We start from the raw sequence: 116,362 nt of genomic DNA on the forward strand, positions 1-116,362 counted from the left end.
TCTGGTGACCATGTTTACCACAAGTCTGTAAGACACTCATCTGGTGACCATGTGTAACACAAGTCTGTAAGACCCTCAACTGGTGACCATGTTTACCACAAGTTTGTAAGACACTCATCTGGTGACCATGTTTACCACAAGTCTGTAAGACCCTTAACTGGTGACCGTGTGTAACACAAGTCTGTAAGACCCTCAACTGGTGACCATGTTTACCACAAGTCTGTAAGACACTCATCTGGTGACCATGTTTACCACAAGTCTCTAAGACACTCAACTGGTGACCATGTTTACATTAACTATTAACAGTTACTCTGATATTCAACACATCTGTTGTGAACCTGTTTGGCTCCACAGATCACAGATACTAACACCAATACTGGTTTTATTTGTTGACCTTTGCCGGGTTTGTTTTTTTTTTCCAGTAGGAGGAGATAGGTATTAAAAGCAAAGCCTGTGTGGTTAACATGTTAAAGATTTTGGTTAATGTGTTAACAGAGTTTGTTTTTTATTCTTTTTGTTTCATTTTATCATTCTGTAATTTACTATAAGGTCTCGAAATCGATTCCTCAGGTTTCAATTTCGAAAATTCATGTTTCGGTCTTGCTCACGAACACTGAGGTCTCAACTACTACAATGCTGTTAGTAAAAATATAAACAAATATATAAAAGTCACGGTAGATAAGCTTCATAGACTGAGCTCTCTAGTCTACTGTTTCTAAATTAGAAACAACTAGTGCATATACCAATAGCATATATTTTTACAAGTGTTCAAAACAAACAAGTTTATTTATTTTGTTCTGTCATCAATATTAGTTCACTATTGATATCTTTTAAGTTATTTCTTAAGCCTACCATCCAGGTTCTATCATAAATTTGACTTCACTATTGACACTTCTCGAGTCGTTCCTTAACTCTAACATCCAAATTATATCACCAATGTTTGTTCACTATTAACATTTCTCAAATTGTTTCTTAAGCCTACCATTCATGTTCTACCATCAATTTAATTTCACTATTGACACTTTTTGAGTTGTTCCTTAGCCTTATCCACCAGATTCTGTCGTCAATTTTACTTCGCAATTAATATTATCCTCAAGTCGTTCCTTAACCCTATCTGTCTGATTCTATCATCAATTGTACTTCATTATTAATATTTCTGAAGTTGTACCTTAACCCTATCCGTCTGGTTCTCTCATGAATTTTACTACACTAGAGATGTTTCTCAAGTCGTTTTTTAACCCTACCTTATAGGATCTGTCATCACTTTTACACCATTAATGACAATTGAGGATCTATAATTTAATAGCATTGTCTTGGTTCCATAATCAGTGTTATTTAGCAGGTGTAGTGGTTATCACATCCGCCTTACATACGAAAGGTCTCAGGTTGGATCCCTGTCAATTTATTTTATTTAAAAAGCTATTTTTCATTGGTATCTTTATTCCTTTTATAACAAATATTCCAGGACATTTCAATCAAAATGTGACCTATCATTTAGAATATTTAACAACAGGCTTAAAAAGAACCGCCGCGTTTATTTGTTAAATATCAGTTTGGCGATTCATTTCCACAAATGCGATACAATTAAAACTTTATTTTAATTCTAATGGTTACGTGTGTTAATACTGTAGTCAGGAAATTATTCACTTTCATAAAGTTTCGAGCTTTCTCTGTGTTAGTATTTGGGTAATTATGTGGAATCCCTGTAGGGTCAGGTACCCTAGACCTCTTCCTCCATCCTGTACTTTGATGGTGTCTATACTTAGTCTATACATAATTTTTATACCCAGGAGGGTCAGGTACACCAAGGCTTCTTTCTCCTTTCCTTACATTGTTGAAATTGACTGGTTAGTATGGAGTAATATCTACTTTAGACTGGTCCTTTTCAGGACACCTGTTCATTTATATTTTTCTTTTTATTAAGTCTATTACGTTGGTGGCTGTTTTAATTTAGCACTATTTTATTAATTATTATTATTTAAATTTGATTTTATCAGATGTTCATATAAAGTGTCACTGATTGATTTGTTTGTTTTGAATTTTGCGCAAAGCTACTCGAGAGCTATCTGCGCTAGCCGTCACTAATTTAGCAGTGTAAGACTAGAAGGAAGACAGCTAGTCATCACCACCCACTGCCAACTCTTGGGCTACTCTTTTACCAACGAATAGTGGGATTGACCGTCACATTACAACGCACCCACGGCTATAAGGGCGAGCATGTTTGGCGCGACCGGGATTCGAACCTGCAACCCTCGGATTACGAGTCGAACGCCTTAACACGCTTGGCCATGTTGGGCCTTTACTGATTGAATATCTAACAAGAAACAGAAAGAATGAAACCCACCAGGACGCGCTTTCCTCAACGATTCACTTTTTTAAACATTGATAAGTTGTCTCCACACGAGTCGATTTTCTATAAGTCACTGTACGGTTAATAGCACTTCGCTTCGACTGCTAATATTAACTGTAATTATCATATTTTAATAAAAGCTTTACTTTATTAATTTTGCTTCGGGAAAGATGATGGAAACTTAGGTTTGATTCATTAAAATTAATATAGTACAATCAGTGCATTATACATCCTGAACTCACGTCTGGCTTTTAGGTGAAGACAGGTCTGTATATTAAAACATTCTAGTTAGAAATTAATTTAAGAAATCCAGTTTTTCTAACGGAACTTTTGAATGTAGAAGAGATGACTTTCGAGGAATCAGATATTGTTTCATCCACTTCCCCAAAGCGTTAAAACGAGACCCATTACCACAACGGATCGGAAATTGTTGTTGAAATACGACAAGGAAAAGAATGCTGACATTAAAACTGCGGAAACGGAAAAGACACTAGGATTATCTGACGAACATATATATTCCTACATCTAACAATATAATACATATTATGGCATCATTCTCAATAAAACAGTCTTTTATCTCCAAATACATTTTTCATGTTCTTGAATAATTAGCAAGTGAAAATTATATTCTATATTAAGTTTTGTGTGTGAGTTTAATGTAGAATCCTTTCACGGATACGTAACTACTTTGAACAATGGATAAGAGGAACTTTCTGGGATCAACACTATATAAACATTGAAAAACTACAAATCAGAAATATTTATAACGATTAGTTCAAATACGTAATAAAAATTTTGGTTAGAAAAATCGTCACTTTATCCTACAGTAACAATTTAAAGTGTTTATAAAACATTGTCACACTATTTTTGAGTAACAAGTTTAAATTGTTTTTAAAACATCGATACTCTATCCTTGAGGAACAAGTTTAAATTTCTTATAAAATATCGTAACACTATTTTTAAGTAAACAATGGAAATTGTTTATATGACATGGACACTCTATCCTTCAGTAATAAGTTTAAATTGTTTATGAAACAACGTCACCCTGCCATTCAATAACAATTTTAAGTTCTTTATAAAACATCGATTCCACATCCTTCAATAACAAGCTTAAATTGTTTATAAAATTTCGAAACTCTGTCCTTCAGTAGCATGTTTAAATTGTTTATAAAATTTCGAAACTCTGTCCTTCAGTAGCATGTTTAAATTGTTTATAAAATTTCGAAACTCTGTCCTTCAGTAGCATGTTTAAATTGTTTATAAAATTTCGAAACTCTGTTCTTCAGTAGCATGTTTAAATTGTTTATAAAATGTCATCACTCTATCATTAAGGAACAAGTTCTAATTTTTATATAAAACATCTACTCCCCATCCTTCACGAACCAATTTAAGTTGTTTATAAAACGTCGTCACTCTCTCCATCAGTAACTAGTTTAAATTGTCCATAAAACATTGTCACTCTATCCTTCAATAACAAGTTTACATTGTTTGTAAAACATCGTCTCTCTATTATTTAGTAACAAGTTTTAATTGTTTATAAAACATCGGCACTCTGTTATTCAGCAAGGAGTTTAATTTTTTTAAAACATTGTCACTCTATATTTCAGTAATATGTCTAAATTGTTTATAAAACATCGGCACTCTGTTATTCAGCAAGGAGTTTAATTTTTTTTAAACATTGTCACTCTATATTTCAGTAATATGTTTAAATTGTTTATAAAACATAGACACTCTATCCTTCAGAAATCAACTTAAATTGTTTATAAAACATCCACACTTTATCCATCAGTAACATGTTTAAATTGTTTATAAAACATCCACACTTTATCCATCAGTAACATGTTTAAATTGTTTATAAAACATCCACATTTTATACATCAGTAACATGTCTAAATTGTTTATAAAACATCCACACTTTATCCATCAGTAACATGTTTAAATTGTTTATAAAACATCCACACTTTATCCATCAGTAACATGTTTAAATTGTTTTTGAAACATCGACTCTCTGTCCTTTGGTAATAAGTTTAAATTGTTTATAAAACATCGACTCTCTGTCCTTTGGTAATAAGTTTAAATTGTTTATAAAACATCGACTCTCTGTCCTTTGGTAATAAGTTTAAATTGTTTAGAAAACATCGACTCTCTGTCCTTTGGTAATAAGTTTAAATTGTTTATAAAACATCGACTCTCTGTCCTTTGGTAATAAGTTTAAATTGTTTATAAAACATCGACTCTCTGTCCTTTGGTAATAAGTTTAAATTGTTTATAAAACATCGACTCTCTGTCCTTTGGTAATAAGTTTAAATTGTTTATAAACCTCGACTCTCTGTCCTTTGGTAATAAGTTTAAATTGTTTATAAAACATCGACTCTCTGTCCTTTGGTAATAAGTTTAAATTGTTTATAAAACATCGACTCTCTGTCCTTTGGTAATAAGTTTAAATTGTTTATAAACCTCGACTCTCTGTCCTTTGGTAATAAGTTTAAATTGTTTATAAAACATCGACTCTCTGTCCTTTGGTAAGAAGATTAAGTTGTTTATAAAACATCGTCACTGTGTCTTTCAGTAACATGTTTAAATTGTATATAAAATATCGACACTCTGTCCTTTAGTAACCAATTTAAATTGTTTATAAACTTCGTCACTTTATCCTTCAGTAACATATTTAAATATTGTTTTGAAAACATTGTTGTTGAATTATTTTTAAAACATCGATACTCTATCCTTAAGTAACAAGTTTAAATTGTTTTTAAAATATTCACACTCTAGCGTTCACTAACAAATATTCCTTGTTTATAAAAAATCATCACTCTACCTTTTAGTATAAGTTTAACCCTTTTGTAAAACATCGTCACTTTGATTTTCAGTTATAAGTTTAAATTGTTTATAAAACATCGACTCTCTGTCCTTTGGTGACAAATTTTAGTTTTTTATGAAACATTTTCACCCTGTCTTTCAGTAAGTAGTTTAAATATTGTGTAAAAGAATGTTCGTTTATTCTTCGTCTGCCAGGATTACAGTTTTGGAAAGTTATTTTTAACTCATTGCAAAACGTACACCTAACAACTTATCTTTTATTGAGACCTCGAAGTTTCACCAAGTAATATATTTAGTGAAGAAAAAAATGTGTGTTAATTCATTAGTTTACTCTGGAGTAATATTATAAATATATCCTTTATGTAATGTAACTCTTATTTGCGGAATTAAGGTGTAGCTGAGGTAATGTTTCTGACATACCAATGATACAATTTTAGGTAACTCTATCTCTAAGACCTGGATATTCATGTAATCAGCTTTGACACTTTAAAACATCCTGGTGTAAATTTCGTATTTAAATATCCTTTCTCAACATTAAATGTGAGAGAAGGTGTGATTGAATACTGGGGTGTTACCATTTCCATGCTTATAAAATGATTAGTATAAATAGTTGTTGAATAAATATATCCCCCAATTTAATTACTAAATGTTTGTTTTCCATGTTGTGTGTAGCACTTAGTTGTTCCTGCAAATGGATATCTGAAGTCGACAGATCGTGTTATATCCAACCTAATTATTTGACAATGAAATTACTTAAAGTGTTTGTGATGTGAATAATTATTGATTGATATTTAATTAAAATTAAATAATTAATGAGAAGACGTGACGCTGGTATCAGTTGGTCGTATGACAACTGATGCATTTTTGTATGCTTTTTATAAAAAATGCGCGTATATGTATAGAGTCAAAACACTCTGTTAAGGGAAAGCAGTTATAAATATCTTAAGATAACAAAACTTTATTGGTTTCACATTGTACTTTACTTCATGAAATAAATCTATCAAAAATTATACTTTAAGTATCTTTTGCAATTGCAGACATAAGAATGAAGGTAAATAATAATAAATATTAAGTAAGACAAAGATCCAACATAAAACATGATATTTTACTTTATAATTCGTTTGTAGTTAAATATTCTGAATCAAGGACGTTAGGACAATGTCTTAGAGTAGAATATTGTTAAAATAACATCCCTTGTATGAAAACAAAACGAGTTTGAGTAGAATAGTTAAAATAACATCCCTTGTATGAAAACAAAACGAGTTTGAGTAGAATATTGTTAAAATAACATCCCTTGTATGAAAACAAAACGAGTTTGAGTAGAATAGTTAAAATAACATCCCTTGTATGAAAACAAAACGTGTTTGAGTAGAATATTGTTAAAATAACATCCCTTGTATGAAAACAAAACGTGTTTGAGTAGAATATTGTTAAAATAACATCCCTTGTATGAAAACAAAACGAGTTTGAGTAGAATATTGTTAAAATAACATCCCTTGTATAAAAACAAAGCGAGGTTTAATTTATTTTGTATTAATTTCTGTAATATAAATGTTAAAATGATTAAAATATAACTTCTTACGTTTAAAAAACGTAAAAACTGCGTAGCAACATTATCAATATATAATGCTTAACTTGCTAAGCCTATTTGCACTCGTTATTATGTAGAATTTGCGAGGCTTATACATTCGTCGGCGTTCTGATATCACGTTGTTAATATCATCCTCTTGTAAAATTAGTGTATGATTATTTTCTATGAGTTACAAACAACTTTGTACGCTTCCCAAATACACAAAAGAGAAGCAGCTAGTTTGGCAAAAAGTGAGTCCACGTTATTCCTGGAATTGCCATAAATATATTATTTTGAGGAAATGATCATTAGCAGTGTAACTCTCACAAACAACAATACCTATTACATTGTTAAGTGTCTGATTTACACTTTATCCATCAACATATTTTATTTATACAACAATATTTCAACATAGGTATCAATATTATTTCTAACACTTCATTGAACATATTTCAACTGATAAAATGATGAACTATTTAAATGTACACTGTTAAAACCTGTTGTGAAACATATATTTCATATATACCCATATTGCAATAGTCCTGTTATATCTGTAAAGTACACTGTAGCGGTACAGTGACGTCAGAAACATCGTAGTGCAATAAACCTTTCGTTCACACTTTAGTGCAATAAATCTCTTATATGGACTGTAGTAGAATAAATCTGTTTTATAGACAGTAGTACAATACATCTGCAATGTAAACCAGAGTACAATACATCTGTTATATGGACCTTTTTTAAAATTTCGAAAAACATAGCATTAAAAGTTTATACAGATATAATTCATAATTTCAGGCGTACAATAGAACACGAGGATTCAAGCCACGTGTGATGTAGTTGTGAAATGTTTCCGGACTTTGTTTTAAACATTGCCTTCTCTGAATATCTTCTAGAATTAATATTCGATGTAATTGTAGCTGTTCAATAGGAACCTAAGATATTAAAAGCATTATGAAATCACACTATAATTTGATAAAGTGTTATCAGAAGTGTGTGTCTGAAGAGTTACTTCTTTACTCTAATTAAATATGTATAAGAAAAATAGCCATAAAATATAACATTGCAGTTTATTTTGAAACAACCTTTTCAAGCACCAAGTTTGGAATTCACAAAACGAAAAACAACAACAATATATTTAAAAAGTAAAACATAGGATAGCTTTATAACAGGGAGCATTTGACAAAAGTTAATTCGATATTTATTTGTTATATGTATAAATTGAGGAATACGAAGTTATCTCAAATACAGTAAGTTTCTCTTGTTTCTCCTACGTCACAAACTAGAAGACGTGTGAGTTTTGTTTAATAATGGTGATCATCAGTTTTTCCAGAAGAGACAACGTTTACAGTTCCTGGAAAATCATAAGCAAGCTTGTGTTCAGGTGATCTGTAAGTGATGTACGGCCCTTGGTGACTCGGAAGCAAATTATCATCTACGTCTCCGATAATAAAGACCCTTCCAAATGAGCCACCAATGGGAATAACTGGACGACTAAGAGTAAAGTCTGAATCGAGATGACCACCAACCAAACCACCTGCTGAACCACCACCAACAGTAAAACCTCCAGTTGAACCACCACCAACGGCAAATCCTCCAGCTGAAACACCAGCAGCATGACGGCCACCAACAACAAAACTTCCAGCTGAACCACCAGCAGCATGACGGCCACCAACAACAAAACCTCCAGCTGAACCACCAGCAGCATGACGGCCACCAACAGCAAAGCCTCCAGCTGAACCACCACCAGCATGACGGCCACCAACAGCAAAGCCTCCAGCTGAACCACCAGCAGCGTGACGACCACCAACAGCAAATCGTTTTGTTGAACTACCACCAACAGCGTGACCACCACCTACAGCAAAACCTCCTGCTGAACCACCAGCAGCGTGACGACCACCAACAGCAAAACCTCCTGCTGAACCACCAACAGCGTGACGACCACCAACAGCAATACCTCCAGCTGAACCAACACTAGCGTGAAGACCACCAACAGCAAAACCTCCAGCTGAACCAGCACCAACTTGACGACCACCAACAAAACCTCCTGCTGAACCACCAAGAACGTGACGACCACCAACAAAACCTCCTGCTGAACTACCAACAGCGTGACGACTACCAACAGCAAAACCTCCTGCTGAACCATCAGCAGCATGACGACCACCAACAGCAATACCTCCAGCTGAACCAACACTAGCGTGAAGACCACCAACAGCAAAACCTCCTACTGAACTACCACCAACTTGACGACCACCAACAAAACCTTCTGCTGAACCACCAAGAACGTGACGACCACCAACAAAACCTCCTGCTGAACTACCAACAGCGTGACGACTACCAACAGCAAAACCTCCTGCTGAACCATCAGCAGCATGACGACCACCAACATCAAAACCTCCAGCTGAACCAGCACCAGCGTGTCGACCACCAACAGCAATACCTCCAGCTGAACCACCAAGAGCGTGACGACCACCAACAGCAAAACCTCCTGCTGAACTACCAACAGCGTGACGACTACCAACAAAACCTCCTAGTGAACCACCACCAACGTGACGACCACCAATAAAACCTCTTGCTGAGCCACCAACGGTGTGATGACCATCTGTGTAGTAACTACCTAGACTACCGCCAGCAAAACTAGAGACACCTATCGTAGGATATCCACCGCCATAAAGACCAGTTACGCTTGGAACAGGGTGCAGAAGAGAAGGGGCTAGGGTTTGTTGTACAATAGTGTCTGGGGGATCTTCACTGTGGATATTCACATCTGCAGGATTCTGATTGGCCGTTCCAGGTTCGTTAGTGTCAACATCAGCACTGAAACCACCTGCATCAGCACGGTATTGCACGTGTCGGTAAACCCCGTTGGGATCAGTATAACCATAATATCCTGTCACAGTGCCTGATCCGTCACTATTTTCCTGACGATCCAATGTTGTCCCGAATCCATCTGAGACCTTATAACCGAAGTCGTAAGGCTTGAATGATTCCTAAATAAATGAATTACAACAAGTGACAAGATACCACAAGCAAGATGTTATATTCACGTTATTTTAAAATTTTGTTTTCACTCTATTCAGCACATGCTATCTACGTATGATCAACAGAAAATACAATAAAAAAACACAGATTTGGGCAATTCTCAGAAACAAGTTGAAGTATAACAAAAGAAGTGAACTTATGGACATTAAAGGAATAATTCCTGAAAAATAATGTTTTTTTAATGGTAAATGATCTTATGAAATATGTTTCAAGTGTTACACTCACTTCGTAACGAATAGGATCCTGATGTATGAATCCAGCTTGACAGGAAGCTATACTAAACACAAGAATCAAAACCTGAAATAAAAAATATACTATCAAAGAATATACTGTATTTATTTAAACACTAATAATAACAACTGTACCAGGTTATAGTACCTATATCGTAAGTTCTATACCAGGTTATACTACCTATACCGTAAGTTCTATACCAGGTTATAGTACCTATACTGTCAGTTCTATACCAGGTTATAGTACCAAAACCATCAGTTCTATACCAGGTTATAGTACCTATACCATCAGTTCTATACCAGGTTATAGTACCTGTACTGTCAGTTCTATACCAGGTTATAGTACCTGTACTGTCAGTTCTATACCAGATTATAGTACCTATACAGTCAGTTCTATACCAGGTGAAAGTACCTATACCATCAGTTATATACCAGATTATAGTACTTATACAGTCAGTTCTATACCAGGTTATAGTACCTATACCATCAGTTCTATACCAGGTTATAGTACCTATACCATCAGTTCTATACCAGGTTATAGTACCTATACCGTCAGTTCTACATCAGATTATAGTACCTATACTCTCAGTTCTATACCAGGTTATATTACCTATACTCTCAGCTCTATACCAGATTATAGTACCTATACCATCAGTTCTATACCAGGTTATAGTACCTATACCATCAGTTCTATACCAGGTTACAGCACCTATACCATCAGTTTTATACCAGGTTATAATACCTATACCATCAGTTCTATACCAAATTATAGTACCTATACCATCAGTTCTATACCAGGTTATAGTAGCTATACCATCAGTTCTATACCAGGTTATAGTACCTATACCATCAGTTCTATACCAGATTATAGTACCTATACCGTCAGTTCTACACCAGGTTATAGTACCTATACCATCAGTTCTACACCAGGTTATAGTACCTATACCGTCACATGTTAAAGTTTGAATCCCCGTTTCTGCATACATGCTCACTCTTTCAGCTGAGAGGGCATCATAACATGACGGTCAATCCCACTATTCGTTGGTAAAAGAGTATCCCAAGAGTTGGCGGTGGGTGGTGATGACTAGCTGCCTTTCCTCTAGTCTTACACTGCTAAATTAGGGACAGCTAGCACAGATAGTCCTTTTGTATCTTTGCGCAAAATTCAAACCAAACCTGATTGGTAAAACTTTTAATTTTCTACCGACTTATCACACCTACACTTTGATATCAGTTTAACGAACCTACACTTCCAGCTGTTCTCATGCAAAACAGAATTACCAACATTGACAAATCCACCTCTGTTTGGTTACTGAAACTGTCACTAATAATTTCGTTACAAATATTTGTCACTTTCAGGTTTCTAATAATACGCGAAGATACCATTTTAGTGTTTGCTTTATAAATTACGTATTGTAAATTATGACACAAATAAAAGTTTTTAAAAGTAATTTACAAACCCTTCTTTGATAGTTATTTCTACAATTCGACTTCAGTCTATCTTGTAACAAATGTGAAATTTCTTACCTTAAACAACGTCATATCACAAGGTTCAACAGTGAAGAGCAAAGCTTTCGATCAGTTGTAATGTTTATTCAGCTTTTGTTTTCCCACATCTTCTTTATATATTTTGTGATCTGCGTGTATGGTGTTAAGTTTCCAGAATCTAAACCACATTGTTCTGATGATAGGAAATAACCTGAATACAGCTTACTTCGAAAATAAAACAGAATCATCGACCCAACCCGCTGAACGTACATACCCGACCAGGGCTGACGTCCTGAGAAAACATGATAAATAACAAAACATTTTATACCTTTGGGCAAAACTAGGACGATACTTGGATAGTCAAAAGAGATCGTTGCACGAAACCAGATAGCTCACCTAGTTATAAAAATAAAAATCCAAACTTTCCTTTAAAACGTATATCGAATACATGTCGCTCGCATGAATTAACCTGCCATTATTGTTCCCATAAATCGTGAATGATATATAAAACGTTGAAAAACTAACGTCCTTCGCCAGAGAAATTCGACATTCTATTTAGCAAGTGACTGATTATAAATTACGCATTGGTGATCATAAAGTTTCTCTGGAACTCCAAGAAAGTTAGAGAAATATAGATACGTAGATAGAATTATAGATACAAACGTGTGTCATAGATTACGTATGTTTTACAGCTACAATGTGCAAACATGTTGACCTGTAATATAAAAATTTTACTGCAATCTATGAAGGTATCATAATTTATATTATTTTAACAACCCTTTGTGAATTTATCCACAGTTAACTCTTGAATAATTTAACAGTTTTCACACAAACAAAGTGTGAATATATACTCTTGTTCAGATGGACAATAATCAACATTATTTTCACAGTAAAACTGAGTGAATATGCCCATGTTTAGATATACGAGAATATAAAGTGTTTTCAAACAAACAATATTACATGCTAATTTCTACAGCAACGCAAATTATTAACTTCAAAATTTTATAATGTGTTCACCTCAACATGTTCATATTCTTAATGTGTCAGGTGATTATAATATGTTCACATCAACATGTTCATATTCTTAATGTGTTAGGTGATTATAATATGTTCACCTCAACATGTTTGTATTCTTAAGGTGTCAGGTGATTATAATATGTTCACCTCAACATGTTCATATTCTTAATGTGTCAGGTGATTATAATATCTTCACCTCAAGATGTTCATATTCTTAATGTGTTAGGTGATTATAATATGTTCACCTCAACATGTTCATATTCTTAATGTGACAGGTGATTATAATATGTTCACCTCAAAATGTTCATATTCTTAATGTGTCAGGTGATTATAATATGTTCACCTCAAAATGTTCATATTCTTAATGTGTTAGGTGATTATAATATGTTCACCTCAACATGTTCATATTCTTAATGTATCAGGTGATTATAATATGTTCACCTCAACATGTTCATATTCTTAATGTGTTAGGTGATTATAATATGTTCACCTCAACATGTTCATATTCTTAAGGTGTCAGGTGATTATAATATGTTCACCTTAAGATGTTCATATTCTTAATGTGTCAGGTGATTATAATATGTTCACATCAACATGTTCATATTCTTAATGTGTCAGGTGATTATAATATGTTCACCTCAACATGTTCATATTCTTAATGTGTCAGGTGATTATAATATGTTCACATCAACATGTTCATATTCTTAATGTGTTAGGTGATTGTAATATGTTCACCTCAACATGTTCATATTCTTAATGTGTCAGGTGATTATAATATGTTCACCTCAACATGTTCATATTCTTAATGTGTTAGGTGATTATAATATGTTCACCTCAACATGTTCATATTCTTAATGTGTTAGGTGATTATAATATATTCACCTCAACATGTTCATATTCTTAATGTGTCAGGTGTTTTGTTCTTAATGTTAATGATAATCATTCATCTTAATTAATACGGGGGACATCATTATAATATTATAATATATCATGTTAAAGGAGGACATGTTAACATGGAATTCTTCATCATGTCAGATGATGAGTGTTCTGTATTACAGGAACATCACGTAAAGCTGTCTACTAAATACAAACATCTTCAAAGTTACCGCATTTAAATGTTCTTTAACAAATATAAACTTTGTTATAGATATCGTCTGTAAGAGCTTATTACGAAATATAAACATTGTTGCTCTTACCGTCTTTATATGTTCTCCATAAATATAAACTTTGTTGCTCTTACCGTCTTTATATGTTCTCTATAAATATAAACTTTGTTGCTCTTACCATCTTTATATGTTCTCTATAAATATAAACATTGTTGCTCTTACCATCTTTATATGTTCTCTATAAATATAAACTTTGTTGCTCTTACCATCTTTATATGTTCTCTATAAATATAAACTTTGTTGCTCTTACCATCTTTATATGTTCTCTATAAATATAAACATTGTTGCTCTTACCATCTTTATATGTTCTCTATAAATATAAACATTGTTGCCCTTATCATCTTTATATGTTGTCTGGTAAATGTCAACTTTTTTGCTCTTACCGTCTTTATATGTTGTCTAGAAATATAAACTTTGTTGCTCTTTTGTCTTTGTATGTTGTTTACAAATATAAACGTTTTTGCTATTTCCTTTGTATATGTTGTGTAGTAAATATAAACTTTGTCGCTCTTACCGTCTTTATATGTCGTCTATATTTATAAACTTTGTTGTATTTTCCGTCTTTATATGTTGTGTAGTAAATATAAACTTTGTCGCTCTTACCGTCTTTATATGTCGTCTATATTTATAAACTTTGTTGTATTTTCCGTCTTTATATGTTGTGTAGTAAATATAAACTTTGTCGCTCTTACCGTCTTTATATGTCGTCTATATTTATAAACTTTGTTGTATTTTCCGTCTTTATATGTTGTGTAGTAAATATAAACTTTGTTGGTCTTGCCGTCTTTATATACTGTCTAATAAATATAAACTTTGTTGCTCTTGCCGTCTTGATTTCTTATTTAGTAAATATAAACGTTCTTGCTCATACCGTCTTTATATGTTGTCTATAAATATAAACTTTGTTGCTCTTGCCGTCTTTATATATTGTCTAATAAATATAAACTTTGTTGCTCTTGCCGTCTTTATATACTGTCTAATAAATATAAACTTTGTTGCTCTTGCCGTCTTTATATATTGTCTAATAAATATAAACTTTGTTGCTCTTGCCGTCTTTATATATTGTCTAATAAATATAAATTTTGTTGCTCATCTCCGTCTTTATATATTGTCTAATAAATATAAACTTTGTTGCTCTTGCCGTCTTTATATATTGTCTAATAAATATAAATTTTGTTGCTCATCTCCGTCTTTATATATTGTCTAATAAATATAAACTTTGTTGCTCTTGCCGTCTTTATATATTGTCTAATAAATATAAACTTTGTTGCTCATCTCCGTCTTTATATATTGTCTAATAAATATAAACTTTCTTGCTCTTCACTCTTTATATGTTGTCTATATATAAACCTTGTAGTTTTTTCCGTTTTTATATGTTGTTTGGTAAATATAAACATTGTTGCTCTTACAGTCTTTATATGTTTTCTATAAATATAAACTTAGTAGCTCTTACCGTCTTCATATATTGTCTAGTAAATATAAATTTTGTTGCTCTTTCCGTCTTTTTATGTTTTCTATAAACATGAACTTTGTAGCTCTTACCGTCTTTATATGTTGCCTAGTAAATATAAACATTCTTGCTCTTATTGTCTTTATGTTGTCTAGTAAATATAAACTTTGTTGCTTTTCTGTCTTCGTATGTTGTTTACAAATATAAACGTTTTTGCTCTTCCGTCTTTATATGTTGTGTGGTAAATATAAACATTCTTGCTCTTACTGTCTTTATATGTTGTCTAGTAAATATAAACTTTGTTGCTTTTCTGTCTTCGTATGTTGTTTACAAATATAAACGTTTTTGCTCTTCCGTCTTTATATGTTGTGTGGTAAATATAAACTTTCTTCTCTTATCGTCTTTATATGTTTTCTAGTAAATATAAATTTTGTTGCTCTTTGATCTTTATATGTTGTCTATATATATAAACTTTGTTGCTCCTTCCGTCTTTATATGTTGTGTATAAATATAAACATTGTTGCTCTTACCGTCTTTATATGTTGTCTAGTAAATATAAACATTGTTGCTTTTACCGTCTTTACATGTTGTCCAGTAAATATAGACTTTGTTGCTCTTACCATCTTTATATGTTGTCTATAAATATTGTTGCACTTACCGTCTTTATATGTTGTCTATAAATATTGTTGCTCTTACCGTCTTTATATTGTTGTCTATAAATATAAACATTGTTGCTCTTACCGTCTTTTAGAATTGTCTATAAATATAAACATTGTTTCTCTTACCGTCTTTATATGTTGTCTATAAATATAAACATTGTTGCTCTTACCGTCTTTATATGTTGTCTATAAATATAAACATTGTTGCTCTTACCGTCTTTATATGTTGTCTATAAATATAAACATTGTTCCTCTTACCGTCTTTTAGAATTGTCTAGTATCTACTCACTTTGTTGCTGTTACTGTCTTCATGTGTGCTCCAGTAAATATGAATATTGTTGCTATTGTCTGTCTTTAATTGTTAACAAGTGAACATAAACTTTGGTTGCTCTCATAGTTTTTAAAGTTTGTCTAATAAATATAAACTTTGTTCCTGTTACCGTCTTAAAGTGTTGTCTAGTGATTATAAACTTTGTTATATACTTTAAAATGACTGGTATGGGTAGAGAAAGCACTAATGGAGGAGCAAACAACGGTTCAACCTTCTTCGGTCATTGTCAGGTCCACAAAAAAAGACAGAGGTATATGGCCGATATCTGACCAAATGTTTGAAACCGGTTTTCTCAATGAATGTAGGAACGTAGAGGGCGTTCTTAGATGTTGGATATATTTATTAATATAGGTATAAAGGTTTTCCTTTGCATTGGTTTATTTTGGGTTTGAGTTGTTGTATAAGTAAGGCTTCTTTAATTTTACGTTTGTTTATGTTTGTTTCTTTATTTAGTATTTGAGTGTTTTCTATGGTTATGTTGTGTTTATTTTATTTGCAGTGTTCGAAAATGTGTGAAGGTGACTTTTTATGTTCTTTGAATCTGGTTTCCATTTTCTACTTGTTTCTCCAATATAGAAGTCGTGGCAGTTATCACATTGTATTTTATAAATAATGTTGGTGTGGTGTTTGTCAGTGTATTTTTTACATAGTATAGACCTCAGTTTTGTACCTGGTTTTTGAATAAATACGGTACTAACTGGAATGTCATATTTTCTTACTAGTTTTTGCCAAATATTGGTTATTTTTCTACTGTTGTCGGGAATATATGGTATACAGCAGTATATGGTTTCGTGATTTTTTGATTCGTGAAATATATTTACTTTTGTTGGTTGATTTTGCTTTATGTCTAGTTGTGTGCATATAATGTTTTCTACGGTTTGTGGAGGAAACTTATTGATGTTGATGAAGTATTGTTTTATTTTATCTAATTCGTCATGAATTTTGTCTGGTGAACATAGTTGTGTGGTTGTGTTTATTTGGTTTCTTAGTATGTTTAGTTTTTGTTTTGTTTCATGTGCTGAGTCCCAAGGAATGTATAGTCCAGTATGGGTGATTTTTCAGTGGATTTCTGTTTTGAATTGTGTGTCAGTTCTTGTAATTTTGAGGTTAAGAAATGATATTTGATTGCTTTCTTCCTGTTCACATGTGAAGTTAATGTTGGGATGTATAGAGTTAATGTGATTGAAAAAATTAAGTATGTGTTCTGTAGATTTGAATTCCGCAACCGTGTCATCTACATATCTGTACCAGTATAGTGGTGGATGTAATGCTGTGTTAATTGCTTGTGTTTCAACTTGTGTCATACAAATATTGGCTGGAACTGATGATACTGGGTTGCCCATGCTTAGACCATTTGTTTGTATATAGTTGTGGTTGTTGAACATGAAGTTTGTCTTCATTGTGGTGAATTCTATGAGGGTTGCTGATTGGTTGCAGGGAATGTCTGTTGATGGGTTACGGTTTCGGATATAGAGTTCTAAGGCTATCTTGCAGGCTTCAGTGGTTGGGACTTCTGTAAAGAGGGATATAACATCGAAACTGGCCATTAAGGCTTTATGATTAAGTTGATTAATGTTAGATTTAAAATTAAAAGAGTCTTTGATGAATGAGCTGGCTGATGTTACATATTTGGAGAATGCCCATGCTATGTATTTACCAAGATTGTAATTAAACGATTCATAAGTGGACATCATTGTCATAATGGACAATCTGGTTTATGAGGTTTGGGGATGCCGTATATTTGTGGTGTATGTGAGTCGGTTTTACGTAGGTAGGAATAAAGTGTTTGTGAAATTGTGTTGGTTATTTTCATTTGTAGTAGTAAATTGTTCAGTTGCGTCTCGTGTGTCTTTGTTGGATTTGTGTGTTTTGGTTTAAATTTGTTCGTGTCTGATAGGATGTTCTTCATTTTTTTAATGTATTCATTCGTGTTCATTATGACTATAGCGTTACCTTTATCTACTATTAGAATTTAAATTTTTTTCTTGTTTTAGGTTTTTAATGGAATTAATGTCTCTTCTTGAAAGGTTGTTTTTAGTTTTTTGTTTTGTGAAATTATGTTGATGGTTTTATGAGAAAATTCTTTGAAAAATTCTTTTAAGATGTTTTTAGGTGTTTCTGAAAAATATTAATTTTTAATTTTTCCTGGGATGTTTGGCTGTTGAATGTCAACAGAATTGCCAAAGTTGTCTTCTTTCTGTTGATTCCCTTCGGTTGTTTTTTGTTATTTTTGTTTTCTGTAGAAAGAATCACAAGTCTCCTGGTTAGGTCTTCTGAACATGTTTTGATTTCTATGGTTGGAATGTACCTAGGTGCTATTGCAAAGTTGAGTCCTTTGTTAAGTGGATGTATCTCGTCTGGGTTTAATTGTCGGTCGGATCTCTTAATTATGAGGTTAGTCAACGGTTTGTCGTTTTGGTGTCTTTTCTGTTGTTTGCATCTTAGTTTTTCTAGTTTTTTGCTGTGGCAGATCTTTTTGTCTCTGTCGTTCTTAGTGTTGATTTGGTTTATGTTTCGTTGTATAAGTCCGTAAATCTCTGGTTTGATGCAGCATGCTAGTTGATAGTCTGGGTCCATTTTTTGTTTTTGTAAGTCATGTAGTTCTTTGTATTTTGTGTTCAACATGGCTTTAAGTAGTTTTTTCTGTAAATTTTGGATAATGTTTGTGTATGTATTAAAATGTTTTGAAGGTTTTACCTTTACAAAGTTAGGGTTAGTTGTTCCTTTCTACATTGTTGAATGAAATAAATTTCATTTCTTCTATTGATAATTCTTTGGTTTAGGTTTCTTAGTTTCTTTACGATCATATGAGCGTGTACTGTTAATAGTGGTGTAAGGTATGCTAGTTCAGACATAATGGTTACATAGATAAGTACAAATACATAAAGAAAACACAAATTTTGTTGCTGTTACCGTCTTAAAGTGTTGTTTAGTATGTATAATTTTTGTTGCTGTTAAAGTCTTTACGTGTTCCTCAGTAAACATAAACTTTGTTCCTATTATCGTATTTAAGTGTTGTTTAGTAAATATAAACTTTGTCCGTTACAGTCTTTAAATGTTTTCTTGTTAAAATAAACTTATATTTAACATCTTATCTAGAAGTAATATGTCTTTATTATAGTTATGTGTTGTAAGAGTAAAGAAAAAGTGATAATAAGAGTTTCTGAACGTTGAAAGTGTGAGTAGTGTAACTCAGTAACTCATAGGTTTAAACAATCATATATCTTGTTTTTGTCCTTATTTTACTTCTTTCTTTGTTCAGCCAATTGTGAGAACTGGTTAAAGTCTGTACGTTTTTATCCAAGCTGTTTTTAAGTCACGTATCTGGTTTAATCAGTAGCTTGGAGCTCATAAGGCGACATGATTTATAATACAAAAGTGATTCATGTGAATATGGATGTTAGCAATATAATAGTGTTTGTTTAAACTAGTGCGATCAGAGATACTGAAATTATAACTGAATAAAATCAACATACATATGCATATTGAACATGTGTAATAAACAGGAATATTTTTGTCTCTCAGTATTTTATGTGTTTTTGTGAGCTAAAACTATATTTTGAATCACGAAACTGTGGAAACGTTTCTTGGTGGTTACCTTCGAACATTTACTTTTCCAAATTCTCTCCCTCCTTCGATATCTTGATATATTTTACCTTATATATGTTAGTCTGTTAACGTACACACGTTGTAAGGTTGTCATGTTCAGTGCACACTACTCAACAGTGTCTGTTTTCCATAAGTCATCCAGTGGACGATGAATTGTTCAAAAATCCATAGATTCCGTATTTGATTCCTTAGTCTGAATGCTTTCAAATAAGATAGTATAAAAGGTCGTTACATTCTTCAGCTGTCGAACATACACGACTGTTGAATGGGAAGTATTTTTGTCATCGTTTTCAGACGAGATTCTTTCTCGTAGACGTACCGGAAACTCTAGATATCCTGGTAACACATTTTCTCAGATTAAACAAACTGATGAAAATTGGAAAATTATTCGTAATATAATAAGTGGAAAATGTCTTTTCTAACATGAGATATCTAATAAAAAGGGGCCCGGCATGGCCAGGTGGGTTAAGGCGTTCGACACGTAATATGAGGGTCGCGGGTTCGAATCCCCGTCACACCAAACATGCTTACCCTTTCAGCCGTTGGGGGCCATTATAATGGGCCGTCAATCCCACTATTTGTTGGTAAAAGAGTAGCCCAAGCTTTAGCGGTTGGGTTTGATGACTAGCTGTATTCCCTCTAGTCTTACACTGCTAAATTAGGGACGGCTAGCACAGATAGCTCTCGTGTAGCTTTGCGCTAAATTAAAAAAAAAAACACGCATAAAACAATCAACTAAAATTGTTATTAATACTATCTTTGTTGATTATCTGTTTATATACTGACTTTTGTAACATGCTGACATTTATTAATTATTTTACAAACTAAAATGTATGACATTGTTAATCGTTTGAAATACTAATACCTTTATTTGTTTTATTTACTAACTCTGGCAACCTACTGACATCTTTAATTGTATTATATACCAATTCTGGTAACCTACTGACGTCTTTAATTGTTTTACCTACTAACTCTGGTAACATACTGACATCTTTAATTGTTTTACCTAATAACTCTGGTAACATACTGACATCTTTAATTGTAATATATACCAACTTTGGTAACATACTGCCATATTTAATTGTTTTACTTACAAACTCTGGTAACACACTGACATCTTTAATTGTTTTACCTACTAACTCTGGTGACATACTGACATCTCTAATTGTTTTTACCTACTAACTCTGGTAACATACTGATATCTTTAATTGTTTTACCTACTAACTCTGGTAAACTACTGACATCTTTATTTGTATTATATGCCAATTCTGGTAACATATTGACATCTTTAATTGTTTTACCTACTAACGCTGGTGACATACTGACATCTTTAATTGTTTTTACCTACTAACTATGGTAACACATTGACGTCTTTAATTGTTTTACCTACTAACTCTGGTAACACACTGACGTCTTTAATTTCTTTATATTGTAAATTTTAATAATTAATAGCAGTTTTCTAGTCTGTATAATTTAAATCTTGTCTATGTGACTTTGATTATATTTTGTTTCTTAATTTTTATTTTATTTACAAACTCGTCACCAGTGTCCGTGGTAGATACCATTATAACTGTGTTTAGTACCAGAGATTTATCGTAAGTATTTGATACTCCTCACCAAAGGATTTGGATCTTAACGGAAAGTGTTTTTGATCTTATTACCCAACAATTTATTTTGATGTCAGAGAACTTTACCTACTGAATATCTTATTTCTGTGTTATTTTAACTCCAGCTTCTGTTGGAACAATGATAACTATTTGTTTGTTCGTAGTAAACAACAAAAACTTTTGTGGTCATACGTTTCTTGGTTTACTCCAATTATTAGCATGAATACTATAATTTCAACGTGTAAAATATTTATATGGATTATTATTATTTTTGAAGAAATAAACCTATTGATGCAATAAGACTAAGAAACAGTTTAGAAGTGAAGGTGGACAATGTAGTAAACATTAGCACAACCTATAATTATAAAGACATGTTGTAAAGGAAAACATGATATGGTTTCATACCATGTTTGGTTCAGCACAAGATATTTTGTTCAATGTTCACCTATAATGGACGTTTCTATAAATCATTTACATCAGAAAGATGAACACTTAAAGACAAGAGAAGTCAGTGAAGATTTGTTCACTACACAAAGACAAGTATATTGTGTTTACCCTATTATATTAATACATACGCTGTGTTTACCCTGGTGTATTAGTAAATACACTGTGTTCTGCCTGTTGTATTAATATATCTACAGTGCTTACTCTGTTGTGTTAATAAATACACTGTGTGAACCATGCTGTATTAATAAATACATTTTGTGAACCATGCTGTATTAATAAATACACTCTTTGTTAACCATGCTGTATTAATAAATACATTGTGTTCACCTTGTTCTATTAATAAATACATTCTGTGAAACCTGCTATATTATTAAATACACTGTGTGAACCATGCTGTATTAATAAATACATTGTGTGAACCATGCTGTATTAATAAATACATTCTGTGAAACCTGCTATATTAATAAATACACTGTGTGAACCATGCTGTATTAATAAATACATTGTGTGAACCATGCTGTATTAATAAATACATTGTGTGAAACCTGCTATATTATGTATCTTTTATCCACAGTGAGCATAATGACGGTTGTGAACGCTTAAACCAATCATTTTTATCTCTTAGTTTCACATAAAAAAGATATTTATTTTCTTCATATCTATCCGTTGGACTTTTGTCTCTACATACAGTGTAGATAACACTTCATATCTATCCGTTGGACTTTTGTCTCTACATACACTGTAGATAATACTTCATATCTATCCGTTGGACTTTTGTCTCTACATACACTGTAGATAATACTTCATATCTATCCGTTGGACTTTTGTCTCTACATACACTGTAGATAATACTTCATATCTATCCGTTGGACTTTTGTCTCTACATACACTGTAGATAATACTTCATATCTATCCGTTGGACTTTTGTCTCTACATACACTGTAGATAATACTTCATATCTATCCGTTGGACTTTTGTCTCTAATACACTGTAGATAATACTTCATATCTATCCGTTGTACTTTTGTCTCTACATACACTGTAGATAATACTTCATATATATCCGTTGGACTTTTGTCTCTACATACACTGTAGATAATACTTCATATCAGTCTATCTAAAATAAAACAGTAAAGTCAGATACCTTATTTAACGAAACAGAGCAGTTTAACAAATCAAACTAATGTTCTCTACGTATTTCTTTTAGCTGTATAATTAACATTTTACGTCTATATTTAGCCTGACAAGTAAAATCATCGCTGTTAATATTGCATACATAAGAAGAAAGCTATCACAAGTTCAGTTGTGAAATAATAGACACGAGCAGACGAAAGAGTGTATCTCTCCTCACTGTGACACGAACAGACGAAAGAGTGTATCTCTCTACCCACTGTGACACGAACAGACGAAAGAGTGTATCTCTCCCCACTGTGACACGAACAGACGAAAGAGTGTATCTCTCTCCCTACTGCGACACGAACAGACGAAAGAGTGTATCTCTTCCCACTGTGACACGAATAAACGAAAGAGTGTATCTCTCTCCCTACTGTGACACGAACAGACGAAAGAGTGTATCTCTCTCCACTGTGACACGAACAGACGAAAGAGTGTATCTCTCCTCACTGTGACACGAACAGACGAAAGAGTGTATCTCTTCCCACTGTGACACGAATAAACGAAAGAGTGTATCTCTCTCCCTACTGTGACACGAACAGACGAAAGAGTGTATCTCTCTCCACTGTGACACGAACAGACGAAAGAGTGTATCTCTCCTCACTGTGACACGAACAGACGAAAGAGTGTGTTTCTCTCCCCACTGTGACACGAACAGACGAAAGAGTGTATCTCTCTCCCCACTGTGACACGAACAGACGAAAGAGTGTATCTCTCTCCACTGTTAAGTAAACAGTTCACCAAGTTACAGTTAGTAGTTAAGTAAACAGTTCACCAAGTTACAGTTAGTAGTTAAGTAAAAAGTTCACCAAGTTACAGTTAGTAGTTAAGTAAACAGTTCACCAAGTTAGAGTTAGTAGTTAAGTAAACAGTTCACCAAGTTAGAGTTAGTAGTTAAGTAAACAGTTCACCAAGTTAGAGTTACTAGTTAAGTAAACAGTTCACCAAGTTAGAGTTACTAGTTAGGTAAACAGTTCACCAAGTTACAGTTAGTAGTTAAGTAAACAGTTCACCAAGTTACAGTTAGTAGTTAAGTAAACAGTTCACCAAGTTACAGTTAGTAGTTAAGTAAACAGTTCACCAAGTTACAGTTAGTAGTTAAGTAAACAGTTCACCAAGTTACAGTTAGTAGTTAAGTAAACAGTTCACCAAGTTACAGTTAGTAGTTAAGTAAACAGTTCACCAAGTTACAGTTAGTAGTTAAGTAAACAATTCACCATGTTACAGTTAGTAGTTAAGTAAACAGTTCACCAAGTTACAGTTAGTAGTTAAGTAAACAGTTCACCAAGTTACAGTTAGTAGTTAAGTAAACAGTTCACCAAAGTACAGTTAGTAGTTAAGTAAACAGTTCACCAAGTTACAATTAGTAGTTAAGTAAACAGTTCACCAAGTTACAGTTGGTAGTTAAGTAAACAGTTCACCAAGTTACAGTTAGTAGCTAAGTAAACAGTTCACCAAGTTACAGTTAGTAGTTAAGTAAACAGTTCACCAAGTTACAGTTAGTAGTTAAGTAAACAATTCACCATGTTACAGTTAGTAGTTAAGTAAACAGTTCACCAAGTTACAGTTAGTAGTTAAGTAAACAGTTCACCAAGTTACAGTTAGTAGTTAAGTAAACAGTTCACCAAAGTACAGTTAGTAGTTAAGTAAACAGTTCACCAAGTTACAGTTAGTAGTTAAGTGAACAGTTCACCAAGTTACATTTAGTAGTTAAGTAAACAGTTCACCATGTTACAGTTGGTAGTTAAGTAAACAGTTCACCAAGTTACAGTTAGTAGCTAAGTAAACAGTTCACCAAGTTACAGTTAGTAGTTAAGTAAACAGTTCACCAAGTTACAGTTAGTAGTTAAGTAAACAGTTCACCAAGTTACAATTAGTAGTTAAGTGAACAGTTCACCAAGTTACAGTTGGTAGTTAACTAAACAGTTCACCAAGTTACAGTTAGTAGCTAAGTAAACAGTTCACCAAGTTACAGTTAGTAGTTAAGTAAACAGTTCACCAAGTTACAGTTAGTAGTTAAGTAAACAGTTCACCAAGTTACAGTTAGTAGTTAAGTAAACAGTTCACCAAGTTATAGTTAGTAGTTAAGTAAACAGTTCACCAAGTTACAGTTAGTAGTTAAGTAAACAGTTCACCAAGTTACAGTTAGCAGTTAAGTAAATAGTTCACCAAGTTACAGTTAGTAGTTAAGTAAACAGTTCACCAAGTTACAGTTAGTAGTTAAGTAAACAGTTCACCAAGTTAGAGATAGTAGTTAAGTAAACAGATCACCAAGTTACAGTTAGTAGCTATGCAAACAATTCACCATGTTACAGTTAGTAGTTAAGTAAACAATTCACCATGTTACAGTTAGTAGTTAAGTAAACAGTTCACCATGTTACAGTTAGTAGTTAAGTAAACAGTTCACCAAGTTACAGTTAGTAGTTAAGTAAACAGTTCACCAAGTTAGAGTTAGTAGTTAAGTAAACAGCTCACCAAGTTACAGTTAGTAGTTAAGTAAACAGTTCACCAAGTTACAATTAGTAGTTAAGTGAACAGTTCACCAAGTTACAGTTAGTAGTTAAGTGAACAGTTCACCAAGTTACAGTTAGTAGTTAAGTAAACAGTTCACCAAGTTACAGTTAGTAGTTAAGTAAACAGTTCACCAAGTTACAGTTAGTAGTTAAGTAAACAGTTCACCAAAGTACAGTTAGTAGTTAAGTAAACATTTCACCAAGTTACAGTTAGTAGTTAAGTGAACAGTTCACCAAGTTACAATTAGTAGTTAAGTAAACAGTTCACCAAGTTACAGTTGGTAGTTAAGTAAACAGTTCACCAAGTTACAGTTAGTAGCTAAGTAAACAGTTCACCAAGCTACAGTTAGTAGTTAAGTAAACAGTTCACCATGTTAGAGTTAGTAGTTAAGTAAACAGTTCACCAAGTTACAGTTAGTAGTTAAGTAAACAGTTCACCAAGTTACAGTTAGTAGTTAAGTAAACAGTTCACCAAGTTACAGTTGGTAGTTAAGTAAACAGTTCACCAAGTTACAGTTAGTAGTTAAGTAAACAGTTCACCAAGTTACAGTTAGTTGTTAATTAATTAGTTTAACAAGTTATAGGTTGTAGTTAAGTAATTAGTTTAACAAATTACAGTTTGTTTGTTTATTGTTACAAACTATTCTGAATACCTTAGCAAAGTGAATTATGAAGCTTTGTAATTATTCAGATTAAAATGAGGTCAAACCTCTTGTGTAGAAACTCATATAAATTATATCGATATATTTAATTAAAGTAACCGTGTTTAACCATTATTTAAATAACGTATATTTTTAATGTCAATGTATCTCTGATGAATCATCATATGTTTTAGAGATTTAATGATTGTTCAATATGATTCTCATGAATCAGGAATTGACGTTATTCACTTGCGATAAGGTTATGTCTATCCAATCATTGTTATTTCTTATTTCAAAATTAGATGTTAATTGGTGTCTTGGATTCTGATCGTTACAGTTTTCAGAATAGGAAATCAAAATAAAATATCCTTAATATTTAGGCTTAATTTATTATGTGGGCCAACAAAAATAAAAATTAATCTTCTTAATTTATTCCATTTTCTTAAGGAATTTGAGAGACGAAATGAAATTGCTGAAGCAAGCACGACTTCAAACTAAGTTATTTTATTGTGTTTCCCTTTCTCTGAATTTTGATACGACAACTGTCTCAGCAGGAGATTTGCGAAGAGGAAATGCTGATATAGTTTACATGGCCATCTAGGTTGAACTGATATTACACTTCACATGGCCATGTAGGTTGAACTAATATTATTACACTGCTAAGTCAAGTTAAACTGGTCTAGGTAGTGACACACCCTTTCTTCGCTCCGAGTTTTGACTTTTTAAGAGAGTGTGTATCATTTCTGTGAACACCAATACTTGTCCTTTACCTTAAACTGGATTTAACGTTGTCTATACAGTTAGGCTTAGTGTTATGTAACGTTTTCTATACTGTCTTATACAGTTAGGCTTAGTATTAAATTAAAATTACAAATGTTGTCTCCAGAAAAACTTTTTAGCCTAACATGCACAGAATGAGAAAAAAAAAACATACTTAAATTTCTAATTCTTATGTTTTTTTAATGCGCAACCAGATTGAACTATCTGGTCTTTGTCCACTTCGAAGAATCGAGCCCTCTATCTGAACTCTGTACACTTAGGACTTCTTGAGAACTTGATAAGCATTTTGGTTCACTGTTTCTTTCCTTGTGTTTCTCTTTAGAGAGTTTCAAGTTTACTGTATTCATACGAAAATATTCAGATCACTGGTATGAGCCAGTTGGAATTTTGTTTTACACAGTGTATGGTTGTCTGTCTCACTGAGTAGAGTAGAAAACGGATCATGAGTATTGGTATACTTTAAAGGTAGAAGATGTGAAACTCTTTATGCAAGGTTAGTTTCACTCAGGACACAGTTATCGAGTACAAATTAATTTATTTTACAGTTATCGAGTACAAATTAATTTATTTTTATTTAGAAAATACAATACTGGTTATTACTGGTATTTTTATTTAGTACCATGGAAAATACAATACTGGTTAATACTGGTATTTTTATTTAGTACCATTGAAAATACTGTACTGGTTAATAATGCTGTTGTTATTTAGTACCATTGAAAATACAATACTGGTTAATACTGGTATTTTTATTTAGTACCATGGAAAATACAATACTGGTTAATAATGCTGTTGTTATTTAGTACCATGGAAAATACTGTACTGGTTAATACTGGTATTTTTATTTAGTACCATGGAAAATACAGCAGTGGTTAACACTGGTGTTTTTATTTAGTACCATGGAAAATACAGCAGTTGTTAACACTTGTGTTTTTATTTAGTACCATGGAAAATACAGCAGTGGTTAACACTGGTGTTTTTATTTAGTACCATGGAAAATACAGCAGTGGTTAACACTGGTGTTTTTTAGTACAATGGGAAATACAGTATTTCTTACAGTAGTACTCAGTATCGTGTACAAATCCAGCAGTGGTTTAAACAAACCTTTTCATTTAAAACAGTAAACAATACAAACTTTGTTTAAATTTAATCATGGAGTACACGATTTGAAAGTCTGGTCAACCCTTGGTTTAATTATCGTGAGATATTAAATTGTAAAGTGTATTCAAACCCCGATTTTATTATAATGGAGAATATGTCCTATTGTAATACGTTTTAACATGATCACTTCGGTTAGGTCAGGAAATCAGAGATTTGACAAGTTGAAACTGCTTAAACTAAACACTTTGTGTATACATCCCTGTTGTTAATTACAGGTCAAAATTACAGCTAAAGAAAATAGACAAATTTAATTTTCTGGAAACAGTGAAATAATCCTGTTCTATTGATAAAGAAATTATAGAACTATTAGTTGATGTAACAATATAAATTATACAACTATTAGTTGATGTAAGAGTATAAGTTATACAACTGTCAGTTGATGTAACTTTATAAACTATAAAACTAATAGTTGATATAAGTGTAATTGATACAACTATTAGCTGATATAAATGTATCAGTTAACCAACTAGTAGTTGATGTAACTTTATAAATCACAAACACATTAATTAGTTTCTATCGCATCTGATTTTAGTATGACTCAGCAGTTAGTAGCCTCACCTTTGACCAGATCTTCACAGTTCACCAGAGTGACCTGCTAGTTTTCATTTGGGAGTAAATAAGCAGTGTTGCATATTTTTACCTTACCAGGTAGTTGGCAGCAGAATCAAAGTTGTACATCTCCCATTATCTACTCACAAACATTGTTTTTTTATTGCATCACTTGAACAGTTATTGCATTAGGCTGTTCGTGAACGTTGACCCCAGGTAAAAATAGGGGCACTGGTTTCCGCTATGTTATCTGAAACTCGAGGAACGCAAGTAATGTATGTATGTCCCGGGGCTGCGTCTAATACGTTCATAAATGGAACAAAAGAGTTAATTTATTCCTAGAGGGCGTCTTGTTCGTTTCAAATATGCATTATAAAAAGTTGTGTGTGTGGTTCTAAGAGCCCTTCTGTTATCACATGCCGAATGAAATAATTAAAACGTTCTCTTTGAAGTTTAATTTTTGTATAAACAAAGTATTTCTTAACGAAACCATAAATCTCGAAGAATATTTTTTCATACACCACCGATTGACTGACATTCACCATAAAGCTACTAATTAAATAATCTTTTGTTTTGTTTGTTTGTTTTGGAATTTCGCACAAAGCTACTCGAGGCTATCTGTGCTAGCCGTCCCAAATTTAGCAGTGTAAGACTAGAGGGAAGGCAGCTAGTCATCACCACCCACCGCCAACTCTTGGGCTACTCTTTTACCAACGAATAGTGGGATTGACCGTCACATTATACACCCCACAGCTGGGAGGGCGAGCATGTTTAGCGCGACGCGGGCGCGAACCCGCGACCCTCGGATTACGAGTCGCACGCCTTACGCGCTTGGCCATGCCAGGCCATATTAAATAATCTAACAGAAAACATAATTGTACGTGTTCTTATTAACAGAAAACAAAACCCTGAGTTTTAATTAACAGAAAACAAGACTATGAGTTTTTATTAACAGAAAACATAACCATGAGTTTTTATTAACAGAAAACAAAACCATAAGTGTTCTTACTAACAGAAAACAAAACCCTAAGTGTTCTTACTAACAGAAAATTAAACCCTAAGTGTTCTTACTAACAGAAAATAAAACCCTAAGTGTTCTTACTAACAGAAAATAAAACCCTAAGTGTTCTTACTAACAGAAAATAAAACCCTAAGTGTTCTTACTAACAGAAAACAAAACTCTAAGTGTTCTTACTAACGGAAAACAAAACCCTAAGTGTTCTTACTAACAGAAAATAAAACCCTAAGTGTTCTTACTAACAGAAAACAAAACCCTAAGTGTTCTTACTAACAGAAAATTAAACCCTAAGTGTTCTTACTAACAGAAAACAAAACCCTAAGTGTTCTTACTAACAGAAAACGAGCTCCTCCCAAGTGATAATGCGAACAGAAAAATAAGATAATAATTGTTCATATTAAACTGAAAGCAAATATCGCCCACAGAATTATATAAATTTCTAAATATCATGCATTACACAAGAATATCTGGAAATAAAAACCATTAGTTGTAATGTATCTTACTCAGTGATGTCGAGAAACACACTTGTAGAGAAATATATATGTATCTTACTATTGTAGTTCCGTCTTTAGGTCTTATAAAAGTGAAAGTCCATTGTAGAGCCGAAAAACAACAACCACTTAGCGATCAGTAGGTTAAAATTGGTGACGGTTATAAATAATAGACTCTGGGGGTGTCTGCCCTGGCAATTTATCACTTCATAAGGTTGAAAGTTCAATTTTATATTCAGGGTACCATGTGGTTCAAAAGATGTTGGATGTGATTCGAACAAAGTGGTCTGTTTGTTGTTCCCATTCAGCATATATAATAATGTATTAACCACACTGTATCTGTTATATCCAATGTCGACGAGTCCTTTCGTCCAGTGCTAGAACTCTAGCCCTGCTTGGATACTACGGGCACGACAATGGTTGGAACGTTTAACTGTTTGTAAACGTTAGGACAAAAGATTCGTTCTAACAATATATTATTTATCTATTCTGATTCATATATTATCATTTATAATTTGTTTATAATCAGTATGCGTATTACTCAAAAGAAGCAACAAAGTAGAGAGCAGGCTATTCTTACTGGTTACATTCACTGGTAGGCCAGAGGTAAGTTAAGAAATAAAAAAAATATATAGAAACTGTTTTCAGTTGTTCAGTTTTCAATTGGTACGAAACGAATGTTTGAAGACTATTTTTAATTAAGTGACCAGCTCTCGTTAATAGGTCGTAACTTAAATATAAGACTTCCAACAGTATCAGTCACTAGCACCCTCGCTATGGACAAAGCGCGTGCAACTTATGTTGTTTTATCTAAACAAACACAAGTTTTTGATTCCGGAACGAGTCACTCGCGTTGGTTGTTATTTTATTCCATAATATTTTAATATATCGCAAGATAAAATAGAAAATACATTTTTAGCACACATGTTAAAGCGCTACCTATTAGATGTTTTAGTAATATAATAATCTGTAGAAAAGAAACTGCCACCGAGTGCAGTGTCCAATGTTTAGTGGACCCGCTTTCAGCTTTTACAAATGTTTTTCGTACCTGACGATGACCGAAGAAAGTCGAAACGTTGTTCGCTCCTCTACGTAAAGTAATTTTCTCAACCCAAACGAGCCGTGTTTACATAAATATTTCTATACGAGTGGGTTTTCTCGTCATCACTGAAATGTTTGTCGTTGTTCAAACTGTGCTCTGGGTACTAGGCATCATTTGTACGCTGGTCTGTTTGAGTTGTCGTTGTTCAAACTGTGCTCTGGGTACTGCGCATCATTTGTACGCTGGTCTGTTTGAGTTGTCGTTGTTCAAACTGTGCTCTGGGTACTGCGCATCATTTGTACGCTGGTCTGTTTGAGTTGTCGTTGTTCAAACTGTGCTCTGGGTACTGCGCATCATTTGTACGCTGGTCTGTTTGAGTTGAGGACGTTTCGTGATACGAGGTCGATTTAACGTACGATTTCAGTTTCATCTCGCACATTTTGGTTTCAGTTTCATCTCGCACATTTTGATTTCAGTTTCATCTCGCACATTTTGGTTTCAGTTTCATCTTGCACATTTTGGTTTCAGTTTCATCTCGCACATTTTGGTTGATCGATGTGAATATTGTACTTAGTTTTAACAACTCTTATAAGTTTATATATATATGATTGAAGCCATGTCACTCAAAGTATAACAGGTTCAATGCCATAAGAGAAGCCAAATACCTTTTATTGTAAAACTAAATGAAAGCTAGAAGCACTTTTATCATACGCGATTAGCACTTTTCGTATTCCCACGCACTTGACTTATATAGTACGAACTTTTGAGATTAGGTTCATTTAAACCCCAAGTACTGTAGACACATATTAAACATGTTTGTATTTATTCTTGGTATTGATGTTTACATAGTTTTGTTAAAACATCATTGAACGTCAACAGAACATTTCACTCGTCTGAGTGCCTTCCTATTCTTCTTATGAGTATCATTTCTAATTCTTAAGTATGATATTTTGTTTAACTTATAGAACTCTCATATGTTGTTAACATGTTCCTATGAATTACTTGTTGTTTTTTAAACCTGATATTGAATCTAAGGTTTATGCAATCACGGAAACAATGGGTTGACAGGAAACAAGAGATAGGGAAAGGTTTATGAAATATTGTATTCTTGGCGTAGTTTTTTGGTTTTACATAAACAGATTAATCTCACAAAAAATAAATAATTATTACGTTTACTGTAACGACTTTAAAAGTTCGTAATAGAATAAATTAAATGAAAGTATAAATATTGTTTTCATCTGTTATCCATAACCATTAGATGTAGATAAGCTGATGAGAAATGAATATAAAAACTGTTTTCAATTGGTCTGTTATCAGTAGGTACGAAACGGATGTTTGAAGATTATTTTAATTAAGTGACCAGCTCTCGTTACCAGGTCATAACATAAAGATAACCCTTTGTTTTCAATGATCAACTTCAGTTAGTCGTGGTTAATTCTACTAAAATCATAAAACTTTCACAGCTGCCAAAACACTCGTGGACAAATTCGTATTTATAGCTGTTTTTGTTTGTTTAACAAATATAGAATATTAACTATAAAACACACCTCAATACCTTCTTAAAATGAAACTTGTGCTGGGAGAAAATCTTTGACATAAATGTAGCCAAGCGAATACAGCCTGTCAATGTTGGCAGGGGGATATACAGGAACAAAATCTTTACGTACATTGGCAGGAGAAAACTCAAGGGGCACATTTTTTAACGGGGCCCGAAAATTAACTGGAATGTGGCCACTAAATGGCGGTAAGGTTGCGGCAACTAGACGATCGTCACTGGGTCTTGGTGTCAGCGCAGCTGGGAGAGAGGTGCTACTTAACGTAGCGCCAGCTGTTGGTCCTCTTCGAAAGTAAGCAATTCCTCGGTGGTTATCAGTGTGGAGAGAATAAGCGAAGTTTCCGTTGTTCTGTAAAAATAAATACAAAATCAAATAAATTAGCTTGAAATCAAATCTTTGTTTATAAACTTTGGATTTATGTATCATTACTACTTCAGATGTCTAAACCTTCCTGTTGTAATGTACCACTAGAATTCAGTTACAAATATTCAAATGATTACTACATCAGATGTCTAAATCTTCCCGTTGTAATATACCACTAGAATTCAGTTACAAATAATCATATGATTACTACTTCAGTTGTCTAAATCTTCCTTTTGTAATGTACCACTAGAATACAGTTACAAATATTTAAACCAATTCCCAATTCCTAAGAACCAAACTGCTAGAATCAGATGTAGTTAAAATAGACAGTCAAATTGTAGTGATAAGGCAGACACAGTTTATTTACAAAATATTCATGTAACAAAGGAACAAAGTGATGTGAGTACAAGTAACACATAATACAAAAATAAATACAACAAATAACACAAACTTTAGTTTTTGCCTACACTGCTGATAACGCAAGCACTACCAGTTCAACCTGCTGTTAACACAAACACAACTTCCACTATAAACTGCTGTTAACACAAACATAACTTGCAGTTCAAACAGTTCTTTACACAAACACTGCTTCCAGTTCAACCAATTGATGAAACAAACACAATTTCCACTATGGACTGTTCCTGAAACAAACACTACTTCCAGTTCAAGGTCCTGCTAACATAAACATTATTTAAAGTTCAAACAGCTGTTGACACAAACACTGCTTCCAGTTCAACCAATTGATGAAACAAACACAATTTCCACCATGGACTGTTCCTGAAACAAACACTACTTCCAGTTCAAGGTCCTGCTAACATAAACATTATTTAAAGTTCAAACTGCTGATAACACAAACACTGCTTCCAGTTCAACCAATTGATGAAACAAACACAACTTCCACTATGGACTGTTCCTGAAACAAACACTACTTCCAGTTCAAGGTCCTGCTAACATAAACATTATTTAAAGTTCAAACAGCTGTTGACACAAACACTGCTTCCAGTTCAACCAATTGATGAAACAAACACAATTTCCACCATGGACTGTTCCTGAAACAAACACTACTTCCAGTTCAAGGTCCTGCTAACATAAACATTATTTAAAGTTCAAACTGCTGATAACACAAACACAACTTCCCCTGTAAACTACTGCAAACACAAACGCTACTTCCAGTTCAAACTGCTGAAATAAACACAACTTGTAGTTTAAGCTGTTGCTAATACAAACGTTACTTCCACTTTCAACTGTTCCTGAAACAAACACTACTTCCAGTTCAAGGTCCTGCTAACATAAACATTATTTAAAGTTCAAACTGCTGATAACACAAACACAACTTCCTGTAAACTACTGCAAACACAAACGCTACTTCCAGTTCAAACTGCTGAAATAAACACAACTTGTAGTTTAAGCTGTTGCTAATACAAACGTTACTTCCACTTTCAACTGTTCCTGAAACAAACACTACTTCCAGTTCAAGGTCCTGCTAACATAAACATTATTTAAAGTTCAAACAGCTGTTGACACAAACACTGCTTCCAGTTCAAGGTCCTGCTAACATAAACATTATTTAAAGTTCAAACAGCTGTTGACACAAACACTACTTCCAGTTCAACCAATTGATGAAACAAACACAACTTCCACTATGGACTGTTCCTGAAACAAACACTACTTCCAGTTCAAGGTCCTGCTAAGATAAACATTATTTAAAGTTCAAACAGCTGTTGACACAAACACTGCTTCCAGTTCAAGGTCCTGCTAACATAAACATTATTTAAAGTTCAAACAGCTCTTGACACAAACACTGCTTCCAGTTCAACCAATTGATGAAACAAACACAATTTCCACTATGGACTGTTCCTGAAACAAACACTACTTCCAGTTCAAGGTCCTGCTAACATAAACATTATTTAAAGTTCAAACAGCTCTTGACACAAACACTGCTTCCAGTTCAACCAATTGATGAAACAAACACAATTTCCACTATGGACTGTTCCTGAAACAAACACTACTTCCAGTTCAAGGTCCTGCTAACATAAACATTATTTAAAGTTCAAACTGCTGATAACACAAACACTGCTTCCACTTCAACCAATTGATGAAACAAACACAACTTCCACTATGGACTGTTCCTGAAACAAACACTACTTCCAGTTCGAGGTCCTAAACTAAACTAAACTAACGTGGCAGGGGTTCAGTTTAGAGAGAGAGAAATCCGAAGAGTTCTCTCTCCAACTGGGGTGTTCAGGAACTTTGTAGTTCCTCTTCGTCCCCTTTCGTGGATTGTTATTAGGATTGAGTGGTGGAGGAATGAATACGTATTGTGACTATTACACTAAAACTAAACTAACCACAAGATCCTGCTAACATAAACATTATTTAAAGTTCAAACAGCTGCTGACACAAACACTGCTTCCAGTTCAACCAATTGATGAAACAAACACAATTTCCACCATGGACTGTTCCTGAAACAAACACTACTTCCAGTTCAAGGTCCTGCTAACATAAACATTATTTAAAGTTCAAACTGCTGATAACACAAACACAACTTCCCCTGTAAACTACTGCAAACACAAACGCTACTTCCAGTTCAAACTGCTGAAATAAACACAACTTGTAGTTTAAGCTGTTGCTAATACAAACGTTACTTCCACTTTCAACTGTTCCTGATACAAACACAACTTCCAGTTTAAGCTGTTCCTGATACAAACACAACTTCCAGTTTAAGCTGTTCCTGATACAAACACAACTTCCAGTTCAAGCTGCTGATAGCACAAACACAACTTCCCCTGTAAACTACTGCAAACACAAACGCTACTTCCAGTTCAAACTGCTGAAATAAACACAACTTGTAGTTTAAGCTGTTGCTAATACAAACGTTACTTCCACTTTCAACTGTTCCTGATACAAACACAACTTCCAGTTTAAGCTGTTGCTAATACAAACACAACTTCCAGTTTAAGCTGTTCCTGATACAAACACAACTTCCAGTTTAAGCTGTTCCTGATACAAACACAACTTCCAGTTTAAGCTGTTGCTAATACAAACGTTACTTCCGGTTTCAACTGTTCCTGATACAAACGTTACTTGCAGTTCAAATTATGGTTTACTCGTGTATAAAGTAACAATTATAAATGCCACTGGTTGAACAACATCCAATGTTTTACATAAGTGTAAAGTAACAGTTATAAATGCCACTGATTGAACAACATACAATGTTTACCAAAGTGTAAAGTAACAGTTATATATGCCACTGATTGAACAACATACAATGTTTTACCTAAGGGTAAAGTAACAGTTATAAATGCCACTGGTTGAACAACATACAATGTTTTAACTAAGTGTAAAGTAACAGTTATAAATGCCACTGGTTGAACAACGTACAATGTTTTACCTAAGTGTAAAGTAACAATTATAAATGCCACTGATTGAACAACATACAATGTTTTACCTAAGGGTAAAGTAACAGTTATAAATGCCACTGATTGAACAACATACAATGTTTACCAAAGTGTAAAGTAACAATTATAAATGTCACGATTGAACAACATACAATGTTTTACCTAAGTGTAAAGTAACAGTTATAAATGCCACTGGTTGAACAACATACAATGTTTTATTTAAGTGTAAAGTAACAGTTATAAGTGACACTGGTTGAACAACATACAATGTTTTACGTAAGTGTAAAGTAACAGTTATAAATGCCACTGGTTGAACAACATACAATGTTTTACCTAAGTGTAAAGTAAAAGCTATTAATGCCACTGGTTGAACAACATACAATGTTTTACCTTAGTGTAAAGTAACAGTTATAACAGTCACTGGTTGAACAACATACAATGTTTTACCAAAGTGTAAAGTAACTGTTATAAATGCCAGTGATGGAACTTTTATTTCTTGTATAGTCAACTGTTATTTTGTTGTTCAGTCCTTATATGTAACAACGTCGCTCAGAAATGTTTTATATAATCTCTTATATAGAGTTTATCTCACAAAGGTTCTTGGCTTTCTCAACCATTTAAAATAATATTGGTGATTTCTAAGTGTTTTTATCATAAAGCTATCAAATGGGCTATGTGTGCTATGCCCACAACTGGCACCGAAACACAATTTTATCGTTGTAATCCTTAAATATGTCGTTGAACCACTTAACGTGCTGTTTGAAAAAGAAAATAGTGTAGAGATACATTTTATCTTGTTTGTTGAAAACGTGTAGTAAACTTGAAATTTCTTGATAGTAGTGATTGAAAGACAAGTTATGTCATGCATTAAATACTATGAAATACTTGTAGAATTAAAATGTTTTTATTTTCTGAATTAGTGAAAACTACAACCTCCACCTTTAAAATGTGGTAATAGTGAGAAATTGTTTCCTGAGAAACTATTTGTAAAATAACCATTATTTCACTTGTTAGACGCAAAATGCAGTTTTTTTCTTTATATTTATTGGCCTTCAGATTTTGGCCAGCAGTGTATGTTTGTATTAGCAATAGTTTGTAGTGGAAGTAACATTTGTGTTAACAGTACCTTGTAGTTTAAGTAGTGTTTGTGTTAACAGAACCTCGTAGTGTAAGTAGTGTTTGTGTTAACAGTAGTTCGTAGTGTAAGTAGTGTTTATGTTGAGAATAGTTTGTAGTGTAAGTGGTGTTTATGTTGTAGTGTATGTAGTGTTTGTTACAGCAGCTTTGTAGTTTTTGTGTTAACAGTAGTTTGTAGTTTAAATAGTGTTTGCTTTAACAGTAGTTTGTAGTTTAAGTAGTGTTTATGTTAACACTAGTTTGTTGTGTAAGTAGTTTTTGTGTTAACAGTAGTTTGTAGTTTAAGTTGTGTTTGTGTTAACACTAGTTTGTCTTTCCACAAATTTACTGAATGTTCCTCTACAGAGAACAAACTGTAATTAAAATCCTATTTATATACAAAATACTCCGCAAACAGTAGAATGTAAAATTTATTTATATATATGTATTATTTTTCTTGGACCTAATAAAATTTCAAGGCCTTCTTGGATCGTTTGATCCCAGCAATGACCTTGGATTTATAGATCCCTTCCATCAGGTGGCTCTGTTAAAAGGTTGTCCTGTGTGACCCACTTTGTCCGAATAATATCGATTTGTTTCTTGTCATCGACTCTTCATCATGAAGACTTCATCGTAACCATCCAATCCATTAGCTTTGGATTTCTCTCTGTCTCTATATCCACCAGACATTCGCCAAATTTATCAGAAAACAAACATAATCATTGAAGTCCTCGACTGTTTCACAAGATCTATAAAGGGATAACATTCATGAACACCCTAGTTTTGGAAAGTGAAAATCCTGTCTGGGAAAAACTAAGTCGCGGACGGTGTTCAGTTAATATTTATAAACATATTAAAACGTATGTTCTTCACACAGTAGGCTTTTCAAGCCTTATTTTCTATCGAAGTAAATCAACGTATCTATTTCATATAGTGGGCTTTAAACAGGTTATATTAACCATAAATAAAATACTGTATGTCCTTCATATATTAGACGTCAAAACAATTACTTTACACGTTACTTTAACATTGTACGTTTCTCAACCAGTTTTGCCTAAAACTGTGAATTTATATCGAAATATAACATTGTAAAAACTGTTATATAATTTATAAGTAAATCATATCACATTTACGCTTAATTATTTAAACTTCGTGATATTAATATTTTCTATAAACATTCCACATCATGTAGAAAAGTTTCTACCTTGTTGTTAGAGGGAGCTGTCATACCTTCAAAGACTAAGTTTCAACAAAAGGTACGATTTTTTTAATTAACACTGTTTCAAATAAAAACAGCTTAACCAAAAGTAACATCAGGAGCTGGTATGTTCTGATGGTTATGATTCAATAAAAACAGCTTAACCATTTGTAACATCAGGAGCTGGTATGTTCTGGTAGTTATGATTCAATAAAAAGAGTTAACCATCAGTAACATCACGAATTGGTATGTTCTGGTGGTTATGATTCAATAAAAACAGCTTAACCATAATTAATATCAGGAGCTGGTATGTTCTGGTGGTTATGATTCAATAAAAAGAGTTAACCATCAGTAACATCAGGAGCTGGTATGTTCTGGTAGTTATGATTCAATAAAAAAGCTTAACCACCAGTAACATCAGAAGCTACTATGTTCTGGTGGTTATGATTCAATAAAAACAGCTCAACTATCAGTAACATTAGGAGCTGGTATGTTCTGGTGGTTATGATTCAATAAAAACAGCTTAACCATTTGTAACATCAGGAGCTGGTATGTTCTGGTAGTTATGATTCAATAAAAACACCTTAACCATTTGTAACATAAGGAGCTGGTATGTTCTGGTAGATATGATTCAATAAAAAGAGTTAACCATAGGTAACATCACGAGCTGGTATGTTCTGGTGGTTATGATTCAATAAAAACAGCTTAACCATAATTAATATCAGGAGCTGGTATATTCTGGTGGTTATGATTCAATAAAAAGAGTTAACCATCAGTAACATCAGGAGCTGGTATGTTCTGGTAGTTATGATTCAATAAAAAAGCTTAACCATCAGTAACATCAGAAGCTGGTATGTTCTGGTGGTTATGATTCAATAAAAACAGCTCAACTATCAGTAACATTAGGAGCTGGTATGTTCTGGTGGTTATGATTCAATAAAAACAGCTTAACCATTTGTAACATCAGGAGCTGGTATGTTCTGGTAGTTATGATTCAATAAAAAAGCTTAACCATCAGTAACATCAGAAGCTAGTATGTTCTGGTAGTTATGATTCAATAAAAATAACTTAATCATCAGTAATATCAGGAGCTGGTGTGTTCTGGTGGTTATAATTCAATATAAATAGCTTAACCATCACTAACGTCAGGAGGTGGTATGTTCTGGTGGTTATGATTCGATAAAAACAGCTCAACTATCAGTTACATAAGGAGCTGGTAAGTTCTGGTGGTTAATTGAATATAAATAGCTTAAACACCAGTAAAATCAGGAACTGGTATGTTCTGGTGGTTATGATTCAATAAAAAAACTAAACCATCGCTAACATCAGGAGCTGGTATGTTCTGGTGGTTATGATTCAATAAAAACAGCTAAACCATCAGTGACATCAGGAGCTGGTATGTTTTGGTGGTTATGATTCAATAAAAATAACTTAACCATCGGTAAAATCAGGAGCTGGTATGTTCTGGTGGTTATGATTCAATAAAAACAGCTTAACCATCAGTAACATCAAGAGCTGGTATGTTCTGGTGGTTAATTCAATATAAATAGTTTAAACATCAGTAAAATCAGGAGATGGTATGTTCTGGTGGTTATGAATCAAGAAATAACTTAACCATCAGTGACATCAGGAGCTGGTATGTTCTGGTGGTTATGATTCAATATAAATAGCTTAACCATCAGTAAAATCAGGAGCTGGTATGTTCTGGTGGTTATGATTCAATAAAAACAGCTCAACTATCAGTTACATAAGGAGCTGGTAAGTTCTGGTGGTTAATTGAATACAAATAGCTTAAACACCAGTAAAATCAGGAGCTGATATGTTCTGGTGGTTATGATTCAATAAAAACAGCTAAACCATCAGTGACATCAGGAGCTGGTATGCTCTGGTGGTTATGATTCAATAAAAACAGCTCAACTATCAGTAACATCAGGAGCTAGTTTGTTCTGTTTGTTATGATTCAATATAAATAGCTTAACCATCAGTAACATCAGGAGCTGATATGTTCTGGTAGTTTTGATTCAATATAAATAACTGAACTATCAGTGATATCAGGAGCTGGTGTGTTCTGGTGGTTTTGTTTCAAGATAAATAGCTTAACCATCTTTAAAATCAGGAGCTGTTATGTACTGGCGGTTATGATTCAATAAAATCAGCTCAAATATCAGTAACATCAGGAGCTGGTATGTTCTGGAGGTTATGATTCAAGAAATAACTTAACCATCAGTGACATGAGGAGCTGGTATGTTCTGGTGGTTATGATTCAATATAAATAGCTTAACCATCAGTAAAATCAGGAGCTGGTATGTTCTGGTGGTTGTGATTCAATAAAAACACCTTTACCATCAGTAATATCAGGAGCTGGTATGTTCTGGTGGTTATGATTCAATATATATAGCTTAACCATCAGCAAAATAAGGAGCTGGTATGTTCTAGTGTTATGATTCAATAAAAACAGCTTAACCATCAGTAACATTTGGATCTGGTATGTTCTGGTGATAATGATTCAATAAAAACAGCTTAACCATCGCAAAAATCAGGAGCTGGTATGTTCTGGTGGTTATAAATCAATAAAAATAACTTAACTATCAGTAATATCAGGAGCTGGTGTGTTCTGGTGGTTTTGATTCAACATAAATAGCTTAACCATAAGTAAAATCAGGAGCTGTTATGATCTGGTGTTTATGATTCAATAAAAACAGCTTAACCATCAGTAACATCAGTTGCTAGTATGTTCTGGTGGATATGATTGAATAAAAACAGCTTAACCATCGGCAAAATCAGTAGCTGGTATGTTCTGGTGGTTATGATTCAATAAAAACAGCTCAACTATCAGTAACATCAGGAGCTAGTTTGTTCTGTTTGTTATGATTCAATATAAATAGCTTAACCATCAGTAACATCAGGAGCTGATATGTTCTGGTAGTTTTGATTCAATATAAATAGCTTAACTATCAGTAATATCAGGAGCTGGTGTGTTCTGGTGGTTTTGATTCAATATAAATAGCTTAACCATCGGTAAAATCAGGAGCTGTTATGTTCTGGTTTTTATGATTCAATACAAACAGCTTAACCATCAGTAACATCAGATGCTAGTATGTTCTGGTGGTTATGATTGAATAAAAACAGTTTAACCATCAGTAACATCAGGAGCTGGTATGTTCTGGTGATTATGATTCAATAAAAATAACTTAACCATCGGTAAAATCAGGAGCTGGTATGTTCTGGTGGTTATGATTCAATAAAAACATCTAAACCATCAGTAATATCAGAAGCTTCTATGTTCTGGTGGTTATGATTCAATAAAAACAGCTTAAACATCAGTAACATCAAGAGCTGGTATGTTCTGGTGGTTATTATTCAATAAAAACAGCTCAACTATCAGTAACATCAAAAGCTGGTATGTTTTGGTGGTTATGTTTAAATAAAAATAGCTTAACCATCGGTAAAATCAGAAGCTGGTATATTCTGGTGGTTATGATTCAATAAAAACATCTAAACCATCAGTAATATCAGAAGCTGGTATGTTCTGGTGGTTATGATTATAAAAAAATCTTAACAATCAGTAACATCAAGAGCTGGTATGTTTTCGTGGTTATGATTCAATAAAAAAGGTAAACCATCACTAACATCAGGAGCTGATATGTTCTGGTGGTTATGATTCAATAAAAACAGCTAAACCATCAGTGACATCAGGATCTGGTATGCTCTGGTGGTTATGATTCAATGAAAACAGCTTAAATATCAGTAACATCAAGAGCTGGTATGTTCTGGTGGTTATTATTTAATAAAAACAGCTTAACCATCAGTAACATTAGAAGCTAGTATGTTCTGGTGGTTATGATTCAATAAAAACAGCTCAACTATTAGTAACATTAGGAGCTGGTATGTTCTGGTGGTTATGATTCAATAAAAACAGCTTAACCATCAGTAACATCAGAAGCTAGTATGTTCTGGTGGTTATGCTTCAATAAAAACAGCTCAACTATCAGTAACATTAGAAGCTGGTATGTTCTGGTGGTTATGATTCAATAAAAACAGCTTAACCATTTGTAACATCAGGAGCTGGTATGTTCTGGTAGTTATGATTCAATAAAAAAGCTTAACCATCAGTAACATCAGAAGCTAGTATGTTCTGGTAGTTATGATTCAATAAAAATAACTTAATCATCAGTAATATCAGGAGCTGGTGTGTTCTGGTGGTTATGATTCAATATAAATAGCTTAACCATCACTAACGTCAGGAGGTGGTATGTTCTGGTGGTTATGATTCGATAAAAACAGCTCAACCATCAGTAACATGAAAAGCTGGTATGTTCTGGTGGTTATGATTCAATATAAATAGCTTAACCATCAGTAAAATCAGGAGATGGTATGTTCTGGTAGTTTTGATTCAATATAAATAGCTTAACTATCAGTAATATCAGGAGCTGGTGTGTTCTGGTGGTTTTGATTCAATATAAATAGCTTAACCATCGGTAAAATCAGGAGCTGTTATGTTCTGGTTTTTATGATTCAATACAAACAGCTTAACCATCAGTAACATCAGATGCTAGTATGTTCTGGTGGTTATGATTGAATAAAAACAGTTTAACCATCAGTAACATCAGGAGCTGGTATGTTCTGGTGATTATGATTCAATAAAAATAACTTAACCATCGGTAAAATCAGGAGCTGGTATGTTCTGGTGGTTATGATTCAATAAAAACATCTAAACCATCAGTAATATCAGAAGCTTCTATGTTCTGGTGGTTATGATTCAATAAAAACAGCTTAAACATCAGTAACATCAAGAGCTGGTATGTTCTGGTGGTTATTATTCAATAAAACAGCTCAACTATCAGTAACATCAAAGCTGGTATGTTTTGGTGGTTATGTTTAAATAAAAATAGCTTAACCATCGGTAAAATCAGAAGCTGGTATATTCTGGTGGTTATGATTCAATAAAAACATCTAAACCATCAGTAATATCAGAAGCTGGTATGTTCTGGTGGTTATGATTATAAAAAAATCTTAACAATCAGTAACATCAAGAGCTGGTATGTTTTCGTGGTTATGATTCAATAAAAAAGGTAAACCATCACTAACATCAGGAGCTGATATGTTCTGGTGGTTATGATTCAATAAAAACAGCTAAACCATCAGTGACATCAGGATCTGGTATGCTCTGGTGGTTATGATTCAATGAAAACAGCTTAAATATCAGTAACATCAAGAGCTGGTATGTTCTGGTGGTTATTATTTAATAAAAACAGCTTAACCATCAGTAACATTAGAAGCTAGTATGTTCTGGTGGTTATGATTCAATAAAAACAGCTCAACTATTAGTAACATTAGGAGCTGGTATGTTCTGGTGGTTATGATTCAATAAAAACAGCTTAACCATCAGTAACATCAGAAGCTAGTATGTTCTGGTGGTTATGCTTCAATAAAACAGCTCAACTATCAGTAACATTAGAAGCTGGTATGTTCTGGTGGTTATGATTCAATAAAACAGCTTAACCATTTGTAACATCAGGAGCTGGTATGTTCTGGTAGTTATGATTCAATAAAAAAGCTTAACCATCAGTAACATCAGAAGCTAGTATGTTCTGGTAGTTATGATTCAATAAAAATAACTTAATCATCAGTAATATCAGGAGCTGGTGTGTTCTGGTGGTTATGATTCAATATAAATAGCTTAACCATCACTAACGTCAGGAGGTGGTATGTTCTGGTGGTTATGATTCGATAAAACAGCTCAACCATCAGTAACATGAAAAGCTGGTATGTTCTGGTGGTTATGATTCAATATAAATAGCTTAACCATCAGTAAAATCAGGAGATGGTATGTTCTGGTAGTTTTGATTCAATATAAATAGCTTAACTATCAGTAATATCAGGAGCTGGTGTGTTCTGGTGGTTTTGATTCAATATAAATAGCTTAACCATCGGTAAAATCAGGAGCTGTTATGTTCTGGTTTTTATGATTCAATACAAACAGCTTAACCATCAGTAACATCAGATGCTAGTATGTTCTGGTGGTTATGATTGAATAAAAACAGTTTAACCATCAGTAACATCAGGAGCTGGTATGTTCTGGTGATTATGATTCAATAAAAATAACTTAACCATCGGTAAAATCAGGAGCTGGTATGTTCTGGTGGTTATGATTCAATAAAACATCTAAACCATCAGTAATATCAGAAGCTTCTATGTTCTGGTGGTTATGATTCAATAAAAACAGCTTAAACATCACTAACATCAAGAGCTGGTATGTTCTGGTGGTTATTATTCAATAAAAACAGCTCAACTATCAGTAACATGAAAAGCTGGTATGTTTTGGTGGTTATGTTTAAATAAAAATAGCTTAACCATCGGTAAAATCAGAAGCTGGTATGTTCTGGTGGTTATGATTCAATAAAAACATCTAAACCATCAGTAATATCAGAAGCTTGTATGTTCTGGTGGTTATGATTCAATAAAAACAGCTTAAACATCAGTAACATCAAGAGCTGGTATGTTCTGGTGGTTATTATTCAATAAAAACAGCTCAACTATCAGTAACATCAAAAACTGGTATGTTTTGGTGGTTATGATTAAATAAAAATAGCTTAACCATCGGAAAAATCAGAAGCTGGTATGTTCTGGTGGTTATGATTCAATAAAAACAGCTTAACCATCAGTAACATCAGAAGCTAGTATGTTCTGGTGGTTATGCTTCAATAAAAACAGCTTAAACATCAGTAACATCAAGAGCTGGTATGTTCTGGTGGTTATTATTTAATAAAAACAGCTAAACCATCAGTGACATCAGGATCTGGTATGCTCTGGTGGTTATGATTCAATGAAAACAGCTTAAATATCAGTAACATCAAGAGCTGGTATGTTCTGGTGGTTATTATTTAATAAAAACAGCTTAACCATCAGTAACATTAGAAGCTAGTATGTTCTGGTGGTTATGATTCAATAAAAACAGCTCAACTATTAGTAACATTAGGAGCTGGTATGTTCTGGTGGTCATGATTCAATAAAAACAGCTTAACCATCAGTAACATCAGAAGCTAGTATGTTCTGGTGGTTATGCTTCAATAAAAACAGCTCAACTATCAGTAACATTAGGAGCTGGTATGTTCTGGTGGTTATGATTCAATAAAAACAGCTTAACCATTTGTAACATCAGGAGCTGGTATGTTCTGGTAGTTATGATTCAATAAAAAAGCTTAACCATCAGTAACATCAGAAGCTAGTATGTTCTGGTAGTTATGATTCAATAAAAATAACTTAATCATCAGTAATATCAGGAGCTGGTGTGTTCTGGTGGTTATGATTCAATATAAATAGCTTAACCATCACTAACGTCAGGAGGTGGTATGTTCTGGTGGTTATGATTCGATAAAAACAGCTCAACCATCAGTAACATGAAAAGCTGGTATGTTCTGGTGGTTATGATTCAATATAAATAGCTTAACCATCAGTAAAATCAGGAGATGGTATGTTCTGGTGGTTATGATTCAATGAAAAAACTAAACCATCAGTAATATCAGGAGCTGGTATGTTCTAGTGGTTATCATTCAATAAAAATAACTGAACCATCAGTAATATCAGGAGCTGGTGTGTTCTGGTGGTTTCATTCAAGATAAATAGCTTAACCATCGGTAAAATCATGAGCTGTTATGTACTGGCAGTTATGATTCAATAAAACAGCTCAATTATCAATAACATAAGGAGCTGGTATGTTCTGGTGGTTATGATTCAAGAAATAACTTAACCATCAGTGACATCAGGAGCTGGTATGTTCTGGTGGTTATGATTCAATAAAAACAGCTCAACTATCAGTTACATAAGGAGCTGGTAAGTTCTGGTGGTTAATTGAATATAAATAGCTTAAACACCAGTAAAATCAGGAACTGGTATGTTCTGGTGGTTATGATTCAATAAAAAAACTAAACCATCACTAACATCAGGAGCTGGTATGTTCTAGTGGTTATGATTCAATAAAAATAACTTAACCATCGGTAAAATCAGGAGCTGGTATGTTCTGGTGGTTATGATTCAATAAAACAGCTTAACCATCAGTAACATCAAGAGCTGGTATGTTTTGGTGGTTAATTCAATATAAATAGCTTAAACATCAGTAAAATCAGGAGATGGTATGTTCTGGTGGTTATGATTCAGTAAAAACATATTTACCATCAGTAAAATCAGGAGCTGGTATGTTCTGGTGGTTATGATTCAATAAAATAGCTAAACCATCAGTAACATCAGGATCTGGTATGTTATGGTGGTTATGATTCAATAAAAATAACTTAACCATCGGTAAAATCAGGAGCTGGTATGTTTTGGTGGTTATGATTCAATATAAATAGCTTAACCATCAGTAAAATCAGGAGCTGGTATGTTCTGGTGGTTATGATTCAATAAAAACAGCTCAACCATCAGTAACATCAGGAGCTAGTATGTTCTGTTGGTTATGATTATATAAATAGCTTAACCATCAGTAACATCAGGAGCTGGTATGTTCTGTTGGTTATTATTCAATAAAAACAGCTTAACCATAAGTAACATCAAGAGCTGGTATGTTCTGGTGGTTGTGATTCAATAAAAAGAGCTCAACTATCAGTAACATCAGGAGCTGGTATGTTCTGGTGGTTTTGATTCAATATAAATAACTTAACTATCAGTAATATCAGGAGCTGGTGTGTTCTGGTGGTTTTGATTCAATATAAATAGCTTAACCATAAGTAAAATAAGGAGCTGTTATGATCTGGTGGTTATGATTCAATAAAAACAGCTTAACCATCAGTAACATCAGGAGCTAGTATGTTCTGTTGGTTATGATTATATAAATAGCTTAACCATCAGTAACATCAGGAGCTGGTATGTTCTGGTAGTTATGATTCAATAAAAAAGCTTAACCATCAGTAACATCAGAAGCTAGTATGTTCTGGTAGTTATGATTCAATAAAAATAACTTAATCATCAGTAATATCAGGAGCTGGTGTGTTCTGGTGGTTATGATTCAATATAAATAGCTTAACCATCACTAACGTCAGGAGGTGGTATGTTCTGGTGGTTATGATTCGATAAAAACAGCTCAACCATCAGTAACATGAAAAGCTGGTATGTTCTGGTGGTTATGATTCAATATAAATAGCTTAACCATCAGTAAAATCAGGAGATGGTATGTTCTGGTAGTTTTGATTCAATATAAATAGCTTAACTATCAGTAATATCAGGAGCTGGTGTGTTCTGGTGGTTTTGATTCAATATAAATAGCTTAACCATCGGTAAAATCAGGAGCTGTTATGTTCTGGTTTTTATGATTCAATACAAACAGCTTAACCATCAGTAACATCAGATGCTAGTATGTTCTGGTGGTTATGATTGAATAAAAACAGTTTAACCATCAGTAACATCAGGAGCTGGTATGTTCTGGTGATTATGATTCAATAAAAATAACTTAACCATCGGTAAAATCAGGAGCTGGTATGTTCTGGTGGTTATGATTCAATAAAAACATCTAAACCATCAGTAATATCAGAAGCTTCTATGTTCTGGTGGTTATGATTCAATAAAAACAGCTTAAACATCAGTAACATCAAGAGCTGGTATGTTCTGGTGGTTATTATTCAATAAAAACAGCTCAACTATCAGTAACATGAAAAGCTGGTATGTTTTGGTGGTTATGTTTAAATAAAAATAGCTTAACCATCGGTAAAATCAGAAGCTGGTATGTTCTGGTGGTTATGATTCAATAAAAACATCTAAACCATCAGTAATATCAGAAGCTTGTATGTTCTGGTGGTTATGATTCAATAAAAACAGCTTAAACATCAGTAACATCAAGAGCTGGTATGTTCTGGTGGTTATTATTCAATAAAAACAGCTCAACTATCAGTAACATCAAAAACTGGTATATTTTGGTGGTTATGATTAAATAAAAATAGCTTAACCATCGGAAAAATCAGAAGCTGGTATGTTCTGGTGGTTATGATTCAATAAAAACAGCTTAACCATCAGTAACATCAGAAGCTAGTATGTTCTGGTGGTTATGCTTCAATAAAAACAGCTTAAACATCAGTAACATCAAGAGCTGGTATGTTCTGGTGGTTATTATTTAATAAAAACAGCTAACCATCAGTGACATCAGGATCTGGTATGCTCTGGTGGTTATGATTCAATGAAAACAGCTTAAATATCAGTAACATCAAGAGCTGGTATGTTCTGGTGGTTATTATTTAATAAAAACAGCTTAACCATCAGTAACATTAGAAGCTAGTATGTTCTGGTGGTTATGATTCAATAAAACAGCTCAACTATTAGTAACATTAGAGCTGGTATGTTCTGGTGGTTATGATTCAATAAAAACAGCTTAACCATCAGTAACATCAGAAGCTAGTATGTTCTGGTGGTTATGCTTCAATAAAAACAGCTCAACTATCAGTAACATTAGGAGCTGGTATGTTCTGGTGGTTATGATTCAATAAAAACAGCTTAACCATTTGTAACATCAGGAGCTGGTATGTTCTGGTAGTTATGATTCAATAAAAAAGCTTAACCATCAGTAACATCAGAAGCTAGTATGTTCTGGTAGTTATGATTCAATAAAAATAACTTAATCATCAGTAATATCAGGAGCTGGTGTGTTCTGGTGGTTATGATTCAATATAAATAGCTTAACCATCACTAACGTCAGGAGGTGGTATGTTCTGGTGGTTATGATTCGATAAAAACAGCTCAACCATCAGTAACATGAAAAGCTGGTATGTTCTGGTGGTTATGATTCAATATAAATAGCTTAACCATCAGTAAAATCAGGAGATGGTATGTTCTGGTGGTTATGATTCAATGAAAAAACTAAACCATCAGTAATATCAGGAGCTGGTATGTTCTAGTGGTTATCATTCAATAAAAATAACTGAACCATCAGTAATATCAGGAGCTGGTGTGTTCTGGTGGTTTTCATTCAAGATAAATAGCTTAACCATCGGTAAAATCATGAGCTGTTATGTACTGGCAGTTATGATTCAATAAAAACAGCTCAATTATCAATAACATAAGGAGCTGGTATGTTCTGGTGGTTATGATTCAAGAAATAACTTAACCATCAGTGACATCAGGAGCTGGTATGTTCTGGTGGTTATGATTCAATAAAAACAGCTCAACTATCAGTTACATAAGGAGCTGGTAAGTTCTGGTGGTTAATTGAATATAAATAGCTTAAACACCAGTAAAATCAGGAACTGGTATGTTCTGGTGGTTATGATTCAATAAAAAAACTAAACCATCACTAACATCAGGAGCTGGTATGTTCTAGTGGTTATGATTCAATAAAAATAACTTAACCATCGGTAAAATCAGGAGCTGGTATGTTCTGGTGGTTATGATTCAATAAAACAGCTTAACCATCAGTAACATCAAGAGCTGGTATGTTTTGGTGGTTAATTCAATATAAATAGCTTAAACATCAGTAAAATCAGGAGATGGTATGTTCTGGTGGTTATGATTCAGTAAAAACATATTTACCATCAGTAAAATCAGGAGCTGGTATGTTCTGGTGGTTATGATTCAATAAAATAGCTAAACCATCAGTAACATCAGGATCTGGTATGTTATGGTGGTTATGATTCAATAAAAATAACTTAACCATCGGTAAAATCAGGAGCTGGTATGTTTTGGTGGTTATGATTCAATATAAATAGCTTAACCATCAGTAAAATGAGGAGCTGGTATGTTCTGGTGGTTATGATTCAATAAAAACAGCTCAACCATCAGTAACATCAGGAGCTAGTATGTTCTGTTGGTTATGATTATATAAATAGCTTAACCATCAGTAACATCAGGAGCTGGTATGTTCTGTTGGTTATTATTCAATAAAAACAGCTTAACCATAAGTAACATCAAGAGCTGGTATGTTCTGGTGGTTGTGATTCAATAAAAAGAGCTCAACTATCAGTAACATCAGGAGCTGGTATGTTCTGGTGGTTTTGATTCAATATAAATAACTTAACTATCAGTAATATCAGGAGCTGGTGTGTTCTGGTGGTTTTGATTCAATATAAATAGCTTAACCATAAGTAAAATAAGGAGCTGTTATGATCTGGTGGTTATGATTCAATAAAAACAGCTTAACCATCAGTAACATCAAGAGCTGGTATGTTCTGGTGGTTGTGATTCAATAAAAAGAGCTCAACTATCAGTAACATCAGGAGCTGGTATGTTCTGGTGGTTTTGATTCAATATAAATAGCTTAACTATCATTAATATCAGGAGCTTATATGTTCTGGTTGTTAATTCAATATAAATAGCTTAAACATCAGTAACATTAAGAGCTGGTATGTTCTGGTTGTTATGATTCAATAAAAAAGCTAAACCATCAGTAACATGAGGATCTGGTATGTTCTGGTGGTTATGATTCAATAAAAACAGCTAAACCATCAGTAACATCAGGAGCTGATATTTTCTGTTGGTTATGATTCATTAAAAACAGCTAAACCATCAGTGACATCAGGAGCTGGTAGATTCTGGTAGTTATGATTCAATAAAAATAACTTAACCATCGGTAAAATCAGGAGCTGGTATGTTCTGGTTTTTATGATTCAATACAAACAGCTTAACCATCAGTATCATCAATAGCTGGTATGTTCTGCTGGTTATGATTCAGTAAAAACACCTTTACCATCAGTAATATCAGGAGCTGGTATGTTCTGGTGGTTATGATTCAATATAAATAGTTTAACCATAAGTAAAATCAGGAGCTGGTATGTTCTGGTGGTTATGATTCAATAAAAACAGCTCAACTATCAGTAACATCAGGAGCTAGTATGTTCTGTTCGTTATGATTCAATATAAATAGCTTAACCATGAGTAACATCAGGAGCTGGTATGTTCTGTTGGTTATTATTCAATAAAAACAGCTTATCCATGAGTAACATCAAGAGCTGGTATGTTCTGGTGGTTATGATTCAATAAAAAGAGCTTAACCATCGGTAAAATCCGAAGCTGGAATGTTCTGGTGGTTATGATTGAATAAAAATAACTTAACCATCGGTAAAATCAGGAGCAGGTATGTTCTGGTGGTTATGATTCAATAAAAACACCTTAACCATCAATAACATCACGAGCTGGTATGTTCTGGTAGTTATGATTCAATAAAAAGAGCTCAACTATCAGTGACATCAGGAGCTGGTATGTTCTGGTGGTTATTATTCAATAAAAACAGCTAAACCATCACTGACATCAGGAGGTGGTATGCTCTGGTAGTTATGATTGAAAAAAGAGCTTAACCATCGGTAAAACCCGAAGATGATATGTTCTGGTGGTTATGATTCAATAAAAATAACCTAACCATCGGTAAAATCAGGAGCTGGTATGTTCTGGTTTTTATGATTCAATACAAACAGCTTAACCATCAGTATCATCAATAGCTGGTATGTTCTGGTGGTTATGATTCAGTAAAAACACCTTTACCATCAGTATCATCAATAGCTGGTATGTTCTGGTGGTTATGATTAAACAAAAACACCTTAACCATCAATAACATCACGAGCTGGTATGTTCTGGTAGTTATGATTCAATAAAAAGAGCTCATCTATCAGTGACATTAGGAGCTGGTATGTTCTGTTGGTTATTATTCAATAAAAAGAGCTTAACCATCAGTAACATTAAGAGCTGGTATGTTCTGGTGGTTATGATTCAATATAAATAATTTAAGCATCAGTAAAATCAGGAGCTGGTATGTTCTGGTGGTTATGATTCAATAAAAACAGCTCAACTATCAGTAACATCAGGAGCTGGTATGTTCTTGTGGTTATGATTCAATAACAAAAAGCTTAACTATCAGTAATATCAAAAGCTGGTATGTTCTGGTGGTTCTGATTCAATAAAAAGAGCTCAACTATCAGTAATATCAGGAGCTGGTATGTTCTGGTGGTTACGATTCATTAAAAATAACTTAACAATCAGTAATATCAGGACTTGGTGTGTGCTGGTAGTTTTGATTCAATATAATTGGCTTAACCATCGGAAAATCAAAAGCTGGTATGTTCTGATGGTTATGATTCAATAAAAATAACTTAACCATCGGTAAAATCAGGAGCTGGTATGTACTGGTGGTTATGATTCAATAAAAACATCTACCAATCGGTAAAATCAAAAGCTGGTATGTTCTGATGGTAAATATTCAATAAAAACAGCTTAACCATCGGTAGAATTAGGATCTGGTATGTTCTGGTGGTTATGATTCAATAAAAATAACTTAACCATCGGTAAAATCAGGAGCTGATATGTTTTGGTTTTTATGATTCAATACAAACAGCTTAACCATCAGTATCATCAATAGCTGGTATGTTCTGGTGGTTATGATTAAATAAAAACACCTTAACCATCAATAACATCACGAGCTGGTATGTTCTGGTAGTTATGATTCAATGAAAAAGCTAAACCATCAGTAATATCAGGAGCTGGTATGTTCTAGTGGTTATCATTCAATAAAAATAACTGAACCATCAGTAATATCAGGAGCTGGTGTGTTCTGGTGGTTTTCATTCAAGATAAATAGCTTAACCATCGGTAAAATCATGAGCTGTTATGTACTGGCAGTTATGATTCAATAAAAACAGCTCAATTATCAATAACATAAGGAGCTGGTATGTTCTGGTGGTTATGATTCAAGAAATAACTTAACCATCAGTGACATCAGGAGCTGGTATGTTCTGGTGGTTATGATTCAATAAAAACAGCTCAACTATCAGTTACATAAGGAGCTGGTAAGTTCTGGTGGTTAATTGAATATAAATAGCTTAAACACCAGTAAAATCAGGAACTGGTATGTTCTGGTGGTTATGATTCAATAAAAAAACTAAACCATCACTAACATCAGGAGCTGGTATGTTCTAGTGGTTATGATTCAATAAAAATAACTTAACCATCGGTAAAATCAGGAGCTGGTATGTTCTGGTGGTTATGATTCAATAAAACAGCTTAACCATCAGTAACATCAAGAGCTGGTATGTTTTGGTGGTTAATTCAATATAAATAGCTTAAACATCAGTAAAATCAGGAGATGGTATGTTCTGGTGGTTATGATTCAGTAAAAACATATTTACCATCAGTAAAATCAGGAGCTGGTATGTTCTGGTGGTTATGATTCAATAAAATAGCTAAACCATCAGTAACATCAGGATCTGGTATGTTATGGTGGTTATGATTCAATAAAAATAACTTAACCATCGGTAAAATCAGGAGCTGGTATGTTTTGGTGGTTATGATTCAATATAAATAGCTTAACCATCAGTAAAATCAGGAGCTGGTATGTTCTGGTGGTTATGATTCAATAAAAACAGCTCAACCATCAGTAACATCAGGAGCTAGTATGTTCTGTTGGTTATGATTATATAAATAGCTTAACCATCAGTAACATCAGGAGCTGGTATGTTCTGTTGGTTATTATTCAATAAAAACAGCTTAACCATAAGTAACATCAAGAGCTGGTATGTTCTGGTGGTTGTGATTCAATAAAAAGAGCTCAACTATCAGTAACATCAGGAGCTGGTATGTTCTGGTGGTTTTGATTCAATATAAATAACTTAACTATCAGTAATATCAGGAGCTGGTGTGTTCTGGTGGTTTTGATTCAATATAAATAGCTTAACCATAAGTAAAATAAGGAGCTGTTATGATCTGGTGGTTATGATTCAATAAAAACAGCTTAACCATCAGTAACATCAAGAGCTGGTATGTTCTGGTGGTTGTGATTCAATAAAAAGAGCTCAACTATCAGTAACATCAGGAGCTGGTATGTTCTGGTGGTTTTGATTCAATATAAATAGCTTAACTATCATTAATATCAGGAGCTTATATGTTCTGGTTGTTAATTCAATATAAATAGCTTAAACATCAGTAACATTAAGAGCTGGTATGTTCTGGTTGTTATGATTCAATAAAAAAGCTAAACCATCAGTAACATGAGGATCTGGTATGTTCTGGTGGTTATGATTCAATAAAAACAGCTAAACCATCAGTAACATCAGGAGCTGATATTTTCTGTTGGTTATGATTCATTAAAAACAGCTAAACCATCAGTGACATCAGGAGCTGGTAGATTCTGGTAGTTATGATTCAATAAAAATAACTTAACCATCGGTAAAATCAGGAGCTGGTATGTTCTGGTTTTTATGATTCAATACAAACAGCTTAACCATCAGTATCATCAATAGCTGGTATGTTCTGCTGGTTATGATTCAGTAAAAACACCTTTACCATCAGTAATATCAGGAGCTGGTATGTTCTGGTGGTTATGATTCAATATAAATAGTTTAACCATAAGTAAAATCAGGAGCTGGTATGTTCTGGTGGTTATGATTCAATAAAACAGCTCAACTATCAGTAACATCAGGAGCTAGTATGTTCTGTTCGTTATGATTCAATATAAATAGCTTAACCATGAGTAACATCAGGAGCTGGTATGTTCTGTTGGTTATTATTCAATAAAAACAGCTTATCCATGAGTAACATCAAGAGCTGGTATGTTCTGGTGGTTATGATTCAATAAAAAGAGCTTAACCATCGGTAAAATCCGAAGCTGGAATGTTCTGGTGGTTATGATTGAATAAAAATAACTTAACCATCGGTAAAATCAGGAGCAGGTATGTTCTGGTGGTTATGATTCAATAAAAACACCTTAACCATCAATAACATCACGAGCTGGTATGTTCTGGTAGTTATGATTCAATAAAAAGAGCTCAACTATCAGTGACATCAGGAGCTGGTATGTTCTGGTGGTTATTATTCAATAAAAACAGCTAAACCATCACTGACATCAGGAGGTGGTATGCTCTGGTAGTTATGATTGAAAAAAGAGCTTAACCATCGGTAAAACCCGAAGATGATATGTTCTGGTGGTTATGATTCAATAAAAATAACCTAACCATCGGTAAAATCAGGAGCTGGTATGTTCTGGTTTTTATGATTCAATACAAACAGCTTAACCATCAGTATCATCAATAGCTGGTATGTTCTGGTGGTTATGATTCAGTAAAAACACCTTTACCATCAGTATCATCAATAGCTGGTATGTTCTGGTGGTTATGATTAAACAAAACACCTTAACCATCAATAACATCACGAGCTGGTATGTTCTGGTAGTTATGATTCAATAAACAGAGCTCATCTATCAGTGACATTAGGAGCTGGTATGTTCTGTTGGTTATTATTCAATAAAAAGAGCTTAACCATCAGTAACATTAAGAGCTGGTATGTTCTGGTGGTTATGATTCAATATAAATAATTTAAGCATCAGTAAAATCAGGAGCTGGTATGTTCTGGTGGTTATGATTCAATAAAAACAGCTCAACTATCAGTAACATCAGGAGCTGGTATGTTCTTGTGGTTATGATTCAATAACAAAAAGCTTAACTATCAGTAATATCAAAAGCTGGTATGTTCTGGTGGTTCTGATTCAATAAAAAGAGCTCAACTATCAGTAATATCAGGAGCTGGTATGTTCTGGTGGTTACGATTCATTAAAAATAACTTAACAATCAGTAATATCAGGACTTGGTGTGTGCTGGTAGTTTTGATTCAATATAATTGGCTTAACCATCGGAAAATCAAAAGCTGGTATGTTCTGATGGTTATGATTCAATAAAAATATTTAACCATCGGTAAAATCAGGAGCTGGTATGTACTGGTGGTTATGATTCAATAAAAACATCTACCAATCGGTAAAATCAAAAGCTGGTATGTTCTGATGGTAAATATTCAATAAAAACAGCTTAACCATCGGTAGAATTAGGATCTGGTATGTTCTGGTGGTTATGATTCAATAAAAATAACTTAACCATCGGTAAAATCAGGAGCTGATATGTTTTGGTTTTTATGATTCAATACAAACAGCTTAACCATCAGTATCATCAATAGCTGGTATGTTCTGGTGGTTATGATTAAATAAAAACACCTTAACCATCAATAACATCACGAGCTGGTATGTTCTGGTAGTTATGATTCAATAAAAAGAGCTTAACCATCAGTAACATCAGGAGCTGGTATGTTCTGTTGGTTATTATCCAATAAAAAAAGCTAAACCATCACTGACATCAGGAGGTGGTATGCTCTGGTAGTTATGATTGAAAAAAAGAGCTTAACCATCGGTAAAACCCGAAGCTGGTATGTTCTGGTGGTTATGATTCAATAAAAATAACTTAACCATCGGTAAAATCAGGAGCTGGTATGTTCTGATGGTTATGATTCAATAAAAACAGCTTAACCATCGGTAGAATCAAGATCTGGTATGTTCTGGTGGTTATGATTCAATAAAAACACCTTAACCATCAATAACATCAATAGCTGGTATGTTCTGGTAGTTATGATTCAATAAAAAGAGCTCAACTATCAGTAACATCAGGAGCTTGTATGTTCTGGTGGTTAAGATTCAATAAAAACATCTACCAATCGGTAAAGTCAAAAGCTGGTATGTTCTGGTGGTTATGATTCAATAAAAATAACTTAACCATCGGTCAAATTAGAAGCTGGTATGATCTGGTAGTTATCATTCAATATAAATAGCTTAACCATCATTAAAATCAGAAGCTGGTATGTTCTGGTGGTTATGATTAATTGAAAAAGCTAAACCATCAGTAACATCAGGAGCTGGTATATTCTGGTGGTTATGATTCAATTAAACATCTTAACCAACCGTAAGATCAGGAGCTGGTATGTTCTGGTAGTTATGATTCAATAAAAATAACTAAACCATCAGTAATATCAGGAGCTTGTGTGTTCTGGTGGTTATGATTCAATATAAATAGCTTAACCATAAGTAAAATCAGGAGCTGTTATGATCTGGTGGTTATGATTCAATAAAAACAGCTTAACCATCAGTAACATCAAGAGCTGGTATGCTCTGGTGGTTGTGATTCAATAAAAAGAGCTCAACTATCAGTAACATCAGGAGCTGGTATGTTCTGGTGGATTTGATTCAATATAAATAGCTTAACTATCAGTAATATCAGGAGCTGATATGTTCTGGTGGTTAATTCAATATAAATAGCTTAAACATCAGTAAAATCAGGAGCTTGTATGTTCTGGTTGTTATGATTCAATAAAAAAGCTAAACCATCAGTAACATGAGGAGCTGGTATTTTCTGGTGGTTATGATTCAATAAAAACAGCTAAACCATCAGTAACATCAGGAGCTGGTAGATTCTGGTAGTTATGATTCAATAAAAATAACTTAACCATCGGTAAAATCAGGAGCTGGTATGTTCTGGTTTTTATGATTCAATACAAACAGCTTAACCATCAGTATCATCAATAGTTGGTATGTTCTGATGGTTATAATTCAATAAAAATAACTTAACCATCGGTAAAATCAGGAGCTGATATATTTTGGTTTTTATGATTCAATACAAACAGCTTAACCATCAGTATCATCAATAGCTGGTATGTTCTGCTGGTTATGATTCAGTAAAATCACCTTTACCATCAGTATCATCAATAGCTGGTATGTTCTGGTGGTTATGATTCAGTAAAAACACCTTTACCATCAGTATCATCAATAGCTGGTATGTTCTGGTGGTTATGATTAAATAAAAACACCTTAACCATCAATAACATCACGAGCTGGTATGTTCTGGTAGTTATGATTCAATAAAAAGAGCTCATCTATCAGTAACATCCGGAGCTGGTATGTTCTGTTGGTTATTATTCAATAAAAACAGCTTAACCATCAGTAACATTAAGAGCTGGTATGTTCTGGTGGTTATGATTCAATATAAATAGTTTAAGCATCAGTAAAATCAGGAGCTGGTATGTTCTGGTGGTTATGATTCAATAAAAACAGCTCAACTATCAGTAACATCAGGAGCTGGTATGTTCTTGTGGTTATGATTCAATAACAAAAAGATTAACTATCAGTAATATCAAAAGCTGGTATGTTCTGGTGGTTCTGATTCAATAAAAAGAGCTCAACTATCAGTAATATCAGGAGCTGGTATGTTCTGGTGGTTACGATTCATTAAAAATAACTTAACAATCAGTAATATCAGGACTTGGTGTGTGCTGGTAGTTTTGATTCAATATAATCGGCTTAACCATCGGAAAATCAAAAGCTGGTATGTTCTGATGGTTATGATTTAATAAAAATAACTTAACCATCGGTAAAATCAAGAGCTGGTATGTACTGGTGGTTATGATTCAATAAAAACATCTACCAATCGGAAAAATCAAAAGCTGGTATGTTCTGATGGTAAAGATTCAATAAAAACAATTTAACCATCGGTAGAATCAGGATCTGGTATGTTCTGGTGGTTATGATTCAATAAAAATAACTTAACCATCGGTAAAATCAGGAGCTGATATGTTTTGGTTTTTATGATTCAATACAAACAGCTTAACCATCAGTATCAACAATAGCTGGTATGTTCTGGTGGTTATGATTAAATAAAAACACCTTAACCATCAATAACATCACGAGCTGGTATGTTCTGGTAGTTATGATTCAATAAAAAGAGCTCAACTATCAGTAACATCAGGAGCTGGTATGTTCTGGTGGTTACGATTCATTAAAAATAACTTAACCATCAGTAACATCAGGAGCTGGTATGTTCTGTTGGTTATTATTCAATAAAAAAAGCTAAACCATCACTGACATCAGGAGGTGGTATGCTCTGGTAGTTATGATTGAAAAAAAAAACTTAACCATCGGTAAAACCCGAAGCTGGTATGTTCTGGTGGTTATGATTCAATAAAAATAACTTAACTATCGGTAAAATCAGGAGCTGGTATGTTCTGATGGTTATTATTCAATAAAAACAGCTTAACCATCGGTAGAATCAGGATCTGGTATGTTCTGGTGGTTATGATTCAGTAAAAACATCTACCAATCGGTAAAATCAAAAGCTGGTATGTTCTGGTGGTTATGATTCAATAAAAATAACTTAACCATCGGTCAAATCAGAAGCTGGTATGATCTGGTAGTTATCATTCAATATAAATAGCTTAACCATCATTAAAATCAGAAGCTGGTATGTTCTGGTGGTTATGATTAAATGAAAAAGCTAAACCATCAGTAACATCAGGAGCTGGTATATTCTGGTGGTTATGATTCAATAAAAACATCTTAACCAACCGTAAAATCAGAAGCTGGTATGTTCTGGTAGTTATGATTCAATAAAAATAACTAAACCATCAGTAATATCAGGAGCTTGTGTGTTCTGGTGGTTATGATTCAATATAAATAGCTTAACCATCAGTAACATCAGGAGCTGGTATGTTCTGGTGGTTATGATAAAAAAACAGTTTAACCCTCAATAACATCAGAAGCTAATATGCTCTGGTGGTTATGATTCAATTAAAACAGCTTTAACCATCGGTAAAATCAGGAGCTAGTATGTTATGGTGGTTATGATTCAATAAAAATAATTTCACCATCGGTAAAATCAGGAACTGGTATGTTTTGGTGGTTACGATTCAATAAAAACAGCTAAACCATCACTGACATCAGGAGCTGGTATGCTCTGGTAGTTATGATTGAAAAAAATAGCTTTACCATCGGTAAAATCCGAAGCTGGTATATTCTGGTGGTTATGATTCAATAAAAACAACTTAACCATCGGTAAAATTAGAGCTGGTATGTTCTGGCGGTTATGATTCAATAAAAAGAGCTCAACTATCAGTAACATCAGGAGCTGGTATGTTCTGGTGGTTACGATTCATTAAAAATAACTTAACCATCAGTAACATCAGGAGCTGGTATGTTCTGTTGGTTATTCTTCAATAAAAACAGCTAAACCATCACTGACATCAGGATCTGGTATGCTCTGGTAGTTATGATTGAAAAAAATAGCTTTACCATCGGTAAAATCCGAAGCTGGTATATTCTGGTGGTTATGATTCAATAAAAACAACTTAACCATCGGTAAAATTAGGAGCTGGTATGTTCTGGCGGTTATGATTCAATAAAAAGAGCTCAACTATCAGTAACATCAGGAGCTGGTATGTTCTGGTGGTTACGATTCATTAAAAATAACTTAACCATCAGTAACATCAGGAGCTGGTATGTTCTGTTGGTTATTCTTCAATAAAAAAAGCTAAACCATCACTGACATCAGGAGCTGGAATGTTCTGGTGGTTATATCATTCTAGCAGTTTTTTGGTTAGCAGTTTGAATTCCGTCTATGTTGACGTTTGTATATTCAGAAATGGAGTAATATTCATTATACCTGAATGGTTACCACGTAGAATCATGAGACACAATATTATGAAGAAGAGAACCACAGTTTTCCTGGAAAGAATCGGCTGTTTAATTAAACCACACATTATCTAATCAAGAAAATGACGTTCTGCATCATACGTTAAGGCTAATGTCACGAAACAAGGTACTCCAACCCACCAAAAAAGAATAAAGTATTTGTTTGTAGTCAAACACAAAGCTATACACTGGGCTAACTGTGCTCTGACCACCGCGGATATCGACACTAGGATTCTAGTGTTGTAAGTCCACAGACATATTACTGTTGTATTACTACGCCACTGAGGGCAACATTCAAGAAATATGATGAATGATTTGTTGAGTTTAGTAAGATTTGAGGTTGGTGAATCAGACAAAGTTGATTTTGTTTACTAAAGTGTGAGTTCACTGTATTATATTATAATAAGATTTAAGGTTGGTGAATCAGACAAAGTTGATTTTGTCTACTAAAGTGTGAGTTCTTTCCCTGTATTATATTGTAATAAGATTTGAGGTTGGTGAATCAGACAAAGTTGATTTTGTCTTGTAAAGTGTGAGTTCTTTCCCTGTATTATATTGTAATAAGATTTGAGATTGGTGAATCAGACAAAGTTGATTTTGTCTTCTAAAGTGTGAGTTCTTTCACTGTATTATATTGTAATAAGATTTGAGTTTGGTGAATCAGACAAAGTTGATTTTGTCTTGTAAAGTGTGAGTTCTTTCACTGTATTATATTGTAATAAGATTTGAGGTTGGTGAATCAGACAAAGTTGATTTTGTCTTGTAAAGAGTGAGTTCTTTCACTGTATTATATTGTAATAAGATTTGAGGTTGGTGAATCAGACAAAGTTGATTTTGTCTTGTAAAGTGTGAGTTCTTTCACTGTATTATATTGTAATAAGATTTAAGGTTGGTGAATCAGACAAAGTTGATTTTGTCTTGTAAAGTGTGAGTTCTTTCACTGTATTATATTGTAATAAGATTTAAGGTTGGTGAATCAGACAAAGTTGATTTTGTCTTGTAAAGTGTGAGTTCTTTCACTGTATTATACTGCACGTGATACCAAAGTTTACAAATGGTTTTAAAATCATGTTTTCATTGTACCTACCTTTCAACTTAGGCTGTATCCAGTATAGATTCACCTTTACCTTCTATGTTTTAGTAAGTCACATATCACTTTGATCGACTCAACAACTTAGTTTTCTCGGCTATATGAGTTCCCCTTATATTATATTCTTTTAAATTTTTCAACTCTAATAATTTCCTACATACTGTGCTGTTACATTATACCTTCTAATATGTTTATTATAATTAATTTTCTATCTTTTTGAAAGTAAAATATTTTTCACTTTATCTATAATTCAACATCATTATCAACTTTACTGTAACGATTCATTTCTAGTGATTTTATTTTGTCAAAATGTTCGTTACTTTATCCTGTAGTCTCTACACTGTCATATGTTTCATCTATGATGTTGTTCGTGTACAGGCACGACTATAAACAAATAATATATTAATTTTAAACTTACGTCATGATACTTGTTAGACACTGCAGATGGCTCTCCTCTAACTTCTGACAAGGTTATTACGTTAACAGCTATGATGAGAAATACCTACGAAGGAAGAGATTCGATAACAGTTTGAAATCTTACCTCATTATTTTAATAAATTATCATTCATTCTTTTCAGATGTTTATTTTGAAAGCAAAGTAAGTTAATATAGCAGAAAAACTGTCAGTTGTTTATTCGTTATTAAAGTATGTAACTTCACTTAATAGATGCTCTTTGATATAATGAGTAGGGTTAAACTTACCTTCTTTATCATGGTGTTATGTTGCTAAGCCTGAAACCTCTTAGTTATCTCCCAGAATTCGATTTCATGTAACTGGAGATACTTAGGGCTCTTTTATAAACTTAGTCCAGTGACGTACCTCACGGATACGGCGTAACATAATTGTATTCTACACTTTATTCAAACCAAGCCTGGCTGTACCAGACTAGATATCACGTGTCTTATCAGTAAAACATAGATTTATAGTGCAAAAAAAGAAAACCAGGATACCCCACCCATTTCTTCAGGTGTTTACCGTCAGTATTTACCCTAGTCTTAATAAAAAACAAAACAAAAACTTTCGATAATTGTCTATTTGGTAAAGCCCAAGGAAAACTAAACATAAATTGGTCGAACTTTCACCAACATAATTTCGTTAGATTTACTGTAATTCATTTAGATATTCGAAATCGGAAAGTTCAAGTTTATTATGTTTATGTACCATCACAAGAACCATAGAGTTATATAATTACAAAAATAAGAACCATCACAAGGACTATAGAATTATATAATTACAAAAATAAGTACCATCACAAGGACGATAGAGTTACATAATTACAAAAAATAAGTACCATCACAAGGACTATAGAGTGATATTATTACTGCAAATGAGTACCACTACTGGGACTGTAGAATTATACAGATACAGGAAATAAGTACCATCACAACAACTATAGAGTGATATTATTACAGGAAATAAGTACCACTACTGGGACTGCAGAATTATATATATACAGGAAATAAGTACCATCATAAGGACTATAGAGTGATATAATTACAAAAAATAAGTACCATCACAAGGACTATAGAGTTATATAATTACAAAATAAGTACCATACAAGGACTATAGAGTTATATAATTACAAAAAATAAGTACCATCACAAGGACTATAGAGTGATATTATTACTGGAAATAAGTACCACTACTGGGACTGTAGAATTATACAGATACAGGAAATAAGTACCATCACAAGGACTATAGAGTGATATAATTACAGGAAATAAGTACCACTACTGGGACTGTAGAATTATACAGATACAGGAAATAAGTACCATCACAAGAACTATAGAGTGATATTATTACAGGAAATAAGTACCACTACTGGGACTGCAGAATTATATACATACAGGAAATAAGTACCATCATAAGGACTATAGAGTGATATAATTACAAAAAATAAGTACCATCACAAGGACTATAGAGTTATATAATTACAGGAAATAAGTACCATCACAAGGACTATAGAGTTATATAATTACTGGAAATAAGTACCACTACTTGAACTGAAGAGTGATATAATTACAGGAAATAAGTACCACTACTGGAACTGTAGAATTATACAGATACAGGAAATAAGTACCATCATAAGAACTATAGAGTGATATATTACAGGAAATAAGTATCACTACTGAGACTGTAGAATTATACAGATACAGTAAATAAGTACCACCACAAGTACTATAGAGTGATATAATTATAGAAAATGAGTACCACTACTGGGACTGTAGAATTATACAGGTACAGGAAATAAGTACCACCACAAGTACTATAGAGTGATATAATTACTGGAAATAAGTACCACTACCGGGGCTGTAGAATTATATACGTACAGGAAATAAGTACCACCACAAGGACTATAGAGTGATATAATTACAAGAACTAAGTACCACTACTTGAACTGTAGAGTGATATAATTACAGGAAATAAGTACCACTACTGGGACTAGAATTATACAGATACAGGAAATAAGTACCATCACAAGGACTATAGAGTGATATAGTTACTGGGAATAAGTACCACTACTTGAATTATAGAGTGATATAATTACAGGAAATAAGTACCACTACTGGGACTGTAGAATTATACAGATACATGAAATAAGTACCACCACAATGATTATAGAGTGATATAATTACTGGAAATAAGTACTACTATTGGGACTGTAGAATTATATACATACAGGAAATAAGTACCATCACAAGGACGATAGAGTGATATAATTACTGGAAATAAGTACTACTATTGGGACTGTAGAATTATATACATACAGGAAATAAGTACCATCACAAGGACGATAGAGTGATATAATTACAGGAAATAAGTACAATCACAATAACTATAGAGTGATATTATTACAGGAAATAAGTACCACTACTGGGACTGCAGAATTGTATACATACAGGAAATAAGTACCATCATAAGAACTATAGAGTGATATAATTACAGGAAATAAGTACCACCACAAGGATTGTAGAGTGATATAATTACAGGAAATAAGTACAATCACAATAACTATAGAGTGATATTATTACAGGAAATAAGTACCACTACTGGGACTGCAGAATTGTATACATACAGGAAATAAGTACCATCATAAGAACTATAGAGTGATATAATTACAGGAAATAAGTACCACCACAAGGATTGTAGAGTGATATAATTACAGGAAATAAGTACCACAACTGGCACTATAGATTAATAGAAATATATGAGGTAATTACCACCACTGGGATTGTAGATTGATATAGATACAAAAAGTAAGTACTACCACGAGGACTAGATAGTGATATAATTTCAGAAAATATGTACTATCACTGGGACTGTAGATTGATATAGATAGAGGAAATAAGTTTCACCACTGGGTCTGTAGATTGATATAGATAGAGGAAATAAGTTTCACCACTGGGACTGTAGATTGATATAGATACAGGAAATAAGTTTCACCACTGGGTATGTAGATTGATACAGATACAGGAAATAAGTTTCACCACTTGGACTGTAGATTGATATAGATACAGGAAATAAATTTCACCACTGGGAATGTAGATTTATATAGATAGAGGAAATAAGTTTCACCACTTGGACTGTAGATTGATATAGATAGAGGAAATAAGTTTCACCACTGGAACTGTTGATTGATATAGATAGAGGAAATAAGTTTCACCACTTGGACTGTAGATTGATATAGATAGAGGAAATAAGTTTCACCACTGGAACTGTAGATTGATATAGATAGAGGAAATAAGTTTCACCACTGGGACTGTAGATTGATATAGATAGAGGAAATAAGTTTCACCACTTGGACTGTAGATTGATATAGATACAGGAAATAAGTTTCACCACTGGGACTGTAGATTGATATAGATAGAGGAAATAAGTTTCACCTCTGGGACTGTAGATTGATATAGATAGAGGAAATAAGTTTCACCACTGTAACTGTAGATTGATATAGATAGAGGAAATAAGTTTCACCTCTGGGACTGTAGATTGATATAGATAGAGGAAATAAGTTTCACCACTGGGACTGTAGATTGATATAGATAGAGGAAATAAGTTTCACCACTGGGACTGTAGATTGATATAGATAGAGGAAATAAGTTTCACCACTTAGACTGTAGATTGATATAGATAGAGGAAATAAGTTTCACCACTGGAACTGTAGATTGATATAGATAGAGGAAATAAGTTTCACTACTTGGACTGTAGATTGATATAGATACAGGAAATAAGTTTCACCACTGGGACTGTAGATTGTTATAGATACAGGAAATAAGTTTCACCACTGGGACTGTAGATTGATATAGATAGAGGAAATAAGTTTCACTACTTGGACTGTAGATTGATATAGATACAGGAAATAAGTTTCACTACTTGGACTGTAGATTGATATAGATACAGGAAATAAGTTTCACCACTGGGTCTGTAGATTGATATAGATTAAGTGCCACCACTGAGACTGTACTGATACAACTATATGTATAACTACCAATATGGATCACTGTAGAGTGACAGTGATACATCTAAAGGAAATAAGTCACTCTACCGTGCACCGTAAAGTGATCCACTCTTAACTTGTTATAACAGAAGTAGCATGGCGAATATCGTGTAGGTTTCAAGGAAAACAAAGATTTTCAAATGGGGAATAACAAACATCTGTGTAAGTTTTATTAAACTCAATGATAAGGAAAATGGTAAATATGGGTTTTAAAAACTGCCCGGATTATTAGATTAAACGTATAAACAGTAGTTCGATAAGGCAATGCTAAAGTTGTTTTTTACCTAATGGGTGGGTCTTTAAGTGCCAAAAATGCGGAAGTATATGAAGTTTGATCTTCTAGAAAAGCCTGCTAGCTGTGGAAGTCGAATGAAAAAGTTTAAAGTTGTTCTACTGTGTATCTACTGGGCGGTTTTTTATCATCTAATTTTTACTTTTATGGTATGTTATAGTACTGATTCTGAACGTTACTGTGTTAAGTGTGTAAATAGTGTATTATAAACAAATATATAAACTAGTAATTATTTTTGTTATTAACACGTTTTAACAGCTGATCCTTTTAAAATCAATTTCGTGTCGTCTGGCAGCTGAAAATCATTTAAAAACCTGTAACGACTGTGTTGTGTATAACGTTAATTTTAATAAAGTTCGAGATACGAAGTAAAGCAAACAAAAATATAATTGATTTGTGGTTTTCTCTTCAAAAACAAAAAGTTTTATCGATGGTTAAATGTAGTTATATATTGTAATAAAATCCAGTGGAAACACTAGGGTCAGAATACTTAACAAATGAAAAGCTTTTCTCTTCAAAAACAAAAAGTTTTATCGATGGTTAAATGTAGTTATATATTGTAATAAAATCCAGTGGAAACACTAGGGTCAGAATACTTAACAAATGAAAAGCTTTTCTCTTCAAAAACAAAAAGTTTTATCGATGGTTAAATGTAGTTATATATTGTAATAAAATCCAGTGGAAACACTAGGGTCAGAATACTTAACAAATGTAATAAAATCCAGTGGAAACACTAGGGTCAGAATACTTAACAAATGTAATAAAATCCAGTGGAAACACTAGGGTCAGAATACTTAACAAATGAAAAGCTTTTCTCTTCAAAAACAAAAAGTTTTATCGATGGTTAAATGTAGTTATATATTGTAATAAAATCCAGTGGAAACACTAGGGTCAGAATACTTAACAAATGTAATAAAATCCAGTGGAAACACTAGGGTCAGAATACTTAACAAATGTAATAAAATCCAGTGGAAACACTAGGGTCAGAATACTTAACAAATGTAATAAAATCCAGTGGAAACACTAGGGTCAGAATACTTAACAAATGTAATAAAATCCAGTGGAAACACTAGGGTCAGAATACTTAACAAATGTAATAAAATCCAGTGGAAACACTAGGGTCAGAATACTTAACAAATGTAATAAAATCCAGTGGAAACACTAGGGTCAGAATACTTAACAAATGTAATAAAATCCAGTGGAAACACTAGGGTCAGAATACTTAACAAATGTAATAAAATCCAGTGGAAACACTAGGGTCAGAATACTTAACAAATGTAATAAAATCCAGTGGAAACACTAGGGTCAGAATACTTAACAAATGTAATAAAATCCAGTGGAAACACTAGGGTCAGAATACTTAACAAATGAAAAGCTTTTCTCTGCCAATTACAAGTATCGAACCTCGAATTTTAGCCAGCTAGTCATATAGCACATATAATAAAGGATAGAAAGGTAAGTTATAATTAGTTTTGTTTTTAATTACCCTATCTGTTTTTTACCCTGAATGTTCCTGTTGGAAGTCCATAAACTTACTGCTGTCCCACTTGGGATCCAATAAACACGAAACATTTAATTTTAAGGTTTTCTTGAAGAATTCGATTCTTACACTTTGTAAGTTTAATGAACTTGTACCAATTTTTATAAATGCACATGTATTGTCTTCAAATATGTCCTGACATCACTATTTGACATAAAGTTTTGTAGAAATTATGCAATGGTTCCATTTTCTAATCTTAGCCTTCTACAAAAATGTAGAAAATGCCCTGTTACATTTTTTTAAAATCTATGTTAAAACAATTTTATTTTAAAAATGTCCTGCTTCCATTTTCTGTAGCAGCTCTTTGTTTATCCTCTCATTTTATTTTCTCTTTCATTTCTTTTGTTTTTATATAAAAAACACACCGATTAAGGTCTCTAATAAGGAAATTTAAAGATACAAGAAATCTATAACAAGATGATATGTGTGTTAAATCAAGAGGAAAATAACACAGATTCACTGAGTCAAGGGAAAATTACAATAAAGTTACAGGAACAGCAAACTAAATATTATGTTTGTAATGACCTTTGACCCACTTCTCATGTTGACATACAAACAGTAATTTCAGTTTTTTTTAGATACAAAACATATTATAACTAGAGGCGCTGTAGTAACTAGAACCACGACAGAACAAAACCGTTGGTGAATACGGTGACAACTGTTTCACGTCACTATGTCACTTTAATATAGAAAAGTGGTAAGTTCTTTCTTCTTGTTGGGTATATGAAGTGAACAGTTAACCTCCACAACGCCACCTGTTGATATGAATCTGAACTCGTAGTTTTATGTTTTTAACGAATGTATTTTGGTTATTGTAATTATGAGTTGCTCTTCATTCCCGCTAGGTTACAAATCAAAACATACTTTCATAAAGACGCTACTTGTGATCCAATAGCTTCTTTTGATGATTGAAATTTGAATCTAACGATGGGTTAGATTAATTAATTTTAGAATAATAATCAAAACAAAAGTATTATATCTGATCACAACATAGCGAATGTCCGTAAACAGTAATGGGTTAACTACACAGATATAAGGTTATGTACAGCATTACCTCTTACGTTACCAATTTTATCCAGTTACAATATACCCATGTGTTTTTCATCTTTAACTTATCCATTTGACAAAACATCTTGACACTGTTTATGCAACTGGGAATGTAACGTAGCACATACGGAGTAACGGAGTTACACATAGAGCACATACACACAGAGATACACTCCTTGTACACACATTCACAAAGTCTATACATCTGTACGTTTCACTTTATTTGAATAAATATTTAATACGTTTAACAGTGGGCACTAAGAAAGATCGTGTAGAAACCAAATACACGGTCCACGGACTTTCATATCGTCCTTCAAAACTTGCCAAATCATACAGTGAACAACAAAAATGTTTTCTAAGAAACTACGCGAATCTTGTACTTTCGTATGGTTCTTCAAGCTTTCCGAGTCACCCATTAACATCCACTTTAAGAAACTTGTTTGTTTCTAATGTGTACCGTAAAAAACCCAATTAGAAGTTGATTAGTCAATCATAATTCTAGGTTACACCAACTGGTGCTACGTACGGCTGTGACGTAATGAATCACAGAAAACCCAGGTGGCGAGTGTGCCCTCAATGGTAGTTGACAGTCAATTACTGTGTTTTGTAACCTTTGTCGGTACCCATGTATATCTGTAGTGTCAAGTTATAATCACTAGAACAACCTACCGAACGTTAGAAAATGTCCATAACTGACTTACTGTTGTGTTATCACTGATTTTTCAGGTCACATCTTATAAGAAAAACAAACTTTTGAAACAAAGAAATGAAGTCAGGAAAAAGACAGTGTTACTAAAGTGGAGAGAAGAGAAGTGCTCTGCATCTAGAATATGTCTACCTAGAAAAAAAAAAGTTTCATGGTATCTGTCATGATAAACAAGGTTACCTTTAATATTAATGGTTAGGTCCATAATGACCACAACCCAATTTGTAGTATTTATATATAGAAGAGATGGCAGATATGTGTGCATTTATTTAAAACACGAGCCAGTAATAACGTTTCGTCTTTCTACGTCATTATCAGGTTAAAGATGAGGTTTGACAAATATTTACAGCGCCCCCTACATTATCGTTCTCTCCACAATCAATGAATTTCTTAACATATCAGCCGTTTCTATACGCTATGTTTCAGTTTTTACCAATCTGGTGAGCTTGACTTTCTTTGTCAGTAAACAGCAGTGTTAACAGCTGTGAATTCACACCAGTTACATGGTCCATATAAATAACAAGTATAACTTTCATGATGTCTTATTACAGTTAAACATATTTACAATAAGTTCGCTGTGACATATTAAACATACTTACAACCAGACTAAAAGTCCACCTTAACATATTGATATGTTTACATTCAGTTCGATCAGTCCACCTTAACATGTTAAACATGTTTACATTCAGTTGGATCAGTCCATCTTAACATGTTAAACATGTTTACATTCAGTTCGATCAGTCCATCTTCATATGTTAAACAGGTTTACATTTAGTTCGATAAGTCCATTTTAACATGTTAAACAGGTTTACATTCCGTTCCATTAGTCCATCTTAACATATTGATGTGCTCACATTCAGTTGGATCAGTCCACCTTAACATATTGATATATTTATATTCATTAGTTAAGTTTACCCTAACATATTAGATAACAACCCTTACATTATTATTGTTTTTTTATCACTACTAGTGGAACTGCAAATGTTGATTTCAGACTTCAGTTTCTATGTCGTTAAGTTCTTCTCTTATACACAAATTAGAATAGACAGGAGCGACACCTACATATAACAGATTTTCTTACGTTAGTGTGTATATACATGTTATAAACTTTCTTTGGGTAGAACCAATGTAACCAGCAAATACAAGAACATTTATAAACACTAAAGACTATTATGAAGTTGGAATTTCATCCTTAAATGATAATAAAAACTCTGTAATTAGGCTTAAACATAAACCTAACTTGTATTTATTGGTGTGGCTTCATGAAATATATTTTTCATCCGATTATTAATAATGAAAATTTATAGGGTAACTTGTTAATATCCCAGAATGCTTGGATAAACCATATTGGAGCTAACAACACTTCACTGTAACTTCCGGCTGAACCACCAGGAGGCAAAGTTTGTTTACTTGAATGTTTCTGCAAGGCTACTTTAATGATCGTCATTGCCATCGTTACCTGCCGTCAACTCTTGACGACTCTTTATCAACGAAAACTAGGATCGGCCGTGACTTAGAAAGGCTTTACAGTTGAAAGGACTGAAATATTCGGTGACAGAATCTAAATCCACGACTCACACATTGCGAGTTGAGTGTGAGGCTGTATTAGGCCTTGGTGGGCAAGATTATCCAAGCTGTACCTATCCCGGCTATCGTAACTTGATTTGTAGGACTATGAGTTCTCAAACCTACTAATTGGCTAGCCGGTAAAAAAGGAGATTCTTTAGGAGCAAACACGAAACACGAATCCAATAAAAAAGTTACTTTGAAAAACAATAAAGCCATTCAGTTGCACGTGTTGTTTAAAATCATTAGACTTGAACTCGAAATTTAATAGGAAGTAAAATATTTATTACAAAGAATTCACAGAACCATTTCGACACAACCTCATTAATTTACCAATAGTTAACAACTGTGCACTTAAAGTATTTAGAATTCTAAAATGAAATATAGGAATAGAGAAATTGTTGTTTCTTTTTTTTTAAATTCGCGCAAAGCTACACAAGGGCTATCTGCTCTAGGATTAAAGAAAGAACACAATAACACTACGTTTCACTATAGTAAACATGGCGTCATTACGCGTAACGTAGTTTTTAATTCATTGTATGTCGCTATTTATCCAACCCTATTTCAGTCAACAACTGTGTTATAGTATTCGTTAAGATAAGTTGTATTCATTGTTTGGTGTGTGTTTTTCAGTAAACAACAAGTAACTTAGAATATATTTAAACTTTACTTTGAAGGAGCTCTTACACTATTGAAGGCGACTGTTTTAATGCCTTCTATATATTCAAACACTTAGGTTTAGCAGCAATACAGCAGGATGGTGGTGTGTGAAGTTATAACATGCACTGAAGGGATATGAAATATACACAAAACGTTTTCAGCTGAAGCTCAAGAAATAATGGAAACATTCTTTGTAACATTTCACTTACACCAAGTGAGCTTAATGTTTCAGTAAAAACAAAGTGTTAATGAAGACAGGATTATGATAGCATGTAGAGTTAACAATGTGCTCTGATTATAATCAGTGTAGAGTTAACAGTGCGCTCTGATTATGATCACATGTAGAGTTAACAGTGTGCCCTGATTCTGATCACATGTAGAGTTAACAGTGCGCTTTGATTACAATCATGTGTAGAGTTAACAGTGTGCTCTGTTACAATCACGAGTAGAGTTAACAGTGTGCTCTGATTCTGATCACATGTAGAGTTAACAGTGCGCTCTGATTACAAGCACGTGTAGAGTTAACAGTGTGCTCTGATTACAATCACGTGTAGAGTTAACAGTGTGCTCTGATTCTGATCACATGTAGAGTTAACAGTGCGCTCTGATTATGATCACGTGTAGAGTTAACAGTGTGCTCTGATTACAATAACGTATACAGTTAACAGTTTTTCGACTGATTCTGATCAAATGTAGAGTTAATGGAAGGAGATTTTACTGTTATTGCTTCTCACGTCTGGTCAGAAAGTCATGTTTGATTAGATGTCATCAGTTATTATCTCAATCTTATAACATTTACTAATGTTCAATTTCATCTGGAACCACTAATCACCTCTAGTTTTCTGAGGCCTTCGTTAGGAATATAGAATGTGAAGCCTTCGTTAGGAATATAGAATGTGAATGTTGATTAGTAGGTCACGTCAAATATCATATTTCTCTTCATTACGAAATTTTGTTACCTTGAACTAACAGCAACTATGTAAAAAATTAAAAGGTTACTATAATGTTGTACGTAACACAAGTTGTTAGATTAAGTAGTAACACCCATAACGAGTTACTTGCAACAACGAAACAGAAACAGGTTACTAAATCAATGTGTATCATTACCTATAGCGTGTCTTGTATAATAAATAAAACAGCGTGATATATACCAAATATCACTTGAACAATTAACATTTATGTACACAAACACACGAGGAATTATTGTCAGTATCTTAATGTGTAGTATATTGTTTCCATGTGGATATTTTTGTACAAGATATTGTTCTTTAGTGTATATATATTTATACAAATTGAATACTTGTTAAGTGAACAAAAGCACAAAGGCCTGTGTTAAAATCAGCAAATCTAAACCTCTGATTAATTATATTAGTTTGTTATAGCCTAAAACCAAGCCAGAACAAGAAGAAATTAAAAATGGTGGTGGTTTGTTTGGATGAGACGCTTCATGCTGGTACAGATCGTTTGCTGTGAGGGCGTTATAATTTAATGGTCAATCCCACTATTCGTTGGTAAAAGAGTTGGCGGTGGGTGGTGATGACTAGCTTCCTTCCCTCTAGTCTTATACTGCTAAATTAGGGACGGCTGGCACAGATAGCAATCAAGTAGCTTTGTGCGAAATTAAAAAAAAACAAAGTGAACAACAGCACTATTTTCGATACGTCTTACGTTTACCTCTGTCGTTGGACATTGACGATAGCGACACTGTCCATCTTGCTTGTGTTTTGAACTTTTTTACGAACCATTGCCGAATTTTGGACATTGTTTTGTTTTAACACTATTTATTTTTAGAGTAATATTTGCTCTTACAGTTTGTACCTGTTATTTGGCACACCCTAGCTGTTCGCTGTCAAACAACCAATCAACGGGTTGAAAGACTGATTTTACCTCAAACTACCAATCAACGTGTTGAAAGACTGATTTTACCAAAATATTTTTCAACTCTTTACACTAAGTGTTGTAAAAGCAAAAACATGAATTTACTAAATGTGTTGACCCCGCTACAAGGTTGTTCATTTGATGGTTCAACCAGATACTTTCATAACAGGGTTTTCTGTCACGTGATCGCACTAAATTATAACTCGTTAGGTTTTATATGTTACTCGGTCAATTAGTTGAAAAACTGAATTCGTAAGTTTTGTTGCTTTTTTTTGTTATGCATAATGGTGCATAATTGTCATTTTCTGTCATGTTACCCACGGGGACTGAAATCCGAATTTCAGTATTAATAGGCACATAAAAATGAAACACAAGAAATCGCAGTTATTTCACAATATACAAATACTGGTTAGACAGCGACGCGGACATGCAGTCCTCAAATATCTGAAATAGTTAGGGGTTTTCCATAATTAAAACGAACAGAGATAGGTGACGTCATAAAACCGACCTTCGCACTCTATCGAACCTAGTAGCAAAGGGAAGCCCAGTCTCTAGAACAGTAACGATTGTTTGAAACATACAAGACCCAGTTACCTACTTTATATTACTAGAACTTTTGTAAACCATACCAAACCAGGGCAATAGTATCGTGAATACTAGAGATTAACATATCAACATAATAGGGCTTTCTGTGATAAATCAATAGTTTAATAGCCAAAGTCTTAAATCATAAAATTTTACTACTGTACAAAGAGAAAGAGAACAGAGCTAGAGAGAGACTTCTTTCTATTACGTAGGTTTCAGACATCTTTCTATTACGTAGGTTTCAGACTTCTTTCTATTACGCAGGTTTCAGACTTCTTTCTATTACGTAGGTTTCAGACTTCTTTCTATTTCGCAGGTTTCAGACTTCTTTCTATTACGCAGGTTTCAGACTTCTTTCTATTACGTAGGTTTCAGACTTTCTATTACGCAGGTCTCAGACTTCTTTTTATTACGTAGGTTTCAGACTTCTTTCTATTACGCAGGTTTCAGACTTCTTTCTATTACGCAGGTCTCAGACTTCTTTTTATTACGTAGGTTTCAGACTTCTTTCTATTACGCAGGTATCAAACTTCTTTCTGTTACGTAGGTTTCAAGCTAGTGTTTAAACCTCCAGGCAGCTTTAGTTTTTGATTACAGTTTACATATTAAATACTGTAGTTCATAATAACTACCCTCTCATATTAAATACTGTAGTTCATAATAACTACCCTCTTTAGTATGGGCAAGATGATGTCATTTTAAGAATTTGTCTTAATAAAAAACTGAATATCTTTATGTAAATCAGAAGTAAGTGGTTACTATGGCTAGTGTATAAAGGTTTGGTTTGAATTTCGCTCAAAGCTACTCGAGGGCTATTTAGCAGTGTAACACTAGAGGGAGGGTAGCTAGTCATCACCACCCACCGCCAACTTTTGTGCTACTCTTTTACCAACGAATAGTGGGATTGACCGTCACCCCACTAACGCCCCCACGGCTGAAAGGGTGAGCATGTTTGCTGCGAAGGGGACCCTGGTATAAAAGTACTACCCACACACACCCACACCCAAAACATTTCTACCTTTTTGAAGACGTTACACACAGTTATTTGTTATAAAGTCTGTGATAAAATTAACACGTTAATTTCTCTTTAGCAACTACTGTTGCTACATTACTCATGCAAAAAAGAGATAATTTAAACACTGAGATTCGAGTTCAGAAGTTAAAAACATCCACTCTCGACTTCATGTTCAAGGAAATGGAACTACACTGCTTATTACTTTGTAGCTGTTTTCATTTCTTATAAAGGCCTGTCATGACCAGGTGGTTAAGGCGTTCGACTCGTAATCTTAGTGTCGCGGGTTCGAATCCCCTTCGCACGAAACATGCTCACCCTTTCAGCCGTGGGGGCGTTAGTGGGGTGACGTTCAATCTCAGTATTCGTTGGTAAAAGTAGCCCAAGAGTTGGCGGTGGGTGGTGATGACTAGCTACCTTTCTTCTAATCTAACACTGATAAATTAGGAACGTAGGTTTGCACCAAATTCAAAAACAAGCAAACAAACATTTCTTGTAGTTTTTGTCATGAGTTTGTATGTTCCTCAATGCATATTTCTGAATATACTCGTTTGGACTACAGCCATAACGTATACTTCAACAGAATTCCGTGTTTTGTACAAACAGTCTCACGCTGGTATTGCGGTAAGTCCACGGATTTACAATGCTAAGATCAGGCGTTCGATTCCCCTCGGTGGATTCAGCTGATAGCCTCATGTTGCTTTGCTATAAGAAAACAATTGTACAAATGTAATGTTCTACATCTATCATGTAATACATATTTCTTTAAATGAAATTATAGTAAACGTATTAAGCCACTTAAACCTAATTTTGAGGTTACTGTGATAAGTCTAACTTATGTTAAAGTCACCAGATTAACTAAAGTTAATGTAGGACTTAATATTAATAAACAACATACTATAAATATCAAAATTATTTCACAAAATGTAACCAGGAAAAATAACAAGAAAGAAAGAAAACTAATTTCCAAAACACAAAAATAGTTGTCAGTGTTAATAATAATTTCGATGACAAACAATAACTATGAATAATTATCTCGTGGCTTTCTCTATTAACGAGACTTCTGGTAGGATATTTATTCACTCAGTCGGCCACGAGACTAATCTTTAGGTGATCATAAATTATCATAATCTTCTGCTATAATAATAGTACCAGTAGGTCATCGCTGTGGTAACTGATGTCAGTTTTATCGTCCATATATTATTTTATTCTGTGCTTTATTTTTATATATAAAGCTTCACCTTCCACTTAACCATAATGACAGAACATAGGATTTGCTTTCTCCCACAGTCACATTGCGGTCCTACCATCATGACCAGGTGGTTAAGGTACTTGCCTCCTAATATGAACGTCGCGGATTCAAATCCCCGTCGCACTAAACTCGCTCACCCTTTCAGCCGTGAGGGTGTTATAATATGACGATCCTACTCTTCGTTGGTAAAAGAGTAGCCCAAGAGTTGGCGGTAGGTGGTGCTGACTAGCTGCTTTCCCTCTGGTCTTGCACTGCTAAATTAGGGACGACTACCGCAGATAGCCCTCGTGTAGCTTTGCGCGAAATTTAAAACAAACCACATTAAGGTTACCATCCTTGTGTTTTTCTATTACTTAATATTGAAACTTTCACATAATTTCTATTGTATTCTCCTTACAATCAATAATAAAACTTTATGATCTATAGTTTATGTTTCTAATTTCAGTAGAGAAGGTCTTACATATGACAAGTTGAATTTATGTTTCTGTCAGAAAACAAGCATTGTGAAAATAAATTCTCCAGACAAGTGGTTTTATTCAAACTGTTACCTGCAAACTCTCATGAGTTTTACTGACAAGATGCACGTGAATTACGCTGTAATTTCGACAGATTTAAACAAAACTAACACGAGGTACTTCTGTAAACAGAGTTGAAGTTATTTATGTAACGTGATGCTCGTGTGGGCGTGTTCAAGTAGGTGATACGTTTTTTGTTCTGAACAAAAATAAACAGCACATTGGTGTTAAAGAGCTTAGCAGCTACGAGTTGTCAGATAATACACTGTTCGTGTGTGCTACATCAACTAATAAATTTATATAAAAAATATTCAATGTATATATATTTTAATATCAGATGTAAAGGTAAGACTTGTACATGTTAGTAAGCTATGTGAGCATATTTATCATGTGAAAATTGTGGGTGTCTTAACACCTCTTATAACACAGTCTGCGTGGAGTCTTCAACACATCTACTCCTTCCGACTGCAGTCTCTGTGTTTTCTTGGGTGTCTGGTTATCTCCGTGGTTAAGTTTTTGATATCAGATCTTTTGGGTTCGAATCCCTTTTCTTTTATACGCTATTTGGACTGTGAGATACCGCATTTTGACCTTTTGTCTCATCTAAAAAGTTGATATATTTCCTACCAGTGTCAGATTTAAGGGTGGTGGTTAGTCACCTTCACCACCCCTCCTAATTCCGCCAGTGATTAAAGTTATTGATGTCTTTGTTCTGTAAGATATCTCCTCTCCACCCAAAACGGTTGGTATGGGTATTAGCGCTTTAATTAAAACACAGAACAACGTTATCCTGAGGATGACCCAAGAAGGTCGAATCATTGTTCTGTACTTTAATTAATACCCGTACCTTCCGTCTTGAGAAACAGACACTTTGCTAGTTCACAAAGCTAATGATCAGGTTGCGACACCCGTCGTGGACCGAGCACAGATAATCCATTATATAATGTTATGTTTAACATTTACCAACGATCGACCAATAAATGTACAATACACATTCAACAATAGTTGTTTTGTTTTCATTTCTGGAGATGGTTATAGAGAATAGAAGGTTATATAATGGTTATATATAATTGTATGAATAAGGACTTCGTAAGCAAGTTAAAGTGGTCACTTTTAGTAACACATTATTCTGATAAATTCAACACATGAAAGGTTAACCAAGAAAATTCTCGTGACACTCATTGTTATAGAATGTTGCAGTTCAATATATACGTATTAAAACAATAATTCAAATAACAATACAAAATTTGGCAAGAATACTGTCCTCTTCAAAAGATGTGACACGGAAAACGAATGAATTAGAATCAGTTTATCTCAAGACAACCTTACATGAAGTAGTGAAACACAAACAATGTGAACTTAAAGAAACGTTGTCATAAGCTGGATTGTGATGTCGTAATGTGTTGTAGAAGTTATGTGTGATATATATGTTATAGATGACTGTTATGTCTGTTATATATTTTATAAATTGTTATGTATGTTATAGATGTATGATATATGTGTTTTAGATGTATGTTATGTACGTTATATATGTTATAAATGTATGTTATGTATGTTATAGACGTATGTTATAGTTTTGTTATAGATGTAAGTTTGTGTGTTATATATGTTATAGATGTGTGTTACGTATGTTATAGATGTATGCTATTGTGCATGTTATAGGTGTATTTATGTATGTTAAATGTGTTAATATGTTAAATAAATTTGCATGTTATAAATGCATTGTAGATGTATGTTATAAATGTCCTATATGTGTATTTTATGCATCTTTTAGATGTATGTTATATATGTTATAGATGTAAGCTATGTATGTCATATATGTACGTTATATATATCATGTATGTTTTAGATGTGATATAGATGTATGATATATATGACATAGATGTATGATATGTATGTTATAGATACATATTTTGTATGTTGTAGATGTGTTATAGATGTATGTTATAGGTATATGTGATGTATGATATATGTGTTAAAGATGTATGTTATACGTTTCATATAGGTGTATGCTATATATATTATAGATGTATGTTATAGATATATGCTGTGAATGTTATAGATTATGTTATATATTTTATAGATGTATGTTATGTATGTATGTTGTGTATGTTATATGTGTTATATATGTATGTTATGTATGTTATATGTGTTATAGATGTATTATAGATTTATGTTATAGATGTATGTTATCTATGTTATAGGTGTATATTATACATATTTTATAGTTGACTTAATTGAATATTATATATGTTTTAGATGTATGTTATGTATATTATAAATGTATGTTATGTATATTAAAGATGTGTTGTGGATGTGTGTTATGCATGTTATATATTTGTTATAGGTGTAAGTTATGTATGTTGTAGGTGTATGGCAGATATATTATAGATGTAAGTTATAAATATATGTTATGTATGCAATAAATTATGTTATATATGTTATGGATGTATATTATAGATGTGTTGTATATGTATTTTAGGTATGTTATAAATGTATGTTGGGTATGTTATAGGCGTATTCTATAGATGTGTTATAGATGCATGTTATGTATGCTATACATTTATGTTATGCATGTTATAAATGTATATTATATATCTGTTATGAATATATGTTATGCATGTAATATTTCTATGTTTTGTATGTTATATATGTATTTTATGCTTGTTATAGATGTATGTTGTATATGTTATAGACCTATGTTATCGATGTGTTGTAGATGTCTGTTATATGTGTATGTTACAGATTTATTTTATAGATGTGTTATAGATGTGTGTTATAGACGTATGTTATATATATTGTACATTATTTTATACATGTTATGGATGTTTTATCGATGCACGTTATGCATGTTATAGACGTGTTGTAGATGTGTGTTATGCATGTTATAGACGTGTTGTAGATGTGTGTTATGCATGTTATAGACGTATGTTATATATATTGTACATTATTTTATACATGTTATGGATGTTTTATCGATGCACGTTATGCATGTTATAGACGTGTTGTAGATGTGTGTTTTATATGTTATACATGTATGTTTTATATGTTATAGATGTATGTTTTAGATGTTATAGATGTATGTTTTATATGTTATACATGTATGTTGTGCATATTATAGGTATATCTTATAGATGTGTTAGAGATGTATGTTATCCGTGTATGTCATAGTGTGTTATAGATGTATGTTATGGATGTGTTATAGATGAATGTTATAGATGTGTTATAGATGTATGTTTTGTATGTTATAGATGTGTGTTGTGTGTGTTATATATATCATAAATGTATGTTATATACGTTATAGATGTTATAGATATACGTTTTGTATTTTATAGATATAGTATAGGTGTATGTTATAGTGTGTTATGGATGCATGTTATAGATATATATTATGTATGTTATATATGAATGTTATAGATATGTATTATGTAAGTTATATATATATGTTACAGATGTATATTAGGTTTGTAAAAGATGTAAGACAATGTTTACTTACTTGAAACCGTATTCATCATAACTGAGAACTCTTAGTTTCAATTTAAATGCTTCGATGAACCTGCAAGTGAGAATGAAATACTGTTTACCATCATGTAATCATGTAGAAACGAGTTATAAAATTCATTTTCAAAAATCCTGTTATGGTTAAAGACATTGATTGTAGTGCCATCTATTGCACTTCATAAAAATTATATGAAACAATTTTGAATATCAGTGAAGTATAAAAGGAAAAAATTAAAATATAATACATTTTCCTGAAGCTTCACATGTAATGTTTAATTATATTAACAAAAAAATGAACGAATTTTAAGTTTTAATGGCACATATGTTTATGAAACTATTAATTCTAACAAACCTAATAACACATCATTCATACCAAACTTACCTAACTAGAATCACAACTTTCAACTAAACCAAAATAGACACCATTAATTAATTAGTAGAGAATTAACATAACAGTAACATAAGTTATACTTATAAACAACTAACAGCTGGAGTACACGACCCCAAGTTTAAACAACTAATAGCTGGAGTTACCGACCCCTGGTATGAACAACTAGCAGCTGGAGTACTCGACCCCTGGTATAAACAACTAACAGCTGGAGTACTCGACCCCTGGTATAAACAACTAACAGCTGGAGTACCCGACCCCAGGTATAAACAACTAACAGTGGGAGTTACCCGACCCATGGAATAAACAACTAACAGCTGAGGAACTCGTACCTGGAATAAACAACTAACAGCTGAGGAACTCGTCCCTGGAATAAACAACTAACAGCTGGAGTACTCGTCCCCGGTATAAAAAACTAACAGGTGGAGTACTCGTCCCTGGTATAAACAACTAACAGCTGGAGTACTCGTCCCTGGTATAAACAACACAGAGCCTGAGTTACCCGTCCCCTGGAATAAACAACTAACAGTGGGAGTACTCTACCCATGGAAAAAACAACTAACAGCTGGAGTTATCCGACCACAGGTGGAAAGAACTAAAAGCTGGAGTTATTCGACGCCTGGTATAAATAATTAACAGATGGAGTACTCGACCCCTGGTATAAACAATTAACAGCTGGAGTACACGACCCCTGGTATAAACTACTAGCAGCTGGAGAAAGAATAATAAGAATAATAGTAATAGTAATAATAATGATAGTTATAATAATAATAATAATAATAATAATAGTAATAATAATAATAGTAATAATAATAATCATTGCAATAATAGCGATAATAATAATATTAACATTTTGTTTTAAAACTACACGAATTCAGACAGGTAACTTTTCTTACCCTTGTCTGATATAAGGAAATGGTTTGTTTATTTGTCAATAGATGGCAGATATGGTATTTTCTAAGATAGTGTGCAAATACGGTAAATCGAAACTAATACAAAAAAATTACAAAATAATTTTGTGTTCCTGTAAGACTCGGCATAACCAGGTGAATATGGCGTTCGACACGTAATTTGAAGGTAGCGGGATCGAATCTCTGCTACATTATACATGCTCGTCCTTTCAGCCATGGGAGCGTTAAATGTAACAATTAATCCCACTTTTCGTTGGTGAAAGAATAGCCCACGAGATGTTAGTGGGTGTTGTTGGTTATTTGCCTACCCTTTAGTAGGTAAGTTGTCTTACACAGCTAAATTAGGGACGTCTAACGCAGATAACCCTCGTGTATCTCTGACAATATTGAGAAAGAAACAATAAATAAAGAATACTGTTGTTCCAGAGAAATGAAAATAAATTGGTTAATCACAGTAATTCTCGTTCGAATAACAAATAAAAAAAATTAAAGTAAGTGGACATATTTAAATAAATATTTGTTAAAAAAATAAAATAGAATAATTTCATTTAATCAAATGTATTTTGGTTTGATACTTGTCCGAGACATAAAGAATATCTCTAAACCATTACAGCAGTAATCATGAGACATAATATTAAATAAACGTGTACATCACAGATAACAATGGTAAGCTAGCACATTAAACGCTTGTGAGTTATTACAATAACGATAATTACAGCAGCAATAATCTATAACAATACAAAACGGTACATATCACAGCAACAAGGAACTAACACAAAATACAATGGTAAACATCACAGCAACAATAAGCTACAATAATATATAACGGTAAACATTAGACCAACAAGAAACTAACACAATACACACAACAATATACATCACAACAACAACAAGCTAACACAATACACATAACAATAAACTATTACAGTACAATAATAAGTGATCGTATGACGGCAGTAAACTATCACAAAACAAGCAACAATGATTATTACAACAATCAATAACCGCCTCTTACGATAAGCAACATTGACCTATTATAGTCAACTTTAAAATCCCGTTAAACTATTAACCAAAGTTCGTTGTAGTTTAATATTTATCTTCGACACAATCTCATTTTTTATGGTTTATATTCAACATTTTGTGAGACATCACATACTTAAGTTGTCTTTAGATCTCACACAATTCTGTAGTTTCGTATGTATTTTTATTATTATTCTTACGAACAGCTGATATAAGCGCCCTTACACTTTGGACAGTAGGGTTCACAAGCGACAGAAGATAAATCTTACTTATAATTGAGACATACATGTTAGTTTGGTTTGTGGATAAACATTTCTTCAAATGGTATTCAGTTTCTTCATCTTTATACTCGTGTAAACACAAGTTCTGTAAAGTTAGAACAATTAATGTTTAGGGACCTCAACTTTAACTGAGAAAGGTGTTTTAATATTTTATCAATATCATGTATTACAGTATTGGAACGTATTGAGCAACAACTTGTTTTCAATATTGAGTTTCTGTTTGGAAAGCTTCAGGTGTTGATAATGTACACACGGTTTATAAATAGGTACAAATCAATATTGAGTTTCTGTTTGGAAAGCTTCAGGTGTTCATAATGTACACACGGTATATAAATAGGAACAAATCAATATTGAGTTTCTGTTTGGAAAGCTTCAGGTGTTGATAATGTACACACGGTATATAAATAGGTACAAATCAATATTGAGTTTCTGTTTCGAAAGCTTCAGGTGTTGATAATGTACGCACGGTATATAAATAGGTACAAATCAATATTGAGTTTCTGTTTGGAAAGCTTCAGGTGTTGATAATGTACACACGGTATATAAATAGGTACAAATCAATATTGAGTTTCTGTTTCGAAAGCTTCAGGTGTTGATAATGTACACACGGTATATAAATAGGTACAAATCAATATTGAGTTTCTGTTTGGAAAGCTTCAGGTGTTGATAATGTACACACGGTATATAAATAGGTACAAATCAATATTGAGTTTCTGTTTGGAAAGCTTCAGGTGTTGATAATGTACACACGGTATATAAATAGGTACAAATCAATATTGAGTTTCTGTTTGGAAAGCTTCAGGTGTTCATAATGTACACACGGTATATAAATAGGTACAAAGACTAAAAGGTGTGTTCACTGTACCTCGTTTGATATTCTTTAACGATGTGGTATATATAACGAGGTGAGGATAAAGTCCAGTGAATGTTGATGTACTGCGATAAGGTATGAAGATAGGTGTGCATAAAGTCCAGTAAATGTTGGTTGATGTACTACGATATGGTATGAAGAAAAAATGGTGAGAATAAAGTCCAGTAAATGTTGGTTGATGTACGACGATATGGTATGAAGATAAAATGGTGAGAATAAAGTCCAGTAAATGTTGGTTGATGTACGACGATATGGTATGAAGATAAAATAGTGAGGATAAAGTCCAATAAATGTTGGTTGATGTACGACGATATGGTATGAAGATAAAATAGTGAGGATAAAGTCCAGTAAATGTTGGCTGATGTACGACGATATGGTATGAAGATAAAATGGTGAGGATATAGTCCGGTAAATGTTGGTTGATGTACGACAATATGGTATGAAGAAAAAATGGTGAGAATAAAGTCCAGTAAATGTTGGTTGATGTACGACGATATGGTATGAAGATAAAATGGTGAGAATAAAGCCCAGTAAATGTTGGTTGATGTACGACGATATGGTATGAAGATAAAATAGTGAGGATAAAGTCCAGTAAATGTTGGCTGATGTACGACGATATGGTATGAAGATAAAATGGTGAGGATATAGTCCGGTAAATGTTGGTTGATGTACGACAATATGGTATGAAGATAAAATGGTGAGGATAAAGTCCAATAAATGTTGGTTGATGTACGACGATATGGTATGAGAATAAAATGGTGAGAATAAAGTCCAGTAAATGTTGGTTGATGTACGACGATATGGTATGAAGATAAAATGGTGAGAATAAAGTCCAGTGAGTGTTGGCTGATGTACTGCGATATGGTACGATGATAAAATGGTGAGGATAGAGTCCAGTGAATGTTGGTTGATGTACGACGATATGGTATGAAGATAAAATGGTGAGGATAGAGTCCAGTGAATGTTGGTTGATGTACTACGGTATGGTATGAAGATAAAATGTTGAGGATAAAGTCCAGTGAATGTTGGTTGATGTACTACGGTATGGTATGAAGATAAAATGGTGAGAATAAAGTCCAGTGAATGTTGGCTGATGTACTGCGATAAGGTATGAAGATAGGTGTGAATAATGTCCAGTGAGTGTTGGCTGATGTACAAAGACATGGTATGAAGATAAAATGGTGAGGATAGAGTGCAGTGAATGTTGGTTGATGTACGACGACATGGTATGAAGATAAAATGGTGAGGATAGAGTCCAGTGAGTGTTGGCTGATGTACGACGATATGGTACGATGATAAAATGGTGTGAATAAAGTCCAGTGAGTGTTGGCTGATGTACGACGATATGGTATGAAGATAAAATGGTGAGAATAAAGTCCAGTAGATGTTGGTTGATGTACTACGGTATGGTATGAAGATAAAATGGTGAGGATAGAGTCCAATGAATGTTGGTTGATGTACTACGGTATGGTATGAAGATAAAATGGTGAGGATAGAGTCCAGTGAATGTTGGCTGATGTACTACGATATGGTATGAAGATAAAATGGTGAGGATAGAGTCCAGTGAATGTTGGTTGATGTACGACGATATGGTATGAAGATAAAATGGTGAGAATAAAGTCCAGTAAATGTTGGTTGATGTACGACGATATGGTATGAAGATAAAATAGTGAGGATAAAGTCCAGTAAATGTTGGTTGATGTATGACGATATGGTATGAAGATAAAATGGTGAGGATAGAGTCCAATGAATGTTGGTTGATGTACTACGGTATGGTATGAAGATAAAATGGTGAGGATAGAGTCCAGTGAATGTTGGTTGATGTACGACGATATGGTACGAAGATAAAATGGTGAGAATAAAGTCCAGTGAGTGTTGGCTGATGTACGACGATATGGTATGAAGATAAAATGGTGAGGATAAAGTCCAGTGAGTGTTGGCTGATGTACGACGATATGGTATGAAGATAAAATGGTGAGAATAAAGTCCAGTAAATGTTGGTTGATGTACTACGGTATGGTATGATGATAAAATGGTGAGATAGAGTCCAATGAATATTGGTTGATGTACTACGGTATGGTATGAAGATAAAATGGTGAGGATAGAGTCCAGTGAATGTTGGCTGATGTACTACGATATGGTATGAAGATAAAATGGTGAGAATAAAGTCCAGTAAATGTTGGTTGATGTACGACGATATGGTATGAAGATAAAATAGTGAGGATAAAGTCCAGTAAATGTTGGTTGATGTACGACGATATGGTATGAAAATAAAATAGTGAGGATAAAGTCCAGTAAATGTTGGCTGATGTACGACGATATGGTATGAAGATAAAATGGTGAGGATAAAGTCCAATAAATGTTGGTTGATGTACGACGATATGGTATGAAGATAAAATGGTGAGGATAAAGTCCAATAAATGTTGGTTGATGTACGACGATATGGTATGAGAATAAAATGGTGAGAATAAAGTCCAGTAAATGTTGGTTGATGTACGACGACATGGTATGAAGATAAAATGGTGAGGATAAAGTCCAGTGAATATTGGTTGATGTACTACGGTATAGTATGAAGATAAAATGGTGAGGATAGAGTCCAGTGAATGTTGGTTGATGTACTACGGTATGGTATGAAGATAAAATGGTGAGGATAGAGTCCAGTGAATGTTGGATGATGTACTACGGTATGGTATGAAGATAAAATGGTGAGGATAGAGTCTAGTGAATGTTGGCTGATTTAATACGGTATGGTATGAAAATAAAATGGTGAGGATAGAGTCCAGTGAATGTTGGTTGATGTACTACGGTATGGTATGAAGATAAAATGGTGAGGATAAAGTCCAATAAATGTTGGCTGATGTACTACGATATGGTATGAAGATAAAATGGTGAGGATAGAGTCCAGTGAGTGTTGGCTGATGTACGACGATATGGTATGATGATAAAATGGTGTGAATAAAGTCCAGTGAGTGTTGGCTGATGTACGACGATATGGTATGAAGATAAAATGGTGAGAATAAAGTCCAGTAGATGTTGGTTGATGTACTACGGTGTGGTATGAAGATAAAATGGTGAGGATAGAGTCCAGTGAATGTTGGTTGATGTACTACGGTATGGTATGAAGATAAAATGGTGAGGATAGAGTCCAGTGAAAGTTGGCTGATTTACTACGGTATGGTATGAAAATAAAATGGTGAGGATAGAGTCCAGTGAATGTTGGTTGATGTACTACGGTATGGTATGAAGATAAAGTGGTGAGGATAGAGTCCAGTAAATGTTGGTTGATGTACTACGGTATGGTATGATGATAAAATGGTGAGGATAGAGTCCAATGAATGTTGGTTGATGTACTACGGTATGGTATGAAGATAAAATGGTGAGGATAGAGTCCAGTGAATGTTGGCTGATGTACTACGATATGGTATGAAGATAAAATGGTGAGAATAAAGTCCAGTAAATGTTGGTTGATGTACGACGATATGGTATGAAGATAAAATAGTGAGGATAGAGTCCAGTGAATGTTGGTTGATGTACTACGGTATGGTATGAAGATAAAATGGTGAGGATAAAGTCCAATAAATGTTGGCTGATGTACTACGATATGGTATGAAGATAAAATGGTGAGAATAAAGTCCAGTGAATGTTGGTTGATGTACTACGATATGGTATGAAGATAAAATGGTGAGGATAAAGTCCAGTGAACGTTGGCTGATGTACGACAATATGGTATGAAGATAAAATGATGAGGATAAAGTCCAGTGAATGTTGGTTGATGTACTACGGTGTGGTATGAAGATAAAATGGTGAGGATAGAGTCCAGTGAATGTTGGTTGATGTACTACGGTATGGTATGAAGATAAAATGGTGAGGATAGAGTCTAGTGAAAGTTGGCTGATTTACTACGGTATGGTATGAAAATAAAATGGTGAGGATAGAGTCCAGTGAATGTTGGTTGATGTACTACGGTATGGTATGAAGATAAAATGGTGAGGATAGAGTCCAGTGAATGCTGGCTGATGTACGACGATATGGTATGAAGATAAAATAGTGAGGATAAAGTCCAATAAATGTTGGCTGATGTACGACGATATGGTATGAAGATAAAATAGTGAGGATAAAGTCCAGTAAATGTTGGCTGATGTACGACGATATGGTATGAAGATAAAATGGTGAGGATATAGTCCGGTAAATGTTGGTTGATGTACGACAATATGGTATGAAGAAAAAATGGTGAGAATAAAGTCCAGTAAATGTTGGTTGATGTACGACGATATGGTATGAAGATAAAATGGTGAGAATAAAGTCCAGTAAATGTTGGTTGATGTACGACGATATGGTATGAAGATAAAATAGTGAGGATAAAGTCCAGTAAATGTTGGCTGATGTACGACGATATGGTATGAAGATAAAATGGTGAGGATATAGTCCGGTAAATGTTGGTTGATGTACGACAATATGGTATGAAGATAAAATGGTGAGGATAAAGTCCAATAAATGTTGGTTGATGTACGACGATATGGTATGAGAATAAAATGGTGAGAATAAAGTCCAGTAAATGTTGGTTGATGTACGACGACATGTTATGAAGATAAAATGGTGAGGATAAAGTCCAGTGAGTGTTGGCTGATGTACTGCGATATGGTACGATGATAAAATGGTGAGGATAGAGTCCAGTGAATGTTGGTTGATGTACGACGATATGGTACGATGATAAAATGGTGAGGATAGAGTCCAGTGAATGTTGGTTGATGTACTACGGTATGGTATGAAGATAAAATGTTGAGGATAAAGTCCAGTGAATGTTGGTTGATGTACTACGGCATGGTATGAAGATAAAATGGTGAGAATAAAGTCCAGTGAATGTTGGCTGATGTACTGCGATAAGGTATGAAGATAGGTGTGAATAATGTCCAGTGAGTGTTGGCTGATGTACAAAGACATGGTATGAAGATAAAATGGTGAGGATAGAGTGCAGTGAATGTTGGTTGATGTACGACGACATGGTATGAAGATAAAATGGTAAGGATAGAGTCCAGTGAGTGTTGGCTGATGTACGACGATATGGTACGATGATAAAATAGTGTGAATAAAGTCCAGTGAGTGTTGGCTGATGTACGACGATATGGTATGAAGATAAAATGGTGAGAATAAAGTCCAGTAGATGTTGGTTGATGTACTACGGTATGGTACGATGATAAAATGGTGAGGATAGAGTCCAATGAATGTTGGTTGATGTACTACGGTATGGTATGAAGATAAAATGGTGAGGATAGAGTCCAGTGAATGTTGGCTGATGTACTACGATATGGTATGAAGATAAAATGGTGAGGATAGAGTCCAGTGAATGTTGGTTGATGTACGACGATATGGTATGAAGATAAAATGGTGAGAATAAAGTCCAGTAAATGTTGGTTGATGTACGACGATATGGTATGAAGATAAAATAGTGAGGATAAAGTCCAGTAAATGTTGGTTGATGTATGACGATATGGTATGAAGATAAAATGGTGAGGATAGAGTCCAATGAATGTTGGTTGATGTACTACGGTATGGTATGAAGATAAAATGGTGAGGATAGAGTCCAATGAATGTTGGTTGATGTACGACGATATAGTACGAAGATAAAATGGTGTGAATAAAGTCCAGTGAGTGTTGGCTGATGTACGACGATATGGTATGAAGATAAAATGGTGAGGATAAAGTCCAGTGAGTGTTGGCTGATGTACGACGATATGGTATGAAGATAAAATGGTGAGAATAAAGTCCAGTAAATGTTGGTTGATGTACTACGGTATGGTACGATGATAAAATGGTGAGGATAGAGTCCAATGAATATTGGTTGATGTACTACGGTATGGTATGAAGATAAAATGGTGAGGATAGAGTCCAGTGAATGTTGGCTGATGTACTACGATATGGTATGAAGATAAAATGGTGAGAATAAAGTCCAGTAAATGTTGGTTGATGTACGACGATATGGTATGAAGATAAAATAGTGAGGATAAAGTCCAGTAAATGTTGGTTGATGTACGACGATATGGTATGAAAATAAAATAGTGAGGATAAAGTCCAGTAAATGTTCGCTGATGTACGACGATATGATATGAAGATAAAATGGTGAGGATAAAGTCCAATAAATGTTGGTTGATGTACGACGATATGGTATGAAGATAAAATGGTGAGGATAAAGTCCAATAAATGTTGGTTGATGTACGACGATATGGTATGAGAATAAAATGGTGAGAATAAAGTCCAGTAAATGTTGGTTGATGTACGACGACATGGTATGAAGATAAAATGGTGAGGATAAAGTCCAGTGAATATTGGTTGATGTACTACGGTATGGTATGAAGATAAAATGGTGAGGATAGAGTCCAGTGAATGTTGGTTGATGTACTACGGTATGGTATAAAGATAAAATGGTGAGGATAGAGTCCAGTGAATGTTGGTTGATGTACTACGGTATGGTATGAAGATAAAATGGTGAGGATAGAGTCTAGTGAATGTTGGCTGATTTAATACGGTATGGTATGAAAATAAAATGGTGAGGATAGAGTCCAGTGAATGTTGGTTGATGTACTACGGTATGGTATGAAAATAAAATGGTGAGGATAGAGTCCAGTGAATGCTGGCTGATGTACTACGATATGGTATGAAGATAAAATAGTGAGGATAAAGTCCAATAAATGTTGGCTGATGTACGACGATATGGTATGAAGATAAAATAGTGAGGATAAAGTCCAGTAAATGTTGGCTGATGTACGACGATATGGTATGAAGATAAAATGGTGAGGATATAGTCCGGTAAATGTTGGTTGATGTACGACAATATGGTATGAAGAAAAAATGGTGAGAATAAAGTCCAGTAAATGTTGGTTGATGTACGACGATATGGTATGAAGATAAAATGGTGAGAATAAAGTCCAGTAAATGTTGGTTGATGTACGACGATATGGTATGAAGATAAAATAGTGAGGATAAAGTCCAGTAAATGTTGGCTGATGTACGACGATATGGTATGAAGATAAAATGGTGAGGATATAGTCCAGTAAATGTTGGTTGATGTACGACAATATGGTATGAAGATAAAATGGTGAGGATAAAGTCCAATAAATGTTGGTTGATGTACGACGATATGGTATGAGAATAAAATGGTGAGAATAAAGTCCAGTAAATGTTGGTTGATGTACGACGACATGTTATGAAGATAAAATGGTGAGGATAAAGTCCAGTGAGTGTTGGCTGATGTACTGCGATATGGTACGATGATAAAATGGTGAGGATAGAGTCCAGTGAATGTTGGTTGATGTACGACGATATGGTACGATGATAAAATGGTGAGGATAGAGTCCAGTGAATGTTGGTTGATGTACTACGGTATGGTATGAAGATAAAATGTTGAGGATAAAGTCCAGTGAATGTTGGTTGATGTACTACGGTATGGTATGAAGATAAAATGGTGAGAATAAAGTCCAGTGAATGTTGGCTGATGTACTGCGATAAGGTATGAAGATAGGTGTGAATAATGTCCAGTGAGTGTTGGCTGATGTACAAAAGACATGGTATGAAGATAAAATGGTGAGGATAGAGTGCAGTGAATGTTGGTTGATGTACGACGACATGGTATGAAGATAAAATGGTAAGGATAGAGTCCAGTGAGTGTTGGCTGATGTACGACGATATGGTACGATGATAAAATGGTGTGAATAAAGTCCAGTGAGTGTTGGCTGATGTACGACGATATGGTATGAAGATAAAATGGTGAGAATAAAGTCCAGTAGATGTTGGTTGATGTACTACGGTATGGTACGATGATAAAATGGTGAGGATAGAGTCCAATGAATGTTGGTTGATGTACTACGGTATGGTATGAAGATAAAATGGTGAGGATAGAGTCCAGTGAATGTTGGCTGATGTACTACGATATGGTATGAAGATAAAATGGTGAGGATAGAGTCCAGTGAATGTTGGTTGATGTACGACGATATGGTATGAAGATAAAATGGTGAGAATAAAGTCCAGTAAATGTTGGTTGATGTACGACGATATGGTATGAAGATAAAATAGTGAGGATAAAGTCCAGTAAATGTTGGTTGATGTATGACGATATGGTATGAAGATAAAATGGTGAGGATAGAGTCCAATGAATGTTGGTTGATGTACTACGGTATGGTATGAAGATAAAATGGTGAGGATAGAGTCCAATGAATGTTGGTTGATGTACGACGATATAGTACGAAGATAAAATGGTGTGAATAAAGTCCAGTGAGTGTTGGCTGATGTACGACGATATGGTATGAAGATAAAATGGTGAGGATAAAGTCCAGTGAGTGTTGGCTGATGTACGACGATATGGTATGAAGATAAAATGGTGAGAATAAAGTCCAGTAAATGTTGGTTGATGTACTACGGTATGGTATTGATGATAAAATGGTGAGGATAGAGTCCAATGAATATTGGTTGATGTACTACGGTATGGTATGAAGATAAAATGGTGAGGATAGAGTCCAGTGAATGTTGGCTGATGTACTACGATATGGTATGAAGATAAAATGGTGAGAATAAAGTCCAGTAAATGTTGGTTGATGTACGACGATATGGTATGAAGATAAAATAGTGAGGATAAAGTCCAGTAAATGTTGGTTGATGTACGACGATATGGTATGAAAATAAAATAGTGAGGATAAAGTCCAGTAAATGTTCGCTGATGTACGACGATATGGTATGAAGATAAAATGGTGAGGATAAAGTCCAATAAATGTTGGTTGATGTACGACGATATGGTATGAAGATAAAATGGTGAGGATAATGTCCAATAAATGTTGGTTGATGTACGACGATATGGTATGAGAATAAAATGGTGAGAATAAAGTCCAGTAAATGTTGGTTGATGTACGACGACATGGTATGAAGATAAAATGGTGAGGATAAAGTCCAGTGAATATTGGTTGATGTACTACGGTATGGTATGAAGATAAAATGGTGAGGATAGAGTCCAGTGAATGTTGGTTGATGTACTACGGTATGGTATAAAGATAAAATGGTGAGGATAGAGTCCAGTGAATGTTGGTTGATGTACTACGGTATGGTATGAAGATAAAATGGTGAGGATAGAGTCTAGTGAATGTTGGCTGATTTAATACGGTATGGTATGAAAATAAAATGGTGAGGATAGAGTCCAGTGAATGTTGGTTGATGTACTACGGTATGGTATGAAGATAAAATGGTGAGGATAAAGTCCAATAAATGTTGGCTGATGTACTACGATATGGTATGAAGATAAAATGGTAAGGATAGAGTCCAGTGAGTGTTGGCTGATGTACGACGATATGGTACGATGATAAAATGGTGTGAATAAAGTCCAGTGAGTGTTGGCTGATGTACGACGATATGGTATGAAGATAAAATGGTGAGAATAAAGTCCAGTAGATGTTGGTTGATGTACTACGGTGTGGTATGAAGATAAAATGGTGAGGATAGAGTCCAGTGAATGTTGGTTGATGTACTACGGTATGGTATGAAGATAAAATGGTGAGATAGAGTCCAGTGAAAGTTGGCTGATTTACTACGGTATGGTATGAAAATAAAATGGTGAGGATAGAGTCCAGTGAATGTTGGTTGATGTACTACGGTATGGTATGAAGATAAAGTGGTGAGGATAGAGTCCAGTAAATGTTGGTTGATGTACTACGGTATGGTAAGATGATAAAATGGTGAGGATAGAGTCCAATGAATGTTGGTTGATGTACTACGGTATGGTATGAAGATAAAATGGTGAGGATAGAGTCCAGTGAATGTTGGCTGATGTACTACGATATGGTATGAAGATAAAATGGTGAGAATAAAGTCCAGTAAATGTTGGTTGATGTACGACGATATGGTATGAAGATAAAATAGTGAGGATAGAGTCCAGTGAATGTTGGTTGATGTACTACGGTATGGTATGAAGATAAAATGGTGAGGATAAAGTCCAATAAATGTTGGCTGATGTACTACGATATGGTATGAAGATAAAATGGTGAGAATAAAGTCTAGTGAATGTTGGTTGATGTACTACGATATGGTATGAAGATAAAATGGTGAGGATAAAGTCCAGTGAACGTTGGCTGATGTACGACAATATGGTATGAAGATAAAATGATGAGGATAAAGTCCAGTGAATGTTGGTTGATGTACTACGGTGTGGTATGAAGATAAAATGGTGAGGATAGAGTCCAGTGAATGTTGGTTGATGTACTACGGTATGGTATGAAGATAAAATGGTGAGGATAGAGTCTAGTGAAAGTTGGCTGATTTACTACGGTATGGTATGAAAATAAAATGGTGAGGATAGAGTCCAGTGAATGTTGGTTGATGTACTACGGTATGGTATGAAGATAAAATGGTGAGGATAGAGTCCAGTGAATGCTGGCTGATGTACTACGATATGGTATGAAGATAAAATAGTGAGGATAAAGTCCAATAAATGTTGGCTGATGTACGACGATATGGTATGAAGATAAAATAGTGAGGATAAAGTTTAGTAAATGTTGGTTGATGTACGACGATATGGTATGAAGATAAAATGGTGAGAATAAAGTCCAGTAAATGTTGGTTGATGTACGACGATATGGTATGAAGATAAAATGGTGAGAATAAAGTCCAGTAAATGTTGGTTGATGTACGACGATATGGTATGAAGATAAAATAGTGAGGATAAAGTCCAGTAAATGTTGGCTGATGTACGACGACATGGTATGAAGATAAAATGGTAGGATAGAGTCCAGTGAGTGTTGGCTGATGTACGACGATATGGTATGATGATAAAATAGGTGTGAATAAAGTCCAGTAAATGTTGGTTGATGTACGACGATATGGTATGAAGATAAAATAGTGAGGATAAAGTCCAGTAAATGTTGGCTGATGTACGACGACATGGTATGAAGATAAAATGGTAAGGATAGAGTCCAGTGAGTGTTGGCTGATGTACGACGATATGGTACGATGATAAAATGGTGTGAATAAAGTCCAGTGAGTGTTGGCTGATGTACGACGATATGGTATGAAGATAAAATGGTGAGAATAAAGTCCAGTAGATGTTGGTTGATGTACTACGGTATGGTACGATGATAGAATGGTGAGGATAGAGTCCAATGAATGTTGGTTGATGTACTACGGTATGGTATGAAGATAAAATGGTGAGGATAGAGTCCAGTGAATGTTGGCTGATGTACTACGATATGGTATGAAGATAAAATGGTGAGGATAGAGTCCAGTGAATGTTGGTTGATGTACGACGATATGGTATGAAGATAAAATGGTGAGAATAAAGTCCAGTAAATGTTGGTTGATGTATGACGATATGGTATGAAGATAAAATGGTGAGGATAGAGTCCAATGAATGTTGGTTGATGTACGACGACATGGTATGAAGATGAAATGGTAAGGATAGAGTCCAGTGAATGTTGGTTGATGTACGACGATATAGTACGAAGATAAAATGGTGTGAATAAAGTCCAGTGAGTGTTGGCTGATGTACGACGATATGGTATGAAGATAAAATGGTGAGGATAAAGTCCAGTGAGTGTTGGCTGATGTACGACGATATGGTATGAAGATAAAATGGTGAGAATAAAGTCCAGTAAATGTTGGTTGATGTACTACGGTATGGTACGATGATAAAATGGTGAGGATAGAGTCCAATGAATGTTGGTTGATGTACTACGGTATGGTATGAAGATAAAATGGTGAGGATAGAGTCCAGTGAATGTTGGCTGATGTACTACGATATGGTATGAAGATAAAATGGTGAGAATAAAGTCCAGTAAATGTTGGTTGATGTACGACGATATGGTATGAAGATAAAATAGTGAGGATAAAGTCCAGTAAATGTTGGTTGATGTACGACAATATGGTATGAAGATAAAATAGTGAGGATAAAGTCCAGTAAATGTTGGCTGATGTACGACGATATGGTATGAAGATAAAATGGTGAGGATAAAGTCCAATAAATGTTGGTTGATGTACGACGATATGGTATGAGAATAAAATGGTGAGAATAAAGTCCAGTAAATGTTGGTTGATGTACGACGACATGGTATGAAGATAAAATGGTGAGGATAAAGTCCAGTGAATATTGGTTGATGTACTACGGTATGGTATGAAGATAAAATGGTGAGGATAGAGTCCAGTGAATGTTGGTTGATGTACTACGGTATGGTATAAAGATAAAATGGTGAGGATAGAGTCCAGTGAATGTTGGTTGATGTACTACGGTATGGTATGAAGATAAAATGGTGAGGATAGAGTCTAGTGAATGTTGGCTGATTTAATACGGTATGGTATGAAAATAAAATGGTGAGGATAGAGTCCAGTGAATGTTGGTTGATGTACTACGGTATGGTATGAAGATAAAATGGTGAGGATAAAGTCCAATAAATGTTGGCTGATGTACTACGATATGGTATGAAGATAAAATGGTAAGGATAGAGTCCAGTGAGTGTTGGCTGATGTACGACGATATGGTACGATGATAAAATGGTGTGAATAAAGTCCAGTGAGTGTTGGCTGATGTACGACGATATGGTATGAAGATAAAATGGTGAGAATAAAGTCCAGTAGATGTTGGTTGATGTACTACGGTGTGGTATGAAGATAAAATGGTGAGGATAGAGTCCAGTGAATGTTGGTTGATGTACTACGGTATGGTATGAAGATAAAATGGTGAGGATAGAGTCTAGTGAAAGTTGGCTGATTTACTACGGTATGGTATGAAAATAAAATGGTGAGGATAGAGTCCAGTGAATGTTGGTTGATGTACTACGGTATGGTATGAAGATAAAGTGGTGAGGATAGAGTCCAGTAAATGTTGGTTGATGTACTACGGTATGGTACGATGATAAAATGGTGAGGATAGAGTCCAATGAATGTTGGTTGATGTACTACGGTATGGTATGAAGATAAAATGGTGAGGATAGAGTCCAGTGAATGTTGGCTGATGTACTACGATATGGTATGAAGATAAAATGGTGAGAATAAAGTCCAGTAAATGTTGGTTGATGTACGACGATATGGTATGAAGATAAAATAGTGAGGATAGAGTCCAGTGAATGTTGGTTGATGTACTACGGTATGGTATGAAGATAAAATGGTGAGGATAAAGTCCAATAAATGTTGGCTGATGTACTACGATATGGTATGAAGATAAAATGGTGAGAATAAAGTCTAGTGAATGTTGGTTGATGTACTACGATATGGTATGAAGATAAAATGGTGAGGATAAAGTCCAGTGAACGTTGGCTGATGTACGACAATATGGTATGAAGATAAAATGATGAGGATAAAGTCCAGTGAATGTTGGTTGATGTACTACGGTGTGGTATGAAGATAAAATGGTGAGGATAGAGTCCAGTGAATGTTGGTTGATGTACTACGGTATGGTATGAAGATAAAATGGTGAGGATAGAGTCTAGTGAAAGTTGGCTGATTTACTACGGTATGGTATGAAAATAAAATGGTGAGGATAGAGTCCAGTGAATGTTGGTTGATGTACTACGGTATGGTATGAAGATAAAATGGTGAGGATAGAGTCCAGTGAATGCTGGCTGATGTACTACGATATGGTATGAAGATAAAATAGTGAGGATAAAGTCCAATAAATGTTGGCTGATGTACGACGATATGGTATGAAGATAAAATAGTGAGGATAAAGTTTAGTAAATGTTGGTTGATGTACGACAATATGGTATGAAGAAAAAATGGTGAGAATAAAGTCCAGTAAATGTTGGTTGATGTACGACGATATGGTATGAAGATAAAATGGTGAGAATAAAGTCCAGTAAATGTTGGTTGATGTACGACGATATGGTATGAAGATAAAATAGTGAGGATAAAGTCCAGTAAATGTTGGCTGATGTACGACGACATGGTATGAAGATAAAATGGTAAGGATAGAGTCCAGTGAGTGTTGGCTGATGTACGACGATATGGTACGATGATAAAATGGTGTGAATAAAGTCCAGTAAATGTTGGTTGATGTACGACGATATGGTATGAAGATAAAATAGTGAGGATAAAGTCCAGTAAATGTTGGCTGATGTACGACGACATGGTATGAAGATAAAATGGTAAGGATAGAGTCCAGTGAGTGTTGGCTGATGTACGACGATATGGTACGATGATAAAATGGTGTGAATAAAGTCCAGTGAGTGTTGGCTGATGTACGACGATATGGTATGAAGATAAAATGGTGAGAATAAAGTCCAGTAGATGTTGGTTGATGTACTACGGTATGGTACGATGATAGAATGGTGAGGATAGAGTCCAATGAATGTTGGTTGATGTACTACGGTATGGTATGAAGATAAAATGGTGAGATAGAGTCCAGTGAATGTTGGCTGATGTACTACGATATGGTATGAAGATAAAATGGTGAGGATAGAGTCCAGTGAATGTTGGTTGATGTACGACGATATGGTATGAAGATAAAATGGTGAGAATAAAGTCCAGTAAATGTTGGTTGATGTATGACGATATGGTATGAAGATAAAATGGTGAGGATAGAGTCCAATGAATGTTGGTTGATGTACGACGACATGGTATGAAGATGAAATGGTAGGGATAGAGTCCAGTGAATGTTGGTTGATGTACGACGATATAGTACGAAGATAAAATGGTGTGAATAAAGTCCAGTGAGTGTTGGCTGATGTACGACGATATGGTATGAAGATAAAATGGTGAGGATAAAGTCCAGTGAGTGTTGGCTGATGTACGACGATATGGTATGAAGATAAAATGGTGAGAATAAAGTCCAGTAAATGTTGGTTGATGTACTACGGTATGGTACGATGATAAAATGGTGAGGATAGAGTCCAATGAATGTTGGTTGATGTACTACGGTATGGTATGAAGATAAAATGGTGAGGATAGAGTCCAGTGAATGTTGGCTGATGTACTACGATATGGTATGAAGATAAAATGGTGAGAATAAAGTCCAGTAAATGTTGGTTGATGTACGACGATATGGTATGAAGATAAAATAGTGAGGATAAAGTCCAGTAAATGTTGGTTGATGTACGACAATATGGTATGAAGATAAAATAGTGAGGATAAAGTCCAGTAAATGTTGGCTGATGTACGACGATATGGTATGAAGATAAAATAGTGAGGATAAAGTTTAGTAAATGTTGGTTGATGTACGACAATATGGTATGAAGAAAAAATGGTGAGAATAAAGTCCAGTAAATGTTGGTTGATGTACGACGATATGGTATGAAGATAAAATGGTGAGAATAAAGTCCAGTAAATGTTGGTTGATGTATGACGATATGGTATGAAGATAAAATAGTGAGGATAAAGTCCAGTAAATGTTGGCTGATGTACGACGACATGGTATGAAGATAAAATGGTAAGGATAGAGTCCAGTGAGTGTTGGCTGATGTACGACGATATGGTATGATGATAAAATGGTGTGAATAAAGTCCAGTAAATGTTGGTTGATGTACGACGATATGGTATGAAGATAAAATAGTGAGGATAAAGTCCAGTAAATGTTGGCTGATGTACGACGACATGGTATGAAGATAAAATGGTAGGATAGAGTCCAGTGAGTGTTGGCTGATGTACGACGATATGGTACGATGATAAAATGGTGTGAATAAAGTCCAGTGAGTGTTGGCTGATGTACGACGATATGGTATGAAGATAAAATGGTGAGAATAAAGTCCAGTAGATGTTGGTTGATGTACTACGGTATGGTATGATGATAGAATGGTGAGGATAGAGTCCAATGAATGTTGGTTGATGTACTACGGTATGGTATGAAGATAAAATGGTGAGGATAGAGTCCAGTGAATGTTGGCTGATGTACTACGATATGGTATGAAGATAAAATGGTGAGGATAGAGTCCAGTGAATGTTGGTTGATGTACGACGATATGGTATGAAGATAAAATGGTGAGAATAAAGTCCAGTAAATGTTGGTTGATGTATGACGATATGGTATGAAGATAAAATGGTGAGGATAGAGTCCAATGAATGTTGGTTGATGTACGACGACATGGTATGAAGATGAAATGGTAAGGATAGAGTCCAGTGAATGTTGGTTGATGTACGACGATATAGTACGAAGATAAAATGGTGTGAATAAAGTCCAGTGAGTGTTGGCTGATGTACGACGATATGGTATGAAGATAAAATGGTGAGGATAAAGTCCAGTGAGTGTTGGCTGATGTACGACGATATGGTATGAAGATAAAATGGTGAGAATAAAGTCCAGTAAATGTTGGTTGATGTACTACGGTATGGTACGATGATAAAATGGTGAGGATAGAGTCCAATGAATGTTGGTTGATGTACTACGGTATGGTATGAAGATAAAATGGTGAGGATAGAGTCCAGTGAATGTTGGCTGATGTACTACGATATGGTATGAAGATAAAATGGTGAGAATAAAGTCCAGTAAATGTTGGTTGATGTACGACGATATGGTATGAAGATAAAATAGTGAGGATAAAGTCCAGTAAATGTTGGCTGATGTACGACGATATGGTATGAAGATAAAATGGTGAGGATATAGTCCAGTAAATGTTGTTTGATGTACGACAATATGGTATGAAGATAAAATGGTGAGGATAAAGTCCAATAAATGTTGGTTGATGTACGACGATATGGTATGAGAATAAAATGGTGAGAATAAAGTCCAGTAAATGTTGGTTGATGTACGACGACATGGTATGAAGATAAAATGGTGAGGATAAAGTCCAGTGAATATTGGTTGATGTACTACGGTATGGTATGAAGATAAAATGGTGAGGATAGAGTCCAGTGAATGTTGGTTGATGTACTACGGTATGGTATGAAGATAAAATGGTGAGGATAGAGTCCAGTGAATGTTGGTTGATGTACTACGGTATGGTATGAAGATAAAATGGTGAGGATAGAGTCCAGTGAATGTTGGCTGATTTACTACGGTATGGTATGAAAATAAAATGGTGAGGATAGAGTCCAGTGAATGTTGGTTGATGTACTACGGTATGGTATGAAGATAAAATGGTGAGGATAAAGTCCAATAAATGTTGGCTGATGTACTACGATATGGTATGAAGATAAAATGGTGAGAATAAAGTCTAGTGAATGTTGGTTGATGTACTACGATATGGTATGAAGATAAAATGGTGAGGATAAAGTCCAGTGAACGTTGGCTGATGTACGACAATATGGTATGAAGATAAAATGGTGAGGATAAAGTCCAGTGAATATTGGTTGATGTACTACGGTATGGTATGAAGATAAAATGGTGAGGATAGAGTCCAGTGAATGTTGGTTGATGTACTACGGTATGGTATGAAGATAAAATGGTGAGGATAGAGTCCAGTGAATGTTGGTTGATGTACTACGGTATGGTATGAAGATAAAATGGTGAGGATAGAGTCCAGTGAATGTTGGCTGATGTACTACGATATGGTATGAAGATAAAATGGTGAGGATAGAGTCCAGTGAATGATGGTTGATGTACGACGATATGGTATGAAGATAAAATGGTGAGAATAAAGTCCAGTAAATGTTGGTTGATGTACGACGATATGGTATGAAGATAAAATAGTGAGGATAAAGTCCAGTAAATGTTGGTTGATGTATGACGATATGGTATGAAGATAAAATGGTGAGGATAGAGTCCAATGAATGTTGGTTGATGTACGACGACATGGTATGAAGATGAAATGGTAAGGATAGAGTCCAGTGAATGTTGGTTGATGTACGACGATATAGTACGAAGATAAAATGGTGTGAATAAAGTCCAGTGAGTGTTGGCTGATGTACGACGATATGGTATGAAGATAAAATGGTGAGGATAAAGTCCAGTGAGTGTTGGCTGATGTACGACGATATGGTATGAAGATAAAATGGTGAGAATAAAGTCCAGTAAATGTTGGTTGATGTACTACGGTATGGTACGATGATAAAATGGTGAGGATAGAGTCCAATGAATGTTGGTTGATGTACTACGGTATGGTATGAAGATAAAATGGTGAGGATAGAGTCCAGTGAATGTTGGCTGATGTACTACGATATGGTATGAAGATAAAATGGTGAGAATAAAGTCCAGTAAATGTTGGTTGATGTACGACGATATGGTATGAAGATAAAATAGTGAGGATAAAGTCCAGTAAATGTTGGTTGATGTACGACAATATGGTATGAAGATAAAATAGTGAGGATAAAGTCCAGTAAATGTTGGCTGATGTACGACGATATGGTATGAAGATAAAATGGTGAGGATAAAGTCCAATAAATGTTGGTTGATGTACGACGATATGGTATGAGAATCAAATGGTGAGAATAAAGTTCAGTAAATGTTGGTTGATGTACGACGACATGGTATGAAGATAAAATGGTGAGGATAAAGTCCAGTGAATATTGGTTGATGTACTACGGTATGGTATGAAGATAAAATGGTGAGGATAGAGTCCAGTGAATGTTGGTTGATGTACTACGGTATGGTATGAAGATAAAATGGTGAGGATAGAGTCCAGTGAATGTTGGTTGATGTACTACGGTATGGTATGAAGATAAAATGGTGAGGATAGAGTCTAGTGAATGTTGGCTGATTTACTACGGTATGGTATGAAAATAAAATGGTGAGGATAGAGTCCAGTGAATGTTGGTTGATGTACTACGGTATGGTATGAAGATAAAATGGTGAGGATAAAGTCCAATAAATGTTGGCTGATGTACTACGATATGGTATGAAGATAAAATGGTGAGAATAAAGTCCAGTGAATGTTGGTTGATGTACTACGATATGGTATGAAGATAAAATGGTGAGGATAAAGTCCAGTGAACGTTGGCTGATGTACGACAATATGGTATGAAGATAAAATGGTGAGGATAAAGTCCAGTGAATGTTGGTTGATGTACTACGGTATGGTATGAAGATAAAATGGTGAGGATAGAGTCCAGTGAATGTTGGTTGATGTACTACGGTATGGTATGAAGATAAAATGGTGAGGATAGAGTCCAGTGAATGTTGGTTGATGTACTACGGTATGGTATGAAGATAAAATGGTGAGGATAGAGTCCAGTGAATGTTGGCTGATGTACTACGATATGGTATGAAGATAAAATGGTGAGGATAGAGTCCAGTGAATGATGGTTGATGTACGACGATATGGTATGAAGATAAAATGGTGAGAATAAAGTCCAGTAAATGTTGGTTGATGTACGACGATATGGTATGAAGATAAAATAGTGAGGATAAAGTCCAGTAAATGTTGGTTGATGTATGACGATATGGTATGAAGATAAAATGGTGAGGATAAAGTCCAGTAAATGTTGGTTGATGTACGACGACATGGTATGAAGATAAAATGGTGAGAATAGAGTCCAGTGAATGTTGGTTGATGTACGACGATATAGTACGAAGATAAAATAATGAGAATAAAGTCCAGTGAATGTTGGCTGATGTACGACGATATGGTATGAAGATAAAATGGTGAGATAAAGTCCAGTGAGTGTTGGCTGATGTACGACGACATGGTATGAAGATAAAATGGTAAGGATAGAGTCCAATGAATGTTGGTTGATGTACTACGGTATGGTATGAAGATAAAATGGTGAGGATAGAGTCCAATGAATGTTGGTTGATGTACTACGATATGGTATGAAGATAAAATAGTGAGAATAGAGTCCAGTGAATGTTGGCTGATGTACGACGATATGGTATGAAGATAAAATGGTGAGAATAAAGTCCAGTAAATGTTGGTTGATGTACGACGATATGGTATGAAGATAAAATAGTGAGGATAAAGTCCAATAAATGTTGGTTGATGTACGACGATATGGTATGAAGATAAAATAGTGAGGATAAAGTCCAATAAATGTTGGTTGATGTACGACGATATGGTATGAAGATAAAATGGTGAGGATAAAGTCCAATAAATGTTGGTTGATGTACGACGATATGGTATGAGAATCAAATGGTGAGAATAAAGTTCAATAAATGTTGGTTGATGTACGACGACATGGTATGAAGATAAAATGGTGAGAATAAAGTCCAGTGAATGTTGGTTGATGTACGACGGTATGGTATGAAGATAAAATGGTGAGGATAAAGTCCAGTGAATATTGGTTGATGTACTACGGTATGGTATGAAGATAAAATGGTGAGGATAGAGTCCAGTGAATGTTGGTTGATGTACTACGGTATGGTATGAAGATAAAATGGTGAGGATAAAGTCCAGTGAACGTTGGCTGATGTACGACAATATGGTATGAAGATAAAATGGTGAGGATAAAGTCCAGTGAATGTTGGTTGATGTACTACGGTATGGTATGAAGATAAAATGGTGAGGATAGAGTCCAGTGAATGTTGGTTGATGTACTACGATATGGTATGAAGATAAAATGGTGAGGATAAAGTCCAGTGAACGTTGGCTGATTTACTACAATATGGTATGAAGATAAAATGGTGAGGATAAAATCCAGTGAATGTTGGTTGATGTACTACGGTATGGTATGAAGATAAAATGGTGAGGATAGAGTCCAGTGAATGCTGGCTGATGTACTACGATATGGTATGAAGATAAAATAGTGAGGATAAAGTCCAATAAATGTTGGCTGATGTACTACGATATGGTATGAAGATAAAATGGTGAGAATAAAGTCCAGTGAATGTTGGTTGATGTACTACGATATGGTATGAAGATAAAATGGTGAGAATAAAGTCCAGTAAATGTTGGTTGATGTACAACGATATGGTATGAAGATAAAATGGTGAGAATAAAGTCCAGTAAATGTTGGTTGATGTACTACGATATGGTATGAAGATAAAATGGTGAGAATAAAGTCCAGTAAATGTTGGTTGATGTACGACGATATGGTATGAAGATAAAATGGTGAGAATAAAGACCAATAAATGTTGGTTGATGTACGACGGTATGGTATGAGAATAAAATGGTGAGAATAAACTCCAGTAAATGTTGGTTGATGTACGACGATATGGTATGAAGATAAAATAGTGAGGATAAAGTCCAGTAAATTTTGGTTGATGTACGACAATATGGTATGAAGATAGGTGTGAATAAAGTCCAGTGAATGTCGGTTGATGATTTACTGTATTGTCAAATGATTCAAGTTTCTAGTGCATAGACATAAAACAGATTACAGAAGAGAATATATTGAGAAAGTTAAGCATATAGTTAACTACGCTGTTAACTTCAGTATATTCATCAGAGATCCTACAATCCCAAAATATAAAAGTAAATTACATGGTTGTTAGATGAAAAAAAAATGTTTGTGAGAACAATAATAGAACAATAAAACCTGATACAGATCTTGCCTAATAAAACCTGATACAGATCTTGCCTAATAAAACCTGATAACAGATCATGCCTAATAAAACCTGATACAGATCTTGCCTAATAAAACCTGATACAGATCTTGCCTAATAAAACCTGATACAGATCTTGCCTAATAAAATCTGATACAGATCTTGCCTAATAAAACCTGATACAGATCTTGCCTAATAAAATCTGATAACAGATCTTGGTTTACAAAAAATTCAAAACCAGGTTGTCCTTTTCTTTCGACAATGTTTAAAATTGGTTGTTTGAACTATAATTGATTCAAATATTTGAGTTTTTAATAATAAAGTTTACTTGTAACAATTTTGCCTTGTGTGTTGGTTATATATAGTCATTAATAGCGTGATATTTCTTGTCTCTTATAACACTTCTGTGTATAAGAGATATCAAATGATTCTGTTTCAAAAACAAACACGTCATAGATTTTATAATTTTTTCCCCTTGTTTTCGTTTTATCATTCGGTCGAATATGTAGCCTGTTCTATGAAATTATAAGTTTAAATTGAATAGTTTTGACCAGCTTGTTTCAGAACCTTAATATTTTGCTTTCTCTATTCTTATCTAAGATTAACCTCAAAACATATGTGAACAAGGATTTGGACCATTTCATCTTATCTATTTGCATCGTTTTAACATCAATTAACATGGAAAAGAGGTTCTGGATAAATAGTGAAAAAACTCATTTTACGATGAAGACGATAGATAAGTTATACGCTTATAATATTGGGTCAGACACTACCTGATTTTATCTGTACTAAACTCAGAATGTAAGGTTAAAACAGCACATTAATAACTGGAGATATGTTGTTACTGTCATACGTATAACTTTAGTTCAGTAATCCAATCACGCAGACTTTACACGTATTAAAAACGAATAAAATAAAATTATAATAAATTATAAATTTATTACATGCTTGTTTATCTTGTAGACTTTAAAGCATATTTAGCGCCCCCCAGTGGCTCAGCGGTATGTCTGCGGACTTACAACGCTAAAAACCTGGTTTCGATACCCGTGGTGGGCAGAACACAGATAGCCCATTGTATAGCTTTGTTCTTAATTCAAAACAACACCATATTTAGCCTTTAAAAATTTATAGCGCCATCTTTTGTTCTCAGACAAAAATACTTATAGGGTTTAGTGTAAAATACTGGCCTGAAAAATTTTTGTAATTCCTATATTATGTTAAAATAGACTAACGTCTGACAAAACTAAAAACACTCGTAAATGTTGTATGTTTTATCATATTTATAACATAAAGTTGTAACTCTGTAAAATAGACTAACGTCTAACAAAACTAAAAACACTCGTAAATGTTGTATGTTTTATCATAGCGTAAAGTTGTAACTCTGTAACTGTTTTGAAATATTGCCTCTTTAAACGTCTTTCCTGATAAATCAAAAACCTAAATGGTACGAAATGAAGGTTAACGTATAAAAAATAATAAATAGAATTATTAAAAGAAAAAGAAAATTAAAGGTAAAACACTCCATAAAAGGTATACACGAGCCTAAAAATAATGTAGCAACAGTTATCTTTACAAATTAACACTCCAACTTTCTAATACGTCACTGCTACAAATCAACACTCCATGTTTCCAATATATCATTTTTACAAGTTAACACTACAGGTTTTCGATATATCATTGTTATAAGCTAATTCTTCAAGTTTTCAATGCGAGAATGTTGCTACAAGTTGATACTTTACGTTTTCTATTCACCATTGGTAGGATTTAACGGTACAAGTTTTCAATACATTTTTGTTTCAAGGTAACACTACAATCTTTCAATACTAGAAGTTAACATTACATACTTCTTTGTCACAACTTACAAACAAAAGTTATTACAGTTACAACAAAACATTAACTGTTTCCATTTGTTACAAGCTAGAGCTACACATTGTCTAATAAATCAGTTTTATAATTAAATAACAAAATGTTTAGTTAACATTATAAGTTTCAATAAATCATTGTTACAAGTTAACACTAAATATTTTCGCAACATCAGTAAATCATTGTTAGAAGGTTACACTAAATATTGTCAAGTTGTCGTTGTTCGAAGTTAACACTAAATATTATCAAGTTATTACTGCTTGAAGTTAACACTAAACCTTGTCAATTTATCATTTTTAGAAGTTAACACTAGATATTTTCAAGTTATCATTGTTTGAAGCTGACACTAGACATTGTCAAGTTATCATAACTAGAAGCTGACACCAAATATTGTCAAGTTATCATTGTTACAAGATGACAATAAACATTGTCAAGTTATCATAACTAGAAGCTGACACTAAATATTGTCAAGTTATCATTGTTACAAAATGACGATAAATATCTTTAAGTTATAACTGTTAAAAGTTGACACTAAATATAGTTATCATTTGTCGAAATTGATACTAAATATTATCAAGTTATCATTACATCCCAGAATGGCTCGTATGTGTTATTATCACTTTTATTGATAAGCAGAGAAAAACGGTTCGACCTTCCTAGGTCATCTTTAGGTTAAGTTATCATTGTAAGACGTTCACACTAAATACTGTCAAGTTATCATTTTTAGAAGATGACACTAAACATTGTGAAGTTATAATTGCTAGAAGTTCACACTAAATATTGTGAAGTTATCATTGTTATGAGTTGACAAAAATATTGTCAAGTTCTCATTTTTAGAAGTTGCTACTAAATATTATAAAGTTATCATTGTCAGAACCTAACACAAAACATTGTCAGTTTAGAATTGTTAGAACCTAACACTTATCATTGTCAGGTTATCATAGTTAGAAACTGACAATAAACGTTGTCAAGTTATCAATGTTAGAAGCTAACAATAAAGATTGTTAAGATATCATTGTTACAAGTTAACACCAAACATTGTTAAGTTCTCATTGCTAAAAGTTGACACTAAATATTGTCAAGTTGCCATTTTTAGAAGCCAACACTAAACATTGTCAAGCTTCTATTGTTAGAACCTAACACTAAACATTGTCAAGTTATCATTGTTAGAAGTTGACACTAAACATTGTTATTATTGTCAGAACCTAGCACTAAATTTTGTTAAGTTATTATTGTTAGAAGCTAACACCAAATATTGTAAAGTTATCATTGTTAGAAGTTGACACTAAACATTGTTATTATTGTCAGAACCTAGCACTAAATATTGTTAAGTTATCATTGTTAGAAGTTGACACTAAATATTGTCAAGCTATCATTGTTAGAAGTTGACACTAAACATTGTTATTATTGTCAGAACCTAGTACTAAACATTGTTATTATTGTCAGAACCTAGCACTAAACATTGTTAAGTTATTACTGTTAGAAGCTAACACTAAATATTGTCAAGTTATCATTATTAGAATTTGAAACTTAACATTGTCAAATTGTTATCGTTAGAAGCTAACATTAAACATCCTGAATAAATAATTTTTTAAGTTGAATTACAATTTTTGACAAATCATTTCGTAAAGTAAACATATGAAATGTTTAATTGATCGTTCTTATAAATGTTTCAATATTTAACATTACAATCTAAAAAAATGTTTAAAATGTGTTAACATATCATGTTTTTACGCATCGCTTTGACAAATAAACACCAGTACTTTTAAATACATCTTTGCTTAAAGTTAACATCTCAGGTTTTTATATGTCACTATTTTAAAGAAACACGAGAAGTTTTAAACATGTCTTTGTTAAAAGTTAACACTATATGTTTCTAGGATAATATTGTTATAAATCTTTAACGTTACATATGTTAAGTTCGCTATTGTTTCCAGTTAACACTCGTTTTCAATACATGTTTTTACAAGTACAAACTTACAAGTTTCTCTGTTACAAATTAGCACTCTAAGCTCTTACACAGGACTCTTTGTTATTGTTGAGATGGTTAAACACACGAAGCTCTTACACATGAATATTAAGTTGTTGTTAAATGTGAAGGTTGTCTCAAAATAATTATTGAACGAATGTCGTTCCGCGAGACATGATAGATGATAATAAAGAATAACCTCACACGTCTAAATGAAAACTGTTTCTAGTTTATTGTTTGCTATGTTTTGGGCAGACGTGCTTTGTCATACAATAAAGACGTTGTCACAATGGAGTTAGGCTTAGAAATAATAGTTAAAGTGTAAAAAACACAATTACACACGTTCAACATGAACCTTGTTTACAATAATACTGATAGGCCCATTGTTGTACTTATTATGTAATATTATTAAAATTAGCAAAAATATGGAAACGAGTTATTAGAATTGCTAAAATGTGATTTAATAATATAAACACAGGAACATAATAAACACAGATTCACAAACTCATAAACTAACAATCCAATAAAATAAAATAATAATTCAGAGAAATAATTAATGGAAGTTATGAACTTTTACGTAACGTGTGATTGAAGGAAGATATTTTACCTGGATTGAGGAGAACAGTAAAATAATGTTTGTTTGTTTGTTTTTTTCATACAAAGCTACACGAGCGCTATCTACGTTATCTGTCCCTAATTTTGCAGTGTAAGACTAGAGGGAAAGCAGCTAGTCATCATCACTCACCGGTAACTTTTGGGCTACTCTTTTACCAACGAATAATGGGATTGACCGTTAAATTATAACGTCCCCACGGCTGAAAGGGCGAGGATACTAAACTAAAGAAATAGTTTAAATTAATGTAAAGAAAGAGCTGACAGAATTTTATCACCACGTGGAAGTAATTTGTAACTGGTTATTGTTAGTCAAGGTATTTACACTACAATAGTTGTCTGTGTAACAATTTAACATTGTTTTTTTATGATAGTTCATTGTTGCTATGATAGTTTTCCATTTATTATATCAGAGAGTTCGATGTTCTTTACTCAAACGGAAATTACTGATGAAAGTTCTACAGTTGTTATAAAAAAAAAACAGTTTATGTATAGTTTAGCTTATGCACGAAGATACGCAATAAACTATATCTGCTTTGCCCAACAACCCAATTTTTAGCATCGTAAATCTGTAGGTTAACCGCTGTGCTATTTGACGGAGAAGAATTTATGGCATTAAAGTTACGGCAATTTGTTAAAAGTTTTGAAACAAATTTCCAGTTGTGGGTCTTTAGATTCAACAAAATACGAAACTAAACTGAATACGAAACTAAACTGCTTAAAATAGTTCACGAAGAAAGCATAGCGAGGGTCACAGCTAGGAGTGTGAGGGGTGACAAGTATTAATAAATAAAACCGGAAGTAGGTGTACACTAGTTGTAATAAACAAGTTTAAAATAATGTTCCATTTCTTGACGTGTGGGGCCGGGGGAGGAAAACTGGTAAAGTCACATCGTAATTAAAATGTGTTTTAAGAACAGACCCAAAAAACGTGCGTTTGTCAATTCTAAGTTTTGATACTAATATTAAACAAGGATCAGAAAAACCTGAAACTGGTATGCTTTTAGAACACGAGAACCAATAAACAGTCTAAAACTCTTCCATCTCACAAGAGAACCAATAAACAGTCTATAATTCTCCCATCTCACACGAGAACCAATAAACAGTCTAAAACTCTTCCATCTCACACGAGAACCAATAAACATTCTAAAACTCTTTCATCTCACACGAGAACCAATAAACAGTCTAAAACTCTTCCATCTCACACGAGAACCAATAAACAGTCTAAAACTCTTCCATCTCACACGAGAACCATTAAACAGTCTATAACTCTTCCATCTCACACGAGAACCAATAAACAGTCTATAACTCTCCCATCTCACACGAGAACCAATAAACAGTCTATAACTCTTCCATCTCACACGAGAACCAATAAACAGTCTATAATTCTCCCATCTCACACGAGAACCAATAAACAGTCTATAACTCTTCCATCTCACACGAGAACCAATAAACAGTCTATAATTCTCCCATCTCACACGAGAACCAATAAACAGTCTATAACTCTTCCATCTCACACGAGAACCAATAAACAGTCTATAATTCTCCCATCTCACACGAGAACCAATAAACAGTCTAAAACTCTTCCATCTCACACGAGAACCAATAAACAGTCTAAAACTCTTTCATCTCACACGAGAACCAATAAACAGTCTAAAACTCTTCCATCTCACACGAGAACCAATAAACAGTCTATAATTCTCCCATCTCACACGAGAACCAATAAACAGTCTATATCTCTTCCATCTCACACGATAACCAATAAACAGTCTATAACTCTCCCATTTCACACGAGAACCAATAAACAGTCTATAACTCTTCCATCTCACACGAGAACCAATAAACAGTCTATAATTCTCCCATCTCACACGAGAACCAATAAACAGTCTATAACTCTCCCATCTCACACGAGAACCAATAAACAGTCTATAACTCTTCCATCTCACACGAGAACCAATAAACAGTCTATAACTCTTCCATCTCACACGAGAACCAATAAACAGTCTATAACTCTTCCATCTCACTAGTTGTTCCAAGTTTTTTCTGTAATCTGCTTTTATTGTTTTCTATCTATTAACCTACCACCTGAAGAATAGACAGAAGTCCTGATTTAAGAAGAAGGAGAACATGTTAAACCAATTTTAAAGGTTTGCAACACTCGTCTGAACTACCTATCAAACTAGGATTGTGAGACTAGAAGCTTATATCTGAGCTACCGAGGACTGAGGAGAGGTTTAAGTTCGATATATTTATTATTGTATTTATCGAAAGATGTAAGTAAACATTAACATTTGGATATAATCATAAACTGTGGTCTACCTGGTGAGAATAAACTTAGAAACTTAAATGGATGGTCAATAAATATCTGTTATTAATAATTTATAGTTAGAAGCTGGAGACTGAAGGATAATATATTTACTTTTTAAACTAGTTAGAAAACTTAGAAACAGGCGTGTCATATCGATGTTGTTTACTAGGTACGAGTATTTCACTTTCTGAGAGCTCACCAGTGACCAGTGGCTCAGCAATAGGTCGGAAAGGTTATAACATAAAACACCCGACTTCCGTATCCGTGATACGCGCATTAAAGATAGCCCTTTGTGCAGATTACCGATGAAAAATAAAGACAAAGTTAATAAATCGAGACATTTTAAATGACATAAGATGTACTTCTGTTTTCTGATAGGAAAGTTCTAAACAGTTCTAACCACGAGACACACTAAACATCATAGTTTGTGTATTCAGATGAGTTTAGATATAAACACAGTTTGTGTATTATGCGTAATGTTTTATAAACAGATGAATTTCAGATCCAAACATTAAAGTCAGTTTGTGTATTATATCTAATGTATTACAGCCAGATGAGGTCTAGATACAAATATACACATAATGAACTTAGTTTGTGTATTCTATGTAATGTATTATAGTTAGTTAGGTTTCAGACACAAATATACAAACAGTAAATTATGTTTATATATTCTATATGGTGTATTATATTCATATGAACTATATGCCCAAACACTCAATTTTTTTGTACCTTCTATATAACTTATTGTATGGCCTTACATGGAGTATATAAGAAGTAAGCCTGCAGTGCTACTGAGCTGTCACTAACACCTAACCTTGAATCCTAGTTATAAGCAAATTCTAGGCTTAACAGGTTAAAAAATTATGACCATAAAACAAGCTGAACTAACATTAAAAACGACTCTTTTATTCGATATCCTTTACAGAAACAAACAGTTTATTTAGATACCAACTGTTGGTTTATTAAGAAGAACGTATCAGTTCATTCAGAAGGGATCTAACACAGACCTTCAGTGTTATAAGCTCTCAAATTTTACTACGTTTCCTCGATTCCAGGTAGCTATTTTTGATGCCACACTTCTTTGGATTGAAGAACGACACAGTTGTCGACTGGTGTTATATATACCTCAAATCTAGAATGTAAACAGAGAACGACACAGTTGTAGACTAGTGTTATATATACCTCAAATATAGAATGTAGACAGAGAACGACACATCTGTCGACTAGTGTTATATATATATATATACCTCAAATTGTTCGTTGTGCTCACACTATAGAACAAGTTTTCTTTCACAATTACAATTTCATCAGCATAACCCAGAAATTTAAACAAAAAATAACCAAAATGTTCTTTAAGAGATTTGAGGTGAACAGTGTACGCCAATAAAAAGGACACCAGAGTTCACTAAATAAATGTTAGAATTCTAAGTACTGGCTATAACTTAGTAGGTCCACATATTTCAGTTTTCTTTTTCTTCATCTACTAAACACTTGGTTTTCTTCTGGTGAGCCACACCTGTCTGATTCATATAGATCTGCTCTCAATTTCTACTTTCGTATCCGCCCGATTAAGCCATGTAAGTATTGTAACCATAAACAAGAAAATAGGTTTAACATCAATCTGAACTGAAAATCTCGGATCGTTTTTTTCAACAAAACGTGTAGTCTTTAAAATTATATAACAACAATTAAAGACGACAAAAGTGGAGAGCGTAAGCACAATACGTAACAGGAAGCAAACATGCAATCATATCTAGTGTAGCACATGTTCTACATAAAATACGAGGAGAGCTAAACGTATCAAGTAACAGAAAGCCATCACTTGTTTAACACTAGTTCTACATACAATAGGTGTGGTCCAGCGTGACCGGGTGGTTAGGGTACTCGACTCGTAATCTGGAGGTAGCGGGTTCGAATTCCTGTCACACCAGACCATCTCGACCTTTCAGCCATTGGGATGTTATAATGTTAGAGAGCGTTGGAGCAAGTAGCCCTCGTGTGGCTTTGAGTGAGATTTCAATACGAACGAAAAACACAATACAAAACATGAAGTGTTTAGACATATTGGGTAACAGGAAGTCATCACGTGTGTAACACTTGTCCTACACACAAAACATGAAGTGTTTAAACATATTAGGTGTAAAAAAACTGGAAGCCATCAGTTGTGTAACACTTGTCCTACACACAAAACATGAAGTGTTTAGACATATTAGGTAACAGGAAGTCATCACTTGTGTAACACTGGTCCTACATACAAAACATGAAGTGTTTAGACATATCAGGTAACAGGAAGTCATCACTTGTGTAACACTTGTCCTACACACAAAACATGAAGTGTTTAGACATATCAGGTAACAGGAAGTCATCACGTGTGTAACACTTGTCCTACACACAAAACATGAAGTGTTTAAACATATTAGGTAACAGGAAGTCATCATTGTGTAACACTTGTCCTGCATACAAAACATGAAGTGTTTAGACATATTAGGTAACAGAAAGCCATCACTTGTGTAACACTTGTCCTACACACAAAACATGAAGTGTTTAGACATATCAGGTAACAGGAAGTCATCACGTGTGTTGTCCTGCAACACTTGTTCTACATACAAAACATGAAGTGTTTAGACATATTAGGTAACAGAAAGCCATCACTTGTGTAACACTTGTCCTACACACAAAACATGAAGTGTTTAGACATATTAGGTAATAGGAAGTAAACCTATTACTTATGTAATAGTCGCTAGTTTATGATCTCATTCAGAGATACGTTGTGTTTTAAACAAATACATAAACATATTTAGGTAAACGCTTACAACGATGAATTTTTCTGCAACCTAAACAAGTTAACTATGAACTAATATTTCGTTTGATACGTTTATCAAATTCATAACTATGTACATAGATACATTTACAAAGTTAGGGCTAGATACTCTGATACCTCAAAACATGTATATATATGTATACGTATGTACAAATACGCTTAAACCTTCAACACCCTCCTGCTGACGTATACGCACTTAAGACGTACAAATACACATTTACGTACATTTATGTTGGCATGTGAATAATTTGAATGCTTGTACGTTTAAAAGATACACCCCAACACCGACATACACTTTGTTTCGTATAGATAAATTACGCTAGGTGGAGTCCTTTGTCTAATGTTTTCTATAAACCTCTGATAATTACAGAATAACTGTTACATAAACCTACTGGAAATTATCTGTTTATTTAGAAGTTTTCTAAGGCGGCTTTCTGTAACAGTCACTACAACCCCTTTAATCACAACCAAGATGGTTTCCATAGAAACACGTAAAGCCCAAGCAGCCTAGTTTTAATCCTGTCACACTAACGTTTGAACAAACATTAATACTGCACGCTTGAGAGAACCAATCATAACAGATGTCACGTTTTAACTTACACATTAGGAAAACAATACTGAAGGCAGCTGGATGTATTCAACTCGGTATTTCACCATTGTTGAGGAGAGAAAACAGTAAAAATTGTTTTTGGGTTTGAATATATTTGCACATTTTGCGTCAATTAACATAAAACGTGCTGCCATCTATTTATCTTTTTTCTTAAAATAAATCTCTGGGACTTGTGGATCATGACTTCTGATAGAAGTTCACTTCCAATTATTCAGTACATTGGCTTATTTCGTTCGTACTTAGCATTAGAAT

General features: G+C 33.9%; 2 protein-coding genes across 2 annotated transcripts; both read right to left on the minus strand.

Moving 5' to 3' along the window:
• Positions 1–7,285: 7,285 nt before the first annotated feature.
• LOC143250215 (uncharacterized) lies at positions 7,286–11,620 on the minus strand. Its single transcript, XM_076500700.1, has 3 exons — positions 11,537–11,620; positions 10,005–10,076; positions 7,286–9,727 (listed from the first exon to the last, which is right to left on the minus strand). The coding sequence occupies exons 1-3, from the start codon at positions 11,549–11,551 to the stop codon at positions 8,042–8,044; spliced, it is 1,773 nt and encodes a 590-aa protein (XP_076356815.1). The 5' UTR covers positions 11,552–11,620; the 3' UTR covers positions 7,286–8,041.
• An 18,499-nt stretch (positions 11,621–30,119) lies between these two features.
• Positions 30,120–62,965, minus strand: LOC143250399 (uncharacterized). The gene is made up of 3 exons (XM_076500852.1): positions 62,802–62,965; positions 62,518–62,601; positions 30,120–33,051 (listed from the first exon to the last, which is right to left on the minus strand). Exons 1-3 carry the CDS (start codon positions 62,811–62,813, stop codon positions 32,707–32,709), a joined length of 441 nt encoding a protein of 146 aa, XP_076356967.1. The 5' UTR covers positions 62,814–62,965; the 3' UTR covers positions 30,120–32,706.
• Positions 62,966–116,362: the final 53,397 nt, after the last annotated feature.

Source organism: Tachypleus tridentatus, chromosome 5 (assembly GCF_004210375.1).
Source record: "Tachypleus tridentatus isolate NWPU-2018 chromosome 5, ASM421037v1, whole genome shotgun sequence".
NCBI classification, from domain to species: domain Eukaryota; kingdom Metazoa; phylum Arthropoda; class Merostomata; order Xiphosura; family Limulidae; genus Tachypleus; species Tachypleus tridentatus.

Excerpts from the sequence above, each read along its gene's own strand:
- LOC143250215 (XM_076500700.1), bottom strand. Across the intron at positions 9,728-10,004 it reads AGGATCCTATTCGTTACGAA|GAATCATTCAAGCCTTACGA; the intron begins GTGAGTGTAACA and ends TCATTTATTTAG.
- LOC143250399 (XM_076500852.1), bottom strand. Across the intron at positions 33,052-62,517 it reads TGTCTAACAAGTATCATGAC|AACAACGGAAACTTCGCTTA; the intron begins GTAAGTTTAAAA and ends TTATTTTTACAG.